The sequence below is a fragment of the Cervus canadensis genome, chromosome 7, assembly GCF_019320065.1.
Source record: "Cervus canadensis isolate Bull #8, Minnesota chromosome 7, ASM1932006v1, whole genome shotgun sequence".
Taxonomy (NCBI): Eukaryota; Metazoa; Chordata; class Mammalia; order Artiodactyla; family Cervidae; genus Cervus; species Cervus canadensis.
The window spans coordinates 37,156,960-37,293,934 of NC_057392.1; the positions used below are offsets into that span (position 1 = coordinate 37,156,960).

At 40.6% G+C, this 136,975-nt stretch overlaps 1 protein-coding gene across 1 annotated transcript; it reads left to right on the forward strand.

Annotated features, from left to right (window-relative positions):
* Positions 1 to 17,644: 17,644 nt before the first annotated feature.
* Positions 17,645 to 114,594, forward strand: GAP43 (growth associated protein 43). The gene is made up of 3 exons (XM_043474962.1): positions 17,645 to 17,904; positions 75,285 to 75,894; positions 113,909 to 114,594. The coding sequence occupies exons 1-3, from the start codon at positions 17,875 to 17,877 to the stop codon at positions 113,995 to 113,997; spliced, it is 729 nt and encodes a 242-aa protein (XP_043330897.1). The 5' UTR covers positions 17,645 to 17,874; the 3' UTR covers positions 113,998 to 114,594.
* The last annotated feature ends 22,381 nt before the right edge of the window (positions 114,595 to 136,975 follow it).

The window sequence follows — 136,975 nt, forward strand, 5'->3', positions numbered from 1 at the left end:
TTAGTCTTGAAGCTGCAGAGAAGCCTTATAAGGTAAGAAATAAAATCGTGTGTGTGTGTGTGTGTGTGTGTGTGTGTGTGTGTAACAGAGAGAGAGAACTACTATGAGATTCCTGGTGACCTAATTAAAGGCAATGGCTTGGTGAACACAAAAGGCAAACTGCCAAGAAGTGAGAATTAAATAGGAGGTGAAAAAGTGAAGATGGTAGGCAGAGACACAATGAGATGCAGAGCTGGGGTAAAGGAGAGTATTTTATTTATGAAGAGGTGGAAGAAGCTAGAGTATTTTAAAAGATGAAGCTGAAAATTCAGTTGAGAGGATGGCAATAATGATACAGAAGGAATAGGGGGACTAACTTCTCTGAGGAATTATGAGAAGATCTTCCAAACATGCAAGGGAAACCTTTGTCTCCACTTTGCCAGGTTTGGGTGCATGTAAGTCTGAGGGTGGCAAAACAACAGATGGGTGGAATCCCTGCCTGAATGCATCTACTTTCTAAGTGAAAGCAAAGGTATGGTATTGGTCATGCTGAGAATAAAGGGGAGAAAAGAAATAATAAAAATGGGAAAATATGAAATATGCAATTTTCCAAATGGGAAAAGAGCAGCGTGAAGAAAGAAAGAGTCTCCAGCACTGCTTATATGCTATGTTGATATGCTGGTGGGGTGGAGGAAGAAGGGGGATATTGAAAAGACAAAAGAGAGGAAGCAGAATTGATGAATCCTGGAGAAAGTGATCAGTTTTACATGAGAAGAAGGAAGATCAGGGTTTCTGGACTTCAGTCTTGTGCCTCAGAAATAGTCTCTTGAGAGTCTTATAGACATGGTGGAGAAATTTGGACTGGATACAAAGGCAGTTCAGTAAACAAATGCCTTGTTGAATCAGTGCTGATGAATAGTTTAGTGCCTGGGTGGAGAGTTTGTACTTGCACGCCCAAGGATTTTGTTCCTGGTCCTGTCCTGTCAGGCTTTTTTTTAATTCAATGCCCCAGCTAGAGATATATAAGGCTTGCTCATCAAATGTGTAGATGACACGAAGCCAGAAGGGATAAAGATGACAGAAATGTGGGATGACAGAATTAGGATCTAAAGAATTATTGACAGGGTGAGATGATTGACCAACTCTAACAAGAAAAAGTAAACAAAAATATATACAATATTTTACCCAGAGAAAAAAGCAAGGTAACAACAGAACTAGACAACCTCAGGAAGGTGTGAAGAGTATTCGGTTTCACAGGGTCACACAAAGATAAAGATTTCAAGATTTTAATTGGAATAAATAAGTAGTGTGCTAGATGTGGCTGGATAAGCTTTTGCAAACCGTTATATTTTCAGGAATTTTGCAAGCCACTAGTTAAACATAGCATTATTAAAAAGTCAACTACTTATAAGCAAAAAGATTAAATAACTTATATTAAAAGCAAATAATAAAGGCTCAAAGCATATCACTTCCTAATTTAAGTTTTTTAACTGTTATCTATGCTCTTGAGATTATTTACGTCTATTGTATCTATTTGGTGAAAATTCTATAGCATGTTGCTTTGCTGTGCATCTCTCCCCAGCTCTGCATTCAGTGATGTTACATTTGCAGTTTGAAAAAGGCCATGGTAGGAATATTTACACCAAGGAAATTGGCAAATAGTACAAATAATTTCTCTCCCACCCCAGCCTCTGGAGAGCCAGTTGTTGAACATATCCCAGCACACCACTGAACAGGGTCACAATTCATTAATATAGTAGTGGGGCACACATATATGCACACACGTGTGCATACACACATAGAGCTCTTACAGTTCCATGATATAATTAATTGATACTTAACATCTAAAATTACAGAAGTGATTTATTCTTTTCTCATGCAAGCATATTTATTAGCTAGGATGTTACATTTTAAGGGATAAAAATCATTTGTAGTGTGTTAAGGTAGGAATGTGACCAGAATGAAAGGCCTCAAAATCTTATTAAGAAGAGCTCTAGAGGTGTTTAGTGTGCACAAGACTCAGGGAGGATGGATAAATTGTATTTAAACATTTGCTGGAATAATATGTGAAAGAGATATTATTTGTGGTGGCCCCAGGGAATGCAAACAGGATTACCAGGGGATGCTTAGAGGAAGACAAATATCAGTTTCTACAGGAAAGACCATTCCAACACTTGTCAAAAATTCAAAATGAAAAGCTTTGGAAGTAACATTGTTTCCTTCAAGCACAGGTCAAATGGAGAGTTTGGGCCAGATGACATTATAGGTGTCATCCAACCTCATGGGATCTTTGAAGCTCAGGGACAGGCAACACAAATGACTGAAGACATGCAGGGCTCGACTTCTGTGAAGCTGGTTATTTGAAGACTTACTAAGAGGGAGCACATATCCTCCTTGTCCATCAGACTATTAAACACATCTACTCTGATGGAGGCCCAGAAGATGACAATCTGCTAATGTGAAGGAAAGAGACTCCTAATACATCATATATTAGGAATGAGGATGACAAAGCCTTAATGAGAGATTTCCTCAATTAAAAAAAAAAGGAAACTAAACTTTGGAGTCATTCGTTAATGTCAGGAAGACAGGCAAGAAAACATTTTTGAGCTCCATTTTCTATAATTCTAATCTTTCACTGCTGTATAATCTAAAGACTGGATTAAAGAAACATAAATATAGTATCACCTTCTAGTATTCAACATTTATATGTGGATTAGAGAGGCTATGGTGTGCTCTATAGTATAGTGCACTTGTAGATAACCTGGGAGAATTATTACATGCTAATTTTGTCTGGAAAATTCAGAGAGAGAGTATTGTAATCAACAAAGAATCTTGACAAGCCTAAATGATGGAATTTTTTGTTGAATTTTAGAGACATTTGGGATTTTGAAATGAAAGAAGAAATAAAGAACCTGAAAGTAGAAAATTAAATAATCAGCAGAGAAACTGGGGAGACTCTTACAGGTACTAGGACGGATTTAAAAGAAGATCAGATGAGGATTATTGGGAATATATACATTCCAGAACCTTAAGGACAGAGAATGTTCAAGAAAATTCCATGGACAGAATACATTAGACTAACAGATGTGTTTTGATGGCTTCACTGTGAATAAGTTCAGTGTAAACAAGAGTGGACTTGGATTTCAGACAAGAAAGGATCAAGTGTGTGAAGCAAAGAAACTCAGTTCTAGTTTTGATAGAACCATGGTGGAGTGAAGAAAAGGGAAGAGGGGGGACCCACAGTTTTAGATTATAGGATGGGCTACCCTCTTTGCATGAGAGTTGAAATCAATAATGTTTAAGTAAAACCTATTAAGGTTTCAAGCCAAGATGAGTACATTAAGTAATATGAAGCTATATATCCAAAATTTCTTTTACTATCCAACTAAAAACTGTATAGACACTCAGAGGGCTCAAAAACACCTTGTGCACACCAGAACCCAGGGACCCCACAGAGACTGAAACAGAACTGTGTTTGAGCATCTCCTCTGGAGGTGTGGGTGAGCAGTGGACTGCTGCAGGGACAGGGGCTCTGGGTGCAGCAGACTTGGGTGACATAAGCCCTCTTGGAGGTCACCATTAACCCCACCATAGAGCTACCAGAACTTACACGGGACTGGGAAATAGACTCTTGGAGGGCACAAACAGAACCTTGTATGCACCAGGACCCAGGAAAAAGGAGCAGTGACCCCAAAAGAGACTGACCCAGACTTGCCTGGGAGTGTCCAAGAGTCTCCAGCAGAGGCGTGGGTCAGCAGTGGCCTGCTGCAGGGTTGGGAGCAGTGAGTGTAGCAATACTGCATGGGATCTTTTGAAGGATCCCATTAACTTCATTACCATTAACTTCATTACCTCCATGATAGTTTGGCCCCAGTAAAATAGAAGGGAGGGAACACAGCTTCACCCATCAACAGAAAATTGGATTAAAGATTTGCTGAGCATGGCCCCACCCATCAGAAGAAGACCCAGTTTCCCCTTCAGTCAGTCTCTCCCATCAGGAAGCTTCCATAAGTCTCTTACCCTTCTCCATCAGAGGGAAGACAGACTGAAAACCACAATCACAGAAAATGACCAATCTGATCACATGGACCACGGCCTTACCTAACTTTATGAAACTATGAGCCATGCCTTGTAGGGCCACACAAGAAGGATGGGTGATGGCGGAGAGTTCTGACAAAATGTGGTCCACTGGAGAAGAGAATGGAAAACCATGTCAGTATTCATGCCTTGAGAAACCCATGAACAGTATGAAAAGGCAAAAAGATAGGACACTGAGAGATGAACTCCCCAGGTCGGTAGGTGCCCAATATGCTGCTGGAGATCAGTGGAGAAATAGCTCCAGAAAGAATAAAGAGACAGAGCCAAAGCAAAAACAACACCCTGTTGTGGATGGGACTGGTCATGGAAGTAAAGTCCCATGCTGTAAAGAGCAATATTGCATAGGAACCTGGAATGTCAGATCCATGAATCAAGGCAAATTGGAAGTGGTCAAACAGGAGATGGCAAGAGTTAACATCAAAATTCCAGGAATCAGCAAACTAAAGTGGACTGGAATGGGTGAATTTAACACAGATGACCATTATATCTACTATTGTGGGCAGGGATTCCTTAGAAGAAATGCAGGAGACATCATAGTCAACAAAAGATTTCAAAATGCAGTTCTTGGATGCAATCTCAAAAACGACAGAATGGTCTCTGTTCCTTTCCAAGGCAAACAATTCAATATCACGGTAATCCAAGTCTATGCCCCGACCAGTAATGCTGAAGAAGCTGAAGTTGAACGGCTCTATGAAGACCTGCAAGACCTTTTAGAAATAACACCCCAAAAAGATGTCCTTTTCCTTATAGGGGACTGGAATGCAAAAGCAGGAACTCAAGAAACACCTGGAGTAACAGGCAAATTTGGCCTTGGGGTACGGAATGAAGCAAGGCAAAGTCTAACAGAGTTTTGCCAAGAGAACGCACTGGTTACAGCAAACACCCTCTTCCAACAACACAAGAGAAGACTCTACACATGGACATCACCAGATGGGGTCAATACTGAAATCAGATTGATTATATTCTTTGCAGCCAAAGATGGAGAAGCTCTATACAGTCAGCAAAAACAAGACCAGGAGCTGACTGTGGCTCAGATCATGAGCTCTTTATTGCCAAATTCAGGCTTAAATTGAAGAAAGTAGGGAAAACCACTAGACCATTCAGGTATGACCTAAATCAAATCCCTTATGATTATACAGTGGAAGTGAGAAATAGATTTAAGGGGCTAGATCTGATAGACTGAGTGCCTGATGAACTATGGATGGGGGTTTGTGACATTGTACAGGAGGCAGGGATCAAGACCACCCCCGAGAAAAAGAAATGCAAAAAAGCAAAATGGCTGTCCTAGGAGGCCTTACAAATAGCTGTGAAAGGAAGAGAAGCAAAAAGCAAAGGAGAAAAGGAAAGATATACCCATTGGAATGCAGAGTTCCAAAGAATAGCAAGGAGGATAAGAAAGCCTTCCTCAGTGATCAGCACAAAGAAATAGAGGAAAACAGTAGAATGGGAAAGACTAGAGATCTCTTCATGAAAATTAGAGATACCAAGGGAACATTTCCTGCCTAAAGATGGGCTCCATAAAGGACAGAGCTGGTATTGACCTAACAGAAGCAGAAGATACTAAGAAGAGGTGGCAAGAATACACAGAAGAGCTATACATAAAAGATCTTCATGACCCAGATAATCACAATGGTGTGATCCCTCACCTAGAGCCAGACACCCTGGAATGTGAAGTCAAGTGGGCCTTAGGAAGCATCACTCTGAACAAAGCTAGTGGAGGTGATGGAATTCCAGTTGAGCTTTTTCCAATCCTAAAAGATGATGCTGTGAAAGTGATGCACTCAATATGCCAGCAAATTTGGAAAACTCAGCAGTGGCCACAGGACTGGAAAAGGTCAGTTTTCATTCCAATTCCAAAGAAAGGCAATGCCAAAGAATGTTCAAACTACCGCACAATTGCACTCATCTCACACACTAGTAAAGTGATGCTTAAAATTCTCCAAGCCAGGCTTCAGCAATACATGAACCGTGAACTTCCTGATGTTCAAGTTGGTTTTAGAAAAGGCAGAGGAACCAGAGATCAAATTGCCAACATCCACTGGATCGTTGAAAAAGCAAGAGAGTTCCAGAAAACCATCTATTTCTGCTTGATTGACTATGCCAAAGCCTTTGACTGTGTGGATCACCACAAACTGTGGAAAATTCTGAAAGAGATGGGAATACCAGACTACCTGACCTGCCTCTTGAGAAACCTGTATGCAGGTCAGGAAGCAACTGTTAGAACTGGACATGGAATCAGAGACTGGTTCCGAATAGGGAAAGGAGTACATTAAGGCTGTATATTGTCATCTTGCTTATTTAACTTATATGAGGAGTACAATATGAGAAATGCTGAGCCGGATGAAGCAGAAGCTGGAATCAAGATTGCTGGGAGAAATATCAATAACCTCAGATATGCAGATGACACCACCCTTATGGCAGAAAGTGAAGAAGAACTAAAGAGCCTCTTGATGAAAATGAAAGAGGAGAGTAAAAAAGTTGGCTTAAAACTCAACATTCATAAAACGAAGATCATGGCACCTGGTCCCATCACTTCATGGCAAATAGATGTGGAAACAGTGGAAACAGTGATGGACTTTATTTTGGGTGGCTCCAAAATCACTGTAGATGCTGACTGTAGCCATGAAATTAAAAGACGCTTACTCCATGGAAGAAAAGTTATGTCCAACCTAGACGGCATATTAAAAAGCAGTGTCATTGCTTTGCCAAACATGGTCCATCTAGTCAAGGCTATGGTTTTTCTAGTAGTCATATATGGATGTGAGAGTTGGACTATAAAGATAACTGAGTGCTGAAGAATTTAACATTTTGAACTGTGGTGTTGGAGAAGACTCTTGAGAGTCCCTTAGACTGCAAGGAGATCAAACCAGTCTATCCTAAATGAAATCAGTCCTGAATATTCATTGGAAGGACTGATGTTGAGGCTGGAACTCCAATACTTTGGCCACCTGATGAGAAGAACTGACTCATTTGAGAAGACCCTGATGCTGGGAAAGACTGAAAGTGGGAGAAGAGAAAGACAGAAGATAAGATGGTTGGAAGACATCATCAACTCGATGGACATGTGTTAGATTAAGCTCCAGGAGCTGAGGATGGACAAGGAAGCCTCATGTGCTGCAGTTCATGGGGTCTCAAAGAGTTGTACACAACTGAGCAACTGAACAGTACTGAACTGATGGTACATCCCGATTTTTGAAATATGTAACTTGTGATTTCTTATCCAAATAAATATTCACTTTCATGTTGAACTTGTATTTGTCTTCTTAAATAAAGATCCCCCAAATCATATAAGCTTTAAGTCTCATAAAATCCATCTATGCCCCTGCAGGAAATACCAGAATGCATTAAAAAAAAATTAGGAAATGGCATTTGCAATGCAGAAATGTGCATTCCAGTTAGGAGGTAGGCTGGTAAGTGAACTGCTACAATACTTGAATGGGATTGAAGAGAGGTGTGTGTAAAGTTCTGTGATTCCTTCAATGACCAATTTCATCAGTTAGAAAAAATGCTCTAATTTCAGTCTCTTATGGTGTTTTGGTAGCAGAAGTTTGTGTAAGTTGACGGAATTTTTCACATCAGCTTATTAAAGCCCTCAGTAAGCCACTGAGTTCAATTTGCTCATGCAGACAATCTCAAACTTCCCTGGTCACTGTGTAGCTACTGAGTCCTAGCTTACAGGCTACATGCCTTTCATCTTCTCTTCCTCTGCTACCAGTACATGGTTCCCTCCCTGAGATACCCTTGTTCTGGGATATTGGCTACTCAGATACTCAGATGGCCTCCAGAGCATGCCGGAAGGAGACAGTCTGAAAGGATTGGCGACAAGTCTGGAAAGATGGACAAAGATTTAGAGGGTCCTAAAAATGATCCAGGTCTTGGCTTCAAACTCTCATCTGCCTGCAGAAAGCAGGATGAATTCTGGCGATGAGGCTATACGGAAATGCTCTCAGCTTAATTAATGTGATGACATTACATCACAGAGGCTTGCTTGCCTTTCCTTGGAACCGGATGAAGCATGTCTGCCTGGAAGACTTTGGCAGGCTCAGACAACTTCTGAGTCTTTCTCTTACAATCTGGTCTTGTGTTGCACTTGAACTTTTTATTTATTTATTTATTTTTGTACTTGGACTTTTTGATGCTTCCATAAAATGAGAACTTTCAGAACTGACTCATCACTTCCCCTTACAATTCCAGATCCCGTTCTGGACCTCCACACATATGAGCTTTGTATTCTCATTCTCCAGGCTGCCTGAGTTCAATCTCCAAGCCACTTGTGATTCTTCCATTTTTCTCTTCCCTCTTAATATTCTTCTGTGAGGTAAATGAGACAGAATATATAAAGCATAAAACATGTGATATCTGAAACATACTAGGCACTCAACAAGTGACCGTTTGCTTTCTTTTCCACCTCCCCTTCCTGGTCTGGGCATTAGAATGCCCCTCTCGCTGAGCCCCACTGTATCTGTCTCTTCATCCATACTGGACAAGTCACTACAGGAATTCTCTACAGTGTTCCTTCTCACAAGCCTTATGTCTAATTCCCTCCACTGGGTTGACATCCTCAGAAAGCCGTATCCAAGTCCCAAACCCCAGTACCTGTGAATGTGACCTTTCTTGGACAAAGGGTCCTTGTATATGTGATTAGGTGAAGAAAGATGAAATCCTGCTGGATTTAGAGTGGATCCTGGAGTCAATGACAGATTTTCTTATAAGAGGAAGGGAAGACCATGTGAAGATGGAGGCAGAGACTGGGTCCATGCACCTTCAAACCGAGGAATAGCAACGATTGCCCACAGCCCCCAGAAACTAGATTAAAGGTATGAAATGGATTCTCTCTCAGAGCCTACAGGAGGAACTAATTCAACCAATACTTCAAATTCAGAGTTTAAAAATGTGAAAGAATAAATATGCTATGGAAGCCCTAGGACGGCAATACACTCCTCTTGCCTGGCCCTTGGGTCCTTCTTGGTCTCAATGTAGCCAGCTCTTCCAAGGTTCTCTCTTATTGCTCTCCTTTATAGCTCCCCTCTTCTCCATATTGACAGTCCTGACAGTCCTGTGATCATGTGGTGGATATTTGTGAATTTTGCCTTTTCTGACATAATCCTTCTTCCTTCTCTGAAACTCTTTATAGTCTTCTCTACTTGTTTACTCCTAACCATGAAGTAAAAGATGTACCTAGTCCACAATGATTTCCATCCTATTCTGAATTCTTATAGCACATATTTACCATTGAATGCTGTTTGGTTGAAACGGAACTTTTTTTTTTTTTTTTTTTGCATTTCACATGTGTATACCCTTAAGGGCAGGATGTTTTTGCAACATAGAAAATGTTAGATAAGTGAATGAAGTCAGAAAGCGCTGGTAGAGAACGCCCCTGTTACTGGCTTAATTGTCTTCTCAAAAGTTGCACGTTGAAGCCCTAACCCTCAGTCCTTCAGAATGTGACTGTGTTTGGAAACAGGGCCATTAAAGAGGAAAGTAGGTTCAGTTCAGTTCATTTCATTCACTCAGTTGTGTCCGACTGTTTGCAACACCACGAACCGCAGCACACCAGGCCTCCCTGTCTATCACCAACTCCCGGAGTTTACCCAAACCGATGCCCATTGAGTCAGAGATGCCATCAAACCATCTCATCCTCTGTTGTCCCCTTCTCCTCCTGCCCTCAATCTTTCCCAACATCAGGGTCTTTTCAAATGAGTCAGCTCCTCCCATAGGTGGCCAAAGTATTGGAGTTTCAGCTTCAACATTAGTCCTTTCAATGAATATTCAGGACTGATCTCCTTTAGGTTGGACTGTTTAGATCTGCTGGCAGTCTAAGGGACTCTCAAGAGTCTTCTCCAACACCACAGTTCAAAAGCATCAACTCTTCAGCACTCAGCTTTCCTTATAGTCCAACTCTCACATCCATACATAGCTACTGGAAAAACCATAGCCTGGGCTAGACGGACCTTTGTTAGCAAAGTAATGACTCTGCTTTTTAATATGCCGTCTAGGTTGGACATAACTTTCCTTGCAAGAAATAAGCTGCAGTCACCATCTGCAGTGATTTTGGAACCCCAAAAAATAAAGTCTGCCACTGATTCCACTGTTTCCCATCTGTTTACCATGAAGTGATGGGACCGGATGCCATGACCTTAGTTTTCTGAATGTTGAGCTTTAAGCCAACTTTTCACTCTCCTCTTTCACTTTTATCAAGAGGCTCTTTAGTTCTTTGCTTTCTGCCATAAGGGTGGTGTCATCTGCATATCTGAGGTTATTGATATTTCTCCCAGCAATCTTGATTCCAGCTTCTGCTTCATCCGGCTCAGCATTTCTCATATTGTACTCCTCATATAAGTTAAATAAGCAGGGTGACAATATACAGCCTTAATGTACTCCTTTCCCTATTCGGAACCAGTCTCTGATTCCATGTCCAGTTCTAACAGTTGCTTCCTGACCTGCATACTGGTTTCTCAAGAGGCAGGTCAGGTAGTCTGGTATTCCCATCTCTTTCAGAATTTTCCACAGTTTGTGGTGATCCACACAGTCAAAGGCTTTGGCATAGTCAATCAAGCAGAAATAGATGGTTTTCTGGAACTCTCTTGCTTTTTCAACGATCCAGTGGATGTTGGCAATTTGATCTCTGGTTCCTCTGCCTTTTCTAATACCAACTTGAACATCAGGAAGTTCACGGTTCATGTATTGCTGAAGCCTGGCTTGGAGAATTTTAAGCATCACTTTACTAGTGTGTGAGATGAGTGCAATTGTGCGGTAGTTTGAACATTCTTTGGCATTACCTTTCTTTGGAATTGGAATGAAAACTGACCTTTTCCAGTCCTGTGGCCACTGCTGAGTTTTCCAAATTTGCTGGCATATTGAGTGCATCACTTTCACAGCATCATCTTTTAGGATTGGAAAAAGCTCAACTGGAATTCCATCACCTCCACTAGCTTTGTTCAGAGTGATGCTTCCTAAGGCCCACTTGACTTCACATTCCAGGGTGTCTGGCTCTAGGTGAGGGATCACACCATTGTGATTATCTGGGTCATGAAGATCTTTTATGTATAGCTCTTCTGTGTATTCTTGCCACCTCTTCTTAGTATCTTCTGCTTCTGTTAGGTCAATACCAGCTCTGTCCTGTATGGAGCCCATCTTTAGGCAGGAAATGTTCCCTTGGTATCTCTAATTTTCATGAAGAGATCTCTAGTCTTTCCCATTCTACTGTTTTCCTCTATTTCTTTGTGCCGATCACTGAGGAAGGCTTTCTTATCCTCCTTGCTATTCTTTGGAACTCTGCATTCCAATGGGTATATCTTTCCTTTTCTCCTTTGCTTTTTGCTTCTCTTCCTTTCACAGCTATTTGTAAGGCCTCCTAGGACAGCCATTTTGCTTTTTTGCATTTCTTTTTCTCGGGGATGGTCTTGATCCCTGCCTCCTGTACAATGTCACAAACCCCCATCCATAGTTCATCAGGCACTCAGTCTATCAGATCTAGCCCCTTAAATCTATTTCTCACTTCCACTGTATAATCATAAGGGATTTGATTTAGGTCATACCTGAATGGTCTAGTGGTTTTCCCTACTTTCTTCAATTTAAGCCTGAATTTGGCAATAAAGAGCTCATGATCTGAGCCACAGTCAGCTCCTGGTCTTGTTTTTGCTGACTGTATAGAGCTTCTCCATCTTTGGCTGCAAAGAATATAATCAATCTGATTTCAGTATTGACCCCATCTGGTGATGTCCATGTGTAGAGTCTTCTCTTGTGTTGTTGGAAGAGGGTGTTTGCTGTAACCAGTGCGTTCTCTTGGCAAAACTCTGTTAGACTTTGCCTTGCTTCATTCCGTACCCCAAGGCCAAATTTGCCTGTTACTCCAGGTGTTTCTTGAGTTCCTGCTTTTGCATTCCAGTCCCCTATAAGGAAAAGGACATCTTTTTGGGGTGTTATTTCTAAAAGGTCTTGCAGGTCTTCATAGAGCCGTTCAACTTCAGCTTCTTCAGCATTACTGGTCGGGGCATAGACTTGGATTACCGTGATATTGAATTGTTTGCCTTGGAAAGGAACAGAGACCATTCTGTCGTTTTTGAGATTGCATCCAAGAACTGCATTTTGAAATCTTTTGTTGACTATGATGTCTCCTGCATTTCTTCTAAGGAATCCCTGCCCACAATAGTAGATATAATGGTCATCTGTGTTAAATTCACCCATTCCAGTCCACTTTAGTTTGCTGATTCCTGGAATGTTGATGTTAACTCTTGCCATCTCCTGTTTGACCACTTCCAATTTGCCTTGATTCATGGACCTGACATTCCAGGTTCCTATGCAATATTGCTCTTTACAGCATGGGACTTTACTTCCATGACCAGTCCCATCCGCAACAGGGTGTTGTTTTTGCTTTGGCTCTGTCTCTTTATTCTTTCTGGAGTTATTTCTCCACTGATCTCCAGCAGCATATTGGGCACCTACCGACCTGGTGAGTTAATCTCTCAGTGTCTTATCTTTTTGCCTTTTCATACTGTTCATGGGTTTCTCAAGGCATGAATACTGACATGGTTTGCCATTCCCTTCTCCAGTGGACCACATTTTGTCAGACTCCCCACCATGACCCGTCCGTCATGGGTGGCCCCACACACTATGGCTTAGTTTCATTGAGTTAGACAAGGCCGTGGTCCATGTGGTCAGAATGGTTAGTTTTCTGTTATGTGGTTTCAGTCTGTCTGCCCTCTGATGCCCTCTCTCAGCATCTACCATCTTACTTGGGCTTCTTTTACCTTGTACGTGGGGTATCTCTTCAGGGGTGCTCCAGCAAAGCGCAGCTGCTGTTCCTTACCTTGTACGTAGGGTATCTCCTCATGGCTGCTGCTCCTGACCTCGGATGGGAAAGGAAGGTTAAACAAGTTTATATGAGTGGGCTCTAATCCAATTGACTGATGTCCTTTAATAAGGAGAAATTTGGACACAGGGCGACACCAGGGGTGCAGGTGTACAGAGGGACCTCCTCGTGAAGAGGCAGTGAGAGGGCCGCCATCTGCAAGTCCAGGAGAGAGGCCTGGAAGAGACCCGTCTCTCATGGCCCACAGCGGGAAGCAACCCTGCAAGCACCTTGGTCTTCTAGCCTCTAGAAATGTGAGCAAATGAAACTCTGTTTGTTAAGCCACCTAGTTTGTGGCATTTTGTTACAGTAATCACAGCACACTACTACAACAGGTAAAAGGTTGACTAGAAGTTAAAAAAAAAAAAAAGAATTACTGCAAAGGGGAGGGAAAAGATGAAGATATTCTCTGCCTGATTGGACAATGTTCTTTTCTCAGGTAGCAATCATAAAATGGTAGACTATCTGACAGAGCCATTAGGAAAGCCTAGCAACTCCTGGGTTTGTTATGAAAACCAACATCACTTTAGTATGAAATCCAAAGAGCTCTGAGAAAGGAACTGGGACCTGGCCTTCATCACTCTTTACCTTCTTCTAGAATGATGGTATTGCCTAACCTATAGTCAGGAAGTTACCTGATAGTCTCGTGAATTAATCGCTAGTCTAAAATTGTTTTAAGAATTTACATTTAAGGGTTTTCTGGGATTATTTATAAGTGTATACAGATTGGTGGATCCACTGAAGAGTTGGCTGGTGGGGATCAGGACAATAATAGTTATTTAACTTGTTTTTATATATATATATATATATATATATATTTTTTTTTCCCCCAAGATCCTATCAGTGTGTGCTTTTTTCCCTACTCATTCTTTCTGCCATCCTATAACCTCCATTCAGCTTTCCTAGTGGCTCAGATGGTAAAAAGTCCTCCTGCAATTCAGGAGACCTGAGTTCGATCCCGAGTCATGAAGATCCCCTGGAGAAGGCAATGGCAACCCACTCCAGTATTCTTGCCTGGAGAATTCCATGGACAGAGGAGCCTAGTGGGCTAGAGTCCATGGGGTTGTGAAGAGTCAGACACGACTGAGTGACTAATATTTGAACCTCCCTTGCTTAAAGGAAAAGTAATGCATTAGAATTTATTCCATATTATTCAAATTAAATTTAGAATCTTGATCTCCCTTCTGGGACGTAATTTTTAGAAGCTCACTGACAGAATGTACTATGTCCAGAGGGAGGCATCCAAAATTGTGAGGACTCTAAATGCTGAGGCACCTGAGGATAGTTGAATATATACCGAGGACATATATATATATACACATTGGTTGAATATATACTGAGGTTGGATATATACTGAGGACTTACTATTGGATGCAGGTATCAATGTGCTCTTCATGGCTCTTGAGAGTAAGGGCAGGCTAATAGGTGAACCTTTCAGAATGCTGATTTCATTTCAACATAAAAGCTTCCACTACATGGTCTAAACTCCTAAGGATCAGAAGTAGTGAGGTGTAGCAGCCCATTGAGTGTTGCTGTATTTTAGTGGTTAACGGGGTCTGGAGTTGTGGCTTTACCTTTTGTTACCTGCGTGTCCTAGTCTAGGTACTTAATTTATTAGCTTAAATAGTCCCATCAACATGAAATAAGTGATTGTATCTATCTCATTTTGAATATTAGGTGAAATAATTATGTAAACTGCTGAGAAAACTGGGGTTAACAAAGGTGGTTTAACATACTAAGTCACATAGTTCATCCAGGCCTGTGCCTGATTTTGAACTCTAGACTCTGATTTAATCATGCCATGTTGTTTCCAAGTTTCCTCCCCACAAATAAAAGGGTAAAGAAGATATAAATGGGAGAGCTGAGGAGTCTATTGAAAGGGAAAGGAGTTGGCCCCTTTCCATAGCCAGCTATGGTCCTTGTTAGGCCACAGTGTTGATGCAATGATCTTATCTATGAATCTGTTTAAATACCCAATTAAGCTTTCTTTTCTCTCTCTCTCTCTCTATTGCTCTCAGTTCTCATCCCTCTGCTTCCTCCTTTTATCACCCTCCAGCCTTCAGCGGGCTAAGAAGGCAGACACTAATCCCAACAGGAATGACTCTGATGAAGCTGTTTCTTATCCATTGTTTACCTCTTCTATCACTTAAATATATAGATGGTTGTTTTTGAAAACTTGGCTTTGACTTGTCTCATTACAATATTAAAAAAAAATATTAAACTCAGAACCTAATTTTTTTTTTATCATTAAATATGAAAACTAAGAAGCAAACTGAGAGGAGTAAAAGACCAAGAAAGGCTGGATCTGAGGCAGGTCATATTCAAGTCCTCTGGGAATAATTTATATCCATTACCCTAGTGGGAATCTCTCTGAGATAGTCCATTCTAAGGTGAGTGTACCTTGAATTTTGTCAAAATGTACTGAGCACCTATTAAGCCTAGTGATCTTGATAATAGGTATGATAATAAGTTGTCTGGTTGACAAGTATCAAACAGGCTCATGTCGGGGATGGACTAGAAAGAATATGAGCTATTTAATTGGGTTTCCCTGGTAGCTCAGATGGTAAAGAATCTGCCTGCAGTGCAGGAGACCTGGGTTGGATCCCTGGGTTGGGAAGATCCTATGGAGAAGGGAGTGGCAACCCATCCAATATTCTTGCCTCGAAAATTCCACGAACAGAGAAGCCTGGCAGGCTATAGTCAATGGAATCACAGAGTTGGACACGACTGAGTGACTAACACTTTAGTTACTTTAATTGGGAATGCTTATCATCACTAATGAACAACAAGAAAGAGTTTGAAAAGTTCTTCAAGATATTTACTTGAAAACATCACCAAAATTTCAGAAAAGTACAGTATTTGAGGTAAAGCTACTATGTACTAAGAATGACTTTATTGTGCTTTGCATGAATTATATTATTTGGTCCTCACAACATGGTGACAAGGTTGACATTATTATCCCCATTTTACCAATTGAAAAACTAGGTGCAGGCACTTCCCTAGTGGCCCAGTGGCTAAGACTCTGAGCTCCCAATGCAATAAACCAGGGTTCAATCCCTGGTCAGGGAACTAGATCCCCCAAGCTGCAGCTAAAGATCCTGCATGCCACAAGGAAGATTGAAGATCCCACGTGCTGCAACTCTGACCTGGCACAGCCAAATATATATATATATAAAGAAAACTAGGTGCAGAGAGGTTCAGTAACATTCCCAAGATCACACAGCACTATATATATCTAAAATCTATGTCATGTATACTTTCTTTAAAGTCATATTTTCCTCCACCCAAATTATGAAAAACCATAGATGAAATTGAAGAAAGAGCCTTTATGATATACTTTCTTTTCTCATGACAGATGGATTTACTTTTATTCTTCTTGTCCAAACTGTAAAATATCATTCTGGGCTTGCCAAACAAAGAATGTCACTAATGATCTAGCTCTGTAAGGGTTACATCATTAGCCCTGCTGTCACTGACCTTTAATACACCCTGAAAGTTCAGGGTAGAGATCAGAAATGAAGCACTCTGTGCTCTGAGAAAACTGGCAGAATTGGCCTTCCGATGGATATGTTTAGGAAAAATTTTTAAAGAACATGGATTGTTGTACCTTTCCATTCTTAGAAAAGCTCTAAAACCATTAACCAAGATAAAAGCACTAAAACAATTAATCAAGTATCTGTTCCTTGTGTCTAGCAGTAACCTTATACCAAGACAAACCAAGCATTATGTCACCAAGATCACCTGTGTGCTGACCTTCCCCCCTACCTCAGCAGCTCCTCAGAATTCTCTGAGAGCCTGTCTCCCAGGCTATAGTCCTTATCAAATCCCCAGTTTTGTAAAATGGAAAAAGTAAAATGGAAACTCAGTGCTCTCACATTGTGTTTTTACTTTAGTCAATAGACACTATTCATATTACATAGATATATTGTTCAAATATGCTCAGCTTTTTCAGTAAAATTAGAAGAAACTCCAATTTTCAAACAGGTGTATGTGCATTAAGAAAAAAAATTACCATGTGATTTTTATATATGAATGCTAAATCCTAAACATTAGTTAATATTTCTGAACTTGAGTGCTTAGAATGTTTAAAGTGCAGTATATTCATGTGGGTTTTTCAAGGCTTTTGGAGCATGTATGAGATATGTTTGTGCATGTCTAAATTTATACACATGTATTTAAGTTATATGAGTACTGAGTACAGTGTTTACAGGGTATGATATTCACATGTTCATTTTGGGGGGAGAACTTAAGCCTCACAATGATTGACTGTGCATAAAACTAAATAGCATATATAACTTACTGTATAGGTCTGACTACTCTTTCAGAATAGCTGTTCTTGGCTTTCACAGTATTGGGAAGAGAAAAGAATTAGTAAAGAAATATTAGCATTCCTCAAGCTCCTCTTCTCTAAAACATATTCCATAAAATCTCTTGAACAGGCTGGAATACCCTTCTATGCCCCCACCCCACCATCCTCTCAATGCAGTGGGAAAGTCGGTGGGTAATTGGGTCCAGATTGGAGATGTTTAAATATTCATGAGGCTGGCAGGGGACAGGGAGGGGGTGACGGTCTAGAATGGGGGTGGGGGCTGGGGGAAGTGATTAGTCATTGAAAGCTAGAGAACAATTCTGAGAAAGAGATCCAGAGACAGGGAAGAAAAAGAGAGATAGGCAGAGAGTGGGTGGGGAGATGAGAAGAGAGGAGAGCGGGAGCCGGAGAGGGAGAGCGAGCATGTGCGGTGAGCAATAGCTGTGGACCTTACAGTTGCTGCTAACTGCCCTGGTGTGTGGAGGGAGAGAGAGAGGGAGGGAGAGAGGGAGCGCGCGCCAGCGCGAGAGAGAGAGCGAGTGAGCCAGCGAGCAGAAAAGAGGTGGAGAGGGGGGGAATAAGAAAGAGAGAGGAGGAAAGGAGAGAAGGCAGGAAGAAGGCGAGGGACGATACAACCATGCTGTGCTGTATGCGAAGAACCAAACAGGTAGACCTAAAGCTTTTACTTCTTCTTCTTGTGAAATTACCAGTGTGCAATATTTCCCTGTGAAGGTAGAAAAAATATATTAACCGCTTCTGCTCTGGCCTTGGTGCTCCCGTTTCCTTAGCATATGGCAACTGATGCTTGCATCCAAGCTTTTATTCTGTTCTTTCATGGTCTGGTTTTGGAATGCTGCTACTAATTAGGAGAAGGTTAGGAAAAAAATACGCCTGTTTGGCTAGAAAAAAGGTGTTTTTTGTTGTGGTTTCTTTTTTTTTTTTTTGCTATTAGTAAATGTTCAGCGTTTTAGGTGTCTGGTTTTGCCGGTGTGGATATGAAGAGGGGTGTGGGGGAGAAAATGTTGGCTCTACCTACAAGATGGGGAGGCAATCCTTTATATTATTCCCAAAAAAACCGGGAGGTTGAAAGAATCATATTCAGTCATGAGTATTGCTTGTTCTATCGAACAATTTTCTCACATGTGCTGCGGAAGAAGCCCTATTTCCCACATGCATGAGCTTCACATTGGCGCAGGTATTAATGGGAAAACATGTGAAGGTTGAATTAATTTAATTATTTTTCAATGAATGAATGAAACTGTAATGTGGGAGATTTTAAAAAGAGCATCCAGAGACTACCGGGGCTGGGAAAGAAATTGACCATGTAGAAGGGGAAAATTCAGTCGATTGTGCACCAGCTGGTCCGAGGAGAGGGTGGACCACGCCCCTAGGAGCTTTGAGCACCGACGGGATGGGAAAGACGAGCGGAGAATTACCTGTTGGAAATCAGGTCTCTTCTCCCCTTTTCATCTTTCCTGGAATTGTAGTGACCAAAGACGGACTAACATTCCGGATTATAAGCATGGTGACTCATTTTCATCAGGAAAAGGAACACATAGAAGATTAGCAAGAAGCAGAGTCCCCTCCCACTCTCTCCCACTGCTCAGGTTTTCCTTCCATTTTCAAATTGCTCACTTATTTCGTGAAAGATATTTTAGAAACTTGATTGGGGTAAGGGTGGGAAGGAATGACTAGGACGGTATTCCGCAGCAACCGACAGTGTCGCGGCATCCGCCAAACGACGCTTTCCAACATTGGTGGGAACACCTCTGAAGGATTTTGGCGAAGGTTAAGGAGGAAAATGGATGTGGGATTTGGGTGAGCGTGTGCTTGTACGTGTGTGTGCGTCTTCCTGGGAGGGGAGGCTGTCTTGGGCAAAAACGCCCTTTGCACATTGACTGCCTTAGGGGTGGGGTGCAAGATACAGGATTTAGGCATTATTTCTGTGCAGGTATTGGATGGGGGGGGCAATTTGTAATATACCTGGCGAATCCGAAGAGAGTGGAGGGGTGGGGAAGAACCTGGTTGCCAGCTTTGCACTTTTAGCCAGCGCCCAGGAAGGGGGGCGCGGTGGGGAGGGGCGAGGTAGTGAGGATGAAGGAGAAGGAAGAGGAAGGGGAAGAGAGACTGAAGCAGAATCTCAGAGCAGTGGGTGCAGAGGGTGGAGAGGCCGGGGGCAAAACTAAATAAATAAATAACTAGGTAGATAGATATTAACAGACAGATAATAGATAAAGTAGCAGGCACCTGTGGTTTTGCGTGTGGTTTGTGTAAGGGTGTTTGGGAAAGGTGAAGAGTCTTACATGTGGCACTTCGCTAAACTGCTCTAGGATTCCAGAGACTGGTGCTTCCGTTCGCTCATTTTTCAAACCTGCACGTTTCCTCTCCTTATCTTCCTTCATTCTAATACATAAATGCAGTAGATACAGGTGGCTGGGCTAAGCACCCTGTCAAGAAAATGTTCTGAAGTTGCCTTCCTGATGAGCTGCAGAAATAAAATTTAGGAAGGCAGAGCCTTAAGGAAACGAATGCTAGTCATTAAAAAAAAAAAAAAAAAGCTTTAATTTGGGGAAAGAAAAAATATGCTGGTTTACAACTTTCTGCCACCTTATGTATATACATACAAGTGTATATACACATGCCCCCTCTGACAAAGGAAACCAGGCATGATATTTTGAAAGGGAATTGAGGCTAAAGAAATTCCCTTCCCCAAAGGGGACAGCTGCCTTCACATGGGTCCTCTCACTGACAGCCCCAAGTGTTCTCTAGGATGTGTGCAAAGTGATGAAGCTGAAATAGTGTGTTTAGGGAGTTGTAGAAATTCATATGTAAATGTGTACAGTATCCACATACTTCATGTAGGACAGTCATGCATGTACTCTGTATGGTTTCCATATGCCGGCATGTGTTTTAGCATAATTCATATTCAAGAGAGAAAATTGAAAGGTATAGAAATAGTCCTCTTTTGCCCATACGTTTTATACATGTGTACTTCTGTGTGAAATGGTCCTGTCCCCTACTGACCATTGCTATGTATCATTCACATAAGTCAGTATTTAGGATGCCATTAAATCAGATGGAAGGAAATGGTGTATTCAGGGCGTGGGCTCACACTGCATTGACTGGCATTTCTATAGCCTGAGTACTTAGTCTCACACAGGTTTTGTGCTTGAGGGTGAAATGATCCTATATCATTTATGACAGACTCTGATTGTGTTTATCTTTCTTCAGCCATCTATTTACCATCCTAGTGCTTAAAAGGGAATAAAACAAGGGCAAAATCCTGCAAAGGTCTAAACTCTGCCACACCCATGAAATCCAGCAGAAACGTGGGAGGGGGCTGGGGGCTGCACTTCCTTCCTCTTCCACTTGAGCTGCATAAAGAAGCGGTCCTGGATTTCCGAGTTGTAATGCATTGCCTATGGCTGCGAAGAAAGCATAAACGATCTTTATTAGCCACTAATTACCACTATAGATTATTATAGCAGGAAGAAGAGAATGAGAGTGGGGTGGAGAAAAGTAGACGATAAAGGAGTGGTTAAAAGAGAAATAAAATTAAAGGATCCCTGAAATTTTATTGGCTTATGATTTTCAAATGTCTTGGGGCTAACTTTAAATAGCTTAATTACCATGCATTCTGCAGATGATGAAAAACTTGCAAGATGTGATCTGTGTCCACAAAGCAATAGAACTGCGAGGTGTTTCTTTTGTTGAAAAATAAAGACTTTAATTTGTAACTGAAGTATAAAGAATACCAACGCAAGCAAGAAGCCCTCTAGCCCCCACCCCTCAACACCACCAACATCTGCATTTTTCTGCATATGACAGATAATTCTTAGTGAGATCTGTGGTTCAGAATTTCAACCTGGCTGTGTCTTTCCCTTGCAATGCTGGAAAGGTGTGGAAGGATGCTGCCTGGCTGCTTGGTGCAGAAGATTCCTTCTAGTGATAAACTGAATTCCTCCTAAATTTCACCGAGCCACACCCAGTGTCACCAGGGACTAAGAAAATTAATTAAATGGAGACATTCTACTTAATATAGTTGAAACTGTTCAGTTTTTTTTCTTTTAATGGTGATTTCTACCACACATTTCCAAATTTAAACAGAAGAAGAATCATTTAACGGGCATTTTTTTCTACCAAATTTTTGAGACTTGCAGAGAATCTTAGAGAATTAATGGTGAATCTAGAAATACATTAATATCTGGTGAATCTATAATTCCTTCTAACCCACGCCAGGGTGCAGATACAATGATCCCTGCTCTCTCATGCTGACTGTCTATAACCCTGGTACCCTCTTTCTCAACCCATGTTGAGGCAATTGGGTTAAGAAAATGTAGGGTTAATTTTCTGTCTTGCTGAGCTGGCATAACACAGAAATCTTTCATGTTTTATGCTAAAGGGCAGCACTCCTGTTCACTGAGAAGGAGAGTGGCTCCGGGTCTCCTTTTCCTCCATCATAGTGACATTGTCAGTGTTAAGCCTGGGGCTGATTAATCTACATACTTCGGTTTTACCTGGTGCCATAAGGAAAAGGACGGGGGTGTCCTTGCATCAGTGGTAGGCAGATATATTAACCAAATGTTCTCCTTGTTTATACTGATAAAATAAGAAAAGTCTGGAACTTCCTCTAATATCAAAGGGACATTTCAAAGGGTGCACATACTTAGGTCATCTCAAGAGAAGATACAGTATTTAAATAATTACTTCCCTTTTAGCTGTCATAGAGGCATTCAGGCAACCAAGTGTGTCTGTTGTCAATCAAAGAAGTGATTGTGGGCAGGAATTCTCTTTTCTGAATTTCTGAAGTGTGGTCTGGTTGCCCCTTCACCATTGTACTGATTTTCAGAACATTCCCTTTAGTGTTGGGAAGAGCACTGTGCTGAGAGTCCCCACTTACTGATTCTGTGGTCTTGAATGAATCATATAATCTTTGGCTTCAACTTCCTCCTGTAGGAAGGAGACTAAAAACCAAGAAATGAAAACAAACAAACCAAAAATCCTTCCATGCTTACTTTGAAAGTTTCTGTGAGGATCAAGCAAAATTGATATGAAAACAAAGATCTATACAAATAAAACGAACTTTTCTCTCTGAGGTTTGCAACATGAGGCTTGGCTTAGAAATTGCCAGTCTTTCAGGACTGTCAAGTGCCTGCTACACTTCCGTTTCCTGTTGGAGAGTAGTTCCTTCTGTTCATCCTTGATTCCTCCTCTTCATCACTCCCCATTCACTATCCCATTTTTTAATAGAGGGCTTCTGCTCCCGTATTCCACTGAAACGTGTTCTGAAAGAGATACCATATCCAGTGACTGTCTTTTAGTTTGCATCTCATTTGCTGTCTCTTTGGTATTTTATATTGTTGTCCATCCCTCTTCCTGAAACTGTCTCCTCATTTGGCCCTATCATAACCTTCTTCTTTTTCCTCCCTCTCAGATAGGTCCTTTTCCACCACTCTTTGCTGGCTTTGTTCATTCTCTCCTTTGCCAAATATCAATTATCTGCTAATTATTTATCTTGATCTCTTTCTCTTATTCTACACACTAAACTCTACGTGGTTTTACTCACTTCCAGAGTTGTAAACACCTGTGTGATTTCCAAATCTGTAAACTAGATATCTCTCCTGAGCTCTGATCTATAGACATCTCTGTCTGGATATTTCAGAGATGCCCATGCTCATAATGAATAAAGTCAAACTCAGTGTCTCCCATTTTGTACCACTTAGTCTTCCTCCAAATTCCCACCCTTACTGCTGTAACACCATCTATCTATCCAGCTTCCAAACTCTAGAAAAATGGTATTGATTCTAAAAGTATTATTTTCTTTCAGTCCGCAGATCTAGTTATGAAATTCTTAGATCCTCATTAAAAAGATTTTGAATTCATCCTCTGCTTTTTCACCTGCACCACAAATAACCTAGTTCTAACTTTCATTACCTCCTATCTGGACAAAGACAATAACTTCTTACCTGGACTCCCTACCTCCTCCATCTTCCTCTCCTTCCATTCTTGCAAATAACACTGCTCTTATCTTTACCTAACACAAATCTGATCAGATTATTTCCTTCCTGACAATCTTCTAATGGTTCTGTATTAATGGTAAGCTAAATACAAACTCTTTGGTGCTGATGGAATGGTCTAGTCTTGACTATCTTTCCAGTACTGTCTTCAAATACCTCTTCTCTCAACTGATGATACCACATCAATATTTCAGGCCTTGGTGTCCTTGCTCTATGCCTAGAAAATTTCACTTCCCTCCCAGTCTAGAAAATTTCCATTCCCTCTACAAGAGTTAGCTTTTCTAAGCCATTCTTGACCTCCCTTGTATTGTTTTCTTCTACCTTCTTTGTGACCATGCTATAGTTTGTATAGTCGCTATTATACCCCTTGTTACACTATATAGCATTGGTTTTTTCCACATACTGGTGTCCATACTGTGAGCTGCTTAAAGGAAACAGTGAAACCTTGATCATTTTTCTATCTCCAGTGCCTACCACAATGCTTGGCAAATAATGTAATGGATTTTAACCGTGGATAATCTGCTTGTTAAATGAATATAGAACCAGTTTTACAGTCTTTCCGTGAGTTGTGGTGTATATAAATGGATGGAACCTCTACTAGATTTTTTAAAGACCTATTGGCACCAAATTTTGAAGTGGAGCTAAACATTATTGATTCTTGTTAATAATCAACAGACATGAATACCATTGCTTTTTAATGAAAGCAGAGAGAATGCAAAATGAGTCCATGTAGACTATGTTTCTCCCAACTATCATAACTGGTACCATCGGCAAACTGCGCTTTGATGTCTCCTCCCCACCACTCAGCACACTAGCCCCACCCTCTGAGGTTAACAGAGTCCCAGGTTATGCACACACTTATCATTATCTTGGATCTTCTTGGGCCCTTCCTTTTGGGCCCCAGTTGCTTACACATGTTGCTTTGCTCCATAACTATTCCAAATAGACCATGACTCAATCCCTCACTACCCTTCATTATTTCATTGATCACACAAACTTAAAAAAAAAAATGTGTGTACTTTGGCCTATGCTCAGAGGCCCACATCCAAGAATTAATTTTAGTTTCATTTGGGTTTGTTTTCTTCCCATTGAACTAACCACATAATAATAGTCCACAAAGAGAAATCTTGCATGAAGGTAAAGGGAGATTGAATGGTAAGTAGTCCCTCAAATGTCCCTTGAATTAATGAGAATCAGATAAATTTTATCTTTCTTAGCTTGGAATAGGGTATAGGAATTTGGATTCTGTGGCAGGCCTATGATGGCCAGGATGAGGCACATTGTGAATACAGCTTTACCTGAAAATACTCTTTGCCAGACCGTCAGTAGTGGATTTTTTCTGACTTAATTAGCATGGCCTTGAGAACAGTAAGACCAGATGATCTATCAGTGAAGTTGAATAGTGTTTCCCAGTCTCCACACCCTCTTGCTCATGGCTCTCAATGTTTTTCTTTCAGCTTTCCTTTTTTCCCTCTCCTCCCCTCATGTTCAATTTTTTCTAATTAAGTAATGCCAGCTCACATTTAGTGGACAAGGCCAAAATATGAGAGTTTTTAGAAAAAGTATGTCTCTTCCAACTTTCCAAATAGGTGTTTTAGACAACACAGGTACATTAAGCTATGTCTGGCACATGGTAGGTCATCAATAAAAAAATATTTATTGAGGGAATAAAAGTAGGGAAGGAGAGATCCTCCTGATGGGCCATGAAGGGATATGTTATGATACAGAAGACCATAGCCTGTGTACCTATTGATAACTGGCTGTGTGTATATGCACACTCAGTTCTTCTGATCCTCCTCTCAAGGTATGTATGTGTGTGTGCTTAGTCACCCAGTCTCATCTGACTCTTTGCAACCGTTTGAATGGTAGTCCATCAGGTTACTCTGTCCATGGGATTTTTCAGGCAAGAATATTGGACCGGGTTGCCGTTTTCCTCCTCCAGGGAGCTTCCTGATCCAGGGATTGAACCTGCATTTCCTGTGTCTCCTGCATTGGTAGGCAGATTCTTTATCAGCTGAGCCATCAGGGAAGCCCTGCCCTCAAGGTGGTGGTGGTCAAAGTTACAATTCTGTTTCCGTCCTGCTCAGGATAGAGGGACACCCTTGCAGTGAGTTTAGATTGTACAGTGGGAACATGACCCTCTAGATTCCCTATCCTTAGTTATTTACAGATCTTTTTTCTTAGATGTTGTGTGTTTAATGTCCTGTTTCATGTCTTTGTAGTGGAATAAACCCTACCCTGGGTTCTAGGCCGACTCTGCCAATTGCTTGTCCTGTGACCTTGGGTAAGTAACATCTTCTTTCTGAGCCTCAGTTTATCCATCTGCATAAGTGGGCATGTAAAAAGAATACTCCAAATCCAGACCTGCCTTTTCTATTAAGTCGGTGTGAGGCTCAAATAAAGTCATAAAAATAAAAGTGTTTCGTAAACAATGTGTTTTTCAAGTGCAAAGTATTATTAATTGAGGAATTCCACATACTGAAACCTAAAGTACTCGTGGTTCTATGTAAAGGAGTACTCTTACTCTCTATAGAATATACATACATTTTCAGTTTTCACTCCTCCTCTCCTGTTCTCTAAAGAGTAAGCATACCATGCTAATGGGTGGGAGCATGTGCTTGCACTTCAGTTGTGTCCAACTCTTTGGGACCCTATGGACCCATAGGCCCTGTAGCCCACCAGGCTCCTCTGTCCATGAGATTCTGCAGGCAAGAATACTGGAGTGAGTTGCCATGGTCTCCTTCAGGGGAATCTTCCCAACTGAGGGATCGAACCCACATGTCTTATGTCTCCTGCATTGGCAGGTAGATTCTTTACCACTGGCGCCACCTGGAAAGCCCTCGGGTGGATGGGAACATAGCATATTTCTGCCATTTCCTTTGAAAACTTCAGTGAGAGAAGTTAAATAAGCAGATGTTCAAATTGTCATGCAACACCAAGGATCAGTTCAAAGACATTTTTCTTTTTATCCTCTATTTTTCTTTTTATCTTTTTCTGTTTTAGTCTGTTCTTCACATTTAGATTTCTTGTCTCCATTTGCTAAACTGGCTGCTTCTCCTCATCCTCGTCCCCACCCCCACATCACTTCCAAACTGTGTTCTCAGCACTAAGATTACCAGGCATGCTGTGCTCACATCAATCACTGGAGGGCCCAGTCAGGCAGAAGAGTGGAGAGGAAATGTGGGGCTGATTGGGAGACTAAAAATGAGGATGGAGCCTGACTGGGGACAGCACTGTGGAAAGGTGATTACCTAAGCACAGTCTTCATACAACCTCAGGGTGCCTCAGCATCAGGAATTAACCTTGATCAGAAGTGATGCGCAATCCTTGAACCTTTGCCAACTCATCTCTAATACCATAAATAATCCAAACTCTCAGGACCTCTACAAAGGATCCTTCAGTTCTCCTGTGTCCCTGGTTAATTGGGACAAGTTACATATTTAAATAATACAAAATTTATCCAATTCTGATACAAGCAATAAACTTTTACAACCCAAAGGATCTGATTTCTTAATGTATGGCTAATATTTTAAAAATATTTTTAAGTATAACAATTGGATCAAGTTTGTCCAAGAGATTTGTTTGTCCTAGAAGCCAAAAGTTTAAGCCAAAAGTTTAGAAAAATTAATATCATGGATATTTTGGAAAATATTTTAATAAAGGGAGCTTATTTAGAGTTTAGAAAGATATATTAATTAGAAATTTTGGGAAAAGCAGGGCTTCCCTGTGGATCAGACGGTAAAGAATCTGCCTGCAATGTGGGAGACCTGCGTTTGATCCGTGGGTCAGGAAGATCCCCTGGAGAAGGAAATGGCAGCCCACTCCAGTAATCTTGCTGGGAGAATCCCCATGGACAGAGAAGCCTGGAAAGCTACAGTCCATGGAGTTGCAAAGAGTTGGACATGACTGAGCGGCTAAGCACAGAGGGAAGCATTTTTTTTTTCTTAATTCAGAGTATATTTATAGTTGGTTAATGATCACCTTTAATCTTTCACTCTACCTTCCTTTCTCTGTCCTCTCTCTGTCTCTGTGTATATGTGTGTGAGTGTGTATGTGTTTTTTTCTCTCTCTCCCTGTCCCACACACTCACACATATGTACTTGTATTATTTATATATCCTTTGATTGGGTATAAGTAACAGACACCAACTTTAGTGGTCTAGAAAAGGAATCTATTGAAAGGAAACTAGATATCACAGTTAAGAAAGTTGAAAAGCCAAGCTTATGGGAACCAAAGTAGATTTGGAAACCTCAATGTAAAGAATTCATAGACTTTCTTTCTGGAGCCCTGCATTTAAAAGAATCAGTTACTAATAACCCCAGCTTCTCTGCCTTTCAATTAAAAATTTTAGCTGAGAGATAGAAATATATCTCTGTACATACACATATACAAAGAGTGATAAAAGGGAGATAGAGAATATGAGAGAAAGAATGAGACTGAATAAACCTGATTGGTCCTTCTCAGTTCAGCTATTTACCAATAGACCATTCATCTCTGACTGGAGAAAGAGCTAGATCATGTGGTTTAGACAATTTCTGGAAATTCATAACTGTGGATCTAGGGAGAGACTAAATCAGCTGAGAAAGAGTCTCCTGCATATATATATATACCTGTATGTCCATAAAGGGAAGCTCAGCCAATTCGGAGTGATTTACCTCAAAAGTGGTAGATCACTATTTTTCCTTTGGCTGTTTTAATTTTGCCTATATTATATTCTTATAATTGGTAGGGTTATCATCACTGATGACTCTGAAAGGAAGCAGTAACCACACAAATAACTGATCTCAAGAGCTCTCATACCTAACAGAGAAAGGTTAGGGCACATCTCCATACCTAGAGTTGACAAGCACTAGGCCTTCATTCTTTTCCAGAAGTTAAACTCCCACAGGTACCCCCTGACTAAAAGGAATATCAGCTACCATATATTCTTGCTAATTTGGCGTGGTGGAACTTTGATCTATGTTTCCCCTTGGGTTTATGGGATTCATTTCTGTGAAAGGATTGGGCAATAATTAGTCTAAAACATCTCCCTTGAATTTATATCAAAGAAATGCTACTCCTTGATATTAGTCATTTCATTTTGAATGTCCTTGAATTAATTCCAGCTGTAATCATCATATTTATCTATTTTTAGCAAATTGACACTTTCTAAAATATTGAGCTGTTGCATCCATATGAACCAGTTTTCTCTAAATGGAGAATTTTGGTAATTAACTTTCATCCATTATTTGTAATCCCAGTTCCAATAACTATTCAGAATGTTATTTTTAAATGAAAATTTGAAAGACCCGAATGTCTTCCCATTAATGAACATATGTAAGGGCTAGATGAGGCAAAGAAAAAAATAAACAAAATGATCTCCAAAGGTTATGCAAACTCAGGAATTGGCTGCTTTTCTAAATGGCTTCAGAACCTCTTAGTCAGCACAACCAACCTAGGAACTAGCTTAAACTAGGGCTGTTAACATGCAAATCCTCTTCCCACTCCTACTTTGCATTTTGTTCAGAAACCAATTTACCAGTTTGGAGTATAAACTGAGAAATAAAAGCTCTTCTTAATCACCAAACTGGATCCTCAACAGCTATTCCAAGAGAGGCATTCCACAGTTCTACTCAAACTTCAATACAGGTGATTGTCTCTGATATGCACCCTCCCTGCCCCCTCCACCCAAAAAAAATTGAAATTATTAGCTTCTAAATAATTAACTTGCAATTAGATTTCTAGATACATATTGCATTGAGGGCAACCCACTTTGGCTATCCAGACTCTTACAGAGCTCTAATGGGGGATGGGAAATAAGTATTGAGTATATTTACCAGGGGCTTCCCTGGTAGCTCAGTGGTATAGAATCTATTTGCAATACAGGAGATCTCAGTTCAATCCCTGGGTCAGGTAGATCTCCTGGAGGAGGAAATGGCAATCCACTCCAATATTCTTGCCTGGGAAATCCCATGGACAGAGGAGCCTGGCAGTCTATGTTCCATGGTGTCGCAAAAGAGTGAGACAAAACATAGCGACTAAACAACAACAATGTTTAGGGTGAACATTGCATTTCAAAGCTGTTTTTCTTGAAATTTTTATTTGAGAGATGTAAAGGAATAGTGAGACTTTATAATCGATCTGTCGTAAACATCCTGCATTTCATCTTCAGCTAGGCATTTGGGCACTTTATCTTCCACAGCTTTATTGGATTAATATTTCTAAAAAGTTCTAAGATTTTCAAAAGGAAGGAGAGAATATTATCTCATTTAAAAAATACTGGCATTTCTTTAGACAAATCTGATGGGGGCCGGGGGGGTTGAGTTATTCAAATTTTTTTTTCTTAAGAGTAAGCACCATTTGCAATCTTCCCTTAATGATTGCATCTCAAGGATTTATTTACTTCAATGAAAGAGAAAGTTATTCTGTTTTCTCTATCATCCTGGAAAGCTACTCTGGAGAAATCAGGTTGGTATTTAGGAGTCATTTGAATAAATCATTCATGCTAATTTAAAACCTGTGCTTCTCCTGACTTTGATTGCCTTTGATTGAGAACACAGAGTGATACCTTTTGATCACTCACTCAGATTTGTGCTTCGTACTGATGGACAGCTAACTGGAAAGCTGTATAGAAAACAGCAACAAGATCTAGTTTGTTGCATAGTTTCTTCCATCTTGAACTTCATACCTTACCCCTTTGGAGCAAAACCAGGATAGAAGAGGAAATGCAGAGGACTCTTCTTAAAAAGGGAAGAGGAGTTACAAAATAGAGTTACTATTTGGAATTGGGCCATTGCCCTATAGTGAAAACTGTCAAGGGAACATTAAAGGCCATAGATGGCTCAGACTTCACTTCTGAACATCATATGGAAGATACAGTGAATCCAAGAATAAGAGTATTTAGGAAAGAATCCAAGAAGTTTGGACACTAGTATACTTAAGTATACTTGAGCAACAAATTCAGTTTTTATCCTCACTTAAGTGAAAAGAAACTTAATTCTTAGCTTAAAAAAAAAAAGACTGTATCTTTCCTGTAGGCTCTATAATTCTTTGTTCTCATTCTAGTGTCACTAGAAACTGATTGAATCATATATATATAAAATGAAGTTTGTTTTACTGAATAGGTCTTATCAAAATTGTTATTTTTACCATACTTGGGTATATTGTAAAAATCCATTCATAAAGGACCAAAATTATGAGAACCACAGGAAAGTCAATAAAAAAATTAAATTTGCCATAGTCTAAGATTTCCAGATACTAAAAACATTATTATTTTTATCTTTTTGTTATTACCTCAGAAAGTGTCTTGTTAAGCTAATTATCTTCTCCCTAGACTAGACCCCTGACTCCCCTACTCTTGCAGTATCTTTTTGGAGAGACACCAGACATATGAGTCAGTTATCCAACTCATAATCTGGAAGTAACTGATTACTCTTCCTTCCCTCATAAAAGCCACACTATCAGTTACCAAATTCTATTTGCAATATTTTATACATCTGTCTTTTCCTTCTTCTGCCAGCCTTTCTCAACCAGCATTCTAGAATAGAGCCAAGCCTTAACACCCCTTAATGCCCTAGAGTCCCTAATTGTACAGAATGAATTAATCTCCTTCCAATACATCTAGACCCATACTAGTTACACACCATCCTTGGCAGAATGAAGAAAACACTCAAATATTTTTTATGTGTCTGTAGTTCAGATGAGAAACCCCAGGTAAGAAAGGCTGGATAATCACCAAAATTTCTTGCTTTTTCACCATCACTTTTGCATACTCTCTGCTGGTTAATCTTACTTTTTATTCCCCTTTTTCTCAAAATTTCAATGGTTGTTCTTTGTTTACAGCATTAATTCTAATTTATTTATTTATGTTTGTTTTTCATAGCTTCTCAGAATCTGGTGTCAATCTTCTAATCTTGCCTTACCTCCTACTGGCTCTGCCATTGACTTGGATTGTGAATTTAAACAAATTTTAATGTCTCTGGGCTATCATTTTCCTCTACATAAAATAAGAATATTGAACAAAATTATCTCTAAGGCTTTCCAGCTCATGAAATAACAATTGCTATAGCAAAGCTCCTCCTCCACTTTGGCACTTTGTCTTAGCTGGCCAGACTGAGTGTGAATGTAAATATTCGTGTCCCTATACTTTAGTTCATTATAATTTCCTCAACTTGAAATATCCCCTTTGTGCCTAGGTCAATTTTACCCACCCTTTGAGGCCTAAGTAAAGAGTTATCTCATTTGTGAAGGCTTCTTTGATGACCAGTGACTTCTTCCCCTCTTAGATCTTCAGTACTACTTATCCCATACTACCTATCCGGTTTTTTCAGCATTCATTAAACAAAGTCCTACTTGATTATCCATTAGTATGTACCTGGTCTTCCCACACTAATCTGCAAACTCTTTGAAAATAAGGTATGGAGTTCAGAACCTGGCTCAAGATACACATTTGAGTGTTTCTGGGGGAGTGTACAAGACAAAGTGATGGATCTGTAAGCTTTCAGAAAGATAAGCAGAGCTATCTTGTATGACTTCTCTGGGACATTTAAAACCATGAAACATGCCTTCTCTTTATTTTCTTGGCTTCCATACTACTTACTTCTGCTGTGTTTTCTCTTCTCTATCCTTAGTTTCACATTCTTTTGTTTTCCCCTTGGCTCCTCCTCTATCAGCCCTTGAAATGTTGCTGTTATGCAGGTTTTGTCCTTCTCCTTGGGCTACCCTGGTGGCTCAACAGTAAAGACTCTGCCTATAATGCAGGAAACCTGGGTTCGATCCCTGGGTCAGAAAGATCCTCTGGAGGAGGGCATGGCAACCCACTCTAGTATTCTTGCCTAGAAAATCCCATGGACAGAGGAGCCTGGCAGGCTGCAGTCCATAGGGTCGCACAGAGTTGTGTATGACTGAAGCGACTAAGCAGCAGCACCAGCAGCAGTCCTTCTTGCATGTTCTCATTCGACAGAAGCTCCAAGAATAATCCATGCCCACAACTCCTACATGACTAATGGGTCTCAAATTCTCCAGGCTCTCTAGCCACATCTACTTCCTGGGCTTTAGAGCTTTGTATCTATCTAACTGTCCACTAGAAATCTTATTCTGTTGACCATTAGGAGCCCAGTCTCCACATATCCTAAAAATAAGTCTTCATCTTTTGTTCCCAAATCTCTTCCCCATTCTCATTCAGTCATCAAAATGGAAATGGAATCCTGACTCATTCCCCAAATCTCCCTTTTATGGTTAGATGCTACTACTTTTTCTAGTTTTCACAGGTAAAAAAAAACAACAACAAAATAGCTGTTCATTCTTCCTTTGCCATTGCCCTCTACCTCAAAACACATCTTATCTCTATTTCCTTTTTTCATTTCTACTATCACCTCTAATCCAGTTGTCACTCATGAAAACTAACACAAAGCTTCCCCTTCTAATCTGCTATCTTTCATCCTTAACCCCTTACAATCATTCTCTCTTCAGTAGAAAGAGTGGTATTTTAAAAAGTGTTTATCAGATTACATGTTTCCACAAGTTAAAAATCTTTAATGCTTCCTATTCCACATAGAACCAAAACCAAACTCATTACCAAGGCCTATGAAAGTCTACATGATCCAGGACCTCCTCCTCCCCTGAATTCTTCTTAGAAACATACCCTTCTTGCTTACCAAGTCTACTGGCCTCCTTTTAGTTTTTAAAATCCACCAAGCACATTCCCTCTTCAAAGCCTTTGCATGTGTTACTCTCGATGCTCAGAAAGCTCTTCGTCTGACTCTTGAGAGACCTTTTGTGACAAATCCATCTGAATGGTGTCCAGGTCACTTTCTAATATATTGCCCCACTTCTATTTTCTTTAAAGATTGTGCTCAACTTGTTTTTTAAAAAACTTACTGGCTAATTTTCTGGTCCCTGTCCATCTCCTCAAACTTCAAAATCTATTCCTCTTCATATCCCACACCAGGTCTTCCCTGGTGGCCCAGTCAGTGAAGAGTCTGCCTGCAATGCAGGAGACCTGGATAATTCCCTGGAGAAGGAAATAGTAACCCACTCCAGTATTCTTGCCTGGAAAGTCCCATGGATAGAGGAGCCTGGTGGGCTACAGTCCATGGGGTTACAGACAGTCAGACATGACTGAGTGACGAACACTCATATCCCACACTCCATTGCAATTGTTCAGTTTCATGGAACAACCCATGTTGCTTCATTCTTTCTTCCTCTCTAAACACTATTCCTTTTTGCTAGAATGTCTTGCTTTCCTTTTTTTCTACATGCCACATTTCTCATGTATTTCCACAATGTGGCTAGAGTCAATACCTTCTTTGTGGAGACTCCTTGATCCTCCAGGTAGATGTGTTGCCATTGTTGTATCTAGTACCTGCCTATACTACACCATTCCACAGACTTTACTATAAGTATTCACTTATGTGTCAGTTTCTTTTGCTATACTAGAAGCTCCACATTATAAGCTCCCATTAAATAGAAATTGAGTCAATGAAGCCCACGCAAAGGACCAAATATCAGTGTCTAATGAGTCAAAATTTGGTTAGTCCAAGGCAAACATTGCCCACTTCCCACCAATTAATCATGGAACGTGCCCACTCTGGCACACTTTATAATTAGGCACCTGATAGAGATCTCACACAGAGCTAAGATTGCACAGAGTTGGATTTCACCCAAGTGGTGCCAGCTGGTTGCTTCAGCAAATAACAGTCCTCATGTTGTGGAGAGATACTTCAACATGGAAAGATAGCCATACTGGATGCTATAAACTTCTTATGATTTGAGCTAAGGATGAGTAGCTGTTTTTAACCCATTAATATGCCTTCTTCCAAGCTTGCCTTAAATATTCAGCCTTTTCATAATATCTAAAACTGGAGACCTCTGAAACCCCCCCCCCCCCAGAGGAATCCTGGTAAAATTTCACATCTTTCCCCTTTGTTAATGATATGACTCGTAGTCTGCATGCATATACTCTTTTTCCTTTTACTCTCTTTAATTCCAAGTTAGAAAAAAATGTGCACTATGATGTTTAATTGTTGTTTTGTCTGGTGCCTGTCTATGTGCTATGGAAGCATCCATCTGTCCAATGTTGTTGTATCTATCCACAAACTGATAAACAAAAGGAAAGATTTTCCTACAGGGGAATGAAACAAATGGCCAGGTAATCACTGAGTTAACAACACCTAACATATGTCTCTTACACACAAAATTTATGATTCTGGCTGGGGAATGGAGCTGAGGAAGAATGAGAATAATCTCCAATGTACTCTGTTTCCTTAAGAAAATAGATGAGAACCAAGAAAGGAGAAGAATGATTCATGGTCATTAGGCAGCTAGGTCCCTTTGAACTAAATCTATATAACACGGAGATTAAAAATACTTTTTTTGTCTGGCTGGAAACTTAAAAGCTCTTTTAAATTTTTTTCTTCAGGAAATGATATTCTAAGTTTCAAGTTGCTAACTTGCAAAACAAACTTTGGAAACACGTCTCATTTATAGGTTGGGGTAATGCTTATTCCAAAATCAAATTTGGGGAGGACCAAAAGAATATAATTTTCCTGTTTAGGGAATGGATGAGCATAAGGAAGGCAAGCTGAAGCAGACTTCAGCTGAAAAAAAAAAAGATGAGTCACTTTTCTCAGTTGTACATTTTTTATTTCGGTAATTATGTGGGAGGTAAAGAAGATACATGAGTAGTTTGGGTTGCTGAGAAAGTAGATGGGAGAAGCAAGTATTCAACGTTGGAGAAGTTGGATTGATGAGATATGATAGAACTCTGAAAGATGTACCATACATGGATGGAACCCTTGGAGCCACCTCTAGAAGAAAATTCATTTCACATTCTGCTAATTTAGCCAAACATTGTTTTGCTACCACTTTCCAGACTTTTGGGCTTCCCTTGTGGCTCAGCTGGTAAAGGCTCCACCTGCAGTGTGGGAGACCTGGGTTCGATCCCTGAGTTGGGAAGATCCCGTGGAGAAGGGAAAGGCTACCCACTCCAGTATTCTGCCCTGGAGAATTCCATGGACTGTATAGCCCATGGGGTCGCAAAGAGTCGGACACGACAGAGAGACTTTCACTTCACTTTACTTCTAGACTTTTCCATAGGCTGTTTTCTCAATAGACCTTTTAAAGAATGGAAAACCATTTTCACAGAAAGGTTCTACCTTTTCAATTGTTACATACCCAGAGATGCCACAGTGTCAGGTCAATGTAAATTTTAAGTTGCCAATAACCTTATCATACTCTAGGAATAGTCAACAAATCTGGGTTGTTTTGATTAAACAAAATTTCAGCCAAATTCTCTGAAACTAAGAAGAAAATTTTCCTTGGATTTCAGTAGAGGTTCAACGAGTCAGGCCTAAGTTGGTTCAAAAAGATTAGAGAATGGGCTAACTAAGCTAAGGGATAACAAGATCTAGTAGGCATTATACATATAAGCTGTGTCCTGTACTCAGTCATTCAGTCGTGTCCGACTCTGCAATCCCATAGACTGCAGCCCACCAGCCTCCTCTGTCCATGGGATTCTCCAGGCAAGAATACTAGAGTGGGTTGCCATACCCTCCTCCAGTGGATCTTCCCAACCCAGGGATCGAACCCAGGTCTCCTGCATTGCAGGTGGATTCTTTACTGACTGAACCACCAGGAAAGCCTAAGAATACTGGAGTGGGTAGGCTATCCCTTCTCCAGGGGATCTTCCTGACCCAGAAATCAAACTGGCATCTCCTGATTCTTTACCACCTGAACTACCAGGGAAGCCCCATACAAGCTATACATATAAGCTTTTATTACCTCCTAACATTAAGTGGTGTTCTCCACCTGAAATGCTTTCTATCCTCCATCTGCCAAACTATATTCTGAATCCAAAAATTCTGTTGAAAAATCACCTTTTTGGTAAAATCATGCCAGACATTTCCTCATTCTCCATCTGAATCCATGCTGTAATCACTGCAGTAACCTCCCTAGTAACTCTTCCTCCCCCGTATTATCTACCTGTGTGTGTATATGTTGCACATATATATGTATATGCACACACACACACAGACACCCACACACAGAAAAAGAGAAAGAGAGAGAGCATTTATGTGTTTTGTACTTGCTGTCCTTTCCTATTTCCCTGGACACTGCTTAAGTTTCGTTCCTGGGTTCACCACTATTTTAGATTTCACAAAACACTCTACACTGCTTGCTACTAACTACCCTTTTATTTACTCTCCCAAGGAAAAGTTGTCATCCTCTCACTGTATGCCTGATGGTAATAATTATCACTGATTAGTAGGGCTAAGCGATCTTTGTTGTTTAGTTGTTTAGTCATCTCTAACCTCTTCTGCGACTCCATGAACTATAGCCTGCCATGCTCCTCTGTCCTTGGGATTCTCCAGACAAGAATAATGGAGTGGGTTGCCATTTCCTTCTCCAGAGGATCTTCCCAATCCAGGGATCGAACCCAAGTCTCCTGCTTTGGCAGGTGGATTCTTTACCACTGACCCAGGGAAGCCCTGAAGAGATCTTACAGATTATCTAGTTTGTTTTTTTGTTAATTTCTTTTGAGCGACAGAACTTTTTGTTCCAGATATTTCTCAAAAACTAATACATAAAATAGATAAAAGGTGCTGTTTGGCTAGAGCAGAGTTTGGTGGCCCAGACTTCTGTGTTGTCAGTCCCCTCCTGTCTTCCCTGATCCCCTCTGAGGAAGCCTAGGGAGCAGTTTGGGAAACACTGATCTACATCCAATCCTCATAGTGCAGATGTTGGGAAATTAAGATCATTCAGCTCAGAAAAGGCTGAGATGGAATTTCTTCCTGTGCCAGTGCCACTTCTTTCAGAGGGCTAAAAGAAGATTGTCCTTCAGCTTCTGGATGTATGAGGCCCTAAACATTCTAAATCTGTGCAATCAGCATTTATGTTGTTGGTAAATGGACAGGATTCTTTAACAAATGAAGACTGAAAGCTTTTCTTTTTCTAACTTTTGATTAATTTATTTTTCAATTAGTCTTTTTCATCAGTATTATTTTAGGAGACAATATTTTTCTCAAAAGTTATGGTGGTGGTGGTGGTGGTTAGTCGCTAGGTTGTGTCCAACTCGTGTGACCGCATGAACTGCTGCCCGCCAGGCTTCTCTGTCCAAGGGATTTCCCAGGCAAGAATACTGGAGTAGGGTGCCATTTCCTTCCCCAGGGGATCTTCCCAACCCAGGAATCGAACCTATGTCTACTGCATTGCAGGCAGGTTCTTTACTGCTGGACCACAGGAAAGCCCTTCAAATGTTATATAGAAGCCATATATTCATTCGAGAAACATTTTTTTAGCCATCTACTGAGTCAGGAATTATGCGGAGTACTGAAAAATGCAGAAATAATTTTCTTTAAAAAAAAGCACACACTCTCTACCCTTAAGCTAATGTGGTAGACTTATATCAAAGTATGTACTCTAGACTGTGCTCTGGATAATTTTATTAATCTTGGACATATTTTCCTAATGTTCAGAGCTGTTTTTCACTATAGGAACATACCAGTGTTTCTTCTCATGTAGATATTACAGTCTCCCTTGGAGGCCTGAAGAGTGAGTTTTGTGAATAAGAGAACATTCATAGGTATTAAGACTTAAATACCACAATGCCAAAGGGTTTTAAGGATTAAATGCACTAATATACATAGAATACTTAGAACCATACCTGGCATATAGTGAGCACTTAATGTTAGCTGTTGCTTGTTATCGTTGATGTTGTTGCTGATAATGGTGTGGGGTCTCTGTTTAATGAGTCATAAGTCTAAGTATCTTTTGGTAGGAATTCTTCAAGGACTAGTTTCTGAATTTTGATTAGTGTGTGTGTGTGTGTACATGTGTACAAACATGTCTGAGGTTTATTGAAAATACAATTGGTTAACTGGGAAATGAGATAATAACATCACTGGTTTAAATTTTGCATACCTTGTGCTCTCAATGGTTTTATATATATATATACATACACATGTATATATATACATATATTATGGGCTTCCCTGTTGGCTCAGACAGTAAAGGATCTGCCTGCAATGCAGGAGACCCAGGTTAGGTTCCTGGGTTGAGAAGATCCCATGGAGAAGGGAATGGCTACTCACTCGAGTTTTCTTACCTGGATAATTCCACAGACAAAAGAGCCTGGAGTCCATGGGGTTGCAAGTCAGACACAACTGAGCAACTAACACACACACACACACACACACACACACATATGCATACATATATATGTATGTATTGGTTTGGAGTCTGGAACTCGGAATTATAATTATCTTACCTTACAGATGTGGCCAATAATATAAGCATAGAAATTTTAGCCGGCTTCACACTTAGAAGGAGGAGAGGCTTATCACTTCCAGGCAACTGGAATGTGAGCATCTCAAGACCTAGACTCAGCCACTCTGAATCTTGAAGGAATGATACAAAGATGCAAAGGCAATGATAAATTATCCTCAGTGATAGTGATATCTGGGGTCTGGTATCTATGGTGCCTGCAAACTGATGTCCTAACCAAGTCAGCTGTTTTGCCTTGACTGTGTTTCCTGGGTCCGGCTTGCTTTCCTTAGTTCCTGCCTATTTTTTGAGCCTTGTTCTTTGGCCTTCCCATCAATAATGTAAGCTTTGATATTACCTAAATCCAATCTAGCATACAAGAATCAGATTGGCACAATTCTACTCTCAAGAAATCAGACCAAAGATACTAATATTTTTCCTTGTACTATGGCAGCAGTCTCAGGGCTTTTGCACCCCTTGTTCCTTCAGCCTGAAACGCTTTGTTCATGCCTCTTCTTGTGACTTGCTCCCTCATCTCCTCAGGACTCTGCTCAGATCTCACCTGTGTAAGTCTCAAGGAGGCTTTCTCACATCATCCTATATAAAGAAGAACCCACCCAACACTCTCTTTCTCTCCCATTTTATTTTCTTTCATTTTTCTCTTTAACCCTTGCATCCACCCAAGATATTTACTCTGTATTATTTTCTGACACCAGTGGCATGTAAACTTCATGAGGGCTCCCTAACTCATTTAGTTACTGATATTTCCTGGCACCTAGCTCGGTGGCTGGTACATTGAGATGATCAATAAGTATTTCTTGAATAAATAAATGAATTTAAGTTCTGCTCAGATGTAATAACAACAATAAGCTAACAATGGGCTATGGGTTTTTCAGGCGGCACTAGTGGTAAAGAACCTGCTTGCCAAAGCAGGAGACGTAAGAGACTCCGGTTCAACCTCTGGTCAGGAAGAACCCCTGGAGGAGGGCATGGCAACCCATTGCAATACTCTTGCCTGGAGAATCTCATGGACAGAGGAGCCTGGTGGGCTACAGTTTATAGGGTTGCAAAGAGTCAGACACGACTGAAGCTACTTAGCACACACACACACAGACGTGCTATAGCTACATTCACTCCACCTTCTGCCACGTTCTTCTTGATTCCTGCCACTTAATCCTGACCTTCAATAGCCCACATATTTCCATCTATCTGTTAGCCCAATGTATGTGATAGAGTAGATTTCCTGAGAGCAATGAAAGCAGAATTTGGTCCTGCCTACCACTACAAAATGCTTATTTATCTCTCCTTTTACATTTTAATTATTTAAATATTTGGAGAGGATTTTCCTGCTGTGGGAAATTTATACTCATTAAATTGTCAAACATGATCGTATTATTTATTTATTTGTGCAGGCACTGTAGGGGGAAATGCTTGCTGTTGCCACTGGCACTATCTGGCTTTGATTGATGATTGTATTTCACCTGATAGTCTTTGGACAGGACTATCAGGGTGATGAATGGATGAGAGTGGGAGGAGTTCAAACACTGGTTTAGAAAGGATAACAAACCTGTAGCAATAAGTCAGACACCAGGAGGCATTCTAAACACCAAATAAGGTAGAATATCCATCGCACATCCTGTTTGCATTCCAGGTTAATCTTCAGAGAGTCAACATGGCAAAAACACTCCAAGATAAAGATTCTAGAAAAGATTGAAGTTGCTAGGCAAAAAGAAAAATCCTTTAGGTGGTTACTGAGTTTACCATGATTCCACATGATTGTGACTGAAGCTATAATTCTTCATGTATCTTTTCTCAGCATCAGTAACTTATAGTCTTCAGTTCAGTTCAGTCCAGTCGCTCAGTCGTGTCTGACTCTTTGCGACCTCATGAATCCCAGCATGCCAGGCCTCCCTATCCATCACAAACTCCCGGAGTTTACTCAAACTCATGCCCATCGAGTCGGTGATGCCATCCAGCCATCTCATCCTCTGTCGTCCCCTTCTCCTCCTGCTCCCAGTCCCTCCCAGCATCAGAGTCTTTTCCAATGAGTCATCTCTTCGCATGAGGTGGCCAAAGTATTGGAGTTTCAGCTTCAGCATCAGTCCTTCCAATGAACACCCAGGACTTATCTCCTTCAGGATGGACTGGTTGGATCTCCTTGCAGTCCAAGGGACTCTCAAGAGTCTTCTCCAACACCACAGTTCAAAAGCATCAATTTTTCGGCGTTTAGCTTTCTTCACAGTCCAACTCTCACATCCATACATGACCACTGGAAAAACCATAGCCTTGACTAGATGGACCTTTGTTGGCAAAGTAATGTCTCTGCTTTTTAATATGCTGTCTAGGTTGGTCATAACTTTCCTTCGAAGGAGTAAGCGTCTTTTAATTTCATGGCTGCAATCACCATCTGCAGTGATTTTGGAGCCCCCAAAAATAAAGTCTGACATTGTTTCCACTGTCTCCCCATCTATTTCCCATGAGGTGATGGGACCAGATGCCATGATCTTAGTTTTCTGAATGTTGAGCTTTAAGCCAACTTTTTCACTCTCCTCTTTCACTTTCATCAAGAGGCTTTTTAGTTCCTCTTCACTTTCTGCCATAAGGGTGGTGTCATCCACATATCAGAGGTTATTGGCATTTCTCCCAGCAATCTTAATTCTAGCTTGTGCTTCATCCAGCCCAATGTTTCTCATGATGTACTCTGCATATAAGTTAAATAAGCAGGGTGACACTATATAGCTTTGATGTACTCCTTTTCCTATTTGGAACCAGTCTGTTGTTCCATGTCCAGTTCTAACTGTTGCTTCCTGACCTGCATACAGGTTTCTCAAGAGGCAGGTCAGGTGGTCTGGTATTCCCATCTCCTTCAGAATTTTCCACAGTTTATTGTGATCCACACAGTGAAAGGCTTTGGCATACTCAATAAAGCAGAAATAGATGTTTTTTTTGGAACTCTCTTGCTTTTTTGATGATCCAGCGGATATTGGCAATTTGATCTCTGGTTCCTCTGCCTTTTCTAAAACCAGCTTGAACATCTGGAAGTTCTCATTTCACATATTGCTGAAGCCTGGCTTGGAGAATTTTGAGCATTACTTGAGGTTTAAATAAAAATAAACCTTTTCAAGACATTCCAACATTCTAAAAGATAATTTGATTTGTGGGAATTAAAGAATAGAATGGGTTTCGCTGATGGCTCAGATGGTAAAGAATCTGCCTGCAATGAGGGAGACCTGGGTTTGATCCCTGGGTTGGGAAGATCCTCTAGAGAAGGAATGGAATGTACAATATCAAATGGTGGTGTAATGGCCAGGCACTGGGTTCTGGGGTGATAACTTGATCTTGAACAAAACCCAACCTGCCTGGCATTCTCAAAGCCTGATCCTCATCAGAAGTTTTATTCCAGACAGAAATAAAGTGATAGCTTTGCCAATGTGGGGCATCCTCAGCATGCCTGGATCCATCTGACTGTCTCATTGAGGCAAGGGGCCTAAAAAAGCTATTATTCAATCATTCATCTTTCCCTGGAGAGAGACATCTTTAAGGTACATGGATCATTTTGGTTTATCAGTAGATCACCTATCACTTTCATAGTATCTTCCAGTTAGAACTGATTTTAGAAGTCATCTTGTCTATGAAATCATTCATTTATTAATCTTTGCTATTGTCCATTCATGTCATGTCTGACTCTTTGCAACCCCATGAACTGCAGCACGCCAGCCTTCTCTGTCCTTCACTAACTCCCTGAGTTTGTTCAAATTCATGTCTATTGAGTTGGTGATGCCATCCAACCATCTCATCTTCTGTCGTCCCCTTCTCCTCCTGCCTTCAATCTTTCCCAGCATCAGGGTCTTTTCCAATGAGTCAGTACTTCACATCAGGTGGCCAAATTATTGGAGTTTCAGCTTCAGCATCAGTCCTTCCAATAAATTTCCTTTATGGATGGACTGGTTTGATCTCCTTGTTGCCCGAGGCACTCTCAAGAGTCCAGCACCACAATTCAAAAGTATCAATTCTTTGGATGCTCAGCTTTCTTTATGGTCCAACTCTCACATCTGTACATGACTACTGGAAAAATCATAGCTTTGACTATATAGACCTTTGTCAGCAAAATGATGTCTCTGCTTTTTAACATGCTGTCTAGGTTTGTCATAGTTTTACTCCCAAGGAGTAAGCGTCTTTTAATTTCATGGCTGCAGACACTGTCTGCAGTGATTTTGGAGCCCAAGAAAATAAAATCAGGCACTGTTTCCATTTTTTCCCTTTCTATTCACCATGAAGTGATGGGACCAGATGCCATGATCTTAGTTTTTTGAATGTTGAGTTGAGTTTTAAACAAACTTTTTCACTCTCCTATTTTACTCTCATCAAGAGGCTCTTTAGTTCCTCTTCAATTTCTGCCATTAGAGTGGTATCATCTGCATTTCTGAGGTTGCTGACATTTCTCCCAGCAATCTTGAAACCAACTTGCAATTTATCATTTGTTCATTAGAAAATATTTATTAAGTGTCTACTATAAATTAAAGGATGCTGAACTGAAAAAATGAATCACATATGGTGGTCCCCTCTATAGGATACATGAATTTCTCTTCATGACATCATTATTAGCTTGGAGTTCAACATTCGCTGGAGTATCTCCGACAATTTGGGTGATGGTATTACTCATTTACAGCACTCCTCAAATGAGAGAAGGCAGGTTAACCTCACTTAAAAGGGTAGAAGGGCCCAACCAAAACTTTGCTTACCCTTATCATTCAAAAAGTCAGATGCGGAATCTTTGAAGTCAAAGTTACATATTTGAATCTCTGAACAGTTAGTTTAGTGAACTGTTTCCCCCATGTCTTCTTATCTTGACCTCTGTCAAACTTCATTGTGCCTGGCCATTTTTCATGCTCACCCACAGGTGGGAGCTAAATACCAAATTTGGATATTTGTAACCAATGAGTTTTAGACTCTTGTTGCCAGAAAAAGAATCCCTAAACCTTTTAGTGTATTTCAGAACTTTCTCTCTTCTTAATGAATGAAATTTCATCAGCTCAGTTTAGTTTTGTTTGCACAGAAAAATCAAGTTTTGGAATAAGTCTAGGGTGTTAAAATTCCTACAATTGTCCAAAGCTTTGAAATATCTCAAGCAAAAAACACTTATTGAGATTTTTTAGAATTTGGCCTTGGCGAGAATTTAGGTGTTAAGAGTTCCTCACAAAATGAAAAATGAAATGACATGCAAATATATACATATATACACAAAACCCAAACTGTGGATTGGGGTTTTTAGAGATTTCTGAGATTTGTAGTTTGGGTCTAATGTAATGGTCAATTGTAATTTGTCATAACTTTGGTTTAATAATAATTTTAAGAAATTAAACAGTAGCTTGTTCAGTTGCTAAGTCACGTCCAACTCTTTGTGCTCCAATGTCCTCCACTATCTCCCTGAGTTTGCTCAAATTCGTATCCACTGAGTCAGTGATGCTATCTACCCATCTCATCCTCTGCTACCCCCTTCTCCTTTTGGACTAACTTAAAAGATTTTTTAACGTGCTACTGAAACTAAAACACACTAGATTATGCCTTGTGATAACATTTTTCTTAAACCATGATTTCAGATTCTCCTAATATTCCCTCACTGTCAGGGTCCAGAAACTCAGGACCAAGGGTAATTCAGCCTTAGATAAACAGATTGTCTGGCCTAGGCCACCAATCTGTCCAGCATTTGTGACCTACAAAGATTTTTCCTGCAAGCATCTTTGCTTATGCCAACTGTTTATATGCACAGTGGAAACTTCCAAAGCTGTCACTCCCAGGTTAGCTTTGCTTACACAACTAACTGGTACTGTGCTGGGGCATTCTTTTTTCTTGCTTTCTTTTTCTCTTTCTTTCAAAGCCAAGAAAGGCTCAATTAACCCATGAGTTTGGTCAAGAAAAGAAGCTGTAGGACAAGACCTAAAAATCACAGCATTTAAACTTTGCAGAGTGTCTTGATGATGGAGCAGGGGCTAAGAGATGGCTACTATAGGTGGAGATACAGAAAGAGTCTAGCGAAAGAGCACAGTGGAGATTACACATACACTTTAAATCATTCTGAAGAAATTGAAGAAAACAGAAATAAGCTAGAGACAAAGGAGGCGAAGCTCTGCAGCTATTCTGAATTAAGCACAAATCCTCAGAAATAATTGCAGTGCCCTAATGAGAAGATTACCATTTCTTATGAAGAAGATATAATCAGGAAAGATCTCAACCATTGAGAATTACTTGCAATTTGGTGCTATATTGTATGTCAAAAACCCTTTTTCTCGTCCTCTTTTATATGTTATGGATCTCTTTCCAAGAAACTAAACAACCATCTCATGTTTCCTGAATTCTGAGTGTGGACCTAACTCTGTTACTAAAATGTACTATAGGATGCATTATAATGGGCAGGGCGATATAAACCCCACCATTAAGAAGGGGAAAGAAGACTGATGTCTAAGAAACATGTACAAACTAAAGAATAACACTCATGAAAATAACAAAACAAGGTAGTCTGCAATTAAGGATATGGGTGCTGTAAGAGATCAGTGAGGGGTCACTGGATGAGGCAGAGACAGGAAGCTTTAAGGATGGGAAAAGTAGGAGAGTGTTTAAGATGAGAGAAGAGACAGTATTCCAGCTAAGTGGGATGACATAGTGCCTTGTGGAACCTTGAGGAGACCATTCTGAAGAACATGAAGAGTGTCTGATGGTAAGAGTTAGGAGGTGAAATATGAATGTAGACTTGTCTTAGCCACACACACACACATTAAAAAAACAAAACAAAACAAAAAAAAACCTGCTGTGGTGAGAAATTGTAACATGAGCAGCTTTTGACTAAGGGAGTGACGTGATGAAAGAGGTATTTATGGTACCTGGGTATGCAAGATTGCGTGGGGAGACTGGAGACAGGAAAGCAAGTTACAAGATTATTTTTAAAGAAAATAAGAATGAGCAGATGAAGCCTTGAACTAAGGTGTTCATGACTGGAATTGAAATGTAAAACTAATTGCGGACCTTTTGAGAAAAAGGGACCGTTTTTAGTTCCTGTGGGACATGTAGACATGTCTCTATCAATACATGTGGTCTGTGACCAGTCTAACTTTTTCAGACCAAGTGCCATGTGGTATAGTCACAAGGCCAGTTGTAGAAGCCTTGTCTTATACAATTACTATGGGCTCTTCTGCAGATTTATTTGTTCTTCATTTTCACTTCCCTAGTTCTTGGATTGCTAGCTCTATATACCACTTTATTTTCTGTTTCTGATCCCCTCAGGTAGACCCTATCAAATATTCTTTCTTGGTCTTTGAGATTGGGGATTCCCTGGGCACTATACTCCCAGTCCTGATGTCTTCTTTAGACTTGGACATCTTCTAAATGCAGACATTCGCCAGAACAAGGTCTTATTCTTTCTTATCTCTTATCTCTAATTTTCATTAGAAATCTTATCCAGCTTTATAACTTCAAGTATTACCTCTCCATAAATATATCTCTCAGGTTGACATTTCCCATCCTAAAATGCTTCTTATATCTCCAGTTGGATTCCACCTTCTAAATGTTTGAAGCTGAGCCCATTGCCTTTCTCCAAAATCCATCTTACCCTTTGAATTCTCAATTTTCTGTTAATTCTTCCAATCTCAGTGATGATTTTCCTCATCATAATTTCTAAAGCACATATTAGCTGTACCAGTCATTTAATTTTGGATTTATGCTACTTTATTTAATTATTTCATTTTATTTCTTGTTACCATACATAATTATATATATCTGATGGCCAGAACTGCATTTGTTACATCTCTGTATTTTTGATTCCTACCTAGTATTCAGTAAGTGATTTTAATTGTTAATGTATCTAATATGCTGCATATTGCTTTCTCATTTTGTGCATTTTTGAGTGTTGACAGATTTTGATGAAATTAGTAGATATGAAGATTTAACTGTGGTCCAGGCCAGCATTTTGAGACAAAATGGTAGCTAATAAATTTACTGATAAGAAATTTCTCTCTAACATTATTAACAGTGGGCTCTGTACAATTTTATAAATGTTTACACTGAATAAGTCCTGCTATTCAGAACCTCTAATAGAGCGAGCTATCAGTCAAAACTTTTTGAGATGAAGGATCTAGAGTTAGGTTAGGTTATGCAGATACACAATGAGAGGTAAGGCTGAGCTAAACATCAAAAACTGGAGGCCTACACTTTATTTGAGAAAATACTGACAGCAGGGACTACTCATTTTCTCACTTTGTATTGATCAAAACACAAGACAGTTTTTTCAGCATCAAAAAAGGTTAGAAAAAGATTTAAGGAATAGTTTCTGCTCTCACTTTGTGTTTTAGGCCATTAGTTTACCTAGGGTAACCTCTGCTTTTTAAACTTTTGTGTCTCCCAGAACTGGGTTTCCAGATGCTTAGAATTAATGAACTAGAAAGAACTTGATTAGCTAGTTTATCTCTTGTTTAAAGATATGCTACTTGCCTCCTCTATGCCTTATCCCTGAAGCCCCGACCTCGTATTGACCCCAGAGTTTGGATGGTGGTGGTGGTGGTGGTGATTTAGTTGCTAAGTCGTGTCCAACTCCTAAGACCCCATGGACTGTAGCCCACCAGGCTCCTCTGTCCATGGGATTTTCCAGGCAAGAATACTGGAGTGGATTGCCATTTCCTTCTTCAGGGGATCTTCCCGACTCAGGAATAGAACAGAGGTCTCCTTCACTGCAGGCAGATTCTTTACCGACTGAGCTATGAGGGAAGCCCATAGAGTTTGGGTAATTCCATCCAGATGGAAATGTTGCTATTATAAAATACGATTTTTTGCCTAGTTTATATTTAATAAATTTTTCCATCAAAAACTAGATTCACTTTTCACTTTTTAGACACTTTCCCATGAAAAAATAGACCAATCTCTCATTTTTTAGGTACTAAATATTTGAAATTTAAAAATTAGTCCTAAAGAAGAGTTTTCAAAATATATAGAACACTAATAGGAAGGAAACATCACTTTCCATCTCTCTCCTGCCCATTCCTCCCTCTACCACAAATCCACTGTATATAAGATTTATGCATTGCTTCCACAATAATGCTACCATTCTTAAGTCTGGAAAATCAGTTCATTAGCTTGAAGTTATTTTATCTGATGTAAAATAGTCTGTATTCCACGTATTCAGTTGTTTTAATTTATCAATTAGCCACTATGTGTACAAAACAGAGTTGGTGCTCACAGCAAAATACTGTGCAAAGTCTCTCGAACATTGAGTATTACACCCTTTTTTTGGTATGACCTTTGCGTGTGTGCTCAGTCACTTAGTCGTGTCTGACTCTGTGCAACACCATGGATTGTAGCCTATTAGGCTGCTCTGTCCATGGGATTTCCCAGGCAAGAATACTGGAGTAGGTTGCCCACCTCCAGGGGATCTTACTGACCTAGGGATCGAACCCACATCTCCTGCATTGGTGGGCAGATTCTTGTCCACTTATCCACCTACTGTGGATGAAACAGCCAATTGCAAGAGTTTATCTGAAAAGTTCTTCTCTGGAGAAAGAGACTTAGGAAATATAAACTCTCCTTACTGAAGAGCCCAGCAACTCTTCCCAGGACGATCTGAGAAAAAGACAGGCAAACCCAATACTACTTCAGCACACCTCTCTCACAGTCTTTTTAAAAATAATCCCTATTTTATTTGAACACTAAGTTCCTGAGCCAAAAGAGTACTTCAGCCAAATCTTCCTTCCTGGGGGCAAAAGCAATCTCACAGTGTTATACTCTCAGAAAGGCAGATACTGCTGAATGTTAACTGGACAAAAGATGGCTTTCTTTTTCCTCCAGCAAAAATTGCTCCAATTACTTGAGAAAGAGACACAATGTGATGTTTACTCCTGTTTACAGATGTTTAACCAGGCCCCTTCAGAGGGTCATGTGTCTACAAACAGCATCATGGTAATTATATCCATTGCTGTAAAGAACAGATGTGGAAATTGGTGGTTTCTTGGGGGAAGATAATACCAAGTCCACTTTCTAGAAACGTATCCAGTGCAACACACTGTAACATTCTGTGTGGTGGTCTCTTTAGTGTCTGTAACTGCATGTGTTTACTTTCAAAGAATATGGGAGTTCAGCGGGTCACCCAGCAGAAAAGCCTAGGAGCACCTCAAAAAAGATGCATATCTTTTGACATATTTGAAAATTCCTAGTGATACTGGGCACATCTCCATAGACAAAGAAGGTAAATCTTTGATTCTAAAGTTTTCCAATCAGGAAATATGTACTGAAAAGAGAGTAGAATGAAGAAACCTCTGATGTTCCACACACTTCTGAGGTCTGTGCATCCTAGCTATTGCAAGACTTTTATGAGGCTAGACTGCCTCAGAGTGATCATCCTTCATACTGTGAACACCGCAGTATTCTTAAACTCATCACTGCAGGGTCTGGCAGGGATCAGGGGTCTCTGGTTGTCTCCTGAAAACTAGAATTCAGTGGTTCCTTATTTTAAATGTCTATGTTATCTTGGACATAAAAAGAAGAATTGGATGGAATCTAATCTGTCATATATTGTGTGCAGAATGTTATACAGAGATCCAGTGTGTGCCTAAAGGATGAGATTTCTCCTGAGTCAAGGCTATCTGTGCCTTCACATGTACGAAAGAGATGTGCAGAAGACAATATGTATCCTATAAATTAGTAATCATGATGAAACATTAGAAGTTAATTTGCATTTACATTGCGTACAATGATATGAAAGACATTATGCTTAATTTAGGGATTTTGCTTCTGGGGCAAAAAAGTGTAATCTTCTTCTCCCAGGCTATACTTTTCTGCTTTTCATGGTTCCACATAAACTACCCAACAGCACCAAACCAGGTATTTATGATTGAAATGTAACAGAGGAGCCATCTAGTCTGCTAATCTGGATCTTTCAGGCCGAGAATGCAAGGATAATAAAGAGACCTGCCAAGTGCCTTTGACCAGAGCATGCCTTTTGACACTAATGATCCAATTCAGCTATCTACTTTGTCCCAGTTTCAGCCTTCTCATTCTCTGTGGCTCTAGGGACTCAAAGGGATAAGGAGGCCTAGCCCCAGGTCTCTCACTGGTTGCCTCACTCTCTCTCTAGGCCTAGGCCTATGGAAGGACATGGTTTAATGATCTCGTGTTGGAACATATGTGTATATATGTTGAGCCTATCTACACATGTTAGAATTTAAGACAGGAATTCTTGATCATAAGTATGGCATGCGTGTTTGCTAAGTCACTTCAGTAGTGTCCAACTCTTTGTGACCCTGTGGATTGTAGCCCACCAAGCTCCTCTATCCATAGGATTCTCCAGGCAAGAATACTGGAGTCGGTTGCTGTGCCCTCCTTCAGGGGATCTTCCTGACCCAGGGATCGAACCTGCATCTCCTGCAACTCCTGTACTGCAGGTGGATTCTTTATCACTGAGCCACCCAGCAAGCCCTCATATGTGTGGGATAACTCCCTAGTTGTCCCTAAAATCTGGAGGCAATATGGTAGGAATAGAAAATTCTGACTGTTGCTTGAAATAAGCATTTTCAGTAAAATCAAGGAGGCTATTTCCAAATGGGAATATGGCTTCAGTTTATCATCCTCATTGTGGTCTAAGTCCACTGGGATAGGGTCCCCAGTCCCCGGGCCCAGAACCTGTGCTGGTCCACAGGCAGTTAGGAACCCAGGCCGCACAGCAGGAAGTAAGTGGTGGCAAGTGAGAAAGCTTCATCTACTGCTCACCATTGCTCCCTGCAGCTCATATGACACCTAAACCACCCCCCAACACTGCTACCCACAATCCATGAAAAAATTTGTCTTCCATGAAACTGGCCCTTGGTGCCAAAAAGGTTGGGGACCCCTGCCCCAGGGTACTTATTAAAATGCATTTCAGGCCTTCTGCAGTGCTACTCAAGACCTCCTCAGTCAGCACTGGGGTAATCTGCTTTATGGAAGCACGCTAGTGGTAAGATACATACACTAAGATTGGAAACCCTCCGTCTGGGTGAATGAGCACTTTTTCTGCTCATCTATAAGTTGGTTGAGAGAAAATCATTAGTCTACTCTAAACTTCAGTTTTGTAATAATGAAAACCATATCTATCTTTCCCGTTTCCCAGAAAATGTTAATATCTTAGTAGGACAGGCTCTTAGGAAACAGCTTCTCAGAAGAGCAAGCAATTTTTAGTTACAAATGGCTTGTTTTTCAAAAATAAACTTGATGATAAAAATGCTTTTGCTACAGAAATAACTTTAAATGGTGTTAATGTTTCCAGGCCTGGCTATAAAATTCAGGTTGATCCAAAATGTAGCTGAAATGCTGTACATTTGCAGTGAAAACATAGGAGAAAACAATAATGCTATTGGGTTTGGGAAAGTAATAGAACCAGTTCTTCATATCTAATTCCACACACACACCCCTAAAACTTCCTTTTTCTGATCTAGAGGTGTTATACTAGCCCCATTCAACAGTAGCCAGAATGGAAATTATAGTAAAACTCTTGTTTACTAGGTAACTTTGAATCATGATGGGATTCTAAAGAGGAATAAGAAGAGGGGTGAATAAAAAGGAAATTTCTCATGTTGACTGAGCAACAGAAGAAATATCATTGCAGGGAGGTGAACTCAGGGTTGGGGGTAAACAGAGAAAAGGACATTAAAGAGGAAATGAATGGTTTGGTGAAGACCTGATTGGAAGTGTAGGAGAGGTTAGTTGCTTAGGTCTAAAGAGAACTTGTAGGATGAATGGCTGTTCCCCAACTCCCTGGCCCTGCCCATCACTCTAGGCAGAAGAAAGCAACAGGGGGTAAGAGATTTTGTCAATTACCAATAGTTACCACCAGATGGCGAAATTGATCCCAGGCCTCTTGCTACTGGTCAGTTTATTGGGAAAAAGGGAGAAGAATCTGTATATTGTTTGGTAATTCATTCATTTATTCTACAAATATTTAATGAGTGTCCACTATGTCTGATGAACTATGCCAAGAACTGACTGATATTGAAACAGGAGGGAAGGGAGCAGGGCACAACCTTTAAAAGAGTGACAATAGCCCAAGGACACAACATATCAGAACCAAATAGGTCCAAGATGGCAGACAAGTAAACTTCCACTAGACCTTGAGCTTCAGTATACACTCACTGTAACACATCAGCAAAATGACACACCCACAGGCATCTTGGAAGTTCCAAGGCTGACCATCAAGGACCGAAAAGGAGATAATGGCCCAATTCCTGGAAATCTCCACCCCTTCCCCAAAATATTTAGAATAATCCTCCCACTCGTTATCCTCTGAAATTACCCAGCCCATAAAAGCTAACCACACCACATTTTGTCTCTGCACTTGCCCCTATGATAGCCCACATGCTTGTCTATAGAGTGAGTTTCCCTTTAAATAAATCCACTTATAACCTATCACTTTGTGAATTCTTTCTGCAATGAGACATCAAACCTCAACTTCATTAGGTCTTAAAACCAGGTGTGTGATCTCAGTTGAAAGACCATGAGTTTTGTCCAGGTTCGAATCCCAGCACATGGATTCAAGTCCCACGCTGAGGTGCACAGCTTCAGTATGTCCAACCTAACAAAGTCCCTGCCCTCAATGAACTTACAGTTGTGTGGTGAGCTAAACTGGCACAAGAATTTTGTTGTTGTTCAGTCACTCAGTCATGTCCAACTCTTTGTGATCCGTTGGATTCCATCCAGCAGGCCAGACTTCCCTGTCCTTCACCATCTCCCAAAGCTTGCTGATGTCCATTGAGTCAGTGATGCCATCCAACCATCTTGTCCTCCCTTGTTCCCTTTTCCTCCTGCCTTCAACCTTTCCCAGCATTCGAGTCTTTTCCAAGAGTCAGCTCTTTGCATCAGGTGGCCAAAGTATTGGAGCTTAGGCTTCAGCATCAGTTCTTCCAGTGAACATTCAGGATTGATTTTCTTTAGGATTGACTGGTTTGATATCCTTGCAGTTCAGAGGACTCTCAAGAGTCTTCTCCAACACCACAGTTCAAAAGCATCAATTCTTTGGTGCTCAGAGTTCTTTATGGTCCAACTCTCACATCCATACATGACTACTGGAATAAACCATAACTTTGACTACATGGACCTTTGTTGGCAAAGTAATGTCCCTGTTCTTTAATATGCTATCTAGGTTTGTCATAGGTTTTCTTCTAAGGAGCAAGCATCTTTTAGTTTCATGGCACAAGAATGGCCCTAGAATATTAGCTAATATTCTTCTTGGGTAGTGAAATACAGGCTTTCTCCTCTGGTTATTTGCCCCAATGTCAGCTCAGACAAAACCAAAGATAGACAAAGCCAGTACTTCTTTTTCTCCAGGAACCTACCCATACCTGGAAGACTGCCCCCTAGTTTCTCTTCCACCCCACCTGTTGGTCTTCTATGAGCCAACCTTCAGTTTTCCCTCAAATAAAAATGTACTGGCCTTTGGCCTCTTGCTTTCAAAATGTTTGTCTTCACTAAGTGCACTATATTAATCTGATTAACCTAGAGAGGTGTTACAGAATTCCTCACCTTTGATATCATATGCATTTTAGGTAGACTTACTGAGTTTTCAGTGTCTATTTGTTTGCTTGTTTTGCTTCTTTTTCACGGTGCTTCCAAAGCCTAGTAACATTAAACCTTTTTTGGGTATTGGATACCTCTGACATTTTTAGAAAAGCTATAGGGAACCAACTGCAAAATAATCATATAAACAAAGTACAAGGCATGTTACTTCACAATCAGGGACATCCTGAAGCCCTATCTTAGACCATCTCAGAATTTAAAAAAAAAAAAAAAAAATTATCTATCATCTCAAAGAATTGACACAAACCATGGGAGCTGTGGCACAACACTCTGAAAAGCAGCGGAAGTGGTTTAAGCAAACCTTCTTATTTTCCCTAAGCAGAGCAGGGCCTGATTTGTGTCTCTCCCCGGTTTCTGTCGAGCACAGACAGCTGACAGCTAGGTCTCTCTTCTAAGAACCACTCAGCCTTTGTCTCCCAGCCCCTCCTTCCCCCTGCATTTCGACTCCGGTTTCCGTCCCATAGTCACTCTTCCCGTCTCATTTTTTCCTCCCTTAGGCGTTTCCTCCGGCCTCTCTTTAGGGTGACCTCATCCCTTTGTTTCTCTTCATCAGCCCCTCCCTACATCTTCATCCTTGGCTGCGGGCGTGGCCGGGCCGATGGCACCCTGGGGACCTCAGGGCGTGGCTCCGACCCCCTCCTCCAATACCCCAAACCTCGGGAGAGAATTCCAGCGCCCCCGGGAGATTGGGGAGTTTTGTTTTATCTTAAGGAGAATTTGGTGATGGACAGGGAGGCTTGGCGTGCTGCGATTCGTGGGGTCGCAAAGAGTCGGACACGACTGCGCGACTGAACTGAACTGAACTGAACGAGCATTCACAAACTCTCCTGGGGAAATAATTGCGTCTTTCAGCCGCTGAGATGACAAAAGCATCAGCCGGCGCCCCAGGCTCTTTGGTGGCTGGGCAGCGCGAGGGGCGCTGCGCCGGCTCGGCTCCTCCTTTGCCCTTGTCAGTCTGCCGGCAGCGGCACAGCCGCCCAGCTTACCAGGGACAGAGCCCCCAGTCACATCTAGGTTACACAGCTTGTGAGCAAGGCAGAAGAGAGAAAGCTGGGTCAATTGCGAGTCTCATTCCTGTCCCTCCCGGTTTTCCCTAGTTTGGGGGCTGCAAGGAGCAGGTTAGCACTGCTCTGGCTGTTGGCACCTGTTTCTTTCCACATTTCCTCACTTGAGCGTTCCATTTCCCAGGATGAAACACAAGCTCCACAGACAACTGCAAATGAGTTACTTTTGGGTGGGGATGGGGATGGGGATGGGGGAAGGATGGTAAATGGAGCAGGTGGGAAGAAGTGAGACACTTTCTCTAGATGTGGCGAAATTTATACTATGAGATTGTCTCTTAGTCTGGAATCATGGCATCAGCATGCATTTTTCATTCATTAAACATTTTTTAAAATGACTTTAAAAGACAATTAAGGTGATATAAACGAACTTTATTCAACACTTCAGGAGAAAAAAAAAAAAACGCTTCACGAGGCCTGCAGTCTCTGGTCTCAAGGGTCCGGGCACCTGTAAAATGGGGCAGAAGTCAGGATGCTTTTATACGATAAAAAATAAGAAAGAAATAAGTATAGAGCTGGTTACACTGTGTTTCTGGTCACATGGATCATTTACAGGGACACAAAAATTATCTTAAGTTTCAGTTTGCTGACCTAGCACCCTGGGCAGGAGTGGCTTCATCTTGACCTGGGAAGATGAATGAGCTGCAGAGGAAGGAAAATCAACTCCATTTGCAAGAGATGAGGGCCTGAAGCTGAGGGGAGTTAGAGCTTTCTCTCCCTGTGTTCTGACCTCTTTTTCATGTTTAAATAGGTTGAAGCCAACTGCGGCAGTGGATGAGTATTTTGCATATCTTGTTTATTTATTTTTAGCAGTCTTGGATTTCTTTTTCCCCAACTAGGACAGTAGATTTCATTCAGATTTTCCATACAGATGGACAAGTTGGCTTTAAAAATTGTCAAGTAAGGCGTTCCTTTAGAAGGCTTTGCTCTCTCACACAAAGGCCTTTGGGGAAGGTGCAGCTTTTTCAGTTCAGTTGCTCAGTCATGTCTGACTCTTTGCTACCCCATGGGCTGCAGCAAGCCAGGCCTCCTTGTCCATCACCAGCTCCTGGAGTTCGCTCAAATTCATGTCCATTGAGCCGGTGATGCCATCCAACCACCTCATCCTCTGTCGTCCCCTTCTCCTCCTGCCTTCAATCTTTCCCAGCATCCGAGTCTTTTCCAATGAGTCAGTTCTTCGCATCAGGTGGCCAAAGTATTGGAGTTTCAGCTTCAACATCAGTCCTCCCAATGAACACCTAGGACCGATCTACTTCAGGATGGACTGGTTGGATCTCCTTGCAGTCCAAGGGACTCTCAAGAGTCTTCTCCAACACCACAGTTCAAAAGCATCAATTCTTTGGTGCTCAACATTTTGCTGACTGATAAAAGATGTGTTCTTGCATTCTGAGAGAGTTTGAATTAGGTGCTAAAAGGAAGATGGTGTCTGTTTTCCAAATGAGGGAGGTCATTTGCTGATTCACAGAGCATGCAAGTAAAGGCATCTTGAAATGTGTTAGAATCAAGAGTCTCGGCACATGGGGTCCTGGCCAGTGGACAAATTCTGTGCTCATTCACTTTGATGATTCTCTCTGGGGACTGGTACTTTTCAAAATTATCTGTCTCATGATATGTTCAATGTACTACATAACTCATTTTAAAAGGTAAGTAACAGTTGATGTTAATGTGTATGGGGGAGACCCTGTCCATTTCAGAGTAAGATTAGATCACAGGAAACTTCTCTGAGGCTTTCTTTTTTAGGAAAATAGAAAAAAATGGAACACATATACATTTGCACACAGTTGATGCTGAAAGCTCACTTTTCTATACACTGGTGCCAAATCAAATCTTGGAGACAGACAGATTGTGGGTAAAGTAGAAAAGGCAGGCAAAGGGGGACACAGCAGGCCCATGCCCTAAAACCATGTGTCCCCACTTGGGGAAGATAGTGACAAGTTTTATAGTAATGGTTCAAAGATGGCTTGGTCAGCTTGTGGACATTCTTCTGTTGGGTTGGTGATGAGGCAAGTAGAAGTCAATATCATCAGCCTTCAGGTCCAGCTGATCTGGGGTCTACATGCTTGTGGGCAGCATATCATCTTTAATCATTAACTTCTCCCACCTGGAGTGGGCTTCAGTATCTGCAAAATAGCTCAAAGATCCTGTTGTGTTTATCCCTTGACTAGGGCTTCTCAGGTGGCTCAGTGGTAAAGAATCCCTCTGTCAAGCAGGAGACCTGGGTTCTATCCTTGGGTTGGGAAGATCCCCTTGAAAAGGAAATGGCAGCCCACTCCTGTATTCTTGCCTGGGAAATCCCATGGACAGAGGAGCCTGGTGGGCTACAGTCCATGGGGTTGCAAAGTTGGACATGACTTAGCAAATGAAGAACAACAATCCCTTGATGGGGCAACAGGACGTTACCCCAAGGCTGCACTTGACTGTTTTCTCCCTGATTTTGCATCCCCTCCCTTCCCTAATTAACAAGTGCTTGAATCTGCCCAGTGGGACTCAGGGAAGGTCATGGAAGCTGAAGGAAGGCTGTTTCCTATAATCTAAGAAATAGGGGACACAGAAAGGCCCTGTGCCCAGGTGCTCCACAAGGCCCTGAGTGGTATCACAATTAGGACTTTGATACTTTGACTGTTTGAGTCTTGACTCTCCTAGTCAACCCCCTCAGCGTACAGACACAGAAACCGAGGCCCAGAGAAACAGAAACTTCTATGGGGTTACAGTGGAATGGGACATGTCAGATTTACACACTGGTCTCCTGGTTGCAAATTCATGGCTTTAGCTGATTTATCTGCTGCTTCTTATTTCTCTGAATTCCATAACAGAGGCATCTCTGAAATTGTACTTTTCGTTTGAAGAAATATTCAAAAGGAACTGTGGCTCTTCCAGGACAGGTGTGTTTAGTCTGAGCACCATAGGCCAGTACCTTTTACACGGTGATGTGCAAAAGATTCATGAGAATGCAGATCCTGATGAATAGATCTTGCGGGGCGTGGGGGGACGGCGGGAGGGGGAACCTAGCTCTTGGAATCGTGGACGCGGTCACTCCATGTATTGAGCGGCAGAACAGCAGCCAGCATCTTTCCTCCTTGCCTTTCCTTTCTCACTGATAGAACAGCCCTGGGGATTCAGGAGCCCTTGTTTTTCCTGTTACCAGGTCACTGTGCTCCCTCAGCTGATCAGGATGCCTTTCACTGCTCTGTCCTCACCCAGACCTGAGACTGTTAGAAAGAGCCCCTAGAGACAGGGACTTGAGCTAGAGGGTGTGATCTTTTGTCTAGTGACTTAGCACCATCTAAGTTGCTTCCACAAAACCTCTTACACTTAAGCAATGCGCTCAATTCTGATGGTTAAAAAAAAAGTCTTTTTTCTCTCGCACAAGTGGCCTCCCAGCTGCAGCACATTTCTCTCCTTCTGGGAATGCAGCTGGCGTGCTGCAAGCTCACAGGCCTGACCCTAACCCTGGGGTTCAGCAGGTCTCTTTGTGCATTTCCCCAGAGATCGCTTCTACCTTGCATTTCTTGAGCTGTCGTACCCAGATTCAGGTCTGCGTGCCTCTGTGCGCCCTCTGAGCTGAGCAAACAGCTTGAGCAATGACAGGGCAGGACTCTTTGAAGGTAGGCAAGCTTAGGACTTCCCTAGTGGTCCAGTGGTTAAGACCTCGTGCTTCCAATGCAAGGGGTACTGGGTTTGATCCCTGGTAGGGGGATTAAGATCCCACATGCCTTGCAGTGTGGCAAGAAAAAACATATAATAATAAAGCAGTTCAGCTTCAGTGGCACCCACTTCTCATGTCTCCCTTCTATGAAGCTTACCTGCCTCTGACGTCCTCTGCTGTGGCTCTTTAAGTTGCTCTGTCAATTTTTTCAGTCTTATTATCAACTATTCTCAGGAAAGAAACAATTTAATCCAAACTACAACACACATTCACCAGACTTGTATTAAGGCCTTACTATGTGAAACAGGGCTAGAGTGGTAGAGAGGATGAGCTCTGGAGTCTGACTGCCTAAATAATCAAATCAGAGCACTATACTTATTAAATATGGAACCTCCCCAAGTATAGTTTTGTCATCTGTAAAAAATATCACTTATCTCATACATTATAATTATCATAATACCTGCCTCATGCATTTGTTACAAGATTTTCCATGTAAAACCTTTAGCTCAGTGCCTTAGCAAAGTGATCAATAAATGTCAGCCTCTAAAATTAGGGTCCTGAACCCAATTCCAAAGTGGCAGTGGAGGGGTTGTCCCACACCAACAGCCATTCCCCAGATGCCAGCTATGTATCCTACAATCAATTCAATTCCACCACCATCTACCCAGAGACAGCAGATTCCACTGGTAAATGCTCAGTCCTGAAAGACACTCTCCACCTCAGATACCAGTCACAAGCCCTGGTTGTTGCCTGTGCTTCTGACTGATTGGCTACTTAATCAGAGGTTCCAACAACCCTTCGACTCAGGATCCAATTGCAAGTCCATGTTATTACTAGTACCTCTTACAGACTGGCTATAAATTGAGATTCCCATGACCCTCTCCTTGGATTTGATTAATTTTCTAGAGCAGCTTCCCAGGTGGGTGCTCTGCTGTGCTTAGTCGTTCAATTATGTCTGACTTTTTGCAACCCCATGGGCTATAGCCCACTAGGCTCCTCTGTCCATGGAATTCTCCAGGCAAGAATACTGGAGTGGATTGCCATGCCCTCTGCCAGGGGATCTTCCCAACCCAGGGATCAAACCCAGGTCTCCCTCATTACGGGCAGATTCTTTACCATCTGAGCCACCAGGAAAGCCCAAGAATACTGGAGTGGGTAGCCTATACCTTCTCCAGGGGAATTTCCCTGTTCTGAGAGTGCAGCTGGCGTGCTGCGAGCTCACAGGCCTGCCCCTGCCTGGGTTGATTCCGACCCAGGAATCGAACCCAGGTGTCCTGCATTGCAGGCAGATTCTCTACCAGCTGAGCTAGGGAAGCCCAGGTGGGTGCAGTGGTAAAGAATCCTAGTCCACTGCCAATGCAGGAGACAGAGGAGACCCAGGTTCGATCCCTGAGTCAGGAAGAACCCCTAGAGAAGGAAAAGGCAACCCACTTCAGTATTCTTGCCTGGGAAATCCCATGGACAGAGGAGCTTTGTGGGCTATAGTCCATGGAGTTGCAAAGAGTCAGACATAACTGAGCACACACGCACACACATGGCTTCCAGGACTAAGGAAGCTCCTTTACTCACTAGTTCGCCAGTTTATTATAACAGAATGTATAACTCAAGAACAGCCTGACGGAAGAGAGGCCTAAGGCAAGGCATAGGAAAGGACACAGTCCTTAAGTCTCCGCAGGTAGTGAACCACGCCCTGTTTTGAGTTTTTTATGGAAGCTTCATGACACAGACATAATTGATGAAATCACTGGCCATTGTTGACTGATTCAACCTCCAGACCTTCTAGCCTTTCAGCTGGTCAGAGGGTGGGACAAAAACCCCAACCCTCGAATCATGTGGCTGGTTTTGCTGGCAACCAGTCTCCCCCAGACCCTCAAGCAGTCACTTCATTAATATAACAAAAGACACCTTTATTGCTCTCATCACAGGAAATTCCAAAGGTTTTTGGAGCTCTGTGTCCAAAATGGGGATGAAGATCAATATTTTTTTTTTACCATAAATCCCAATCTCTATTGAGTAGCCTCAATGGAGTAGCCTCTATTGTTAAGATAATATTCCTGTCCTCAGAGAGTTTACATAGTAATGGAGAGTTTGAAAAGTAAGTACATCGACTACTACAATGAAAAAATGATAGATAGATACATAGATATGCAGACAGATATTTGATGAGGGCCAAATTGTGAGTGAAGTCACAGAACTCAGGGAGTAAGCAGCGATTTTCAGTGAGAAGCCTGTGGAGTTTAACATAAAGGTAAGCCCTGCCCCAGAAATTAGCAAAGAAACCTTCAAGCTAAGAATGATTTCTACATTTTTTAATGGTTGACAGAAAATCAAGAATAATGATATTTCACGTGTGTGGTAAGTCATTTCAATCTGTCCAACCCTTTGCAACCCCACAGACTGTAGGCTGATCTTCCCAACTCAGGGATTGAACCCAAGTCTCCTGTGTTTCCTGCATTCGCAGGTGGGTTCTTTACCACTAGCACCACCTGGGAAGGGATATATCATGATCCCTTACAATGATGTAAAGTCCAAATTTCACTGTCCGTAAATAAAGTTTTATTGGAACACAGTCATGCTCATTGATTTAGGTAGCAGCTATAGCTGCTATACGACAGAATTGTGACAAAATTGAGTGATTGTGACAAAAACCTCACGTCTCAGAGAGCCAAAAATATTTACTACCTGGCCCTTTGCAGAAAAAATTTTGCTGGCCTCTGAACTGCCCATCTAGGAGGGTGCAAGAAAACTCTTCAGTCAAGGTGAATATTGGACCGAATTTTGACAGGTGTTTGGAGTTTCAAAAGACACATAAGGTAGATGTCTGTGGAAAGCCACATTGTTAGTGAGCTCATAGAATTATGGGGGTGAGGAGCATGTTCAGTGAGCCGCACGTGGACCTACTTGGCTACAGTAAAGGGTGTGCTTGTGAGAGAAGCAGGTAGGGCAGACTGGGTCCATTCCATGAATTTCTCAAATGCTAAAGCAATACATATCTTCTTGCTTGCTAAGTAATGGGAATATCTAAAGAACTGTATGTTGGGGGGCATGTAATGATGAAACCATAACTCTTATTTTAGCTTAATCTCATAAAACATGTAGCACAGTGTGGAAATCAGACCAATTAAGAAAGCTTCTACAGTGTTTGCTTTTAGTGTCTGTTTTAAAACTTAAAATAAGAGAATAATGCTCAAAGGTGGAATATCAGACATTGATAAAAAGAGAACTTTTGTCTATGTCTTTCCTGTACACCCACTCCGCTACTGCCACCAACTATGCCATTATTACCTCAGTTCTCCACGGTAATTTAAACTTTCTGTTGTATATTTCTGGGGTGCACAGCCAGGCTGATTTGCACTCACTCACTAGAGGCTATGGAGGTACCAGGCAAGTACCAGGTTTTGCTTTTACTATGCCTTTGGTTTTTGGAGAAACTAGGGGATTATTCTAACCTAGAGCCATTGAGTTGCCCCAATCATGGGGAGAGATGGCTAATGAATTGCCCTGGGAATCTTTTATTCGTAGTCTTGGGTGCAGTCCTGAGCTGACGTGGAGTATCATTGATTTCTGATGAGTAAATCAGAATTGTGGGAAGAGTGGTTGCATCATCCTACCTTCCTGGAATTCTGGAGTTCAGGACAATCTCCAAGGCTTCCCCACATTAGGACATGTCTGTAAAACTCCCTGTTTTTTAGAGTTTCACAGTGCTAGACATGAACCTGGGGTTCTGTGTGACACTTTGGGTTACAACGGAAGGTTATGCAACATTTCATAGTTGTCTCTGCATCAAGAAGAGAAAGTAATTTTCATTACTTCAAGACTTCAGAATCAGACTTAATACCTCCTTAGTAGTAATAGAAGTGTTAGTTGCTAAGTTGTGTCCGACTCTTTGTGTTTATGGGCTGCAGCCCACCAGGTTCCTCTGTCCATGGAATTTTCCAGGCAAGAATACTGGAATGGGTTGCCATTCCTTTCTCCGGGGGATCTTCCTGATCCAGGGATCGAACCCTGGTCTCCTGCATTGCAGGCAGATTCTTTTCCCTCTGAGCCACCAGGAAAGCCCCACCACCTCCTTAATTTTACTCAGTTATCCAGCCTAATTGTTATGGCTCAAAGATCAGGTTATCATAAATCTTTGGAAGGTAGGTTCATCTAGTTTAATCTAGAAGTTGGAGAATTTGCTTACCTAGTTTCAACAACAAAAGAGGGAATTTTCTCTTTGATGGCTTCAAAGGGTGCGGTGTTTTCTTCTTGTAGAACCACAAAGCTAATTCTTTGTGCCATGATAAGCATTGTCACTAAACTCTTCTTCCAAGAAGTTGTGTGGCATAAATAGTATATTTTTTTTGAGAATGTAATCAGAGCAACAAGTATGATGTCCATGGAATAGTTCTAGATTTCTCTATCTGCTTCAGTACAATTGTGAGTCAAGTAACAGGAATAGTTGGTTCAAGAAAAAGGTAATGTTTAACTCAGGGACTCTGGATTTAAATCCTCAGACTTTGGAATAAATCTTTCCCACCCTCTCAGCCCCTTTCCTCTGATAAGTATTAAGAGTGACTCCAGTTTATTCATCTGCTTTTTTCATTTAATTAAATAGACCTGATTCCTGACCTGAGGGCCTCCCCTCACACTTCCCCCAAGATTGCTTCCTCTGTTCTGGTGTTTTCTCTCTCTTGCTTTCAGAATTAATAGGAAACCTGGTCTCTGAGCTGTTCTCAGCATCGTTAAGTGTGAACCTTCCCTGTCAAAATCTTCACAAGGAAAATGAGTCACAGCATCACCAGGGTGATGAGGTCACAATACCACAGCCCCTGCTTTAAAAATGTATTTGTACTTTTCTGTTGTAAATCGATTTTACGAGAACTATGAAATTGGGGTGACAGCTCTGAAGCCTGTTCTTTTAGACACTGGTAACTGGCTCAGCCTTGGCAGGCACTGGCCATGACCACGTCATGCTCTGGGTTCTCCCACCAAGCACTCCACTTTTCACCTCGCCTGGGAGGCTGGAGACAGTGCATGCAGTGAGTGCTGGTGTCTCCTGGGGTCGTTTTACCTCCCCTGCAACTGTGCGAAGTTTTGAGTTCAAACCCTGGCTCTGTTACTTACTAGCTTGTGATTTTGAGCAAGTTATTTAATGCCCCTGTGCCTAAGCCCCTTCACCTATAAAATTAAATTTAATAACTCTATTTTTATATTTACAACATATAATAAAGTGCCTAGAAGAGTAGTTGGCACATGGTACTATATAATTCTTCAATTTATTATTAGAATAAAGTACCCTCAGAGGGTATTTTATAGTACCTTTAAAGAGGCTTTTTGAGAGAAGCATTTGTTATTTTTATGAAATATGCATAACCCTAAAAAATTCCTCCATAATCGATCAGAGACAGAAAACTATAATGCACCTAATCCTTAGTCTCCAGAAAGTAGCAACTTTCACTCACTTGTATTGTCTTCTTCCAGGCAATTATTTATTGAGTTTTTAAATACCAGACATTTTACAAATACTGTTTTCTTTCTTCCTCAAGAAGAAAACTGTTTTCTTTCTTTCTTTCCTCAAGAAAGTCTGCACAGTAAATGTTAGTATCTATATGGTGGATATAGAAGCTAAATTCTGAAGAAATTAAGTCATTTATTACAGGTCATATATTTAAACCATGGCTAAACCAGGATTTGAACATGAATTGTTTGAGCCAAAAGCCATGCCAGGGAATATCTAATCAGTGAATTCAGTGCCTGGTGACCTAAAGAGAATTTGATGTCTAAAAACAAAGGGAGGGGCAAGTAAAGAAGAGTGACAAGAATAACAACATTAGCAAATTTAGATTCAGTTATGATTTATGGATTTTTCTAGAGTCTTGTATGTTTGCCCTTATACTATCCAACAGCTTGGGGATAGAATTTCAGTTAAAATGGAAATAAGTCTATTTGTCTTGAAACTGTATGCCATTGAACTGACATCCCCACCCCTCCTCACCAAAAATATTCATTTGTTTTTTCCACACATGAAAGAATACAACATATCTTCTAGAATCATAAAGAAAGCATGTTGTTCTTTTTTATTTTTCTTTAGATTTCTCAGGTGCTGTTCTAAATGGGCAATCACATACCTGTGATTGATATAGACTATTTAGGCATGTGCAAATAACTGTTGACAGATAGCAATGTGCCTGCAAAATCATCCCACTAGTCGCCTCATAGAAATAAGCATGTTGTACAAAGCAGTATGCTTGCTGTGCAGGTGCAGTTTCAAGAAAAATCACCCACTTCCCCCTTTCAAACATGTTCCTGCTCCTAATCCCTCCTATACAGAAATTCTGGAACCATCTGTTATAAGACCTAAAATGTAGGCCAGTTCTGTTCATTATAAAGTACTTCAAGTAGTCTTAGTGCTGATATTAGCATTGCTACTGTAGCAATAGTAGCATTGCTACTATTCAATGACTCTTCTTTTTCGGAGTATTTTGTATTGAATTCTTAGATTGAATTCTGTTAGGTTCCTTAAAATGCAAGGAGATTGAAAACCTAGGTTTAAGATCTGTTCTACTATTTGTTGGGCTTTTCACCAATCTGTGTTTCAGTTGCTTCTGTTTATGAAGGGGAAAGCACCCTTGCTTAGCCTACTTCATTGTAATTCCTCAAGGAACAGTTTTATGAGGTGGAAAGTACTTCATAACCTGAAATATATAAATTCAATTTACTGTCATTTTTTTTTTTAAAGCAAATAGTATCTCAGGTTAGTTTCCATACTTTGTCAACTATGTTTCATAATGACGTGCACCCTAATGACACATGTTAAATGTGTACTAGGTACAGTGACACTTGGAGGAGCTTCACTGATATCCAATGGGCACGCACTGGATCGAGTTGGAAGCCCCAAATCTTGATCTCCCTCTCCTTAGGACCACATGCTCCTAAGCCAACCTCCCACAAAGTTTCTGGCAGCTGCATTCACAGCTTTCACCAAGGATGAGTAAACAGAGGAGCTCTCAGAACCTACAGGGCAATTGTTTTCCTGATGTGGAAGAGCTATAGGCAGATAGTGAGATAGAGATGTGAAATAGGAGCTGTATTAGATTTTTTCTGTTGTTGTTGGATGGGGGTAGGGGTGTCAGGTAAAAGGTACATTTTGAGAATGAACACACTTCTAGTTTAAGTGAATTTCCGTCACAAAGACGCTGGATTGTGTGCTGGTTTAGACACAGGTAAAGTTAAAGAGGATTGGTGTGTGTGAGGAGAGAGGGATTGTGATTTACCCTTGACAGTATAAACAGATCTGCCCCCTTCCCAGGATAGGAAAGAACTAGATTGAGTTTTATGGCATACTTTAGATGATTTTTGTTTCTCCCTCTGAGTATAGATAGTACTATAGACTTAAGGATCTGGACTCTCTCCTCCCTGGGTGGGGATACCAGCAGTGATGGACTCAGTCTAATGGTAATGTAGAAATTACATTGAGATGAGAGTGATGATGACAATGACGATGATGGGAAAATTAATTGTCCCTTTTTGAGAATGTACAATATAACAGGGACTGTGCCAAGTACTTTATATATATTAACTCATATAATGCTCACAGCAACCCAGTGAGATAACCCTGTTATTCCTCCATCTTACCTGGTGGCTCAGCTGGTAAAGAATCCGCCTGCAATGCAAGACACCTGGGTTTGATCCCTGGGTTGGGAAGAACCCCTAGAGAAAGGAACGGCTACCCATTCCAGTATTCTGGCCTGGAGAATTCCATGGACTGTACAGTCTATGAGGTCGCAAAGAGTCAGACATGACTGAGTGACTTTCACTTTCACAGGTAAGGAAGCTGCGGTTAACTTGCCCAAGATGAGGAGCTGGTAATTAAGTGGCAGAGCCAAGATTTCAACCTACGTATATCTAACTGTATAGCCTATGCTCTTACCACCAGGGAATATTGGCTTCCTACAGTCTATTTTAAAAAACATTAAATAGGGCTTCCTTGGTAGCTCAGTGGTAAAGAATCCACCTGCCAAAGCAGAAGACACAGATTTGATTCCTGGTCTGGGAAGATCCCACATGTCATGGAGCAACTAAGCCCGTGCACCATAACTACTGAGCCAGAGGAGCCACTGCAGTGAGAAGCCTGTTCACCACTCAGATATAAGAGTGGTCCCTGCTGTCCGCAACTAGAGAAAAGCCCGTGCGGCAAAAAAGACCCAGCACAGCCAAAAATAAATAAATAAAATAATTTGTTAAAAGACAGTTTTTTTTGTTTGTTTTTTTTTAAAGCACTGAACAAAGACAGGGATTGAGGGCAAGCCCAGTCTTTAGACATTGGATAATAGCTTTCTGTTTCCCCATTTACCTTGATTATAAAGCAGACACAGTGATGTCTTCCTCACAGGATTTTGATGAGAACTGAATTTAAATACTAACTATATATGTGGTATGCTCCCTATAAATTAAGAGGAGAGAGAGCTATGGCTGCTGGGGAGTAGTTTGACAAAACCCCAAGCATTCGTTTTCCAGAGAGAAGCAATGACACCCAGTCAGTTATCTGGGTGCTGCCCACTTACATGCTCTTTGATCACCAACACAGCATGGCATGTAGTCACTTAACAACAACCACAAATAAATATTTTGGGGGCATCAACCATGTGCCAGCCCTGTTTTACCTACCAAGGCTTTGAGGATTATACAAAACTGACAAACCCTGCTTCCAGAGGCTTTATAGTCCAGGGGACAATTCAGTTAATAATGAGATAAAAATATATGTCAGGTGCATATAAGCACAAAGAAGGAAAAACCAGGTGAGTAGACCAACAGTGACACTATCTGGGGAAGGACATATAGCAGAGTGAATGAGGAGTGTCTCTGTCACTCATCTGTTCACTGGAAAAAATTTATCCAGTACTGCTGACTTAGAATGTAGTAAATTACATTTCATAATGAAAGAAGTTTAATTAAGAAAAGAATAAATCAGTCATCACTAGTCAGTATAGTAGGAAGAATATGGCAATTTAATTGAATATTTATCTCATCGTGTTTTAATTTCCTGAACCAGAGACATTTTGCAGAATCTTACCTGATAGGAAAGCAGAGCTTTTGGTCAAGTTCACTGGGCTCTGGGGCTTCTTTTCCTTCTGGTTGGCTCTGGGAACCTTCTCCAGCAGCTTGGGGTGTGGTTTGCTCTTGGGAATGCTCAACTGGGTGGAATTCACCTGCAGTGGTACAAGGGACTGTCTGCCAGTCAGGCTTGTCTGTCTTTTCCCAGATGTATTGGCTGCCATCTGCTCTCCTCTTTCGTCACTTGTTGGCAGAGGAAGCCTCACAGTCCCACTCATCATCTGGTGTGTGAGTTCAGCCACTTCAGCAGCCTGATAAGGAGTCCCTCTATTGTGTTCCCAGCTCATTGGCCACAGTAGGCACAGAGACTTCTCCTAGAGCAGGGTTTGGTATCTCCTCACCTTGTCCACCTCTCCTTCCTTCCAGTGTGCCACTTAAGAGGTAGTGATCACTTGTAGAGGTGGTTGTTGTTGTTGTTTAGTCGCTAAGTCATGTCTGACTCTTTTGTGACCCCATGAACTGTAATCTGCCAAGCTCCTTCTGTCCATGTGATTTCCCAGGAAAGAATACTGGAGTATGTTGCCGTTGCCATTTCCTGCTCCAGGGGATTTTTCTGACCCAGGGATTGAACCCAAATTTCTTACACTGGCAGGCAAAATCCTTACCATTGAGCCACCTGGGAAGCCAAGGTAGAGAACTGCAATCAGCAGCTCTCATCAGAGACTGCTTCTGCTGCTCAAGCATGGAGCCCTTTCCTTTCAGAGTTGACTCTCAGCTGGCATTTGCTTGAGAATCACTGACTTTGACCCTTGATTCAGTTAGCTCACTTATACCTCTTTCACCATACCCAAAGAGTACTCTTTTTCTGAAAGAGTTTAGTCAAATTATTCTGTCTAGCATGGGCCCTTAGAGATTTGTTATTCAGTTGCCAAGTCATGTCCAACTCTTTGCAACCCCATGGACTGAGCACACCAGGCTTCCCTGTCCTCACTATCTCCTGGAGTTTGCTCAGACTCAAGTCCATTGAAATGGAGATGCCATCCAACTATCTCATTCTCTGTCATCCATCTCTCCTCCTGCCCTCAATCTTTCTCAGCATCAAGGTCTTTTCCAATGAGTTGGCTCTTCGCATCAGGTGGCCAAAGTATTGGAGCTTCAGCATCAGTCCTTCCAATGAGTATTCAAGGTTGATTTCCTTTAGGATTGACAGGTTTGATCTCTTTGCTGTCCAAGGGACTCTCAAGAGTCTCCTCTAGGACTATAATTCAAAAGCATTAATTTTTTAGACCAGAAGAAGTATATGCCTCGTCTTAACCCTGGCCTCTTCCCAGTGCCCATTTGAAGAAGGGGGCTTCCTTCCTTGAATATCTAAGGGACCAGTCATCTCTAGCCTACAACCTTAGGCCATGGGGCTGGCTCATTATACAGATTAAGTCTTAACAGGGAAGGCTAGAGTCTCCAACAACCTTCCCGGAATATTTTCATCTGTTTAACTTATAAAGAGGTGAGATATATATTAGAAAAATAATTTGATTGATATGATTCCAGATAACCTGTGGGTAAGATGAATATGTTTGTCTTTTTTTCTAGATTTGTTTCCCTTTCTAAGTGTTTTTTAAATTATTATCAATGTCATTTCTATAGTTTTGTGACTTGTCTGATTCCTGCTCTTTCATTTCTATAATTGGATTCTTTGTTCAACCTCACTGCAAGAAGTCAGTTATTCAGTTAGGTGTTGGGCAAACATATACTTGTCTTAGCCAGATGCTCTTGAAGTCCATCACTGGGAAATGATTAAAAACTGACCAAAAAAATTAATCCCAGATTAATTTGCTTATCATCTTTCTGAAATGGCAGTAATTGAGTTTCAAATTTTAAATTCATCCAACAAATATTAACTGAGCACCTACTATATGCTAGACACCATTCTAGAAACTGGAGATTCATCTGTAAGCAAAAAAAGACTTTTGTATGCTGACTTTTGTCTGTTAGAAGGTGCCAATTATAGTATGCTCTTTGCTTCATCTCCATCTGTCTTTGTGGGACAAATAGAGTTATACATACACAAAATAAAAGATAACTCTTTTGAATGGAAACTGAGTTCTTCACCAGTAGTGCTTTATACTGTGTTGAATATGCCACTTCATATTCTTTAGGAAGTTGCTGGGCTGCACATGTTAAATAAATAATATATGAAAGTGAGTGAAGACCCATATCTTCATCAGTATCCATTATCTGAAAAGTTCACATTATTATTTCAGTTTCCATTGTGAGATTATTTGGTTTTTCACATAGTCAGTCAATCACTGAGCATTTCTTACCCACTTATTACCACTCTGGAACTGCAGTGCTATGCTGCATGCTTCATCTGAAAAGGAAAAGAGAATTCCCTCACTACCACTGTGCCAGGATTTGCAAAGTAGCTCTTTTTTTTTTTTTTTTTTAAAGGGGGCAGATATACTCTTAGTGTATTTCTCTCTCTCTTTTATATAATAATTTTATTCTGTTTATTTTTTAATGTTCTGGGACTTCATTACTGCTCTGGCTTTTCTCTAGTTATGGCAAATGGAGGCTACTTTCTAGTTGCACTGCATGAACTTCTCACTGCAGGAGCTTCTCTTATTCCCAGCACAGGCTACAGGGTGTGCAGTAGTCACAGCATGTGGGCTCAGTATCTGTACCTCCTGGGTTCTAGAGCTCAGACTCAATAGTTGTGGTGCACAGACTTAATTGATCCACGGCATGTGGCATCTTCCCAAATCAAACCCTCATCTCCTGCACTGGTAGGCAGATTCTTCACCACTGAGCCACCGGGGAAGCCTGCAAAGTCAATCTTGATGTCTCACGTTCCCCCAGAGAATTGCCCAATTGTCATATGTCTGGGCCCCCAACTGTCTAGGAACTAAGAGAATTCTTCATTGCACTGAAGATCATAGTTCAAAAAAATGATGGCCTTTGTTGGCTGGAGCACAACAGTTTCATTGCATTTATTTACATCCTGTTCGCCATCCCCTCACACCCTTAGTAAGACTTTCAAACCAGATTGAGTGTTAAGAGACCCCCATATCTGAGCTATGCCTATTCATCTTCTAAATGACATCTTCTTTCCTAGAACTACCTGAAAACCTGAAGACATTTCCTCTACAAAACTGAACAAGGTTGGCCCATCCTGCTTTCACTCTTCCATAAGGGGTGATCCTCTGGATTTCTGATCTTTGACTAGATTCAGTGCAAGTACAGAAACTCCACTGGGGATTTCCTTAATACTTGGACATGTCTCCTAAAGTACATGCTATCAACTATGCTCAAAGCCAACTAAATAAAAAAACAGAGTGAAATTTTCTTATGTGAATTTTCCCTCAATAAATTATTAACAAAAATAGAGTGAGCCATAAGTAGATATTTATTAGATTTGTACAGATCCATTCACACTTTACTCTGGTTCTGATCTCTCTGGCCCTTCAATTTGGCTTCTCGGAAATATCTTTCACTCAATCAAATTGAAAATATTTTGGTTTACTAAAGATATTCTTAGAAATAAGAACTGATGCACATCAATAACTTTTTAAAAGCATTTGAAATTCAATCCTGTTTCAAAGATAATGTAAAGTATTATCACTGTAGTGTTAAGAGCTAGCAGAAGTTGATACAGGACCACATTTTTCTGTATTTGGAAGGCTAAAGTATTCCTGTGATAACTGCAAAAAGCTAAATGAATTGAAATGTTCCAGTTGAATGGCTGATGTTATTTTAGTTCTGAAAATTAAGCATTTATAGATTTTTGCCTAAAGCTCTTGTAACATAACAAATGCAAATGTTTGGACATCTTAGACTGAATCCTAATTTGTCCACTCCTTCTCCCCCCAGAGAAAAAGGAAATTATTAACCAGAGCTTATTATTGGGTATGAAATACCTGTTTCTTTTATCTGGTTTTCTTATTTGTGATTCTTAAATGGTGATGAAAAGTATTGCCCTTTCACCCAATGGACCTTAAAATTTGACTAGATCCCAACAAGTGAGTAAGCTTCCCTGGTGGCTCAGTGGTAAAGAATCCATTGGGTTTGATCCCTGGGTCAAGAAGATCCCCTGGAGAAGGAAATGGCAACCCTCTCCAGGCAAGAGCCTGGGAAATCCCATGGACAGAGGAGCCTGACAGGCTATAGTCCATGGGGTCACAAAAGAGTCAGACACGACTTAGTAACTAAACCAACAACAACAAAAACAGCAAGTTAGTGAAATGGTTCCCTTCATCTCCTTCAAACCAATATTCATCCAAGACTTTAGCCTTCATTGAGAAGTAAACATTTTCCATACCTTGGTTTCCTTTAAGATCTCACAAATTACAGTGCTCCCAAAGAACTTTTCAGTACAAATTCTCAGCTATAACAATGAAGATTTCTGAAAAAATCATGGTGACTCAACATGACCCTCCTCCTACATGTAAGGAACTGCATTGGCAGGTCCCCATTCATTAATTCATGGATAGCAACATCTCCATGTAAAAATGAGAGGATTTCATCAGAGCTCAGCACAAAGCTTATTTGTGGCCAAGCTGAGTTTAAGAAATAAATATTTTAATAAAACTATAAACTGACTTTTTTTTAGCCATTAAATACCAGACTCTCCTTTTATCTGGACCTCCTCCATCTGTAACTGACATATTTAGACTATTGGCCTTACTTTATGGGCTTCCCAGTGGTGGTTATAGTGGTAAAGAACTCTCTTGCCAATGCAGGACAGGCAAGAGACATTTGATCCCTGGGTTGGGACGATCCCCTGGAGGAGGGCATGGCAACTTACTCCAGTATTCTTGCATGGAAAATTCAATGGACAGAGAAGCCTAGCGGGCTACAGTCCATGGAGTTGCAAAGAGTTGGACATGGCTGAGCACATATACCCTACCATCCTTACTTTATAGACGGGTGAAAGTTCAGATGTCTCCTTGAATTCCTGGGAAATCACTGATTGCTAAATACTATGAGGTTATTTTCTAGAAGTATATTTTAAAAAGAGTCCTGTGTGGACAGACACAGTTTCTGTCTGCTCACTAGTATGTCTGTGGTGCCCAGCATAGGCACTCAGTGTTGTTAAATGAATAGATGAACCAGGATGTTGACATGACACTTTATGGACAGTCTGCAAGAAAGACTAAGTTATTCGAGGTCACTGATGCAATAAAATTGGACTTGGAGTTGGGTAGGAAGGGAGAGGACCTAAGTTCAAATACAAATGAGACCACTGACTGATTCACTCATGGTATCAACTAAAGCAAATTTTCAGGGCACAGCTTTCCCCATTAGAAGCTGAAAGAGTTGTGCTAAATGTACTGAGTGATCTCTGGTTTCCTGGGCTGACATGTTCCTTGTTTGGGACAAGCTCTTCTATTTTCAGTTGAGCAAAGTTCTATGTGGTCTGATGCTCTGCGGCTTCCCCCACAGCCAGTCTTGGGAAACCTTCTCTCCTTGTCTCCTCTCTCAGCAAAATACACTACAAATGCTATTACCTCTAGGACTGTGAAAGGAAATTTACCAGAAAATAACCTGGGGTTTGTCATATTCATGGAATTAATTACAAGCACCAAAGAAATTTGCACACTTCGGAATTTTCTGGCTTAAGGTCCAGTTTGTATTTAAAATATTTTTATTTCTGGATGCCTCGGTACAGTCATTTAAGTCTGACCTCATCTTACGCTGGTTTTCCTTCCCCACCTTCCTCCCCATTCCCCTCCTCTTCTTCCTTCCCCTGTCTTTCCATTCCCTTTCGCTTCCTTCATTGTCTTTGTCTCTTTCCCTCTATCTGTACAATTTGTATTAGTTGTCTATTCCTACTTAATTCCTAAAATCCAACTCCCCTAAATCTCTAATGATATTAAGGGGCCCAGCAGTTCCTCCTGGAGAAGCTGCATGTCTGTTGTGGTACTTTGGGCACTTCCTTGGGTGTATCTACCTCCTGGGTTCCCAGCTTTTGTAGGGTTGTCTCACTTCTCTGCTAACCATGTTTTTTTTCCACATTCTCTCCCTTCCTACCCACCCCTTCCTGTCTTGTGCCCCTTCCACTCCTGGATTGTCCAGGTGAGACTGATCCCACAATCTTCACACCCACATCTAGTTTAAGCCTTTCTAAATAGTCATTTCAACACAAAGGCTGTACACAGAAGCTTAAGTCCTCATCATTTGGAAAGTTAAAGTGACAGATGATTTGATAAATTGAGACAAAGAGAGAAAAACAGATTGGGGATGAAGGTGAAAAGAACTTAGAGGAACTCTTCCTTCATCCTTATAGAGTAATCTTCTTTATATCATTCAGACACTCAGCTTCCTTGTAAAGTATCTTCTTTTTATCATTCAGACTTAACTTCCTTCTTTTTATATTTTCCAAAGTTTTAAGAGTTTATCTCTTTTCTTTTATGTTCTTAAAGAGTAAAGGGTGGTGCAGTTTTCTTGAGTCACCAGAGGGTCTTTTATCCCCACTTGCCTACTCAAATATTTGGCTTATTTACTTTCATGAGTACCAATACTTGTATTAAAGAACCATTTGGCATCAAGGCCCAAGTGCAGATGTCCTATCACATAAGATGGTGCCTCATTCAGAAAATTCAAGATAGAGTAAAATAAATTAACAACATCTTGGCTGCATGCTCCATTCACAACTGTTAATTTAACAGGGTTATGCTTCCATCTCTGAGCAGAGGGCTCCTGGCAGGGACAGCTGCTCCCGTGCCCCAGATTGTGCTGTGTGTGCCCCAGTAGGAGTCCTCAAGAGCAGCAGGAGAGCGGGAAGGTGGTATGCATCCGAGCACTGAGCAGTGTGGCAGCATGGCACTGGGAGGAGGAAGCAGAGGAGGCCCCTGCAAAGAGCTGTCGTGCACACCTTCATTCTCTGTGTGAATACATGTGCAGTTAATTGAAGAAAAAGAAAAACTTGCCTTGAGTTTTACTGGAAATTTATCCATCCTGCTTTTACTCTCAGAGGCAGTTTATTTTCAAAACTGCCTTTGTATACCCATGAGCATGTTGATGGACCTAAGCAATACAGGCCCATATGCTTGTCTGAAGAATGTCAGGTCTACATCATGATGAACAGGATCTGGGTCACTGGGACAGAACTGGTATGACAGGTGGAAAACATGCATCATGTTGGCCTGCTGTGATTTGCATCCTAAACTGGAGCAAAGGCCAAGGTCAGGCCAAGGTCGAGATTGGGGCCAAGCAGAGGACTTGGTACATGATCAGCATTCTCTAATTAATGGTCTTTTGCTGCATTGTTCACTGCTGTATTTCCCCATTGCCTAAGAGAGTATTCACAAAAGCTAATTTATTGTGGTGATTATTTTGCAATATATACAAATACTGAATCACTATGTTGTACACCTGAAACTAGTAGAATGGTTATATGGGAACTAAAAGTAACCACACAGGGACAGCATGGTGGGCAATGACACTATAGAGAATTCTGAGTACTCACTTGCTAGGCGTTTCTTTTCATGACTATACCTTTTATTCCTCTCCTCTGATTCAATTTCCATGTGGAAAAAAGTTATTTGCAGCCTATGTTATGCTTTAACCTGATCAAGTGGTAAAAAGTTCACTTTCTAGTCTCTTGCCTTCAGTACTAAGATGGCTCTATTGATGATAATATAAAACTAATTTTAAGTTTAAATTGCTTTGAGAATAAGAAATTGTGATTTAGTGAATATATGCCACTGTTTCAAAAGTGGAAGCTGTGTTTTCTACTCTTTCTTTTTAAAAAGAACTCAAGATTAATGACCATTTTCTGAATTCAAACCTTGAAGGCCTGGTATGTTCATTACTGATGCTGGACCACACACAGAAGGAAGTGGATGTTATTTTGTGACTAGCATTTTGAATTCTCAAATCCTGAACAAACCTCACAGAGCCCTGGAACTCATCTGCATTTTATATAAGACCCTCATGGAATTTCCTGTTTAAACCTTTAACATACTCTTTGCCCCAAACCTACTGGTTTCCTTACCAAGCTTGAAATGTTGAGGAAACAAATAGACTCCCACAATACTTTTTTAAATCATAAAGTTTTTCACAGAGTCTCTCACAAAAACCTGAAAAATCAACATCTTTCAGAGCTCTTCGATGAAAACCTAGGGTGGGTGTGACTTGAATTTCCAAAGTACATCTACAAAAAGGCTGATTTAAGTTTGGTCAAGGAGAGACACTGAGTTAGGAAAAGAACGACAGATAAAATAATACCAATGATTCTGGAAGGCCAAAAGGACACTAATTTTTCTATAAAATAATGTGTTCTCTCCTAAGTTCTTTACCAGGGAAAGAAAGGAGGCATGGTTTGAATTTCCAGAGTACTGCTGATTTCTTAACTCCAAGTATGGTGCCTAGCACAAAATAAGTCATTCAATAAATATGTGTTGAATGCTGTGATTTGAAGGAAAAGAACATTGTTCCATCTCTTTTTTCCCCCCTTTTTTCTGTAAAGGTTGAAAAAAATGATGAGGACCAAAAGATTGAACAAGATGGCATCAAACCAGAAGATAAAGCTCATAAGGCCGCAACCAAAATTCAGGCTAGCTTCCGTGGACACATAACGAGGAAAAAGCTCAAAGGAGAGAAGAAGGGTGATGCCCCAGCCGCCGAGGCGGAGGCAAATGAGAAGGATGAAGCCGCCGTCGCCGAAGGCACGGAGAAGAAGGAAGGAGAAGGCTCCACTCCCGCGGAAGCGGCCCCAGGCGCCGGCCCCAAGCCCGAGGAGAAGACCGGCAAAGCCGGCGAAACTCCTTCCGAGGAGAAGAAGGGGGAGGGCGCCCCAGCTGCTTCCACAGAGCAGGCAGACCCCCAGGCTCCTGCCCCCTCGGAGGAGAAGGCCGGCTCTGCTGAGACAGAAAGTGCCACTAAAGCTTCCACTGACAACTCGCCGTCCTCCAAGGCCGAAGATGCGCCGGCCAAGGAGGAGCCTAAACAAGCCGACGTGCCTGCTGCTGTCACTGCTGCTGCCGCCACCACCCCTGCTGCAGAGGATGCTGCTGCCATGGCAACAGCCCAGCCTCCAACGGAGACTGCGGAGAGCAGCCAAGCCGAGGAGAAGATAGGTGAGCGACCTCCAGGGTCAGACGCCAAGGTGGGCAGGGATGGCAGGACGCGGGCAGGCGGCCGATCCGGAAAGCCAGGCCACCTGTGCCATCAAGGGAGGGGGGAAGATTCTAGAAGGTTTTTTTCAGGCAATCAAAGGAAGCTGCGCTGAATTCCCCAAAGTGACAGGACTTAGAGCTAACTCTGGCCGCTTACATTCCCAAGTATCTCCAAGCCTGAGCGAGAACTCAGGCAGGTCTGTGTAGCAGCCGGTACTAGACAGTCTGGCAGTTGCCTTGTTAATTGAATTGGCATAAAGAGTAAAGCTAGGTAATCCTGGTTGGGGGGAAAAAAACAACAACAACATTCTGTGTATAGGGTAGACTTCGTTTAATAAGTTATTACTGAGACTACACATATTTTATGGATGGGAATTAGCTAATGTGATTATCTGGCTCTAGGAAATGCCTGGTATAAATGCAGCCAACTCCCTATTGATTCAGATGATGTAGTTTGTGAATTGCCAGCAGCAAAAACATAATCTCAGACCACCTTTCCCTGTCCCACAATATGTTTCTGGGCATTCTCCCCACCATCAATTGGTGAATAGTGTGCATATGTGTATGCATGCTCAGAGAATGTTAATCGGAACATTAATCGGGGTCAAACTAATTAGGAAAATAAGTCTGTTGATCTTGCCAAAAACAAAAGAAAACTCCCAAATATAGAACATGTTGTGAAGTCAAACATAAATTATCATTTTATTATTGAAGATACTACTTTCTACCATACGCATACATGATTGAGGGTTGACTCTGCTTATAAAAAGGTACTAGATTCTCTTTGGTTTGGAGCTCTAACTTGGAGTTTTTTCACTATTACTGCCCAAAGAGCCTGTGAAGTATTGGAATAGGGCTTTCCCAGTGCAAGATAAATTTAAGGGAACTTCACCCCTCAACATGACCTGCCCCTCACCCCAGCACATCCACAGTGGTGAAGGAGGTCAACAGTTTCCGAAGTCTTTCTCTGGCCTGGTATGACACATAAATATCTTTCAGCCCCAAATCTTAAAGATAAACTTACTTCTGTGCCTGTTGAAAAAGTTGGGTTTACTCTTTCAAGATTTAGTGATTTAATGCATGTTGTGTCTAAGAACCCAGATTTGGACTGGACCACAGTGTACCTTTGGGAAAGGACCTAGTCCACAAGGATGCTCTCGGAAATGTCTTGCCATCTGACCGTTAGATTGAGAAAGTAATTATTGGACATTTGCCATGATATCCACTTCTCCACATTAGATACTGCAGGATGGCACAAGATTATTCTAGATATTTTCAGTTCTATGTCTTTTATCTTACTCCCTAAATTCTGTGAGTAAGAACCCAGAGTGTATTAACCATTATTGTTATTAGCGTCCTCTAACTTCAGATAAAATGCACATCTCTTTCTACCAGTGACTCATTTTAAATCTTTATTCTAACTACATATCTGCCCCAGGGGCCACAGCTTGAGGTTAAGAAGATGGGAATATTTCCCTGGAAAAGGTAAGGCATGTGATAATGATGGTTTTGGTTTTAATTTACTCAGCAAGACAAACCTTGTTAACTATTCTTGAGATGTAAGTTCCAGCCTTAGACATGATGGCTGGAAGTCACGTTGCATATGATAGACTATCTGTTAGGTAATTTTCATACATCTTAGAAATTGATTATGATTTAAATATAGAAAATATTTGACACTGCTCAGATCATATTTTTAAACTGGGTTTTCTGAAGTTGTAAGTAAAGACAGAAGCATATAATGTGATTAGGTAAATGCTCATGATTTGGATTAATGGAAAGGAGAATTGCTTGAATCAATGAAAAGTCTAAAAATAGTAATATTTTAAGGGAAGTTCAGTTTTATTATGTTTCAAGTTAGAATAATTCCAGTGAATTAATAAAATATTTTAAATCAACTATATTTTAATAAAATATCTATTTCTGCTTTATTGACTATGCCAAAGCCTTTGACTGTGTGGATCAAAATAAACTGGAAAATTCTGAAAGAGATGGGAATACCAGACCACTTGACCTGCCTCTTGAGAAACCTATATGCAGGTCAGGAAGCAACAGTTAGAACTGGACATGGAACAACAGACTGGTTCCAAATAGGAAAAGGAGTATGTAAGGCTGTATATTGTCACCCTGTTTATTTATCTTATATGCAGAGTACATCATGAGAAACTCTGGGCTGGAAGAAGCACAAGCTGGAATCAAGATTGCCAGGAGAAATATCAATAACCTCAGATATGCAGATGACACCACCCTTATGGCAGAAATTGAAGAAGAACAAAACAGCCTCTTGATGAAAGTGAAAGAGGAGAGTGAAAAAGTTGGCTTAAAGCTTAACATTCAGAAAACTAAGATCATGGCATCTGGTCCCATCACCTCATGGGAAATAGATGGGAAGACAGTGGAAACAGTGTCAGACTTTATATTTTTGGACTCCAAAATCAGTGCAGATGGTGACTGCAGCCATGAAATGAAAAGACGCTTACCTTGGGAGCGAAAGTTGATGACCAAACCAGATTAGCATATTCAAAAGCAGAGACATTACTTAGCCAACAAGGTCGTCTGGTCAAGGCTATTGTTTTTCCAGGTCGGTCATGTCCATGGATGTGAGAGTTGACTGTGAAGAAGCTGAGTGCCGAAGAATTGATGCTTTTGAACTGTGGTGTTGGAGAAGACTCTTGAGAGTCCCTTGGACTGCAAGGAGATCCAACCAGTCCATCCTAAAGGAGATAAGTCCTGGGTTATCATTGGAAGGACTGATGCTAAAGCTGAAACTCCAGTTCTTTGGCCACCTCATGCGACGAGTTGGCTCATTGGAAAAGACCCTGATGCTGGGAGGGATTGGGGGCAGGAGGAGAAGGGGACGACAGAGGATGAGATGGTTGGATGGCATCACTGACTCAATGGACATGAGTTTGAGTAAACTCCAGGAGTTGGTAATAGACAGGGAGGCCTGGCATGCTGCGATTCATGGGGTCACAAAGAGTTGGACATGACTGAGCGACTGAACTCAACTGAACTGATGCTACATTTTCTGTATGTTGAATTTGGCTGCATTTTGTTGTCATGGTCTCCTTACCTTTCTAATTGGGGTCATCAATAATGATGTAGAAGAGAGAGGAGTTCTATTTATCATCCCTCTGAATAGAAATTCAGTGTCTTCCTACCTCTCATCTTCCTTTTTCTGCCTCCTCCTTCCTTCCTTCCCTCCCTCTTTTCCTCTCTCTTTTTGTTCTTTCCTTTTTGCCTTTCATTTATATGAACTTTCTACCATGCCAAGCATTAGGGTCACAAAGATGAATTAGCTATGGTTGCTGATCTTAAGGAGTTCTCATTCAGTAATGGAATGGGATGAAATTCAAGCAGGAATGTTGAAAACAATCACAGTAATAATCTCAACTCAGTTGAACTCTACAAAAATATGTGGAGTACCTTTATATGCCAGTGCACTGTGGGACAAAATATGGATGAGACAGCACTTCATACAGTTAGGCTACTTGCTAAAAAGATTTTTAGTAATATGTGTCTCTATAACCAAGTTATTAGAAAAAGAATAGCTACAAATGTTACAGTTTCTGAAATGATAATTATGTGTTAAAAAAATGAAATACCCAACCCATTTATAGAATTGGAGAAATTTTTTGCATTCCCCAGAACAAAATGTTTTAAGGCCCAAGGTATCCATCCATAATAGTCTTAGCTTCCCAAAGGATAGACCCACTTCCGCAGCACTGTGGGTTACATGTGAGATTTCCCAAGGATATTTATACTTACTTGGCAGGGTGCCTCAGAAGCAGTTTTGATTTGATATGTTGTTTCAACCACTTCCTAAATTTACACACAACTCATAAAGAGTCAAAATTTGGGTTGTGAAAGTCCATAAATGCTGTCTATAAAACATGGGCACCCTGTCAACTACTCAGTGACACGCTGCTTAAATACTGTTGATTATTAAGCTTTCATGGCACACTTTTATATTGCTAGAGTAATCATTTTTATTGGCTTTTCTTGACAACAGTCCAGGGGCATTTGATAATGTTTTTCTTTAGGCTTTTACATTCTGAAGATAGGAGCAAAGTAAATGGCTCTATTGCTCATAGACACAGTGACAAAATAAGGGTCAAATTGATAGACCCCTAATCCTAACCTAGCCCTGCAGTTCTTTACCTCTTTTATGTATTATCTCAATTCCTGCATCTTCTCATTATCTTAGCAATTATGACAGTTTCTTTACTAATCAGACATGGGATACTAAGCAAGTCATTGCTTCTCTCTGGGCTTCAGTTGTCTCATATTTTAGAGAAGGGGCTAGGAGAGTTGGTTTCTTAAGGTTTTTTCAGGGTTTAAACAAATAAGTGTCAGACCCTATTCCATTTAATCATCAGAACCATTCTGTAATATAAGTGTTGTTATTTCCAATTCCCCTTTTGCAGTTGTGAAAACTGAAGTTTAGACATATTGAGGCACTTAATCATCATCAACAGATGGCAAGAAGCTAAACCAAGAGCTGAATTCACTCTGACAGCCAGATTGCAGAGGTTACTTATTGAATCCTGACACCAAGGGAGGAATGAAGACGAGAGGAGTGTCTAAGAACCTTAGCTTCATGTCCTAATCTAAAACCATCTCATCATTTGTATAATGGGATGCTCCAGCCTCTTGTCTGAGAATCATTACTGATCGTATTTATAGATGGGTACCCAATAACTAACCACACTCTTTGGTCACAACTTCCTCACTGCTCCATCACCCCAGAATTGCTAGGAATATTACACTGGTTTTGAGTCTTGAGTTCTTAGTTTAAAAATTCATCAAGTACTGTTTGATTAGGCCTCAGAAAGCTATAAGATCAGTTAAAAATTGACTGTTCTTAACGGGAATACTGCTTACTCTATTAAATATGCCAGGAGAGCTGAAATTTAGAAATTGAAGTTTTTGGAACTCAATCAGTTTGAAAGTAATTTTATCTATTCTGGACAGTTCCTTCCCTGAATTTGAAGTGAAGTGAAGTCGCTTAGTCGTATCCGATTCTTTGCGACCCCATGGACTGTAGCCCACCAGGCTCCTCAGTCCATGGGATTTTCCAGGCATGAATATTGGCGTGGTTTGCCGTTTCCTTCTCCAGGGGATCTTCCCGACCCAAGGATTGAACCCAGGTCTCCTGCATTGTAGGCAGACACTTTACCGTCTGAGCCACCAGGGCTTATCAGAATTAATATCTTTTAAAATTATTGTTTATATCTTGTTCCTTCCTTTTGGCAAGTGCATTTCCAAAGGACCCTGATATTTGTAACCAAAAAAAGTGTAAAGAACTTAATAATTAGGACTGATCAGAGAACAATCACTATATCTTCAAACAAAAATTTAAGGTAAAAGATAAGAAGAGGTATATTTTAGAGTCAAGGAAATCATATTGTGATATCTTTTATTTGTTGTCCAGTCTTTCATAGTTCATATTTAATAACCACTATCACCTTATAAAAGAAGCCAATAAACAGAAAAGCATGTATGTAACTCATCCCAGTTTTAAATTGCTGAAAACTATATTTGGAACTGAAAATCAGTATTTCTTAAAACGTAGACTATTTTTCAAATATTAGTGCATATTCATCAAACATTTTTATCTCCACATACACACATGCACACACACATATACACTCAACTCCAAAGGGATTACAAGGAAAAGGAGGAAGACCCAAGAACAGGAAGAGTTGCCTAGTCGGTCCGTTTGGCTGAACACAGAGAGAGACGAGTATCCATTTTAATGGACTAGGAAGCATTGAGTGGATCATTACTCTTGTTTTATTCTCACAATCATAGCTTCATTAAATGAAGAATGAAAAGCTTTCTATAATCAGACATCAAAGCGAGGGAAGAAGGAAACTGGTAGTGCTTCTTAAAGCTACAAGATCGGAGCCCTTGAAGGTCTCCCAAGACATATGGTTTACAGCATGCACAAAGAAGAGGGAAAGGTTTGAAAGGATGTGGAAATTTTGCCAACCCTTAGTTGTGTTTGAATTTTGTACCATAAGAAAATAACTTAATCAGGTGCTGAATCTCAAACCAATTCATATCATCAAGAGCATTTGAATCACTGCCTTCTTCAAAAACATCTCCAGCCAGTTATTAATCTCATAGCAATAAAGCTTGGGTCTTTAAGTAACTAATTTATTTTGAGGCTTGTTTAAAAGAATTGCCCATAAATTTTTTTCACAAGGATGATGAATAGCATCAGGTTTTTTAATAGATCCAGTATCTTGTAGGAAGTATATGGCATTTTTTTCACAAGGATGATGAATAGCATCAGGTTTTTAATAGATCCAGTATCTTGTAGGAAGTATATAGTATTTTTTTTTGCAAGGATGATGAATAGCATCAGGTTTTTAATAGATCCAGTATCTTGTAGGAAGTATATAGTACAAGTGCTCTGTATTTTCAGCACAAGAGACTAAACACAATCTAAAATTAAGAGAACTGGATTCTTGTTCAGATCCTATTGATTGCAAGCCAGGTTGTCTGCCCTCTGAGCCTAGGTCTAACACCTGCAAAGTAAATGCTTTCAGCTAGGTCTTCTTTGCCTTCTAACTTCAAAAGGCAAGTGTGCAGTGGTAGACTAAAGAGGCATCTGGAAGAGTAAGTAGCAAGTGGTTTCTAACTCAACCATTCTCACTTCCCTGTAGGGCCTTGTTTTCTTAACTATTAGATAGTGGGTTTAGGGGGCAGGGCAGTTAATAGAGAAGTCTGGATAGATGGGCAAAGATTTCAAGAAGAGATAGATGTAAGAAAATTTATGGTTACCCTGGAGGCCCAGGAGACTGCAAGGAAATTTCAATGGAGTTTTCTAACCCACCTTACACTTAAGGTCGAAAATGAAGAGTTGACGGTGATGTTTTCAGATATGGTTAGACTCTTGCTTTTAAGCTCCCTGAGATGGAAAACTACAGCTCAAGTGGCTCTAATTTATTTTCAATAGTTTCACTTTCATCTGAGACTTAATTTATTAGTAATATTTTAGTACCCATTTTATTTTGTTAAAGTAATTAAAACAGCTTCAAGGGTGTATAAAACTTTGAATTCTTATGGAGAGCAATGGATGCATTTGACAGGCAATTGTGGTTGTTAGCTTTTTAAAGATTTTTGTCAGTAGATTGTCATTAAAACTTAAGAATTATATGAGTAAGGCTAATAAACTTTCCTCCAATCCTTCTATTCACTCTTCAGTCACAATAATTGGATCTTTGACCATCAGTGAAATTGGCTAACAGGCCCAAGTGTTTGGAATTGGGCTATTGTTCATCCCAAGAAAAGATAGTGTAGATGATACACAAGTTAGATATGGTTACTCAGCAGTTCTCACGTGTATTTTGAATTTTTGAATCACAAATTATGATTGTGGAAGATAAAATATATTGGTTCGATCATCTCACACTATTCTATTTGGAATGAAAACTGCAATATCTTCAGGGATAAAGGAAGTACCCTAGGAGGGCTATTTGCCTTTCCTTATGAATCAGGTTCAGTACTAATGTTCTTTTCTGTAGGCATATATGTAGTCAAGTAAGTCCTGAGGCTAGTTCTTGGTTTTTATTCTTTCTAGTATAAGTTGGTAGAATCTTTCGGATTTCGGAATAGAAATCAGAAACCATTAGCCTAAATTAGCCTTCTGTGTGTGTCTCTTAGAATGAAGATGAACATTTTTATAGCCCTGCTAGAATATTCTCTTTGGGGTATGAAAAAGTGAAGAATATAATTTAGATATACTTTAGCACTGTCTCCATGCCTGTAGCAAATTCTTCTGCCAACTCACAAGCACATATGTACACATACAAAGACACGCACACATACACATGGATTCAGTATGTAGGAAAGGTCTTCTAAGAGTCCCATTGGAGAAAATCTGGAAGAACAATGAACTACATATTTTTTCACTCTTCAGGCCATCGAGAAGTGGGGAATGGCTCCAGGCACATCTCTCTATCTCTAGGAAGCAGTGTGTACAGAGTGAAGTTCTTTTCTATGCTGGTTGTGTTATTGAGATGTGTTTGTGAGTCTATATTGAGATGGGGAGAGTTAGGCATTAGTGCTAAGGCTCCCTATTATGAAATTATTGTGGTTGAAAGTTAAAGTCCTGCTTAAGCTGATTAGGCTTACCTGGTGGCTCAGATGGTAAAGCTTCTGCCTACAATGTGGGAGACCTGGGTTTGATCCCCTGCAGAAGATCCCCTGCAGAAGGAAATAGCAACCAACTCCAGTACTCTGGCCTGGAAAATTCCATGGATGGAGGAGTCTGGTAGGCTACAGTCCATGGGGTTGCAAAGAGTCGGACACAACTGAGTGACTTCACTTTCTTTAAGCTGATTAGGGAGAGGTGGTTCTGGAAGACTTCTTGGTGTAGAGTTTCCACTGCTGGATCTTAAAGGACAAGATGAGGAATACTTTTATTTTTAAAAACTTGAGAAACCACCTTTCATTCAAATTGACACAAAAATACAAATAATTGTATTTAAGTCATAATTTAGCAGTCACTTTTGAAGATTAACCCTCAGTGGAAAAAGTAGCTCCATCATCTGTATTGATTATTGTTGAATCTTTTGCACTTATGGAAAGTGTCAGTTGCTCAGTCATGCCTGACTCTTTGCAACCACATGGACTGTAGCCCACCAGGCTCCTCTGTCTTGGGAATTCTCCAGGCAAGAATACTGGAGTGGGTTGCCATTTCCTTCTCCAGGGGATCTTCCCTACCGAGGGATCAATCTCAGGTCTCCTGCATTGCAGACAGATTCTTTACCATCTGAGTCACCAGGAAAGCCCATCTTGCACATATAGCAATGGGAAATAGAAGGTAACCAATAAGTATTTGATGAATGAGTTAAGAATGAATGAACAGTGTTATCACAGTAAAGTCCTAAACTGACCTAAAAGACTGGTTTCTAACCTCAACCCAATTCTAACTTTAAGCGCACATATAAATTGCCTAAAACTGTTGGACAGAGTGCTTCCAAATCATTACCATTTCTAAAATAGCTTGACGGTGCCTATAATGATACATCACAACTTATTTGCAGATTCTAAGTGACAAAGGGAGGCAGACACTTGCTCAAACAGAAAGCTGTGCTGCTGTCCACCTATCTTTTATTTTGGAAGCTGAATACACAGACTCCCTGGAAAGTTTTGTTGTTATTCAGGGGAGTACGTCATCCTCAAGGTAGCCAGAATTCATACCACTTAGGGCTTTAGAGACCAATGTGAGCATTTTGCATTATGTTCAGGAACATATTGAAAACTAGAGGAAACCAAAGCTGCTCCCTCCTGAAAGCAGTTGATTAATTTCATTCCAGCCCCATGAGTGACCTGTGTGTGGCTCTTGCCAGTGTGTGACAGGTACACCCAGGGAAAGAATGATTTGCCAGGTCCCTTGGCTTCTTTTCCTCATCTGACATGTTTAAGTAATCTTTGCAAGGTGTTAAGAGTCTACCAGACCTGCTGTGCCCCCGCTATAGGCTGAATTGTTAGTATGTTCCCAAACCAGCAGTGTTGGGACAGAGACCAGAAAATCGGCTTTCCCATTCCTGTTACTGATTCTCCTTTTCCAGAGGAGTGTAAACATAATTTGCCTACAGCTCATGAGCCGTTCAGACTGCATACCACAAGGAGGTTGGACTGGGAGGCAGAATAGATTTGCCCTTGCATGTAACTTGCAGCAACTCTTGTGTATTTGATAAAAAGAAAGGGCTTGTCTTTGTGAAACTGTCTTTTATTCATTTTAAAGGGCTGAGAAAGACCAGGGTTTAGCAGTGTAGTTGCAGTATTCTCAGATCCTTTCAGAAAGAAAAGCAGGTGGATTCTTTATCACTGAGCCACCTGGAAAGCCCTGGAACAATATCAATTCCCAAAAAAATGTCTCGGTATAAAAACATAAATATCAACTAATAACTCTCACATACTTGTATACATATGTAAGTAAGGCCTTGAGAACTAAATTTAACATGTGCAGTGATTTCTGTTATGGATTGTGCACTTATTATAAAGGTTAAGAAAAATGATAAAGTTTAGAATTATAATAATAACTGCTGAAGAGATGGATGGATATATTGTCCTCAAAAGTGTGATATGAATTGAAAGACCTTTTATCTTTTTAGAGATGAGTTCAGCATTTGGGTTGAATTGTGACCTTGGTTAACTTTTCTAACTTCTAATATAGAGGAATGGTTGCCTCCTTCGTTTCCTCAAATTTTTAGTGCAAATGATGCTTTTAATTCTAGGCAGAGCATTGTAAAACAATGAATTCATAGACAGTAGGAGCAGAATAGAGAATCATTTTTCAAAAGTGAAGATTTCAAAATTCTTAGCTGGGCATCATTTGTTCAGATAAGTTTCGTATATACATACATACATATATATGTATCAGTTCAGTTCGGTTCAGTTGCTCAGTCATGTCCGACTCTTTGCGACCCCATGAACCACAACATGCCAGGCCTCCCTGTCCATCACCAACTCCTGGAGTCCACCTAGACCCATGTCCATTGAGTCGGTGATGCCATCCAACCATCTCATCCTCTGTCATCCCCTTCTCCTCCCGCCTTCAATCTTTCCCAGCATCAGGGTCTTTTCCAATGAGTCAGCTCTTCGCATGAGGTGGCCCAAGTATTGGAGCTTCAGCTTCAACATCAGTCCTTCCAATGAATATTCAGGACTGATCTCCTTTAGGATGGACTGGTTGGATCTCCTTGCAGTCCAAGGGACTCTCAAGAGTCTTCTCCAACACCACAGTTCAAAAGCATCAATTCTTTGGCGCTCAGTTTTCTTCACAGTCCAACTCTCACATCCATACATGACCACTGGAAAAACCATAGCCTTGACTAGACGGACCTTTGTTGGCAAAGTAATGTCTCTGCTTTTTAATATGCAGTCTAGGTTGGTCATAACTTTCCTTCGAAGGAGTAAGTGTCTTTTAATTTCATGGCTGCAATCACCATCTGCAGTGATTTTGGAGCCCCCAAAAATAAAGTCAGCCACTGTTTCCACTGTTTCCCCATCTATTTGCCATGAAGTGATGGGACTGGATGCCATGATCTTAGTTTTCTGAATGTTGAGTGTTAAGCCAACTTTTTCACTCTCCTCTTTCACTTTCATCAAGAGGCTCTTTAGTTCTTCCTCGCTTTCTGCCATAAGGGTGGTGTCATCTGCATATCTGAGGTTATTGCTATTTCTCCCGGCAGTCTTGATTCCAGCTTGTGCTTCCTCCAGTCCAGCGTTTCTCATGATGTACTCTGCATATAAGTTAAATAAGCAGGGTGACACTATATAGCCTTGATGTACTCCTTTTCCTATTTGGAACCAGTCTGTTGTTCCGTGTCCAGTTCTAACTGTTGCTTCCTGACCTGCATACAGGTTTCTCAAGAGGCAGGTCAGGTGGTCTGGTATTCCCATCTCTTTCAGAATTTCCCACAGTTTATTGTGATCCAAACAGTGAAAGGCTTTGGCATAGTCAATAAAGCAGGAATAGATGTTTTCCTGGAACTCTCTTGCTTTTTCGATGATCCAGTGGATATTGGCAATTTGATCTCTGGTTCCCCTGCCTTTTCTAAAACCAGTTTGAACATCTGGAAGTATACTAACCCCTCTCCCCCAGTTAGGACTAATCTGGTTGAGGATGGTAGGGGGAAATGGTGATGGCAGGAGAGATGCAGAGCCCCTCTTCTGCTTCTGTTCCTCCCCTCTAAATGAACCTTCTCTGGCCTCTGAAGTATAGTTTGCAAAATACAAATTTAAGGAATTTCTCTGGTATTAACTTTCTACACATGGACAGCAAAATGGTCAAGTGAGATCTGAACCTGTCAGTCTCACTCTCATGGTCTTTGCAATGAGTATGAATAACTGCAGCTACACTAATTAGGTAGTAGATTATGTTTATTATTTAGAAGGTGAACAGAAACTCCCCCAGTATTATAGCCCAATTGTTTAGTCGTAGATAGGATTGGTCTGTGTAACCTCCAGGCATGATGTTAGGTACGTTAAAGTACATTCTATTTTAGTTCCAAATTTATTTAAAAAATAAGAAACCCAAGTTTTCTTTTTAAAGTCTTGTTTTAAAACCCTAAACCAATGAATTTTGAATTCTTTCCCTTGGAGCCCTGAAATTCCAGGGAGTAGGACCTCAGAGTGGTATCTGGGAATTAGGTTGTTTCACAGTGGCCAGGTTGGTGGGCACTGGGTCCTCCACCATCCCACAATTGTCTGTTCTTCCGTTAATTCTGGATCTTAGTAAAAATTTGGCATTTTAATTAATAATAACTGAAAATTACTCTAGTAAACTTAAAGCTAATTTCAAAAGTCCTTGAGTTTTGGCATGATTAAAAATCAACTGCACATAATTCAGAACTCATTTTTCATTCAGGCATCTACTCTATACTCAGCTTCAATTATTTGTTTTACAAGTAGATGATCTTCCCAGATATAGGACTTGTTCAAATTCTAACTGTTTGCATTCAAATAGGAATTGTTCAAATTCTATAAAAATTTGTTTCTTATGCAAATTGTTAAAAAATGGAAGTTGGATGACTCACCCAAGGTTACTAACCAAGACTAAATAAAATTTCTACATCCGTAGCTTCCAAGTCTTTAACAAAAAGAAACACACTAATAATGCAATAGTATTTTTTAATTCTACTCCAATTTTCAACATAATTGTTTAAACAAAGCATTTTCTCTGATGAGATACCACTTAAGGAATTCTATCCATGTAATTTTGAAATATTCACAAAAATAAGATTACTAGAAAGCCAAAGCCCAAAATCTGTCTCAAGAATTCTAAAAAGTCTGTCACCTTTCTTTCTTCCATTCCTCATCCCAGTGAATAATAGCTGTCTGTGCCTCTGTCTAAAAGGATGCCAAAAAGGAAGCACCCATGTGCAACAGGGTCAGTTCTTATTTAACTCCAGAAATGAGCATCCTAAATGTCATTTGAATGCTTAAAGTCATGTGGTGAAACAGCCCAGCTGGCTAAAGAGGAATAGATCCAGTAATGGAAATATAGGCTTATGGTTGAATGGGCTTTGACTTCTTATAATTTCTAACATGACTTGAAGATCACTCATATAAAACTACAAACTTATATCTTATATCTTATATTTGTCCAAACAAATACCTTACATTATACCTTCCAGTGCTTACCTCTGGAATGAAATCTAAATTATAACCATGACCTGCAAGGCCCCATATGATTTGACTTCTGCATCTGCCTCTGATCATATGTCCTAGTTTGCCCTTCTTCACTCTTCTCCAACCATCCCACATTCCCTAGTGTCTCTTGAACACACTCAGTTTGTTCCTATCTTAGGGCTACTGCATTTGCTTTCCCCCTCAATCTTCCCTTTGCTTCCTCTTCACCTTGAAGTCTCCGTTTGGATATCACTTGATCAAAGAATACTTTCCTGACCCTTTGACCAGAATAGCACCTCCTCTGCCAGCCCCATCAGTTCTACTCAATTTGTGTTCTTCCTATCACTCTCGGTGCCTGGAATTAATGATTTATCTTTTTCTCACTACACTTTCCATTCCCTGAAGGCAGGGACGTGGCATTCTTCAGCACAGCATCCCCAGTGCTCAGAATGGACCGCTGCACATAGATAGCCCTCAATGGATGTCATTGATCAACTTTTTTTTTTTAATATTTATTTTATTGTTTATTTATTTAAATGGCTGTGTCAAGTCAGTTGCAGCGTTGTGCATGTGCACTGTTCACACTTCTCTTTACTTGTGGCACATGGGCTCGGTTGCCCTGTATCATGTGGGACCTTAGTTCCCTGACCAGGACTCAAACCCATGTCCCCTGCATTGGAAGACAGATTCTTAACCACTGGAACACAAGCGAAATCTCTTGGTTGATTATTAATAGGAATTTTACCTATGGAAAGACTTATCCTTGTAAGCAGCTTTAGAGAGGGAAAAGCATCATTTTATTTTTCAAATTCAAAGACCCACCAAAAACTAAGAATTTTTTAGACAAGGGTCCAACTTTCTTGCTTACAGAGAAACTCTCATAGACTTTCTAAATCAGCATCCTCTATTCCATGACCTGTCATCCAGGCATCAGCCAGTCTGCATCTGGAGGAGAGTGTATGGCTCAGAAGAGAAATTGGTCTGAATATAAAAAGAAGTCGAGACCCCTAGGAAGAGAACCAGGTGAGGCGTGGTGGGGACTGCACATTTGAAGAGAGAGCAAGGAGGAAGTAGCAGGGAGGATGAATGAGGCAAACAATGGGAGAGGAAAAAAGGAGAAGAAAACTACTGATAGAAGAGTTCCAGAAGTGGAAATATCAGAGGCTTCAGGAAGAGTAAGAGAGGAAGTAGAGAAAGAAGAGAAGGTAGAAGTGAAAAAAAGAAAGCAGGAGGCATGGGAGAAGCAGGACAGGAGGGGCAGTGATGGGCCAGCAGAGGAGAGGTTTGAGAGCTGTGGATGCCCTCCAGCCTTGCTGCTAGCACACCTTCTGCAGTGGATGGTCCCGTTTACCTTCCTCTCTGGTAAAAGGATATGGTTTCGAAGGTGCCTTCCCTCTCTAGCACTCTCTCTTCTCCACTTCACAAATCAGTCAGTCTGTTCAGTCACTCAGTCGTGTTCAATTCTTTGTGACCCCATGGACTTAAGCACACCAGGCTTCCCTGTCCATCACCAACCCCCGGAGCCTACTCAAACTCATGTCCATCGCATCAGTGATGCCATCCAACCATCTCATCCTCTGTCGTCCCCTTCTCCTCCCGCCTTCAGTCTTTTCCAATGAGTTGGTTCTTCGCATCAGGTGTTTCACATTGGCTTTTCAGCTTCAGCATCAGTCCTTCCAATGAATATTCAGGACTGATTTCCTTTAGGATTGACAGGCCCTAAAGGCCTGCTTCACAAATAGCAGGCCCTAAAAGGACCCCCTGGCAAATGGATTTTCTGTCTCCAAGCAGATCTAAGTGGCAGATGGGGCCCAGCTCCCCAAGGAGAGAGCTGTTCCCCTCCCCGCCCTCAAGGCTCACTATTGTTCAGTCCTTCAACATCGTCAGTCCCCAGCCAGCATAGCCTCAGCAAGGGGAGAGGGGCCGCCCCAGCCTGCTTCTAGGCAGGAAAAGGAAAGGGGGGGTGAGCTTTACTGCCACACGAGTTTAAATGGAGATCTTTCATCCTAATACATTCTGGATTCCAAGCATTTTTTCAAAAACAGTTTTTTTGTTTTTTTTTTTTAAATAACTGATTTGAGTCATTTATTATTTCTGTAAGATTAATATTTCACAGGGTGGTATGAGAATCAACTGATACAACCCACAGAAAAACATTTTGCCAATTCTAAAGCATTATACAATAGTAGTTGCTATTTCTAACTACATTTGGTACTTCGGTTATCATGGTCCAAGGTAAGATAATATTAACTTCGTTTCACTCTTGAAATAAGCATAACAAGCTACTAGATATGCTGCTTTTTTTTTTTTTTCTTTTTTTAATTTTTTATTAGTTGGAGGCTAATTACTTCACAACATTTCAGTGGGTTTTGGTATTTTTCACAGAACTAGAACAAATAATTTCACAATTTGTATGGAAATACAAAAAACCTCGAATAGCCAAAGTAATCCTGAGAAAGAAGAATGGAACTGGAGGAATCAACCTGCCTGACTTCAGACTCTACTACAAAGTCACAGTCATCAATACAGTATGGTACTGGCACAAAGACAGAAATATAGATCAATGGAACAGAATAGAAAGCCCAGAGATAAATCCACGAACCTATGGACACCTTATCTTTGACAAAGGAGGCAAGGATATACAATGGAAAAAAGACAACCTCTTTAACAAGTGGTGCTGGGAAAACTGGTCAACCACTTGTAAAAGAATGAAACTAGAACACTTTCTAACACCATACACAAAAATAAACAGTTTTTACTTAGAACGCCTCATAGGGAAACAGTTTTGGAATTGTATCACCCTGGGTTCTCACTCCGTGGCTTTCATAATGTGTTTATGAAACACATCCAGTCTCTTTATGTCTGGTTTATGTCCAGTCTCTTTATTTACAAGATGGAGATAACACCACCACCCTCAAACAGAGGATGTGAGGATTTAAAAATATAACCGTGTTAAAGAATCTATTACAGAATAAGTTTTCAAAGAACATTATTTTGCTTCATCTTTTTTTCTGATAATCTGAAATAAGTAGTTCTCATACTCCCCTCTCCTCATATGGAAATTCTCTGGGCAGATCTTCAACTTGGAGATGGCAAAAACAAGGATCTTCTATCATCTTTTCATTCATAAAATTGTTAGTGGAAGGGATTCTTTCATCTAGTAAATAAAGAACCACCACCTTTTTTCTTTTCATTTTGGTGACCCAAAGTAAAATATTTCAGAGGGTATAAAATACTACAAAATGAGAATGCATTACCTGATGGATACTGTAATAGTAGACAGAATTACAACAGCAATGGATATAGCCACCTCTCTTCCTTAGAGGATTGCCATTCAAGGGAAGGATCACAGGTGTTGGAATTGGGCCTACTTACGTTTGAATGAGGAGGCTTCCCTGGTGTCTCAGTTGGTAAAGAATCTGCCTGTGATGCGAGAGACCTGAGTTCAACCCCTAGGTCAGGAAGATCTCCTTGAGAAGGGAATGGCTACCCACTCCAATATTCTTGCGTGGAGAATCCCATGGACAGAGAAGCCTGACAGGTTACATACAGTCCATGGAGTCACAATGAGTGGGACACCACTGAGTGACTAACACTTTCACTTTTCAAATGTTTGAATTAAAGGCCTGATCTCTAACCAGCTTTATGTCACCAGCTCAACATCAGTTTTGGTATCTATAAGATAATACAATATCTTCATTCTGAACTTAGTAGTTGCTAGTACTAAATCGATCATATGTAAGGACCTACTATGGTGTTTTATTGAACACGTAGTGTCTAATAGAAAGTCATCATTGCTTCTGGTTAAGGGCCTACTATGGTATTTTACTGAACACATGTGCATGCTAAGTTGCTCCAATCAGGTCTGACTCTGTGTGACCCTTCAGTAGCATCAGTCCCCAGTCAGCACAGCCTCAGCAGAGGGAGAGGGGCTGCCCCAGCCTGTCCTCTGTCCATGGGATTCTCCAGGCAAGAATCCTGGAGTGGGTTGCCATGCCTTTCCAACCCAGCAGTTGAACCCACCTCTCTTACATCTCCTGTGTTTGCAGGTGGGTTCTATACCACTAGTGCCACCTGAGACGCTTTGGTGTCTATAAAATAATATAATATCTTAGCTGCTGGACTTGGTAGTTGCTAGTACTACATAGATCACATGTAAAGGGCCCACTATGGTGTTTTACTGAACACATAGTAAGTGTCTAATAGAAAGTCATCATTGCTTCTGGTTCTTTTCAACTGAAGCTATTGAGAAACTTTGTTTTGTTCCTTGGCTCTACTACTGACTTTATAAAGGAAATTAATGAGCAAATAGGATGTGTATTATGACCAACAAGAGAGACACATAATGATTTGCAGTCTCTTCTGGGAATCAGAGACTGTTCTATTTGGCCTACCTTGTAGCTCAGCAAAATTACCAAGTCCTTACATTATCAGTAATGATGGAGCTTGGAAGTCAGCCAAGGCCACCAGGTAGTGATGTTAGGATTAATTTAGGCTCCATATAATTGGTCCCTGGGAAACTGCAGTCTAGGGATTCAATAGAAGATGGTGGGGTCCCTTAAGGGAAATAATTCATACACTCTTTCTAGGTAGATGCCAACTATAAACTGTCACATCTTGGATTTCAGTCTTACCTATGGGGTAACTTGAAAATCAAAATATGGGAACTGGGTGAACTTCAGCAGGTTCCTTCAATCCCCAGAAATTATTTGCAATGTATTATACTGGATGTGAATATGCATGATATTCTGGTATCCTCCTCTTTCGTCAGATATTCAGCTGGGACCATGACACAAAAAGATTAAGATCCACCATACACAGACACCCTCCAGGAGATGTTATATTGTTGTGTGTTTTAGTGAAAACTGAAACATGCTCCAGAATCCAGCTTGCATGGTCTGTCCATGGTCTCACACTGAGTTCAAATTAGAATAGAGGAGATAAACCCAGAAGTCCCAAAGACTTTATTTATTTATTAATATTCATAATTTCAACACCACACAAGGCACTATGTGGTGCATAAAAGTGAATATCTGTTATCATGGAAGTTATAATCTGGCTGAGAAAGAAAACTGATCTTAAAAGGGTAAAAATTCAGGGCTAGTCAAGAACACTGTAAGTAAGTGCCAGCTTGTGGGCTGCAGTCTGTAATTTCAAAGAAGGGAATTCCAAGGTTGAGATGATGGGTAGTGTCCGAAGGAAAGAAACAAACATCACTATGGCATACCAGTGAAGATGCTGGCCCAACACTTCCTGTCAGTGTGCAGAAGGTAGGGTGTGCTGAACCTGCTTATTATTAGAAGCCTGAAAGTCGCTAGAGGCTTTCACTCATAATATGGAAGGTGAGTAGAGGGTGGTTGATGTTTTTACTTTATTATATTATTTTTGCTCCAAGAATGACTCTAATGCTTCTATAAGGTTTACACACAAATACAGTCTACACTTACTAATAATTTTAGCTTATTCGTTAAAGTGGCTTCAACGAACAGTCTTGAGACTGAGCTTTTAATCATTTCAGAAGGACTGAGTAACAAAAAGTAATTTCAGGACAACTTAAAAATAGAACCCAGTCACAATAGGCTGTTCCAACCATGAGGCATCGCTCTATCACTTGCTTGCAGCCCTTTCTTCCTAGAGAGCGATTTCAGTCTTTGATTTCCACCCAGGCTCCCAGGCTGGGAATGGAATTACGCTGGTGCCCTCTGCTGGGAGGAGATGGGAAGTTCAGCAAGAAACAATGGTGTCCTGGTCTTTGTGCAGTAGGGCCTGAGTGGGTGATTCAGCCTGCAGACTGGATTCATTCAGTGCTGTTTACAGGCCTCCCAGTCAGGTACGCTCTGACATCATGCCCAGATTCATTTTCAAGGGTTAATTAGATTTTTATTGTAAGGAGATTGTCAGCTAATTAAAAAAAAAATAGTCCAAGGAAACTGTCCCCCTTTACCCTGACAATTTGAGAACTGGAGCCTCCCTTCACTGAACACAGTACCGTGACTTATGGTGGGAGGTGGCCGTCTTGCTACTCAACTCTATCTCTTGGGAGGCCAGTGAGAGACTCTAAGGCCATTTTTTAACCGTGTTCAATTATTGTTTTCTTTTAGAGGCAGGGAAAGCACATTGATATTCATCGCTGATTTCTTGGCTCAGCTCATCAGAATTAATGCCATGGTGTTAAATTAGATTTAGAGTGTCTACTCTGGTGTTCCTTTGGTACACTGCTCAGCTGATTTTTTGCTAGAGGTGAAAAAAACATTCAGTTGTAATTAGGAACTGGGTAGGGGAGTGCTGAGAAGGAACCCAAAAGTGAGAAGAGTTTTGAATTCCCCTGTGTGCAAATTGGAGGTGAACTTCTAAAATAAAATGATGGTTGTGGGGGAGGAGAGGATGGTTTGAAATGATTGTTTCCAACATTCCACTTTTATTTTATTTTTTTTAGGATCAATAGCACGGACATGGAGGTCTGCCTGTGGTTTCCATAACAACATGGCTTATTGAAAGACGGCAGGCTCCACAAATCCCCAATTATCAGCCTTGCAGGGCTTATTAATGGAGCTGAGGATCCCAGTGAGGCAGGCAGCTCATTGCTGGCACGTGCCTGGTGGCCTGGCAGGAGGGTGGAGGAGATGGGAAAGGGAGATGCATGGTGAGACAGCAGCCATTTGTCCCCCTGTCACTTCGGGGGCTGCGGCCGTACAGGGGGCTGTGTGAGCGTCCCTGGAAGCCTTGAGTGCTGGTGGCTGCTGTTGCAGAAATCGAAGTGGAGATTGTTCTTTCCAGCCCCGCCCAAAAAGCCATCCATCTGGAATAAATCCATATGAATATATCACACGCCCTGTATGTTTATTGAGCTCCTATAATTAATTGAGGCTTCCTCACAAAGACAATGGTGACTATATTACTAATATTAACTCAAGCCTTAATTAACATGTGAAGCCAACCTGATGCATATTAGATAGCTTTGAATTATTCAGGCTTTGGTCTGCTGTTCGCTTATTAAGTCCTCACCATAGAGTAACTGCAATAGCAATAGTAATACTGATGATGATAACAATATAAATAACATTTACTTCTCAGGCTCTCCACTAAATGCTCTATGTGGAGTTTCTTGTTTAAGCCTCATAAGGACCCTACAATGAGCAGTATCATTGTCCCTTTTACGGAAGTCAGAGAATTTAAAAGACATCTTAGGTCACGTGGTTAGTGAGTGTGAAGACATCAGGGTCTCATTTCTGTTGCGCATAATTATTTTTATTCTCCCCTTTTATTTAACTTGTGTGTCCTCAAGACAAAAAGGGAACAGTTTATAGTAAATTCTGTGTTCCCTAGTGTGATTGGGGAATGGAACATTCTGGCTAATCAAATGTTTTGATTAATAATTGCCATCATATCATTATTGGATTTTCAATTGGAAAAGGTTTGGGATATACATATACATATAAAACATATACAACAGTAAAAGTATAGTAATCATGGTCATAAAATGCTTCAGGATCACTCTTACAAATGTCAATTTTTACTGCAGTGCCGAAGCGTTAGTTGATAAAGATGTCTGTTTGACAGCATGCCAGATGAACTGTTTTTGTAACATAGAGATATCAATGTCTTAACACTGAATTTTATATATTTCAAAATACTTTATGTGAACTACTACTAAACTTCTATGTGATCAGAAAAAAATATTTTGGAGTCTTTCAGAATTAAAGAATATTGGCACTTGGAAAACCTCAAACTCATCAAATACTCTGGATCCCTAGACTGTTTTTATTAAATCATAATCTTACACTATGTGGAAAATGAACTATGACACTCCATTGAGGTGGTTCGATCCAAATCTGCCATAGAGCACCATGAGAATAGATCAAGGTTGGCAGAGTTCATTATATTTGCTCAAACAATTTTTTATGCTTTTAGTCTCCAGAACCAGTAATAAAACTTGCTCACAAGGACCATGTTTTATGAAGGATTAAAAGAAGTGATGATAAGAACTGTTCATGTTAATAACTTACTGAGCACATCAACTAAGCATTTCATATGTCTCATACTTTAAAACAACCCTGTGAGGTAGATACTATCCCCCCATTCTGTAGATGAAGAAATCAAGGTACAGAGAGGTTATATAATGTGTTCAAAATATCACATTTGGGAAGTAGTGGATTCTCAGTTCAAACTCAGACCATCTAGCTCCTGAGTCTGTATTCATAATCACACCTACCTCCCACCCTTCACTGAAACAACTTTTGCCAAAGTCGCAAATGACTTCCTCATTGCTAAAATCCAGTGGTCAATTCCATGACTTAGTCTTTGACTTACTGATAGGATTTCATAGTTGATCACTTTCTACTCTTTGAAATACTATACTTAATATTCTAACACGTTACTTATTCCTGATTTTTTTTCTCCTAACATATTGGCTATTCCTTTTCAGTTCCCTTTGTCCTTGTTTCCTCATCTCCTTGTTTCTAATCATTAGAATCTCTCACCGCTCAGTCTTGAACCTTCTCTTCTCTCATTACATTTACTTCTTTGGTGATCTCTCCCAGTTCATGGCTTCAAATATCGCAAACAGATACTACCTGACAAATCCCAATTGTCCATCTGTAGCCCAAACCTTTCTCCCCACTCCAGACAACCAGTCACTCAACTTGTGTATATAATAGATACCTTAAACCAAACATTTTGAAAAACAATACTCCTGTCTTTTCTCCCTGAACCTGCTCCTTCTCAAGTTTCCCCAACTCCAGAAATAGGAAGCCCGTCTTTTCCTGAGACTCAGGCCACATATCTTGGAATTATCCCTGACTCTTTTGTCTTTTCTTGTATTAAATCTGTCAGCAAATCTTGTTGGCTCCACTTTCAAAATATATCTAGGATCTGAGCACAATTTTATTTTCTTTTGCTTCCATTTCATTTCAACAAAAGCCAAGGTCTTAAAATGGTCTCCATGCCCTGCATGATTAACATCCTGCAAAGGTCACCACTTGGAGTTCATCTTCTCTGTTCTCTCTCTCCTATTCCCTTCTAGCAACTCTAATATTTGTGCTAAAACCCCAGTGACCACATGTGCTCACAACCAGGGCATTGCACTACTGATCCCTCTGCCTAAAAACTGCCCCTCTTTAGATGGTCGCTGAGTTACTGTCTATCTTCTTCAGCTTCTGTCCACATGTCACCTTCTCAAAGAGACTTCCTCTCTGATATTGTCATGCCACCTTCATTCCATCACTCTCTATTCTCCTTCCCAGCATTATGTTTTTCATAGCTTTTACCACCACTTGACATGCTATATAGTTTACCTGCTTATTTATAGAATAATATAAGCTCCACAAACTGTTTTTTTTTTTTTTATTATGTTACACACTGCTGTATCCCCAGCAGCTAAAAGAGGTACAGAATGTTCAATAGATGTGTGAGAAGGTAGATACCTACTTAGTCAAACAGAGCAGTTGAATCAGTCCTGATGATCAATGCATAGGTGGCAAAACTGATCCAAGGTCACTGTCACATTCAGTTGGTTTACTCCTTATCACCACTGAAGGAACTTCTCCTCTGCCATCTGGACATTCCCCCATCTCGTGCCCTTGCAAGTTCCTTGGAGACTCCTCTAATTCTTACAAGTAATAACATCCCTCCTAGTGATTGAAAGATGTTGGCAGTGACTCTGATTGGGATGTCAGTGGCACCGGAAGGCCAGAGCTGTGTCCTAGTCTCACTGCATTATAGTCACTCCCTACATGGAATATAATCATAAAGAGAGTGCTTTCATCTCCCCATGCAAGGATACATCTATGAAAGAGAGCCATTTTATTAATAGCAATTCCAAACCACTAGGAATTCTGCTCTGACCAAAAATAGATGACACAGACACATTTTTGCTTAGGGAGATCTGCCTTTCTCTCAGGTTATGTCATCAGATCAAAGCCATGGAAGCTTTAAAGTCTAATGAAGAGTCTCTGGTGGATTAAAGTGTTCTACTTAACACAAACGATAGTTATAGCTAACTCAGTATTTACCTGTTAGTAGCCCTTTTTGAGTATGTTGAATTTGCCTCCATGTCGATTATAGCTCAAGATGACTGGAACATGTTTTCATACAGGAATATTTCTTCAGAGAAACCACTGCATAAAAATTTACAGATTCTCTCTCTTTCTCTCATCAGTTGGAGTCCAAATGTTAATTCTCATATCTTCTATTAGACTGCACAATTAGAAAACAGTTTTATGAACCAGGAAACACCCATAAAATCAGAGGTCTTGTTAGACTCCAAAGGTGATAGATAAGATTGCCCAAGTGAAGGCAAGATACTGTGAGACAGACAATAAAGGTAGTCCGTGTCAGTTCAGTTCAGTCACTCAGTCGTGTCCAACTCTTTGTGACCCCATGAACCGCAGCATGCCAGGCCTTCCTGTCCATCACCAACTCCCGGAGTTTACCCAAGCTCATGTCCATTGAGTCCATGATGCCATCTAACCATCTCATCCTCTGTTGTCCCCTTCTCCTCCTGCCTTCAATCTTTCCCAACATCAGGGTCTTTTCAAATGAGTCAGCTCTTCGCATCAGGTGTCCAAAATATTAGAGTTTCGGCTTCAACATCAGTCCTTCCAATGAACATCTAGGACTGATTTCCTTTAGGATGGACTGGTTGGATCTCTTTGCAGTCAAAGGGACTCTCAAGAGTCCTCTCCAACACCACAGTTCAAAAGCATCAGTTCTTCGGTGCTCAGCTTTCTTTATAGTCCAAATCTCACATCCATACATGACCACTGGAAAACCATAGCCTTGACTAGACGGACCTTTGTTGACAAAGTAATGTCTCTGTTTTTTAATATGCTGTCTAGGTTGGTCATAACTTTCTTTCAAAGGAGTAAGCCTCTTTTAATTTCATGGCTGCAATCACCATCTGCAGTGATTTTGGAGCCCCAAAAAATAAGGTCTGTCACTGTTTCCACATCTATTTGCCATGAAGTGATGGGACCAGATGCCATGATCTTAGTTTTCTGAATGTTGAGTGTTAAGCCAACTTTTTCACTCTCCTCTTTCACTTTCATCAAGAGACTCTAGTTCTTCTTCACTTTCTGTCATAAGGGTGGTGTCATCTGCATATCTGAGGTTATTGATATTTCTCCAGACAGTCTTGATTCCAGCTTGTGCTTCATCCAGCCCAGCATTTCTCATGATGTACTCTGCATATAAGTTAAATAAACAGGGTGACACTATATAGCCTTGACGTACTCCTTTTCCTATTTGGAACCAGTCTGTTGTTCCATGTCCAGTTCTAACTGTTGCTTCCTCACCTTCATACAGATTGCTCAAGAGGCAGGTCAGGTGGTCTGGTATTCCCATCTCTTTCAGAATTTTCCACAGTTTATTGTGATCCACACAGTGAAAGGCTTTGGCATAGTCTGTGTAGCTGTAGACAAACTTTAGTGAGAAAGGGCTGCTCTCCATCACCAAAGGGCCTGGAGGTCCCAGCAAGGAGAGTGGGGATGGGGGCATGTTTGTATGTGGTGGTACTTGGTCAAGGAAGTGGAGTGGAGAAATGGGGGTAGGAAGTGGGAATGGGCACAAAATTAGGTGATGAGAAGGGTGGGAGTTGGGGGGAGGGCCAGTGCTACCTAAAAATTCCCATCCAACAGGAATGCGTGGTATAAAGGGACCAGGGTTACAGAAAGCAACTGAAAAGCTTGAAAATCTGTGGATTGGAAACCTCTGATGATAGGCATCTCTCTATGAAGAAGAGAGCAAAATATGTTTATATGACCCTAAACTGGTATCTCTTCATTTCTTACTCATTCCCTCAACAATCCCACCACCAACCTCGTTTATTTAACAGTAGCCCAGACCTTTCCTAGGACAAAGGATAATGAGTGCAGCAGTAAGGGTGGACACTTCAGGTAGAAGCAGTGAGTAAACTTCATCTCTGAGAACTTGTGAAAGAGGCAGCCATTCTTGAGGACCAGAACTTCTCACACCTGAGGCTTCCTCAGGGAATTGTTGATCACATCTGTTTACTGTGGAAAGTCTTGGTTTACTGAGGCACTACTTTGGCACTGGCAGGAGGTTGATGGGAATATAATCATTCCAGCTCAGCTATTCATCTTTAGCAACCTGTGTCCTGACACCTGCCGGTATTGCAGATTTGTACCTTGTCACTGCATGTAGAGTGTGCCTGAGAAAAATGGGAACAAGGTCAATGCGCCTGTTTCACAGAGAGCTGTTTCAACTTGTTCTCCCCCCATTACTCTTAACACTCTCTGTGCCATTACTCCAAACCTTCCTCTCTCCCCACCACCAAGCTCCCAACAGAATCTCCTGAGAGTCGTTACTCCTCAGCCCATCAGCCAAAGTTGTGGGTTTCCATGGTAACCAGGCAGCTGGTGTCTAGACACTCTGAGAGATGCCTTGCAATTGAGCTGTGGATCCAGCTTCTATCCCACAACCCCCTCCCCTCCCACCTCCTCTTTCCTCCCATTTCCTCTTATTTACAGCAGGCACTAATGCCAACACAGGATGGAATTTCCTTTTGACAGGCCATTAAAGGAAGGAGGGGAAGAGAGAGAGATGAAAAACCCAAACTTGTTCATCATATCAGTGAAGTGAGAAAACAACCGAAGTGACAGACCCAATGTGGTTCTCTCTTTCTTCCTCAGGAAGGATTTTATTTAATTAAAATATGTTAAATTAGGAAGAAGTGCCACTAGTCCATTGGGAGCCATCAGCATCTTTAAAAGCCAGTAAAAGCCTTTCAGGATACGGTTTCAGCTGATGACACAGCGCTGAGGTAGAACATTTTCACTATTTCTTAACAATCAATTTAATTTCTTTCTGTGCTCAGGGAACTCACACATCCATAAGGATTCCGAGAGGGAGAACTCTGGAGGGAGACACAGGCAGTTACAAGGGAGGACCTTAACAGAGACACCTCAGATCTAGAAAAGTCAAGTTTAGCCTCTCGCGTGTTTCTTCCAAGAAAGAGAAAAGCAGCACCTGACAGCAGGAGCTGGCCTGGTCACCACAAGAGAGCCCTAGTCTTCTCCTATTAACATACACAGTTTCATAGAACACAATGTCGGAGGACTTGTGTGATGGTCCCAGACAAAGTAAGACCCTGTAATCATGTCTGCACACAGACTAAGTATGGACGGTGTCTAAAGCATACAATGGCCAAATCTTTCCCTAGCCTGGTTGTATGGATGATGATACTTACCTCACTCTTCCTTCTAGATATTTATGGGGAGGCCAACCATCAAATGACACTTGTGATAGCATCCAATAAAGAGCAAAGCTCTGCTTCCTTGAATCCATCTCCAAATCTCTTCCCACAAGCTCAGATCAGTCCTTCCTAACCCCTTCTTACTGCCTTGCTTCCTGATTCCCCTGGTATATGCTATCCCTAGCTGTGCTCTGTCAATAGACCAAGTTTTGTTCAACTGTGGGTGTGTTCCTGGTAATCTTTTGGTAGACTTTACCACATAAAATTTCTTTCTGCATAAATGTGGTGGTTACCTGAATATGGGGTCAGGATTGAAGTTGTTAGAATGAGTTGTTTGATGCAGAGCTGGTGAAGAGAAGGTAGAATTGAATTTTGGATTGTGTCTTATTAGGGGATAGGAAGTAAACACTAGACCCAGAGTGGAAAGAAAAGCTAGGAAATAGCAAACATAAATCGAGAACTTTGTCTTCACTGAAGTTAAGAAAAAGGGGATATTTAAGAAGATGCCCAAAACAAAAATACACCAACAATGAAGGAGCTAGTTTTGTTCGGTCTGTTACAATAGGGACCCTCAACTCCCAACATAGTGTCTTGGTAGGATGGCTTTCCCTTAGCTTTTGTAGGAGGAGTAGGTAAGTTCTAGGTGGGCAGCTTACAACTGAATTTATTTTGCAATCAGGGAAAGTCTAGTCAGTTAGCGGAAACAGATTTATTTATTTCTATGTCTACCTTGTGTCAGGGGGACAAACAATTCTGATCTAAGCTAGTCATTCATGAAACAAAGAATAGAAAGTTCAGGGGTCTGGCTTTGTCAGTAGGTTCAGGCAAAGGAGGAATGACCTGTCTTTGGTTTTGTTATGGGTAAACAAGGGAATCACCCATGAGTCTTCTGGAGTCATGAGAGAGAGAGTAGACAGCAGATCACTTGGGGAAGAAGCCCTTTCCTAGAGTATAAAAACAGTCAGGAGACTTCAGGAAAAAAAAAAATTATGAGAGTTTCTTAACTTCTGCTATTTTCTGGAACATAGATCTCAAGTAAAGGTCAACACTTTCAAAAGGAGTTGTCAGAAGAAGATCAAGAGTAGTAGTAAATGAGAAAAGTCCATCTGATTTGGGTAAAATTGGAGAGGGTGAATTTGAGGAGAGCACTGTTAGAAAAATGATAAAGTCAGCTCCAAAAGAACTAAGAGGTGAGACAAAGAAAAGGTGGCATAATTAAAATATTTTTTTTTCACTAACTTTGTTGATTGAAGAGGGGGAAAAAAACAGGTAGGTAAAATTTTTGAAGACAGAGGCTGTTATCTTTGCATTTTTGGACCATCTTCTACAAAAGAAAGCATATTGAGGATATGTTTTGTTTTGGTGTTATTCTAGAGGAAAGAACTGCATGAAAACTTAGAGGGGGTAGATGTTAGCTGACTCTCAGGAATAATGTACAGTTAGAGCTGGAGTGGTCTGTTGAAGAGGAGGCTATCCATTTGCTGGGAGGATTCTTCTATTAGGTGAGTTGGCGGCAGGTCTCCAGCAAGCCTTTCTATTCTAAGGTATCTGTGTGTTGCTTTCAAATAAACAGGATTTTGAATAAGGAAAGGGAGTAGGAGGTAGATTCTGGATATAAGATGTGTCTTAGAAAATAGTTTTATTAGAGAAAAAACTCGGGGTGGAGAAAAGAGAGAAAGCCTTCCTAGAATGACCTTCCCCAGGGCAGTGCTGTGTGATGAGCAGGACGTGTATGAGTCCATGGTTCTATCTCACACAAGCTACAGACTGACCATGAATCTCATTCTTTAACTGATTATTGTCCCAATGTCTCCAAATAGCCAGGCGTCTCTAAATAGAAGAGCTTTGAGATCTTTACTGAAAAGAGAGAAACCAGCACAAATATGAATATCACTTTTTTGATACAGTTCTGGTTATGTTCCAGTGAGTGCTATTGATTCTTAAAGCAATTTTTCATTCAAAGGCAATGCTGTAATTTGACAGGCCCCAGGAAACCAACACACACAATGCTGAAAGAATTGTCCTAGTGAGAGGTGGGGATTGCATCTATTTACCCACACACAAGCATATAACACAAACACCTTTTATAGGGCTTCCTTGTTACAATAATCCTTTTAAAAACTAATTTCAAAATTGAGTTAACCTTCTCAGTCAGCTTTTGAACAATCTGCTTTCACTGGGAAGCAGAGGGAGTGACAGATGGGGAATGATATACACTTTTATGTCTTCTTCTCTGGATCTAGTACTGATCTCTTACAGATTCCGATATCTGTAGTTATTTCAGCTACTTCTGGACTTTCATTATCCAGTGACTCTTCAATTGCTTTCACTATCCAGTAATTCTTCAATCATTTCCCTGGTGGCTCAGATGGTAAAGAATCTGCCCGCAGTTCGGAAGCCCGGGGTTCAATCCCTGGGTCAGGAAGATCCCCTGGAGAAGGGAATGGCAGCTTATTCCAGTATTCTTGCCTGGAGAATCCCATTGCCAGAGGAGCCTAGTGGGCTATAGTCCATGGGGTCATAAAGAGTCGGACACAACTGAGCAACTAAAACTTTCTTTCCTTCAATCACTGAGTGTTTATGAAGCCTACCATAATCAATGATAACTATTTAGCCTAAGCCGCTAATTGCAGAGGTCCCCATTTTTTGTCCCCTCTCTATTTAGAATATTCACATCACCTCTCACCCTCTGTGCATAATGTTTTGAAGTTTGATAAAACAGTAGTCCTCAGCCCTGGTTGGGCAAGCCTCCAGTGTATCTAATATTACTTCTGATAGCTCTTAAGGTAAAATTCTATTGAGTTTATCTTTTATTTCATAAAGGAGAAAAGAAATGGAGGGAGGGAGGAAGAGTGATGAGGAAAGGGAAAGGGAGGGTGGAGAGGGAAAGAGTGGGGAGGAACAGACTTACACAGTGCATTTAGGACTAATAAGGAGAGATTCAAGTTAAAATCAAACAGTGGAATTCATCATCCCCAAAGAGACATTATGGTATTACAGGAGGACTGCTGAATTTTAATTAGCTGTGAGACTGGGCAAGTCACAGAAACTCTCTACCTTCAGTTTTTCTCGGAGTGAGGGGCTGAGATCAGATAATCTCTAACATCTTCAGCTTTCATTATTCTGTAATTTTACAATTTCACAATTATGAGCTCACTTCATGATAACACATACAGATTTTGTATTTTTGTCCTGAGTTATGTGGTTTATCCACTTGCAGTGATAAAATTAGCAAGACAACTGCCAAGTCTTTAGTTTTCTTTGTGCTGTGTAGATACAGCCATAAGGGAAAATTAAACAACACAGATAAATAATTGTCTAGCTACTCTCAATCACTACCCAAACACATCATGGTGAGACATGGCAAAGCATGAGCTGAATATGACTCATAAATATAGTGCTTCTATTATAAAATTTAAATGTTATCCAAGCAATAGATATTTATATGTAGGAAAAAAATTTAGACAGCTGTAGTCACTATTGGAGTGACCCTTGTAGAGTAAGAATTATTTCTAGTTTGGGCTTATGCATTTTAGCTGTGGAGTCAGATAATCAAATCATGTAATCAAATATCAGATCTTGAGATCTGGCATATCTAGATCTGCTTTTGCTTTTAAAGACAAATGTTGAAAATATTTGTAATTTTTATAATAAAGCATATTAACTCAAATATGTTAAAACATTACAAATCATTGGTTGAATTTTTAAATTGAAACCAGTATAATCTAGAAAATAGTTCACTAACTTTCTCTAGGTCTGACAGACACAAATTACCACACTTTTGATCACAAGATAAGACTTAGGATAACTCACTGTTGAAAGCAATGAATATAATGGAAATACCTTAGGAAATACAGTAATTTGAAATAGTTGGTACAATACCTAAGCAGCCTGATTCAATCAATGTAAAAAACTTCAAGAAAGAATAGCTAAGAGTAAATTCAATGAAAAATGAGCAACAGACACAATTAACCTGTTTGACATTTCCTTATCTCTAAGTATGGACCTAAATAATTAACATCAACTACATGAGGTTTGATTTTATAGAAAGTTATTAACTTTCTATGAAATGCAGGAAGAGGAAGTATAGATAATCTTTTGGTGAGGAGGGGGAATGCTAACTTCAATCATGTTTGATCAAGAGTCCAAAAGAAGTATGGCATTTCTTTGCCTGGAATTCTTTGAAGAAAGTGGCCACTTCTCCTCCATCTTTGATCTCTTTATTCTTCACGATATGCTGGGATTCCCTGCTTGAGAAATCCAAGAACTGAGAGAGCATGTGCATAGGCAGAAGGAATAACCCTATCAGAGCAGTCTTCCACGAGGCCTCAGGGATTTCTCCCCACAAATGTGCCTTGTCCACAGATGACTGAAAGCCTTCCAGGAAATGAAAAGTTCATTCTTATAATAAAGCTGGAAAATCTCAGTTTGATCATTTTCCTTGAGACTAAGGGACAAGATGTCCTGGGGTTTATTTTTCAAGTCTTGGATTCAATAATTATTATTGAATCAGAGAATTTTTCTTAAAATTGGATGTACTATCTTAAGCCTGGAGAATTGCCATCACCACTGTAACTTGCCTACTGGACACAAGGTTTACTGTATATCTGAGGGCAGGAGGTTCCTTGGTTCTTGCTCATCCAATATAGTAAATGTATTTTTGCTACAACCTGGAGGGAATCAAATGGAGCTAAGGCCAGGGATAAGGTGGTTACCTACAGACTGCCATGTAGGTATGAAATAGAGAAGATTGTCTTCTTAAGTAAAAGCAGTTGCAGAGAAGTTCCTGCCTTTTGGGACATTACTATTTAGCATCTTGGTTCTTGCATCAGAGAATCACGCCTCTCAAGTTTGGCCAACAGTCAGCTTTACCCCGGTGATTAATTTTGGACTTTAGACCTTGACTTCAAAGCTGTTTTTTCAAATAATTATTATTATTTTTACTCTACAAGCAAAAGCTTTATAAGGCACAGACTTCTCTCTCCCTTTCTTGGGATACTTTAAGAAAGTTTATCTTTGGCTGTGGGCTAAGAGTAGATGAAAGTGGAAGTGAAACTCTGTCAGTCATGTCCAGCTCTTTGTGACCCCACGGACTATACAGTCCGTGGAATTCTCCAGGCCAGAATACTGGAGTGGGTAGCCTTTCCCTTCTCCAGAGGATCTTCCCAACCCAGGGACCCTGGGTCCCCCGCATTACAGGTGGATTCTTCACCAGCTGAGCCACAAGGAGAGCCCAAAAATACTGGAGTGGGTAGCCTTTCCCTTCACCAGGGGATCTTCCTGACCCAGGAATTGAACCCAGGTCTCCTTCATTGCAGGCAGATTCTTTACCAACTGAGCTATGAGGGCTTCCCTTGTGGGTCAGCTGGTAAAGAATCTCCCTACTTTACTGACAAAAGAATAGCAAAGCAAGGGAAATATATCAATATATTGAATACCAATATGTGAAAGCACTGAGCACCTGGCTTGGCACATAGTAAACATTAACCCAGTGTTAGTTCCCTTCCAATTACTTAATAATAACATTTACTGAGCAGTTTACTAAAACATGCCATTTGTTATTAAGTACTTCAAATAATTAACACTTTTGAGTGTTTTAATAACCACATGAAGTGGGTACCAATATTAACACCAGCTATAGATAAGGAGAGTGAGACAATAGAAGTTGAGTAAATTACTCCAACTCATGGTAAGTGTCAGAGATGAAATTTTAAAGGAACTTAAAATGTAAATATAGTAGAAATAAAAAGCAAAAAAAGAGCAAAATATGACCACCCAAAGTCATGATCCCCAGGCTCCAGGCTGACATCTGGTACCCAGCTCAAGAGGAAGACCATGTAAGTAACAAAAGGACACATGTGAGTTTGCTACTGAAATTTCTTATTACTTTCCTTTGGGCCTTTGAGGAGATGATATTTAATATTCAAGAAAAGTGAAAATCAGAAGGAAAGGAAGCACACGCCCCAGCCCAGTGGTGATTGGTAGAGTAATTGTGGGCATAGCCCCAGGATGATAGCAGCTTCTATTTAATAAATGTTGACAAGGCTGCAGAGAGCTGGGCAGGTCCCAAGAGATAATGTTTTACTGGGAAATCCACTCAACCTAATTTCAGTAATGTAGGGCTGTGGAGGGGCCTGGACCAGTGCCAGTAAACAGGGCCATTAGAGTGCAGTGTAGGCACTGGCAGCTGGGACGCCGCCATCCCTCCTTAGCCCTGCAGCCGGTGCCTGGCTGAGCACACAAGCAGCCGCTGCTGCATATGCTCCCGGTATTTGCTCACCAACAGAACTTGCAGACGTGCTATTCTCACCCTTTCCAGGAAATGAATGGAATGCACAAAGGCAAGAGCTGCTTCCGGAAACTATTTTCAGCAGGAATCAGAGAGCCAGTTAGACATACCTATTTCAAGGACCACTGTGAAAACATCCACGTGGGTCTCCTTACTCGTTTAAGGCAACCACCACCTAGTTCCAGATGGATGTAGAAATGACTTTGATTTTTATTGCTGTCTTAATGAGGTCTTGATCTTTCTTAGGACTGGTAGTTGTGGGTCAAGAATATGAAAACTGTCAGAGTTTAACATATTTCAAAATTTATGATATTGTTTAGAGATATCAACTTTGCAAGTTCAGGAGAAGTGGCCTAAGAGAAAATATGTCTTTTTAGGCTGCTCTTGTCTTGTCTAGATTTTACTTTTCCCTTTACCAGCCCTTCTCCCACAAACAAAGCACATGAAAATAATTACTAGCATATGAATTCCAAGAAGGCAGATTTTTGCTTGGTATTTTAGTTGCCGTATCACCATTGCAATGCATTGCATTTGAAATGCATGGCACAGTGTGTGGTGTGTAATAAAGGCCCAGGACATTTTATTGAATAAATAAATGAATGCATGAACACATTTCTTTCTTCCCTTTTGAAGCACCTTTCAACTCTAGAACATGAAGAATACATGGCTTTACTGTCTATAATGTTAAATTTCTCTTTTTAAGGTAACACAGAAATGATAAAATTCATGAGGCTGCTAGTGAACATGGTGATTTCTGAGAGGTTCAGTGCTGGACATGAACATTCAAAGTTGACCAGTAGATACTGTCATTACCCTTGAAGATCTTAAAGGTCCCTCTCACTGCCAACATCCTATGATTATGAATTTCATTGCCTATTAATGGTATTAATACTAAAGTCTTAAACAAGAACAGGATATTTTCTGGTTTTCTCACTTTTCTTCTTAATAGTTGGAAGAATGTCTGGCACATTGCAGTGTTCAAAACCAGTTTATTGGACAACCAAATGAATAATTATATTTCAAATACTTTGAAGCATGTAAGAGAAATGATATGTAGATATTGAGGCTCTTTTAATAGAGAACAGACAGCAGTGACTTCCTGTCACAATAAACAGATGCATGTCCAGCTTAACCTTTTCTCCTGGACCCAGGCAAAGGATAACAAGAGAAGTGAGGGAATTTGGAAAGATTTAACCTGATTCTACCTCCAAAAGTGGATCAAAAGTTTGGCTGCTTCTCAGAATTATCTGGATATTTGTTCCTTTGATTTCCCTTTTGAATTGTGTTCTCTTATTCCACAAATATACCTCTGTTCTCACCTATCCTGCTTACTTTCTTGTCTTTTGAGTTCCTTAACCTCCTTCAAATCATATATAAAAGCTCCCAAGTTTTTGAGTAAGAGAGGTTTGAAGTCTTCTCTTGCTCCTGCAGTCAATCTTTTATGTTCTTCTAGACAGTTCAAATCAATATCCTCTTTCTTTGCAGTTTGGAGAAGGCATTAAATATGTTGTTTCTTGGAACTGGTAAGAACGGTAAAGCACTGTGGGCATACCTATAGTCTCCATAGGTTTGGGCAGGGCTAGGGAACTAAATCCCACTCCAGTATTCTTGCCTAGAGAATCCTGTGGACAGAGGAGCCTGATAGGCTGCTGTCCATAGGGTCGCACAGAATCGGACTTGACTGAAGTGACTTTTGGAGAAGGAAATGGCAACCTACTCCAGTATTCTTGCCTGGAGAATCCCAGGGAAAGAGGAGCCTGGTGGGCTGCCATCTATGGGGTCGCACAGAGTCAGACACAACTGAAGTGACTTAGCAGCAGCAGCAGCAGCAGGGAACTAAATAAATTATCTGAAAGAACTGCAAATTGCTATAAAAAGATCTAACAAATGAATCTGAAAGCTTTCTTCTGGTAGAAAATTAAGTGATCCATTAGAGCATTGAAGTTCTGTGATCCATTAGGCACACTGCTGGTACATAGAGTATTATGAAGGTCAGAACTGAGTTAGTTTTCACCCAAAACTTTTGATTGGAAAATGTAATCAGTATGCTGGTTCTTCAAGAGTTGATAATGGTCACCTTCGAGGGATATAGCCTTAAAAAATCTTTATGAGTATTTGCAGATAGTCTTACTAGCATAACTACATTTTAACTCACAGTCAGTTGCAAACCCCACAAAATAGATCAGACTTTAAAACTTTGATCAAAAACAAATCATAAGATAAAATGACCTATCATAGTTGCTGTTTACCAGACCTGGAATTTATTTATTCGTAAAACACACACACAGATAAACACACACACACACACACATTTATTTTCAAAAAGATAAGCATTTTCTCCTACTGAAGAGATTTAAAAGAATTTATTAGATAGGTGTTCTAAAGAAGAAATTCCAAAACCTATATTTAGCAGCAATGGTCTTGTTTGGATATAAATGTTCAGCTTTATCAGAATATAAATACGTAGCTGACTGACTTCAAAGAAACATTTTATGAGCTCTTCTAATAGTCTCCTAAAAGTTTCCCATTTCTCTAGTCTCAGCATCTCTCAATTCTAAGAAATATTTGTTTGAAAAATTGACTCCTTGGCTGGTATCTGGAAAGTTGAATTTTGAGAGGGTTCTCACCACTTCCTAACTAAGAGTGTTCACCATGCCTAAACTCTTTGTGCCAACAATATGGTTTATGCTGGACATCTGTTTTCCTCTAGGAGTCTGGATTTGGTGTATGCTAGGTAGAGGGTGCCTATGTGACTAGCCCTCAATAAAAACCATGGACTTGTAAGCTCAAGAGAGTTTCCCTAGGCTATGACATTTCACACGTGTCATAATTCACTGCTGATGAGGAATTAAGCACATATTGTATGACTCCATGGGGAGAGGGCTCATGGAAGCTTGTGCCTGGGTTCCTCCAAACTTCGCCCCATACAACTTTTCCCTTTGTTTTTTTGAAAAAATTTATTAGGATATAGTTGCTTTACAATGTTTAGTTTCTGCTTCATAACAAAGTGAATCAGCTATATGTATACATATATTCCCTCTCTCTTGAATCTCCCCCTACCATCCACCCTTCTAGGTCACCACAGAACAACGAGCTGAGCTCTCTGTGGTATACAACAGGTTCCCCCTAGCTATTTATTTTACTCATGGTAATGTATATATGTCAATCCAATCTCCCAATTCATCCCATCCCCCTAACCTGCCTTGCCATGTCCACATGTCCATTGTCTATGTCTGAGTATCTATTCTTGCCCTGCAAATAGGCTCATCTGTACCATTTTCCTGGGCTCCAGATTTATGCATTAATATTTGTTTTTCTCTTTCTGACTTACTGTATGACAGACTCTAGGTCTATCTGCATCTCTACAAATGGCCCAATTTTGTTCCTCTTTATGGCTGAGTAATATTCCATTGTTTATATGTACCACATCTTTATCTATTCATTTGCCAGAGGATATTTAAGTTCCTTCCATGACTATTGTATGGCTATTGTAAATAGTGCTGCAATGAATATTGGGGTACATGTGCTGCCTTTTTTCCTCTTCATATCCTTTCATTTAGTAAACAGTAGCCATGAGTAAGGAGTAAGGCAACCCACTCCAGTACTCTTGCCTGGAAAATCCCATGGAGGGAGGAGCCTGGTAGGCTGCAGTCCATAGGGTCGAGAAGAGTCGGACACGACTGAGCGACTTCACTTTCACTTTTCACTTCCATGCATTGGAGAAGGAAATGGCAACCCACTCCAGTGTTCTTGCCTGGAGAATCCCAGGGACGGGGGAACCTGGTGGGCTGCCGTCTATGGGGTCACACAGAGTCGGACACGACTGAAGCGACTTAGCAGCAGCAGCAGCAGCAGCAGCAGCCATGAGTAAGACTATATGCTGAATCTTGTGAGTCCTTTAGCAAATCTCTGAACCTGAGGGGAGTCTTGGGGATCCCAACACATGGAGTTTAATTTAATAGCAGATATGACGTCAGGGTGAATGGATTCTCTTTCCATTAGGTGGCATATTAGTAAGCTGTCTATAATATGAAATCTGTGAGTTCTGTCAGAAAACCACGCAGACAAGTTATTAGAAAATCAACTCTTCCCTAAGGAAAAAATGATCCCTTATAAAGGCACAAAGTATTTCTTATTTAGCAAAACACTCTTGCTTTATGGATAAGTATAGTCATCTGGAATGTTTTTGACTGCAAAAAACTAAAAACTACTACAGTGGCTTAAAGAGGTTAGTTACTTGTCTCACATGAATAAGAACAAGTCTAAGGAAAAGTGTCCCAGAAGTACTATGGTCGATCACAAGCAGGTTTTTTTCTGCTTTTCTGCTTCATCATACTTGTGTGTGTGGTGTTTCCCAGGTGGTGCAGTGGTACAGAATCGCTGCTGATTCAGGTTACGTGGGCTCGATCCCTGCATCAGGAAGATCCCCAGGAGAAGGAAATGGCAACCCACTCCAGTGTTCCTGCCTAGAAAACCCCATGGGCAGAGGAGTCTGGCAGGCTAGAGTCCACGGGGTCACAAAGAGTCGGACACGACTCAGCACACATGTCCTTAGTGTATAGTTTTTGTCTTCATGGTCTCAGGCTGGCTGCTATACTACCAGGATTGTTTGATGTCACAGTCATCAGGAATAGGAGAAAACAAAGGGCAAACACCTCTTCTAGAGTCCTCCGAGGGAACCCTGTCTCTAAGTGACCATCACTGTGAGACATGAACATCCCTACCTCCAAGGGGAATGTACAAAGACGAGTATTGTACTTTCCAACCTTTATAATTTTAGAAATAAGGAGTGAGAGGTTTGAAATGCATGTTGAATGATCCAAATAGTATCTGATAAGTCTGACGTTGATACAAAAGAAATACAAGGTCAAGGACTTCTCTGATAGTCCAGTGGTTGAGACTCCATGCTTTCAATGCAGGGAGCACAGGTTCGATCCCTGACTGGGGAACTAAGATCCTACAAGCCATGCAGCAAAAAGGAAAAGAAATACAAGGTCGTTGTGGACCCTCTATGTGTGGACACATTGACTGTATGGCTGAGAGATTACAGACCATGGTAATTTCTGTTTAGTGGACTCCTTGCCCACAATATCATGGTTTGATTCCTCAGCTCTTTCCTATGCATCACTGAGCAACTTCTTGGGGGTAACCTCTTCTGAACCTGGAAATTACATTACTGAGATAGCAATGGTCTCTTTATATCTGAAATCTTTTATGAAACAGTACGAAAAGAAGAAATCCATCGCACTGTCATCTGAGCATATGAGACAAAATACTAACTCTCCTTCTCTCACCCTCCACCTCTCTGTTTTCTTCCTCAGAAGCTGTAGATGAAACCAAACCTAAGGAAAGTGCCCGGCAGGATGAGGGTAAAGGAGAAGAACATGAGGCGGACCAAGAACATGCCTGAACTTTAAGAAATGGCTTTCCACGTCCCCACTCTCCCCTCTCCTGAACCCTGTCTCTCCCCGCCCTCTTCTTAACTCCACTCTGAAGTTTCCCTTCCTGTCCTGCTCACATCTGTGAGTCTGTCCTCTCCCACCCACTAGCCCTCTTTCTCTCTGTGTGGCAAACATTAAAAAAAAAAAAAGCAGGAACGATCCCAAGTCAAACAGTGTGGCTTAAACATTTTTGTTTCTTGGTGTTGTTATGGCGAGTTTTTGGTAATGATGATCCAATCATTTGGGAAATTCTTGCACTGTATCCAAGTTTTTTGATCTGGTGCGTGTGGCCCTGTGGGAGTCCACTTTCCTCTCTATTTCTCTCTGTTCCAAGTGTGTGTGCAATGTTCCATTCATCTGAGGAGTCCAAAATATCAAGTGAATTCAAAACCATTTTTCTTTTCCTCCTTTTCAATGTGATGGAATGAACAAAAAGGAAAAAAAATTCAAAAAACCCAGTTTGTTTTGAAAATAAATAAATAAAGCAAATGTGCCAATTAGCGTAACTTGCGGCTCTACGGCTCCTTTTTCAATCTGAATATTAATAAACCATGAGAGTAATCAAACTCCAATGGCTCTGTGTTTCTCTACCACCTTCTTATGAGTTGGGTTGACACACTGAGGTTCTTACATTTTATCTTTTTTTTCTGGCCTCCCAGTCTGATACCAACAACCCTGACAAAGAAAAGATGGATGAAGCCATAAGACTTCAGTCAAAACAAATGGCGTAGGTCCTTAATGAGCCTGTTGGGCACCATGTTATTTTTGTAGGACTGCTGTAACAAAGTACCACAGACTGAGTGGCTTAAACAAGGACCGACATTTATTTTCTAACAGTTCTGGAGGCTTGAAGTCCAAAATCAAGGTGTTGTTGGCAAGGTTGAGTCCTTCTCAGGGCTGTGAGGGAAGAATCTGTCCCATTTTATAAATGACGGCCTCCTTCCTGCAAAATTCTTAGAAACCCCCAGGCTTTGGTTTAGATAATTTTATATCTCCTCATTTTATAAATGACGGCCTCCTTCCTGAATAACTCTTAGAAACCCCCAGGCTTTTGTTTAGATAATTTATTTTTAACCCAAGTATTGACCTGTCTATTTGATTATTTTTTCAATTTATTAACTTCTGTTAGACTCATCCCTACACAATGCAACTGATAGACTCTTGATTAGTCATAATCATTGTTCCTGCCGGTGGTGATAGTATACAAAGAGAAGGTACATTTAGCACATCCACCTTTTTCCAATATCCTTCCAGTTTCTGTTTTTTAATATCCTCTGCTAGGAAGTAAACAGTTCCCTTCAGAAACAAAGCAACCTCCCTAAACCTTGAAGTATCTGATGCTGTTCTTTTTCCCTCTAATTTCCCTAAGTCAATTCTGATATAAGTTCTTAACATGTCATACTTTGCCCTGACCCTGATTCGTATAGACAAACAATGCCAGTGGACTCCCTTCAGCTTCCTACATTCATCTGAACATAGAATTTCCCAGCAAGGAAGAGAAAATTGTGTCAAAGCCTTAAAATTAATGAAGATCATGGAAATAAGTGATCTTAGGAGATACAACCTACAGCTTGGTAGTTCTTCTCAGCTTTGTGTGGAGCTAGTGCCCAGTTAATGCTCTGAAGAAAGCTGATGTCATGTGAAGGATGAGTCCTTACTGGATCAAGGGGTCTTTCCTCATCACTGACAGTAAGTGGAAGAAGCACAAGGAAAAAGGTCTGTAAGAAAAAGCACAGCGACTTCCCTGGTGGTCCAGTGGTTCAGCTCTGAGCTTCCACTGCAGGGCCATGGGTTCAATCCCTGGCTGGGGAACTAAGATCTCAGATGCCAAGAGATTAAAAAAAAAAAAAAGCATAAAAAGATCAAAAGGGAAGCATCAATAACATATTAAAATAATTTAAGAGTTTTTAATTTATTCTGAGTTTGTGTGATTTCCACAGAGGACTTTGCAAGTATCTTGAATTAAATCTTGATCTGATTATGGTCTCATCAAATGTGAGAAAAGGTTTTAAAAAAGGTCTTCTGTGGGTTGGAGCCATACTGGCAGGATATTACTTTGGGAATTGTTTTACCCCAAAGTTTTTTTGATAGGATATATGCTTTAATTTCCTTCCCAAATCTATACTTCAAAGCAGCATTCCTCTGACCTGGCACAATCCACCTTCTTCAAAGTATAATTCTAAACTTCGTTCACTGAATCTATAGTTATACTGAAAACAATAGCATGTGACCTTTTAAGTCTATATTAACATTCACTGTTCAGCGGTATTACTAGTTGTGTCTGAGTTGGAATTTTGTTTTTACTTATTTTTAATAGGTTTTTAAAATCTTGTCCCCTTCCTTAACAGAAATTTTAGAATAGGGGAAGACACATCAGAGAGGCTTGTAATGATCCTGAAAGACATGCCAAGGAAACACTGGCACAAAACAATGTGACTCATATGTACACAGCACACACAAAATCAGCTGATCCTGGGAAACACAGACTGGGAAACACGCAAAGACAAATAGATTCTAAATTCTGTTCAGAATTTGATGATCCTAAAACATCTACATCTGGATTACTGCTTAAAAAATAAAAGCTAGGTTGAGGACAAGTTAAAAAGGCCTCAGTATTGACAAGTGAATCTTTCAGGTGGTAATAAGATCATATTCTGGGCACCAGGCCAGATTGATAGCAAAACCATGTCATGTCTACATGAAATAAATTCTTCTGACAGAGCTATATTATTTAAGTCTAAAATGTTCCAGCATGACGTAATACATTTGATCTCTTTGAAGATGAAGAGGTTTCTAAAATAGAACCTTTTATTCCCCTCACCCAGCTCACAATTTCCTCATCTTTCAATCTTTTCCACCATCATCCACCCAGTGGTTTAGTTAAAAAATCTAAAAAGCAGCCTGATTCCTCTTTTTCTCATATAACATTTAATTCATCAAGCCTTCTGATGTGGATTCCAGAAAAGAATGAGGATAAACCTTGCATCTGCAGTTCTGACCAAACCTACACATTTCATAGTTACCTTGAGGTGATCTAAGGGCTTTTTTGGTTTGTTTTGGTAGGGGGGAGGGGAGGTTGTTTTGTTTTCTTTTAATAGTAGTCTCTTCCCATATTCAGCTCATAAGAGAAAGGGAGGATTTCTAAACTCTCTGTCTCAACTCCCTAGGGAAAGGCACGCTGGAGCTCTCAAAAATACATTATTTCCAACATGAGCCAGACCCAGGAAAGCTGGTTCTGCAATTGGCATGGAATCCTGAGCAATAGGAAAATCAGATTAATGAATGATTTCCACAGAGCATTGTTAAGATCATCACAAATTCCATTAACATTTTTTTGACCTTCCATAAGTTGTCTGTTGTCATGGAAACACAGCTTCTGCTAAGCTGCCTATAAAAATAATTTAATGATAGGTGACCCTTCTAGCTAAATGCTAGCTAATGAACATTAAAAATGTGGGCTTTCTATATTTAAAAAAAAATTACTTTTTTCCCCTAGGGGATTAAAACTCATCCTGCCTATCATGCAGGAAAAGCCTGCATCCACGCTGACCACCTTTTTCAGTCACATATTGACTTGTATATAATTGCACTTTTATTCTTCCTTCCTAGAAAGAAATTCCCAGTCATAGGGAAAGAGGGCAAGATTTGATGAGTCATTAAGAGTTTTTGGGGAATCTTATTAAATTGGCAAGGACATTTTGAGTGTATATTTTCTAACAGATTGGTTACCTGATTTTTTTTTTAAACAGTATGCGTCCTTGTTGGTAATTATAGCATATTTAGTGTCACAGACAGTACCTTACTAAATATATTTTTGATGAAGTGAGATGGCTCCATACGAAGAAAATTATTGCCAGCTAACATGGCAATGAAAGCACATGGGATTGTCATAAGAACCTTAAAATAATTTTATTGCTTAATTTCTCAAATAATACGCTTTCAATGTAGAAAAGTAAAAAATATAAATAAAAAAGAAGGCAAAAATAATCTACAGTTTACCACCCAGAATTGAGCACGTTAACATTTAGAGATACAGCTTCACATAGCCTGTCTGCCTGCTTATCTGCCTTCCTCCCTTCCCACATAGTCTTCACTTATCTATTAAGCTATATTCATATGTTTGCATAGACATATATTTAAGGCTGAAATAGGCTCATGCTGTACATATTATTTTGTAAACTGTTTTCCACACCACAGATGCTTTCATTCAGACTGCTAAATGAGAGAGAACCTTAAAGTCCACAGTTCCCATTGCTGTTTCCCTGTGCATTAGTGAAGCCTGAGCTAAAATGAAAAATGTGCATTTCTGTATATACTCATTAAAATATCAGTCTGTATTCTGTAGTTTGAACCAAATGGGAATGTTAATAAAATCTCTATAATAAAACACATAACTATACATATATATTATAGAAAGTTCCAAGTTGCCCCTACAGTTGGCGCACAATCAGCCCTCAAACCCACCTGCTAGTGGACAAGGGGCACAATACCAGGCCAGGGAGCTGAGGGCTGATGAGGAAGGGCTGGCCCCAGTGTGCAATAACACAGGGTCATAAAACATACAAGCAGCAAAAGCAAACAGAACTTTTTATTGAAATTTTAATATCTGTTTATCATAGACATTTTAACATCAATTTTGATTTTTAAAATATCGCATTAAATGCATATGTGTGCTCAGTTGTGTTCAACTCTTTGCAACCCTGTGGACCGTATGTAGCCCACCAGGCTCCTCTGTCCATGGGATTCTTCAGGCAAGAATACTGGATTGGGTTGCCATTTCTTCTTCCAGGGGATCTTCCCGAACCAGGGATGGAAAATGTGATTCCTGTGTCTCCTGCATTGCCGAGGATTCTTTACCACTGAGCCATTGGGGAAACCCATGCATTAAGTATTATTTATCTTTTCACTGATTTTTGGATGCACCTCACCCTATCCCTGGCCCTGCCTCTCCCAAAGGGAATGCTAGAATGTGTTCTCTAGATGAACACTTTCTAATGACAGTTGGGCAGCTGTGATTATGTGAGGTCTCAGTGATACCCAGGGACTGTAAGGCTTTAGAGTGGGTTGGCCCCTGAGGACCTGGGAATTAAATGTCTAATATTCCCAGGAGTTTCCTTGAGAGATATAGACACGATGGAGTGGTTCCAAGCTGATCAGGGCTGGGATGAACTAAAGAATTCATAACCTACCTAAACATTCTGAAAAAAAAAATCAAAAAGTAAACAAGAGTAGTAACTCTGGGCTGCCAAACCAAACCACCAATGTGTGATACCTGTTGGGCTTTCACCGCCCTTTCCAGCTGTATCGATCCCGGTGCCAGGGAGAGCACGATTCTAAAGCAAGATTCAGTCACTTCAAAACTCATGTTCATGAAGGGCTCACTGATTGTACACAATGGGTACAAATTTATTTTTAAACTCTAGATAAGAAGGTGATAGATATTTCATTTCATGCATTGGAGTAAAAACAAATTTATATCTCTCTCTCAGAATTTTTATTTTAAAGCCTGGAGTAAAGAATTATGCTTTTTAAAATTTCCTCTTCCCATTATATTAGGGAAAGAAAGATGCAGAGTAGAAACAAAAGCAAGAGTTTTGTGCCTTTTTCTGTTTTTCTGCCTTCATGGCCTTTCCTCCTCTTCCTTTATGTCAACTACAATTGGCACTTGCCAAGAGCACTTGCCAGCAACTGAACAACAACAAGGACCTTTGCCATCTGCCTGTGCTGTTGTAGCTACTGACCTTCGACACTCCCTGAAGGGAATTCAAGGTGGAGAGTGGGGCACTCTGTGCTTTGGGGATACGGGTGGAACAGGTCTTTAGATAGCTAGACATTTTCAAGAACTGATTTCATGATCCCAATCCTTGAATCTCCTCATATCTAGAAAAGCACTAAATCCCTTCATGGTGACATCCATTCCTCCTGACTAGCAGAAAACCTTTTGTAAAATAAGTGCTTGATTGCACTGAACTCCCCCTTCATCAAAGTCTTATATACTGACCTTCCCCCACTGCCACTTTGGGACCATTCCTCAGAGCTATCTGAGGCAGTGTCTCCCAGACTGCAGTTCTCATTTTGCCCCAAATAAAACTGAATTCACAACACTCGTGTTGTGCATCTCTTTAGCTAATGTTTATTAAGTAGAGTGAGGACAAAGCCTGGAAACCTAGAAGTGTTCATTAAGCAAGGAGGGGCTGAGGAGCAGCAGGTGAGGAAAGCAGCCCATGGGCCCCAGTTTTTACAGCGCCAAGGGTTGGGAAGCCTCCCAGCATCACTCCACCCAGGAAGGGAGACAACTTCACCTCTGTACTGGGGTCACCAACCCTGACAGTGACTCTGCAGTGCTGCCCTTGCACACCTAGACCTAGGAATCCTGCCTTCCTCTCCCTGACATAGCCCCGCCTGTCTGCCTAAATAACTCCTGCCAGACTGCAGACTGCTTAGCTATGGGATTTTTGTCCAGCTTAGTCTTATATTCTAGTTACACAAGTATCTGAAACTAGCAGGCAGATACTGCAAGCCATGCTTCAAGAATGCATGAATGGATGAATGAATAAATGAATGAAAGGGCTTTGATTCTCACCAGTCACTCTCTACCTCATTTCCCCTTCCTTCAGTTTTGGAAGCTTCTCTTGGGAGCTCCAAGTTGCAACTCAGGCCTCTTGTCCAAGAAGAGGGAGGAGTATTTCCCTGAGAACCTAGCACTCTCACATACCAGACCCAATGATGAACTTGGGGTAGCAGGGGCCACATAACTCTCAGAAGTCTTGATTCAGGTACTCAGCAGCGGCTGAGAAACTCCAGCCACAGGGGCCACCTCATTGTGCATGCTTACACCATTCCTGATGTTGCCACTTCTGCCCTCTCTGTTCCCTCTGCTTGAAAGGCTCTGCCTGAGATATTCACGTGGCTCTTTCAAGTCTTCCCTGAAATAGTACCTTCTCATCAGAGCCTCCCATGAGCAGGTTGCTCAATGATTTCTATCACTGTTTCCTGTGAAAATATTTTAAGCAGAGATAAGTGTTATCTCAGTTAAAATGCTATATCCTTTGTTCAATTGCTTTATTTACTTATTTTCAGTCACTAGACAATAAACTTCCCAAAGTTACGAACTTACTCTGTTTTGTTTCTGTGTCTAGCTCTCAAGACACTGCTGGTTGTTTAACAGAATCTCAATAAATGGAAATGAATGCGCTTCTCTCAAAACTGTAATCTAGAGTAGCATTGACATATATACTCTACCACGTGTAAAATACTAGCGTGAAGCTGCTGCATAGCACAGGGAGCTAGCTTGGTGCTCTGTGGATGGAGAGTGGGATGGAAGGGAGGGAGGACCGAGAGAGGGAATATATGTATACATGTAGCTGATTCATGTTTTATAGGAAAAACTAACACAATATTGTAAAGCAATTATATTCCAATTTAAAAATTTTTTTTAATTAGAAAAATTTACTTTAAGTGTTTTACCTAAATTTGGCACATAGCTTTTCACCTTCTCACTTATAAAACAATAGAGTTATCCATGAACCACTGTCTCATAACTTTACTTAGCCAAGGACCTCTTTTGTTCTTGCTCACCGGCATCCTTTCCAACCCTCTGGCAATAGACTGCCTCTTTTTTCTGTTGAATCTATGCAGTTTAGTTTAATGGAGCTGACTCTGAACCTTGTCCTTTCCTCCTCAATGTAGAAAAATACAAGCACCAGGCCTGGCCAATCAGATCATACATCTCCTGGGCACAGGGACTGGTTTAATCACAGGCATGTAACTTAAGCCAGTTCTCCCATGGGATTTTCTGCCAAAAGCTCTTTTTCTTGGTAGGATTTCTAGACAAGTGAATGCATTTCACAAATGATGACTGTTTTCTCACCACATGGAAAGAGCCTGCCCCCAAAATGGAAAGAGACAGAGTCCTGGTAACATTGTTTGGTTGCCTAGTTCTAACAATGACTGAAGCAAGTACTATTCTTGGACTTTTCAGTTATAGGTGTTAATACCATTTTTTTTTTTTTTTTTTTTGGTTAAGCTAGTTTGAATGGTACTTCTGCCATGTACAATTTAAAAGCTTCCTGATATATCAGTCCCTCCATACTTGCCCGAGCCCCAGTAACTTCCCACCCAGGTGTTCATCGTTTCTTGATCCCTGGACATTTTCACACTATCTGTGGCATAAGCATGGTGATTTGCTGTCCAGGGTACATAGTGCATCCTCATTCTTCCCCTCAAAGTGTTCATTTGATGTTTTCAAGATTTAATGCCTGTGTGCATGCTCAATCGTGTCCAAATTTTTGCAACTCTATGGGCTACTCCATGTAGCCTGCCAGACTCATCTGTCCACGGGATTTTCCTTGCATTGAAGGTGGATTATTTACCACTGAGCCATGGGGGAAAGCCCCTGAAAATACTAAGAGAGGATGTCATTACGTCTACTGAGGAGGAAAACATTATAATATATAGCTAGGGTTGAAAGCGAATTTCAGGGATACCAATGACACTTTCCCAATCCCTAAGCTCTGAGCAAAAGGCATAAAGCATATTGTGTGTTTAGAAGAATAGGGTATTGGATGTGATATACTTTTTAAACCATAGGTATCACCTTCAAAAATTGAAACTTATTCTGCATCAGAATAGCATATGGTATGAAAGTAATTATACATCTTAATGAACACAAATCCTTTCCTATTAGCAAACTATGTTGAGCAAATATTTTTAAATATTTACTCTGGGTATGTTACTGTTATGCTACAATGAGTGGTATTTAATGATATAAAAATTAGTATAATATTTTTTGCCTAGAGTAGCAAATACTATACATACACACACACATATATATATATACTATATATATGGGCTTCCCTGGTGACTGAGTGGTAAAGAATCTGCCTGCAATGCAGGAGACCTGAGTTCAATCTCTGGATCAGGAAGATCCCTGGAGAAAGGAATGACAACCCACTCCAGTATTCTTGCCTGGAGAATTCCATGTACAGAGGAGCCTGATGGGTTACAGTCCGTGGGGCCACAAAGAGTCAGACATGACTTAGATACTGAACAACAATAGCACACTGCATATATACACATAAGTATACACATACTGTATATATACACATAATACACCACATATATGTATATATGAGTATATATGCATGTGTATATGTATATAGACATGTTTAATATGTGTATGGTATGTGTGTATATATATATTTGTTGTTGTTGTTCAGTTGCTAATTTGTGTCCAACTCTTTGTGACCCCATGGACTGTAGCACACCAGTTTCCTCTGCCATCCACTATTTCCTGGAGTTTGCTAAAATTCATATCATATATATATAATTTGATAAGGTATAGAAAGTAAGATAAGAAATTTTTGGAATTGTAAATAAAAACAAAAGCACTGGAGCCTCACCGTACCAGCTACAACAAAGTCAATTGTCACTAGTAACTATCCTGGAATTTTTTCCCGAAGGAATTAAGAGGTAGGAAGAACTCATTTAACCAAGGTATCACTTAAAATAGGGATGATTAGCCACCGCGCCCCTCCCCAGGCCTACTCGGGAAAGGGGTTTGTATTCCTGAACAGGCAAAGTCATGTTGTTTTTTTCTCTCCTGGTTGCTAGCCTTTTCTTCTACATCATGCTGTGTATTATTAAGTTCATATCCTCATCTGCTACTTTAAAACCATTATCAGGACCACTTCTCCTGTTTATACATACTCAATCTCTGTTTTCTGACCACTCCACTGGAGCCTAGAAGCTACTACAGTTTCAGGACATCAGTTGATTCTACAGAAATATATCAAACCCTTGCACTTCCCTAGCCACGGGAAATAGCACAAGAAATAAGACACAATCCACGCGTTAAATGATAATGGCATGAAACAAGGGAAGTGAAGGGTTATGAAGGCTGCTATAGAGGAATAAACAGTTTTGTGAGAACCAGGTAGAGGCATACCTAAACCATGCAGAGAATAATAAAGGCTTCCTGGAGGAGAGGACAAAGTCAGAAATACTTAAGTGATAAAGAAGCCTGTTGGGTGAAGTAGAAGAAAGATACTTCAGTCAGAGAGACCACCCTTAGACTTAAAGACACAAAACAATTTGATAGAATTGGACATGGCATGAGGTCTGTATGTCTGGGGACTAGATTACAAGAGGATATATGGTTTTGTGGATAGAAGAGGCTGGAAAAAAGTTCTGGAGATATTTGTAAATCACTTAAAAAATGAACTAAGGAGTTTTGAGTTTATTGTAAAAACAATTGGTATATAGGGACTCAACTACTAGAATCCATCTGGAATTGAATTCAAGGGGCTTGTGAACTTAGATGAGAAATAAAATACATCTTTATTTTTACTGACTGTTATGTGGAATATAGTGTTTCCTTCTGTCTTTTTCTCCTTGGGCTGCTGAAACAAAATACATAGACTGAATGGCTTAAAAAACAGATGCTTATTTCTCACAGATTTGGAGGCTGGGTAGTCCAAGATCAAGATGACAGCAGATTTGATTCTTTTTTTTTTCCCCAGGGAAAAAGATATTTTATTGAGAATTAGGAAGGAAGAAACATCAAAGAGTTTGGATTACTTTTTAAAATTAATTTATTTTAAAAAATTTTAAAGGAGGATAATTGCTTTACAATGATGTGTTGGTTTCTGCTGTATGACAGTGTGAATCAGCCATAAATATACATAATAGTATTTCCCCCCTCGTGAGCCTCCCTCTCACACTCATCTCCCAGATTTGACTCTTGATGAAGACCTTCTTCCTGGCTTACAGATTGCCACTTTCTTGCTTTATTCTCACACAGCAGAGAAAGAGCTCTGGTGTCTTTCTCATCTCATAATGGCACTAATTCCATCATGGGGGCTCCACCTCATCACCTTCAGAGAGTCAATTCCTAGGCAGGTTGATAAGAAGTCTGGGGTCCCCAAGGATCTGGGGCTCTCGAAGTGGAGATAGTTCAGTTCAGTTCAGTCGCTCAGTCGTGTCCGACTCTTTGCGACCCCATGAATTGCAGCACACCAGGCCTCCCTGTCCATCACCAGCTCCTGGAGTTGACTCAAACTCATGCCCATCAAGTCGGTGATGCCATCCAGCCATCTCATCTTCTGTCATCCCCTCCTCCTCTGCCTCCAATTCCTCCCAGCATCATGGTCTTTTCCAATGAGTCAACTCTTCGCATGAGGTGGCCAAAGTACTGGAGTTTCAGCTTCAGCATCAGTCTTTCCAATGAACACCCAGGACTGATCTCCTTTAGGATGGACTGGTTGGATCTCCTTGCAGTCCAAGGGACTCTCAAGAGTCTTCTCCAACACCACAGTTCAAAAGCATCAATTTTTCGGCGCTCAGCTTTCTTCACAGTCCAACTCTCACATCCATACATGATCACTGGAAAAACCGTAGTCTTGACTAGACAGACCTTTGTTGGCAAAGTAATGTCTCTGCTTTTTAATATGCTATCTAGGTTGGTCATAACTTTCCTTCCAACGAGTAAGCGTCTTTTAATTTCATGGCTGCAATCACCATCTGCAGTGATTTTGGAGCCCCCAAAAATAAAGTCTGACACTGTTTCCACTGTCTCCCCATCTATTTCCCATGAGGTGATGGGACCAGATGCCATGATCTTAGTTTTCTGAATGTTGAGCTTTAAGCCAACCTTTTCACTCTCCTCTTTCACTTTCATCAAGAGGCTTTTTAGTTCCTCTTCACTTTCTGCCATAAAGGTGGTGTCATCTGCATATCTGAGTTTATTGATATTTCTCCTGGCAATCTTGATTCCAGCTTGTGCTTCTTCCAGCCCAGCATTTCTTATGATGTACTCTGCATATAAGTTAGATAAGCAGGGTGACAATATACAGCCTTGACGTACTCCTTTTCCTATTAGGAACCAGTCTGTTGTTCCATGCCCAGTTCTAACTGTTGCTTCCTGACCTGCATACAGGTTTCTCAAGAGGGAGGTCAGGTGGTCTGGTATTCCCATCTCTTTCAGAATTTTCCACAGTTTATTGTGATCCACACAGTCGAAGGCTTTGGCATACTCAATCAAGCAGAAATAGATGTTTTTCTGGAACTGCTTGAGGACAGTTTCTCCTTCCTGAAAATCTTCTGGCTAATTCTGTTATCCTAAAATGTAAATTGTGGGAGTGAGTCTTTTAAAATTTTCACAAACTTGAGACATTCTTTTGATTTATTGCAAAACTAATTTTAAAAACTATATAACTTCCTTGCTAACACTATCAAGGGGAGCCCTCTCTGCCCCCCTTCTGATGTTTATGTCAGAAGTTTTCTCTGTCCCTTTTCTTACTTTAATAAAACTCTGCTACACAAAAGCTCTTGAGTGATCAAGCCTGGTCCTTGGTCCTGAAGCTAAATCTTCTACTTCAGAGATCACGAATCTGACATTGTTCACGGTAAGCTATCAATCTCATCCAAATCTCTTTGCCTCCTAAAGGCCTCATGCTTGGATATCATAATGTTGAGAGTCAGGGCTCCAGTCCATGCATTTTGTGGGGAAGAGAAACATTGAGTCATAACAATTTCAATTATGAATGCAGCTAACAAAATACAGTGGTACTAGCAATACCAGTCACCCTATTCTCAAAAGAACTTGGGTGTTTTTATTTCATATTTCAGTTGTTACAGACACCTTAAAATGTTTATGCTAATCACATCTTCAAAATTTTGGTAATGTGATCCACAGTTACATCTTGTTATTAGCAAAGAAGCACATTGATAACTATCACAAATTTCTGGAAAAATCAGTAACATGTTTCAAAATAATTTGTGCTATAATTGTATGCAAGTTGTTTGATTATTTTCAGGCAACATTCTGGAAAGAGAATAATAAGTGCTGATATTTGGTCAGCTGCCAAATGTTCTGTGGAACAAAGAAGGTTAATAACTTTGTATTAGAGATATTTTAGAGCCTAGATTTGTGGTTTTTAAAACTGACAATACTGCAGAGACCAAAAATGGTGTGAAGATGAAGGCTCTCAGGAGGAGGCTAAAGTTACTCTTTAGGTGAGACATGATGGGGAATGAACAGGAACACTGGCAATAAAGAGTGAGAAGAAGGAAGCTGTGGGAAGAAATGAGGAGGAGAAGATGGGGCAGTGGAAATAGCACACACAAAGCCCTACACTGGGCAAGAGCTGGTTGTGTTCTAGGAGAGAAAAGCAGAGCAATCTGGCTAGAGGTGATGATTAGAGAGGAGCGTGGGATGGTGTGAGACGGCCAGGGTAGAAGGGCGGGGTCATACGATCATGGTGGCCTTGATAAGGAGATTGCACCTCACCCTAAGTAGAAGCAGGAAGCTGCTTAGGAGGTCAGAGGAGTCAATATGGTTTTATTTATCTTATAAAAAGTAAACTCTGACTGTGAGGATTGCAGACAAAAATGAATGGGAGTGGGACACTGAGAGATGATGGTGCTGGAACAGGGGAAAATGGTGGTAGAGAAGGAAAGGAGGGGAGAAGGTAAATATGGTGTGATGGTTAATTTTATGTGTCAACTTGACTGGACTATGGTGCCCAGCTAATTGATCAAACATCATTTTAAGTTTTGCATGAGGGTGTTTTAGGATGTGATTCAGTTCAATTTAGTTCAGTTCCTCAGTTGTGTCTGAATCTTTGCAACCCCATGGACTGCAGCACACCAGGCTTCTCTGTCCATCACCAACTTCCAGAGTTTACTCAAACTCATGTCTATTGACTCGGTGATGCCATCCAACTAGCTCATCCTCTGTCATCCCCTTCTCCTCCCATCTTCAATCTTTCCCAACATCAGGGTCTTTTCAAATGAGTCAGCTCTTCATATCAGGTGTCCAAAGTATTGGAGTTTCAGCTTCAACATCAGTCCTTCCAATGAATATTAGTATGAGATTAGTATTTATTTATTTATTTTCACACAATGGGATATGGAATATAACTCCATTAAAAGGAGTTAAAAGCCATTAAAAGGAACAGAATTGGTTCATTTGTAGAGATGTGGATGGACCTACAGAGTTTCATACAGAAAGAGAAAAACAAATATTGTATGTTAACTCCTATGTGTAGAATCTAGAATAATGGTATAGATGATCTTACTTGCAAAGCAGAAATAGAAACACAGGAATAGAGAACAGATATATGAACACCAAGCAGGAAGTGTGTGTGGCGGGGTGAGGAATTGGGAGGTTGGGATTGATATATATATACTGTTGATACTATCTCTAAAGTCGGTACGAATTGAGAGCATGCTGTGTAGCACAGGGAACTGTACTTAACGCACTGTGATGACCTGAATGTGAAGGACGTTCAAAAGGGAAGGGACACATGTAAATACGCGGCTGATTCATTGTGCTTTAGTGTCAAAACTAACACATTAGAAGGCAACTGTACTCCAATAAAAATTAATTTTAAAAAAGAGATTAAAATTTAAATTGCAGGACTTTGAGTAAAGCATATCACTTTTAAGTATGTGGTTGAACCTCACCCAATCAGTTGAAGACCTGAATAAAATAAGAAGATTGACCCTTCCCCAAGTAAGAGAGCATTCTCCAGTAGATAGACTGAACTCAGACTGGAACATTAGCCCTTCTGGTTCTCCAGTCTGCCAACCCATTCTGCAGATTTTGGACTTTTTAGCCTCCATAATTAGGTGGGCCAATCCTTATAAAAATCTCTTTTTTCTCTGTGTACATGTTCTATTGGCTCAGTTTTTCTAGGGAACACTAATACATATGGTATGGTTAATAAATGTATAAAGGAACATCATAACATTAGGTATATACATTTCTTAAAGAGGTATCTCATTTTAGAAATATTAACTAACATATTAAAAATCTACATTTTAGGAATCAGGAAACATAATATGTCCATGCTCAACTTCAAATTGTCTACCTTCCAGGTTGTGACTATCCTAGCACTCCAGGACTGACCACCTCTCAGTTCAAAGCCATTTTCCAGGTTTACTTCAACTACTTTATATTCAGTTTAAAATGAAGTTGCTTAGAAAATTTGAGTAAATATAATGCTATTTGCAAAATGGCGCCTCTCTTCACAACTTTGGCATCCTGTTGGCTAAACCTTCCTTACCATGGATAAGCCCTTACCTGAGAGCAATTTCAAGTTATATAAAGTAATAGCAAACTGAATCATGCATCACTGACAAAATTTCCAGATCATTTCTAATTGCTTGGTCTTTGTATTATAATTCATCAACAAGTAAAAGAAAGAGTAGCTGGATTTTCTGCTGATGGTAAAATTTATAATGCTGATGACTGGAAAAAAGAAAAGAATGCGTTCTGATTGGTATGACCAGTTGAATAGTTAAGAGAGGGAGAAGAACATAAATCCAGAGTCCTCAAAATCTATATTAATACTCTACACTTATTCTTTTTTCATCTCTCTCATATTGAGTTGGCTCATTTAGCAAATGAAAATGGAACTTTTTTAAAAGACAAAGATCTTCCCTTGTGTTTCTGTAAAGAGCTGAAAGAGGGAAATATCTGCAGGACAGTGCTGAATCACCGTTACTATAAGCCAGGCTCCCTTTACCATCATTCTAGCTTCAGCTTATACCTTCAGAAACAAGCATTCTCCCTGCACCAAAGAGAGTTAAACTGGCAGTTGCTGAATTTGGGTGAGAAAAGTCGCTTTGTCCTACTCCTACAACATTGACTTCAGCTCTGGTGACAATGGGGAGACAGGTCTATTTCAGTGACTCGAGCAGATTGGAAGTCCATGATGACACCAGGCAACATTCCTCTCCTCCAGGAAACCATCTTCTTTGGGATTTGATCATGTAGTGAACTCCTGAGAAATAACACAGGGAAGAATTTATCACAAGTAGGGATGTAAAGGGTGAAAAAGAGAGAAAAATTGAAGGTGGCTGTTTGGTTGTGAGTCTGAGAATTTAGAAGGATGCTGGTGGCAAGGAAGACAGATGGAATTGTGTGATCGCAGGGACATTTGACATTAGATAAACAACTTGGCTGTTTGCCTCTTTAAGCCCCATTTATTACTACTTAGACTGAATTGATTTTTGCATGGCAAATATTGACTCATCTTTCAAAAGTCCCAGATAAAATGTCACCTCTGTAGAAAAGCCTTTCAGACAATCCCTAGGCATTTAGTTGCCTCTCCAGAGCCCAGAGTGCACAGTGCGTGCACTGTTCATGCTGTTATATTTCCCGTGCTGTAAATTGCTTCTCACACATTTTGTCTCTGTGACCAATGAGTCAGCATGACATGGTGAAAAGAGCACTGCTTTGGTATAGACAGACTTGGTTCCAGTCACAGCTCTGTCACCATAGCATAGAGAACTCAGAGGTAATTGGTTACATGTAACATGGGGACACTAGCAATTCTGTGGGACTGTGGTGAAGATTAAACTAGAAACATACCCCAGAGATTGGCACAAAGGTGGCACTTAATTCATGCTCTTCCTCCCTCTTTCTTTATCTTGTTACAATCATGTGCCACAGTTAAGTGCAAGATTGATGGATCACCCAACCTCAAAACCCAGAATGACCATGACAAGTGTTTAGGATGAGTTGCATTCAAGATCACCATACATGCACAATAGGAGTTAGGATATCTCCACAGAGTACATGTTGTGCCATCTGTCTTCATTTTATAACAGTCATACCTGCCATTCCAGAATTATGAAACTGTCTTGCAGAAAGGTGGAGTGGTACATGGCACTGGGGTAACAACACAATGCACTTGCAGATCATAGTGTTCCAAGTCCTTCGAAGTAACTGCCTTTTGAACCATGCACAGTCACAAGACAGGGACTGTGAACACCTGATTCTCAACATGTAGGATGGGAGTCTTGTTTAATTTTTACGTGACTTAATTGCCAAGTGTCTAAAGCTTAATGTGCTGTGCTATACAAACATTTTGTAGATTTAACACTGGTTAGCTGTCATTTTGATGCCAGCAAAGTTTTAGATGATAAAATGGTACCTGACCAACATCAAATAACTTTTTGACTGCAAGAAATTCAGCGTGTGGAAAAGTTCTGTATGTGAGGAGGAAAAAGGAAAATAAAAGTGGATTTGAAAGGTTTAAAAAAAGGCAGGAAGTGGGTTCTTGAGATCCTTGGTTCCCAGCACAGTATAGATCCCCAGTAAATGTTTTTTGAAAGAGTAAATTGGTCCACTGTGTCTCTACACTCTTTGAAGTCACCTTTTCTTATAGTCACTGTGCAGTCTTTATGTGTCCATCTTTTTCACATTGTGAAATACTCAAATATAGTAGACCATTAATATTTGGACCAACAGAATCTTCCTGCTACTCACCAACGCTTCATGGCCCTCTGCCTTCTGGCCACTTGCTGGGGTGGACTTCTTGTTCTCCTTGTGGCTCTTTCTCAGTCATGTGACTAGTTCTAGTCACAGAATTATAAGTAGCAGTAGTTTCCTAACATAAGCAAATACGTGCCCATGTGAGAACTCAAGTTCTTTATTTCATCATTGCAATTGGTAATACTCAAGATGGTCAGTGGCTTGTGTCCTTGAGAGAATACAGAACAGAGCTCCCATCTCCCACCTACAATCTAGGAGGGACAAGTTAAGTAGTTAAGAATATACCTTAGCTGATTTAAGCTACTAAGATATGGTGGATGTTCATTATTATAGCCTAATCTTACCTGTCCTGACTGATAGAGGCAACAATGGTTATAAATGTCTAGCACTATATTCAATAAAAGGCAATTATCAGAAGGTATGTTAAATAAATCAAATTTACAGTATTTTGCTATTTAAGAAGAGTTTCAGAAGTATTCTGTCATTGGCGTTTCATAATCCCGTGACATGGCCAAGAGAGGGATGTGATTGCTGTGTTATAGATGGGGCAACTAAAACTGGCAATCGATATCCCTGAGAACTTTAGCAAGTCATACAAAATTGTTCAGAGTAAGGAGAAGAATCCATGGGTTTTGCCTTCCAGATAGTTGACCTTTGACAAAAGCACACAGGAAATAGTAGAAATATATAATTCACATTGATAAAAATCCTACTCTTGAGAAGCTTACAATTTCACAGGAAGCAAAATAAATTGAAATAGTTGTAAAGCAGCATTGAAAGCTTTGGCTTTGTTTAAGTTCTAAATTATAGGTATAAGGGAATGAACTATAGAAGATCAAAACCAGGTAAGATTAATTTGAAATACAAGAGTCAGGCAGAATTCTTCATAAAAAGATGAGATTTGAGATCAGATATATAGCATTTAATCTGAGAGAATTTGCTCTAATGAAACTACAAATTATATATTGTATTAGACAATTGGTTAATTTTTACTCATATTTCAAGACTCAGCTCAGATGCCAGCACTGGCTGAGAGATCTTTCCTGACTGTCCCCATCTGCTTAGAGACTCCTCTTGCTGTGGCACTTAACTTCTTCTGCTAGCACTCCACTGCATTGTCGTTGCTGCTCAGTTGCTCAGTTGTGTCCAACTCTTTGAGACGCCATGGACTGCAGCACGCCAGGCTTCTCTGTCCTTCACCATCTCCCAGAACTTGCTCAAACTCACGTTCATTGAGTTGGTGATGCCATCCAAACATCTCATTCTCTATGGTCGCCTTCTCCTCCCACCTTCAATCTTTTCCAACATCAGGGTCTTTTCTAATGAGCCAGCTCTTCTCATCAGGTGGCCAAAGTATTGGAGCTTCAGTTTCAGCATCAGTCCTTCCGCTGCAATAAAATTACCCATTTAATTGTCTACCAGTGAGTTTGATTAGATCCTAAATTCAGTTGTCTATTAGACCCTAAGATTCTAAGGGCAGGGAACAAGTGTTTTTTGCACACCCAGCATCTAATGCTGAGGTTGACAGTTCAGTTGTTATTTAGTTGCTAAGTCCACCAGGCTCCTCTGTCCATAGGATTTCCCAGACAAGAATATTAGAGTGGGTTGCCATATCCTTCTCCAGGGGATCTTTCTGACCCAGGCATCAAACCCACATCTCTTGCACTGGCAGACAGATTCTTCACCACTGAACCACCAGATTTGGTAGTCATACAATAATATTTGCAAAATCGACTGATTGTGTCTCCCCAAAGTTTTTATGTTGAAGCCTAATCCCTGATGTGATGGTATTAGGAGGTGGGACTTTTGAACGGTGCTTACATCATGAGGGTTGAGCCCTCGTGAATGGGATTCGTGTCTTTATGAAAAAGGGCCCCACAGAGTTCCCTCAGTCTTTCCACTGAACTGGGAGAAGTCAGCAGCCTGTCATCCAGATGAGGGTCTTCCCCAGAACCTAACCAAGCTGGCATCGTGATCTTAAGCTTTTAGCCTCCAGAACTGTGACAGAGAAATTCCCATTGTTTATCAGCAGTTTATGATGTCCTCTTACAGCAGCCTGAACTGACTAGGACAGTTTGTGAGTAGAAACTGCAGTAGTTTTCAATGGCCCAGAGAAAATTCTGTTAACACTGAGAATACTTTGCCGATTAACTGATCCCAAAACATCTTGGTCAGTGCCTACACCACCTCTGCCCTTGAGTAATTTACACAGAGCTTGTCAGTGGGAGGACAGAAGTACTCCAGTGCTGCCAGAGTTAGAAAGAGACACCCATTTAGGCTCTGAGTTGATAATGACACACACATATGGTCTGACAACTCAGAAGTGATTTTTACATTGTGTGGAGGTGGCTAAAGAGAGACAAGGGAAAGAGGCATATTTTCCCACCAGACCAGAGAGCAGAAGGTATCCCCTATTATACACCTACTGACCAAACTGGTCCTGACAGTGCAGGGGCCATTAATAAAGGTTTTCTAGCCTGTCACATGCTTGTGTGGGCTTAAAAGCCCTGTTCCCCCAGGGCCATTAGAAAAAGGACTGGATCTGCTACAACATATGCATCTGTCAGACAGACGTTGGCTGCTTGCCACTGGAAATGCCAGGCCTGGCTGCTGACTTGACCGATCGGGCAGAAGCTGTGCACAACTATGGTTTGGAAAGAAGTTGGGAGAGGAAGATAGTTCCTACAAGCATAGGAAAAAAGTGTGGAACAGGACAACATCATAATAATTTAAAAAAAAAAAAAAAAACTTTTAATAAGTGATTCATCTGTGCTCTGCAATGCATGTGTTTTGCCATGTATAACGCTCATCACTTTATTTTAAAGTGAGTGCTGTATCTCTCTCCCTGATCCTCAATTTCTTCATCTTGATAAGGAATAAAATGCCTTTCAAGGTAATGCCAGTCAATGTGAGAACTCAGGATTCTTGGACGAGAAAGGCTAATCTTTAGCCACTTGCTCTTTGGCCTCCTGTGCCTTTTTGTGGTGATGGCACAAATCTGAAAGAATTGGCCAAGAGAAGCTAGAAGGAAGAAGGCTAGAGAGAGAGTGGAGATTTTGTCTTGGTGAGAAGCATTTTATTTCGTCTCTGCCTGTTTTGCTCTGAAATCGTCTTAGTACCTCCAAACATTTCATTATTCAGCTCTTTCTGAATTTACAGAAGAGTATACAAGGTTGATGGAGTCCCTTGGTTTTTCCCTTTGAAATATTTATGGGTCTTTAGCAGTTTCTTTCATGTTCACCTTTTCCTCCGTCAGTGAAGAGACCTTGGAGGAGACAGCTGAGAGGAAGTAGTGCAGGAGATGTCTGTGTGTGACGAGGACTTGCTCCCAGTTCCAGGAGCAGAAAGAAAGTCCTCACCCGCCAAGGAGCTTGCCTGCCTCCACCAGATCTGAAAGAAAGGCAGTGAGGAATGGTACATTCTGGGAAGCGGATTCTGACTATGTCATTTCGCTACCTATGTCTGCCCCTCTCCCCCACCCCTCCACTAGGCAGGAGTCACCAGGGATCAGATAATGAGAATCTGCCTCCATGAAAGAGCTTAGTGAAGAGCCAGCAAACAAGATAAAACATGAATGGGCCTCATGCTTCTCAAAATGGCATCTTTGCGTCACCACCTTGGGACTCCTGCTCCACCCTCAGACCCCCTCACCCAGCTCCATATTCTACTCGCATCCATCTATTGCCTCTCAGTCATAGGAGTTACATAGCATCACATAGTGACATAGCAGGCCCCCTTGATGGTTTTAATCTTGGTTTAGTGAAGTGAAAACAAGAAAAAAAAAATGTATATATATATATATATATATATATATATATTGTTGTTCAGTTGGTAAGTCCCGTCCAACTCTTTGCCAACCCATAGACTACAGCATGCCAAGCTTCCCTGTCCTTCAGTATCTCCCAGAGTTTGCTCAAATTCATGCCCATCGAGTTGGTGACGTTATTTAACCATCTTATCCTCTGTGGCCCTCTTTTCCCTTTGCCTTCAGTCTTTCCCAGCATAAGGGTCTTTTCCAATGAGTCAGCTCTTCGCATCAGGTGTTCAAAATATTTGAACTTCAGCTTCAGCATTAGTTCATCCAGTGAGTACTCAGGGTTAATTTCCCTTAGAAATGACTGGTTTAATCTCCTTGCAGCCCAAAGGGCTCTCAAGAGTATTCTCCAGCACCACAGTTCAAAAGCATCAATCCTTTCTTTGGCGTTCAACATTTTTTATGGTTCAGCTCTCACATCTGTACACGACTGCTCGAAAAACCATAGCTTTAACTATATGGACCTTTGTCAGCAAAGTGATGTCTTTACTTTTTAATACAGTGTCTAGGCTTGTCATGGCTTTCCTTCCAAAGAGCAAGTATCTTTTGATTGCATGGTTGCAGTTACCGTCTGCATTATTTTGGAGCCCAAGAAAATAAAATCTGCCACTCTTTCCACTTTTTCCTCTTCTATTTGCCATGAAGTGATGGGACTGAATGCTATTGTCTTCATTTTTTGAATGCTGAGTTTTAAGCCAGCTTTTATACTATCCTCTTTCACCCTTATCCAGAGGCTCTTCAGTTCCCCTTTGTGCCATTAGAGTGGTATCATCTGCATATCTGAAGTTGCTGATGTTTCTCCCAGCAATCTTGATTTCATCTTGTGATTCATCTAGCCCAGCATTTCACATGACATACTCTGCATATAAGTTAAATAAACAGGGTGACAATATACGCCCTGTCATACTCCTTTTCCAATTTTAAAAGTCAATTTTTACATGTAGTGTTCTAAGTGTTGCTTCTTGACCTGTACACATATTTCTCAGGAGACAGGTAAGGTGGTCAGGTATTCCCATCTCTTTAAGAATTTTCTACAGTTTGTTGTGATCCACACAGTCAAAGGTTTTAGCATAGTCAATGAAGCGGAAGTAGCTGTTTTTCTGGAATTCCTTTGCTTTCTCTATGAGCCAACAAATTTGACAATTTGATCTGTAGTTCCTCTGCCTTTTCTAGCTTGTACCATCTGGAAGTTCTCAGCTCATGTACTGCTGAAGCCTAGCTTGAAGGATTTTGAGCATAACCTTACTAGCATGTGAAATGTAATACTACTGCCTGCCTATCAGACATGAATCCTTTTCTAGAGCAAAGTCTAGCTCTTTTAATAGCTGTCCTTTTCAGAGTACTTATTATGTTTCAGGTACCATAACTATCTTCTCAAACAAATTCTCTTTGAGAGAGGAGGAATTTGAGGATGAGTGAGATCAAGTAACTTCAAGATTCTCTTGGATGAGCTAAGATTTGAACCCCACTCTAATTCCAAAACCCAAGCCTTCTTCATTTTTCTGCCTGTCTTGCTAAAAGTAGTTTGAGAGCTCAAACCCTGAATATTATTAAAACAAACAAATGTTTTTCAAGCAGAATATAGATACCCTAACTTTAAGCTTGGAGGATTCATGAATAACCCCAATTAAATAAGTTAAATATAAAGAGCATAAATTAAATAAAAACCATAATAACTGCTCATTGTAAGCTTATATTAATATCATATAATCAGATATAAGTCATGTTAAATGGAGAAATCCCTATGGGAAGGAATTATGAAACTGTATTTATATGCATAAAAGAAAAGCTACATAAGACTGAGAAATGCAGTAATATGCAAGATAAGAAAACACTGTCTAGAAAAAAT

Excerpts from the sequence above, each read along its gene's own strand:
- GAP43 (XM_043474962.1), top strand. The coding sequence starts at position 17,875 with ATGCTGTGCTGTATGCGAAGAACCAAACAG. Across the intron at positions 17,905-75,284 it reads GTATGCGAAGAACCAAACAG|GTTGAAAAAAATGATGAGGA; the intron begins GTAGACCTAAAG and ends TTTTCTGTAAAG. Across the intron at positions 75,895-113,908 it reads CCAAGCCGAGGAGAAGATAG|AAGCTGTAGATGAAACCAAA; the intron begins GTGAGCGACCTC and ends TTTCTTCCTCAG.